We start from the raw sequence: 144,179 nt of genomic DNA on the forward strand, positions 1-144,179 counted from the left end.
TTTTAAATTGTATGCAAGTTTTATATATTATATTTATATTGTTCACTGCCCTGAGCCCTTCGGGGATAGGGTGGTATATTAAATCCAATAAATAAATAAAAAATACACTACTAGCAGTTGACCACCAGAATTAGTATTAAGTATAATTGTGATGTTTGAGGGTTTTTGTCTTCCTCACATATGTATCAAAAACTAACAATCAAAAGTAAACTTCTGGTAAAAGGCTATGTACCATTATGGCTGCTAATGTTATTTCAGAGTTGTGGAGGAAGCCCATAAAATATTTTTCCCATCCTGTGAGGCAAATCACATAGTTAATATTTAAGTTGTAAATTACCGAAAAAAACCCAAAACAAATATCTCTCTATGACAAATGAGCCATGAAAAATTTTCCTCCAAAGGCTGAAGATTGGCAAACAGAATTGATAGCTTAACTCCTTTGTATGCCAGAGGCTGTAATGAAGAGAAGTCATTAATCCTGATATGTCATTTTAAATGGCATCGCTGCTGGTTCATGGTCATTGTGTACACTTAAGTGCTGTTGATTTTAGGAAATCCCTGAATAAATACAATAATGATAGTGGTGACTGCTACAACTATTATGAATATATATACATGTACAATAGAGATCATATTCTGACATCTGTGTTATATTTTTGTTTCAACCTCAGTGTTTCTGTTCAACTTTATAGTTCTCTCACCTGCCGTTTGTTCCAAGCAACACTAATTGTCAAAATATCAGTTATTCTAACTGATCAACAGAGTTGGAAATTATTGTGGTAGTATTTCATCAAGGATTATACATAGGCAATGACTCAGCCTTCTCCCAAGACCCACTTGCTATCTTCAATTTATCTATTTGGGGTGGAATGATGTGTGAGTGGGATTATTATTTGGAGGAAAGGAAACAAAGACCCTCTTTAGTTTCATGAAGTTTAGTACAAGCCATGCATAACCACCAAAATGGAGAAAACCTTCTAAAATAGATTTGACCTACAATCGTTTGGTTGACAATGGAATTAACCAAGCAAGGGCAATGGGAACAGGGCAAAACAGACACATAAATCACATTACACACAATGTGTTCAACAATGAGTTCAAGATTATTTTTAAAAGTAGCAAATCTTTTCCTGACAGACACTTTTTCAGAAATGTCTCAAATGCCTAACAGTTCTAACATATTTACCCAATTTCTTTTACATGAATAAATAACAAATAAAAAAGCCCCCAAATCTATGGTGATTTAATTGGACTGATTTTTAAATGTTTACGTAGGTGAGACCATAATTCATGTTTGTGAATGACCCCATGACATGTGTTCACCAAGCTTTCTGTGTGATTACAAATTTGTAATTCATCAAGCTTAAACCTGTTCTGCTTGTAGTCAGATATTATGCAATCTTTCCACCAGGATAACAAGGAGTATTAATCACTGTTAATTATTCCCATCCATATGGGAAGGAGTAATGTGGCTTGGATTTCCATAGAGTTGCTTTAAGGTCCATACCCACAGTTTCCAAATCAAGAGTTTCAGTATCTTTATTCTGGGGGAAGGAGAGAGTTCCTTCCTTCCTTCCTTCCTTCCTTCCTTCCTTCCTTCCTTCCTTCCTTCCTTCCTTTGGGAGAATGTACTCAGTAACATGGTATTTCTTCCACTCCACTCTTCCACTCCACTCAACTGTTGTAAGAGTGTATGTCATCCTGACATTTCCATCTTTGTCAACAGATCCAGCTCTTTCACTTAGTCTCCCCTAGTACGAGGCTTCTCTCTCCTCCTTTATTCATGCTACAGGGGATCTTTTGGTGCCCAGTATCTATGGCAATATACAAACCAAATCTAAAAGGGCCACCCCACAGCAGAAGATTCTTGATGCAAAAGACAAAAGATCTACTGTTTTTCATTATAGCAAACTTCCTCTACTAGTTTGGATTCTGTGGTGCCTGAGCAGGAGAAACTCACAAGCCCAGTTCTTCTTGATGTACTTCATCCCCCAGCAGCCTTTTTGGCCTACAAAAAACTGATACCTGTGTTTGGGGGTGGGGGGGAAGACTATATAGCAGAGGTGGCTACTGCTTGGGGAAGGAGGAGAAATCATCCCCTTCAGTCTATTGCCCCTGTACAGCCACTTATAATAAAGGAAAGACAGTTGGCAAAAGAATCAAATGGGGAAATTGTAGATGATACTCTCTTTTTACTGTAGCTGCTTTACTGTCTGTGGCTTTTTGTCCTAGTGGGTTCATCAGTCCTGGACATCAGCGTCTGACAGGTTAAAAAAAAAGAACTGCTAGTGAATGAATAATATGGGGAGGGTCAGTTTTTGCAAGCATTCGACCAATAAAAATGAAGTATTAATTAGGACCACATTTGGAACAAATCTAGCAAACAAGTAAAAGTGAAGCCTTCTCATGGACAGCATATGAACAGATAAACCCCATGTCTGGACTATATCACAAGACTGTGGTGCTGGAGGGGTCACCCATGGTGCAATATTCCTTCATACAAAAAGATTCCTATTAAGAGGAAAGTGGTGTTTCAGAGATAACACTTCCCTTTTCTATCCACTTCTTTACACTGAGGGGTCGTTTGTTTTTGTGCAAAAAGCATTGAATCATGTAAAGCCCCACCTGCAGTTTGAAGTGGTATACACCAGTCACAGATTTATCACCTCATCTGATGTTTGTGTCGACTAAGCTCTGGATGCAGTAAAATAGTGAAAGAGAGATTTTTAAAAATCAAGAGTAGCTTTGACAGTTGCCTTGGAATACAGGTATTGAATCATTTGATATAGAGAACTGAATATATGAACTAGTGGCAATGCAAATCTCATGAAAGCCAGACACACAGAGCTTTTCCCATAGAGATGGGGACCACTGATTATGATCAAAACTACTTTTCACCCTGCTGAGAACTGCTTCCTGACTGAAGGTGAAACAGTTCCAAGCTTGGAATCCAAATAAAATCAAAGGTTAAATTCAACATGATAGAATCCAGGAAACAAATACCTTAGTCGTTTTAAATCTGAAAGAAGAATAAGTTCCCTTTCAGTCCTCATAAATCAGTGAGGAAAAAAAAATAATGCTCTACCTTGTAAAGGCCCTGCCTTCTATGTTTCTGTTCACAAGCCAAAACAACTAGGCTATAAAAATGTGCTATACATGAGGAAATAAATCCATTTGTGAGAGATTTTTCATGTTGTCGTCTTGTATATCCTATAGCAACATGAAGAAAGGATGCCAGTTATGGATCTTGTGCTTACTCTGCATTTGCTGCAAGAGCAAAACACCAGTGCAGATAGGTAAGAAAAAAATCTTCTGATATTCTTCATCTAGATATTTATAAATATTAGATGTAGTCTGTCCGTATAATCTTATACTGCAAATAAAATAACAGCATGTGTGATTCAGCATCGTCAAAGTGCTTTTCAGTTCCACTGATTATAGTGGATAAGAAACAAGCACATTCTTAGCCATTTCATTGAAATCAATGAGAAGGGCTATGGTTGGATTGTGGCCTAGCATTTCAGTTGCATTATATAAGGGCAATCATTTTGTTACTCCAGTATTAGGGCAATTTTTCAAGCAGTGATTTATATTTTGAAATAGCAGAACACAAAATTGGATACTTATTTCCTTCAGGTACCCACTTCTATTTACTCTAAAGGGACAAGAACTTGGGGATACTTGCATATATCTTTCACAGTTTGATTATCTGGGGGTAGGGGGATGAAGGTGTTGGGCATCTTTCTTTACCATGCCTTGGAATTCTTGGTGGACATAAACTTACAAGATACAACTTCATAGGGGATAATCAATGCCATACAAAATGAAGTCATGTGTTTATTGGGGTGTTGTGTGGTTGTATGGCCGTGTTCTGGTAGCATTTTCTCCTGACGTTCACCTGCATCTGTGGCTGTAATCTTCAGAGGATCTGATGGTAGTAAAGCAAGTGGAGTATATATACCTGTGGAATACTCCACCTGCTTTACTACCATCAGATCCTCTGAAGATGCCAGTCACAGATGCAGGCAAAACGTCAGGAGAAAATGCTACTGGAACACGGCCATACAGCCCAGAAACCACACCCCAGTGATTCCAGCCATGAAAGCCTTCAACAATACGTGTATTTATTATTAATGTTCCTATTTTTGTTAAACAGTGTCAGATATTTAATTAGATGAAATGATGATAATACTAGCAGAGGATTTATCATTTCAATGCATGCTAAAAGAAATTATCTCCTCACAAAATGTATCATACCAAAGCTAATCAGCTTCATCACTGATGAGCTAGTTCATAGTTTTTACTCTTTTCATCATTTTAATGGCTTGAGAGGAATTTTGTCATGGAAGTCAAGAATTTGATATCCTACATTTTTTTTTGCACTGTGGCAATATCCTGATTTGTAGATCTCACAATGGTCCTCCTTCACAGTTTATTTCACATTAGGGGTGTGTCAAATATTCCATGTCTTTGATTCCCTGCCTAACAATTGTTGACTATTTACTTTTCATGTACCCTGTCTGGCATCATGGTTTGTTGTTACTTTCCCCAGTAATATGGCTCATTGCATACACGCTGGGGTCCCGTGGCAAATGATAGGACCTCACAGTGTCATGTAGCCAATTAGATCTGATTGCATTATGAAATCATGAAGGGAAATTGAGAGTGGTCAAATGTAAACCTTTTAAATTAATATGCATTCACATCAACAAGGAGCACTAAAATATCCTCCAAAGCAGGAGCCAAATTCACAGTGCTGGTCCAAGGATTTTTGGCGCCCTAGGTGAATTATGACTTGGGCACACACATATGTCCAATAAAGAGTAAGGTGTGAAGTCTAGAATGAACATTTTACTTACTGGGCATTCAATAATGTAAAAATAAAAATAGATGAGCATTTCAAAGCCCTCCACATACTATCATGGTAGCCACACAAGTCCAACTGATGCCCCAGCCCTTCCATTTGCAAGATTCATAATTCAGTTTACTTGCAGGCCATCTGACCACAGTTCACAATTTATATTCACAATATATCCTATTTTTTTTATTCCAACTGTTTAACATTTTATAGCAAAAAGCAATTTATTTGCTGATAAATAGGACTGGGCACCAAAAAACCCAATTTTTCAATAATATATATTTTAAATTGCCATAAGGGAACAAGGCAAATAAAAATGGTAAAATGTATCATTTCAACTGTTTCAAGTTAGAACATTTTTCCGAACCTTGAGAAAGAAAAATTGTAGCCTACAATGTACAGTTTTTGCTGATAGAGAACAGATAGGCAGGCTCACAAATATACAGATATCAACCATTATTACATACATAAACAAATCATCCTTGATTTCATTGTTTTCTAAAACCGTGAAGATACATAGCATTTTAACATTCATGGATGAAATGAACGGCACTGGGTTGGAGGCAAATTGCAAAGTCTTTTTCAAGGCTGCAAAATGAAACTGGCGTAACAAATCTGCTTCTATGCTAAGTAGAGACAAGGCATCAAGTCTATCTTGTCACATTGTTATTCTGTTGTGATTTTGATATGTTACGATATCAATGTGTATGCTTATAGTCACTAACTTTAGCTTCCAGAATTCGTATTCCCTAGGTAATGACACTAAGATGGGATAGAGACATGTTGATCTTTATTCATTTCAGTTAAGGGTATTGACTTCATATCTATCTGTAAGATATGCATGTATGTTACAGAGGCTTTTACTGTGGGACACTAGTTCACCTGAAGTTGAACTAACTTCATTTTTGTGGTGGTGCCCAGTGGTGGGATCCAAAATTTTTAGTAACAAGTTCCCTCACCAGCCCCCCCTCAGCAAAGGGGGCAGAGGCGTACCTAGGCAAACCTGAGCCCTGGGCAAAACCTGAGTTGGATACTCCCCCATGGGCAGCCATCCCACCATGACCCCAAAAATTTTTTTTTGCACCAGGTCATTTCTAAATCATCATCACATTATAGAAAGTGCCCCAACTCACAAATCTGAACACAGCAATGGTGAAACACAAGGTTCTTTGATAGAGACTGGTAAGATAAAAGGTACGAAAGGCTGAAAATCAATGAATTGCAGTACCTGAAAGGGATTAACCCAGTTCAAGGAGTTACATTATTAGTCGCAATTGCTATATGGAACCTTCACGTTCAAAGGCAGTATGCCTCTCGGGGAGGCGAGGGTGTGGAGATGGAAAAGGAGACCCAATTAGTAACCCCCTCTCGGCACACACAAATAATTAGTAACCCACTCTCGGGAACTGGTGAGAACCTGCTGGATCCCACCTCTGGTGGTGCCCCTTTTTCACTATCTCTTTTTTTTACCCATGGAAATTTGTGTGTGTGAGTGGTTGTGGTGCCCTTTTTCACTTTCTGTGGCACCCCCTTTCCCCTTAGTGCCCTAAGCATGTGCTTATTATGCTTAATAATTAATCCAGGGCTTCTGGCTGTGGAAGCCAATTAACACCAGGTTTCCCTTCAAGCCAGTAGTAGAGGTTATTGTCACCTTTTTGGCAGTCCTCAAAATCTGGTGGCATATGTGGTTGCCTAAGTTTACCTAAGTTTACCAGCCCTGGTAGCATATAAGCAGCTAACACAGACATTAAATGTCACTCTGACCCTGCTCTGGCAGGCAGAATGGGATACAAGTCTAAAAGATAAATAAATAGAAATAAATTAATTAATTTTTATAAACTCAACATCAGAATCAATTATGGTAGTTATATTTGTTTTGTGCTTAAAAGGACACAGTTTTATATGTTATATCGTATTCCTAGGGGACACCTGTTTATCACTGGCACATTAGTCCTATTTATAAATCTATATGGCTGGAAAGAAAAAAAAAACTTTTAATAAACCTTCCCAGTTCCTTGTTCTCAGAATTTCACAACCTTTCAGAGTTCAGTGATTAGGAAAGAAATAATTGTGATTTGAATGCTGATATACTATGTTTTTGGCATATTTCCTATAAGAATGCTATGAAACAGAGTCCCCTTCTCTCTCCAGTTAATTTCTGCTCCATCGTGCCTTGTTGGCAAAAGGAACATTTGACCCCTGATGAAAATTTGCAATAATCACAGGAATAAGCCCACACAAATGAGGCAAATTCATTGGTTGCATTCTTTAACTGAGTTCAACTCAGAGAAAATTGGTAAACCCATTTAACGTGCATTAAATGCATGAATACTGACAGGACCAACAATATATCCCTGTTCAGAATTACTCCATTTAAAACCCTTTCATTTCAATGGGTATTAGACAGGAGTAACTCATGATTGCACTGTAAATCACAAGGGATTAATTCCCACATTTTTGTTCCAATGAGTGTGTACAAATGCAAGTCACCTTTGTCACATGTATTCTTCTCTGAATGGTAAATTATATGAACATATTCTGTGGACATGGTCCCAGGCCTAATTCGTTTGATAGATTTATTATAAGCCCTGATCAGAAAACTGGCTGTTTGAAAAAGTTGTGTGTCAGTATTTCATCCCCGTATTCTATTTTACCCCCAAAGGTTATCAGTATTGTTGCCAAGTAGGAGTCAATTCTCTTCCAGTGGGCATATCACCAGCTCACAATGGCAGCCCTCCACCAGTTCCCTCAGAGCAGGGGCTTGGTTGGTGCAGAAATCAAGCACATGGTAGAATTCAACTGGTACTACTGCTTTGGTTTTGCATCAGCCACAGTTCCTGGGATGCTCCTACCTCTTGTGCCCCCTAGGTAGAATGAGAGCAGGGCATCCTCAACAATTTCAGCATATTCCTTGGCTATTTACACTAACGTGCTGACCATACTAGTGCCTAATGCATAAAAAGGCCACAGCCAAGCTAAAACACCCAGCCAACATTTACAGGAGAAAACTTGGGAGGATAATATAGGTCCTTAAACTCTGTGCTCCCACATCCTCTTGAATATGTTAACTGGGAAAAGGATTGAACTGACCTTCACTCATTTCAGTCTCTTGTACTCTGATTTAGTGCTATGTAGATCAAGCATGGTGTAGTGATTCAAAGTGACAGACTCTTATTTAGAGAATTAATTGTTCCCCCACTTCTCCACACAAAGTCTGCTGGGTGACCTTGGGTGAATCACAGGGCGAATTCCCACTGCCTCCTTAGCACAGTTTCGGGCCACTTACTAACACGGTTTCATCGACGTCCTCCCCATGACTTCTGTGGCAGCAACCGTTTCTGACGCTCGTTCGCCCTGTTAATCCGCATTCTGGCAGAACCTGGATGCAAGTGGTTCAGTCCCCGTTATCACAGTTTACGGCTGTTCCGAGGGGAGGAACAAGGTTTGGAACCTGGAGTTGTTCCCCGCCCCAGAGCGTGACGTGCATTTCGCGCAGCCAATCAGATTGATTTGACCCTTGCGCAGTCTACTTCCGGGTTGATGGAACTATCACGTTTCTGAGCATGTGCAATACAAGTAAACGGTCGCCTGGTAACCGATTTAACGGTAAAACTTTCAGAAAATAGTTGCTTTACTGTAAATGACAAGTATTCATAGTGGTTGTGTAACCTCAGCTTGTGGGTTCTGTGGGGCAGTACTTGGAATGAGTTGCAACAACAATTTTTAAACAAACAATATGGTTTACTTTTCTTTACAATTAACACTTTTAAAACATCAACATTTAACGTTACAATTCAAGGTCCTGTTCAGGTTGCATTTCAAGTCCTTCTATTTACAGTCTACTGATATTGCCAAGTCCAAATCCTTCTTTGCAAGTTGGCTGGCTCCTGAAGACTCCAAGGGCTTGATGAACAGGTTGCAACATGATGAAGGTTTCCAGGAGAACTCTCACCCATTACAACCACACAAGAAAACCCTGAAACAATAAACTCCAACATTTACAACATAGCAAAAACAACAACTACCTTCCCAGTAGTTCCCAACAATATTGAAATTACCTTAACAAGGTGTTAAGGGCTTATAGAAATCAAGGTCCGAGTCTGGTAGCCTTGCTTCTGCAAAGAGCTCTTTCAGCCTTTCTGCTGCTCTGAGTCTCCACCCCCTTACTGGGTCAACCCATTCTGGGCCAACCCATTCTGGGCATGGGGGTTACAGTTGCACTTCAGCGTTTGCACAGGTTTTTTAATGGGTAAAAATGGGTAGTGTTTCTGAAGTGGCTAACTGTGAACACCGACCAATCAGATTAGGGCAATGAAACGCGATCACATGGCTGTGGGGATTGCAATTATGCCTGCACCCGGGAGTGTCTGCTGTGTGCTCGCTGTGGTGGGGAGGGAGAAACTGCGATGAGGAGAACACGGATTCACAAGGAACAGGTTTGGATCCGCTTGCAATTTTCAAGTGGGAATTCGCCCACAGTTCTTCTCAGAACTCTCTCAGCCCCACTGACCTCACAAGGTACGTGGAGAGAAAGGGAATGTGATTATAAGCCACTTTCAGACTGCTTATGGTAAAGAAAAGCAGGGTATAAAAACAGCTCTTTTAAAAAAAATGCTTCAGTGCATTCTATTTTTTCACCATCTTAATTGTCTTCTGCAGTTCAGCGTCTTGCAGTCGCTGCAAGTGAATGTTCAACGTGGGGCAATTTCCACTTCCAGACGTTTGACCAGTTCAAATTTGACTTCCCTGGAACTTGCCAATATGTTTTTGCTTCACACTGTAATGACAGTTACCAGGACTTCAATATCCAGATCAGAAGGAGTGTCAAGAATAGGACTGCTATCTATTTCACTGCTAACATAGATGGTGTGTTTCTCGAGGTGAAAAAATCAGGCATCACAGTGAATGGGAAAGAGTGAGTTGGCTCAACATTTGTTTATAATGTTCTGTTTTCTTAAGAAGATATAATAAGCCAGGAGGTCTGTCATGCTCAATATTATCCGTTCTGACTATCAACAGAAAGTCTCAGGAAGAGAAAGGTCACTTTCAAGACTTGTTCAGCTGATAGTAGTAGCTCTACAAGTGTTGCAGAGAATGACTTCCTGGCTCCCTGGACTCAATATTGTAGTTCACAGTATGAAACACAGCTAACCTCCATAGAATGTTTAATTCTATTTAAAATAGCTATGATGTAAAATTACAAAAGGAATCTGTTTATCCAATGAATACCAACAAGCATTGGAAATAGGTTATTGAGACCGGTGATCATTCATCCTGATAGTCATTTTTCCCTGGACCTGAGATTTCTCCTATAAATGTGGTTTCTGTCAAAGTACTAAGCTGAGCACATGGAATATTTTCACAGAATTATGAAATTTGCTTCCCAGGACAAGAAATATCTAAGGCCGTTTCCGCATGAAGGCGGAAGCGGCTGGGTCGGCGTTTCTGACGCCGACCCGACGACGCTGGGATTGTCCGCACGGAAGGTCCTGGAAAGAGCCGGGCAGCCGGCGCCACAGAGCGCCGGCGCCCGGCCGACCCAGCATGTCCCTGGGCCTCCGGCGCGTCACCGAGGCCTGGGGACATGCCCCCCTGGCCCTGCGCGCCTGCTCCAGCGACACAGGGCAGGGGGGCGTGTTTCCAGGCCTCGGTGACGCGCCGGAGACCCGGGGACAAGGTAAGTGCCGGGTGGGGGAGGCATCTCGAAGCCGCTGCCGTTCGCTCGGCAGCGGCTTCGAGGCAGCGTTTCCCCAACAAGAGCGCTTCCAAGCGCTCTGGGGAAACGCTGGCTTCGCGGCGGTCAGGTGGCGCGAGGGTGGCGCGGCTGCGATGCAGCTGCACCCCCTGTGTGAATGGCGGCCTGGAGATGGCGTTTTTGCCGTCTCCAGGCCGCCATTCAATGCCCGTGCGGAAATGGCCTAAGCAAATCCACAACTCAGGATATGCATCTTTTCTAAATGGAAATAAGACCCCCAAGTTAAAGTGGCCCCTGTGTTTCTCCTTGCCCCTCACAAAACATCTATTTGGCTCTGGCTCAGTATAGACACTTGATTACTATTTATTGTAATATCAGCCTCATCTTTGAATACCATATCAATTCTGGCTTGACAAGCAGGAATGCAGAAAACCTTGGGTGGATACCATTATTCTATAATGCTCTGGATAGCCACCCACCTGCAGGCCCAAACTAAAGTATGCAAAATCTCATCAAGATAGTGCCTGCATAGGTTCAGCCTTTTCTAATAATTAAGATGAAGATGTGACAGATATTTATTTTCTGAGTGAAATCAGAAATCAAATCCCACTTTATACCAAAAGGAAAAAAAATGTTCCTTATGTTAATCTGGGAAAACTGGACTTTGAATACTACATACCTTTCTGAACAAAAGCATGCCTCATTAAACAGCTACACCCATTTTTATGAATATTTGTTAAAGGAAGTGAATAGGATTACTCATTTAATTTAACTATGTAGGAAAAATGTTTGTCTCATAGAGGGCCCCGTAGGGTACACAGTGGGGGACCCCAAAAAGCTTATATAGAAATTTGGATTGTATTCGCTCCAGAGATATATGCCAAGCTTCAATCCACAGGGGAACCCCGTAGAGAAGTTGTTCGGACACCTTAGCGTTAAATACCCATAAAAGTATATTTGTGTATAGGATAGCATTGTAAGTCCTGCTAGCCACTTCTCTTCCTTTTAGTGCTTCTGAGTTGCCACTCATCTTTTCAAAGATTCATGCCCTGAGCCTATAGATCATAGATATTGTGAATAAATGACCATAAATAGGTTAGTGTTGAGTTTCTTTCAACATAAAATAACTGGTGTGTATAACTTTGTAATTTTTCCTTTTTGTTTTTGTTTTAGAATTCTTCTACCCTTCAGCTTGAACAGTGTTCTAATAGAAGACATTTGTACTTACTTCCAAGTCACCTCCAAATTAGGCCTGACTCTCAAGTGGGATTGGAATGACACTCTACTAGTATGATGATCCAGTTAGTTGGATTTATTTTAGCGAGTTGTAGTACTGCTAAAATGTGATGGGTAGCCAGTCTTTGCACTCTGTATTTTTCTATCTGTATTACAAATAAATATAGGCTATGTGGTAGCAGCGTTCATTTTTCTGTATTACTAACTCAGGCATGGAATGGTATTGTATAGCCCAGTCTTGTCTGGAACTCAGAATCCAAGCAGGGTTTGTATTTGGATAGAGCTACTAAGGAAGACTTTGCAGAGGAGGGCAAAGGCAGACCACCTTGAAAAACCCTTCCTGTGGCCACCATGAGTGAGTTGTGATTTGATGGCACATGCATTCATATTACTAATTCATTTGTGTCTTCTGGAGAGTTATCTTTTGTCTTGCAGCTGAGACTAACAATAACATGGTGGTATTATTTTAAATAAAGACTCCTCATTTGCTATACCATGTCTGGATTATGAGGTCACAATTCAAATTAGGAGTGGTCAAGCCTCATGGTACAGAGTGATAAACTGCAGTACTGCCATCAAAGTTCTGCTCAGAACCTGAGTTCAATCCCAACAGAAGTCGGTTTCAGGTAGCCAGCTCAAAGTTGACTCAGTCTTCCATTCTTCAGAGGTCAGTAAAATGAGTACCCAGTCTTCTGGGGTGTAGTGTTTAGATAACTCAGGAAGGCAACAGCATTATTATCTTATTATTATAGATATTTGTAAGTCCACTTCTGAGTACTAGAGAATACTATCAGTCCAAGCTTAGGCTTCGTGGTCCTTGTATGTGGCTATAATTCTGATCAGGTCTACTTGAAAAAAAATCCCCTCAGAATGTTTATTTTTGTCTGTTTCTCTTTTTAGCTAGATTTAGAAGATACATACAGGCAGAAAACATGTGGTCTATGTGCGAACTATGATGGCAATGAAAAGAATGATTTGATGTTGAATGGTATGAAGGTCTTTATAAAAACATAGTATGTTTGCAATCAATTTATCGGTATCCAGCTGTTCCACCAAATATTTCATGGAGGTTTATTACATTTTATCATGACACAGCAAAGACAATAACTAGCACAAGATTACTCGATGAAATTTACAGTTGAGATGTGATACTTGATCTTTCTGTACACCATTTCTCTCCAATATGCCATTCACAGCAAAATTCCCCAGCTGAGAAACTGAGATTAACAGGGCTTTTATTACAGGCCCTACAATTGGCTATCACTTGAACGCACTTTCGACCACCACAAAATCTGTAGATTCATGTCAGCCAAATCTGAGGATATTTAAATTCAGTGACTGGAACTGTGAACAGGCAAGATAGATCTTTCTGCAAACCTGAAAAGGAACCCAGGTCTGCATAAAAATCTTAAATCTAAACAAACAAACAAATATTGGGGGTTTAAAAAACCTGAAAATGATAAAAGGTGAGCCTGTAGCATTAAGAAACTGATCCCTCAGTGACTGGTGTTAGGGAACCTCAGTATTCCAGGCTGGGTTTCTGTGAGTAAAAAGGCAGGGGGAGATGGCAGGATCCTTTCTAGGCCAATTTTGGCCTTTAAGGGAAGACTCATTGGGGCCAGTCCAGTCTAAGGTTGCTTGGAATTCCAACTGCTCTCCAGATGATAGAGATCAGTTCCCCTGAAAAAAAATTGCTGCTTTAGAGGGTTTCTCTATGACATTATACCCCTCTGAGATCACTTCCCTTCCCAAACCTCACCCTCCCAAAGATCCACCCCCAAATATCCAAGGAGTGCCCAACCTGGAGCTGATCAGTCTAAAGTGGAACTGTTCTCTGTAGTTGGGAGATCTGCAAGTCCCACCTGAAAATTGGCAAACCTAGGATAAAAGAAGGAAGCAGGAAAATGGGAGAGGTTATGAGGGCTTTCAGGAAAAGGAAACAGAAATAGTGGGGGAGGAGAAAATGAGATGCTTCCTGCAAGTCCTTGCAGGCTCCCACTTCTCAGTTTTAATAATTATGGGGTTTTACAGGCTATCATCTACTTCCACGACAATATGGCAACCTTCAAAAAGTAGAAGAGCCAGCGGGGGAGTGCCTGGATGTACCTGAGGAAAATAAAGATGGATGGAAGAACAAATATGTCTCTCGTCGGAACGATAAATGCAAGAGTAAATACGTATGTCGCTAGCTTGGTTGTTTGTACAACAAAGAGTTCTTCTTGTGATTACTTGATACCAGCGTACTATAAGAAAACAACATAGCAAGTCAGAAAATGCAAGGAGAAAATGCTACTAGAACACTGCCATACAGCCCAGAAACCACACAATACCCCAGTGATTCCGGCTGTGAAAGCTTTCAACAATAAAATTTGATACATTTAATACATTTAAAGCTGAAATATGATATTTTTGAGTTAGAGCTCAGCCCTCATAAGTGTTTTAATGTTCAATCTCATAAGAAGCAAAGTAATAGACTTTGGTTAGTGATACTTAATGTTTGAGCCTGCTAATATCTTTAACAATGGGCAGTTAGTTTTAGCATAAACTTTTGTATATTATAGCCTACTTCTTTAGATACCAAGTAGGAGCAGGCAGCAAGCAGTTTCAGTGACTATTTAATATAGTACAATTTTATCATGGGTACTTGTTGTTTCATTTTGTTCCTAGAAAAGGATTTTGTAGTTTGACATTTCTTGCTTTTGATTTGGACATGCACCTGAGAATCTAACCAGGTTATTCAATGGTCCACATCTCTCAAGGACAGTTGAGGCCACCATTTTTTTGTTTAACGCGGATTGGACTGAGGATGGTGGTGATAATGTGTTGAACAGGACATCTCAGAAAAGGCAGGGTTTTTTTTCACCTGGCACAATGAGTTACATCTAAACAAACTTCCTCTTCTACTGAGCTAGTAAAGGCATTTAGGTATATGTTGTCCTCCTTCCCATTTGGTTACTGCATGCAAGAGCTTCACAATCCAAGTGAACTTTCTCTGCTCCTAAATATTCCCTATTTGCTTTAGTGAGACAATGGCTCAATGTGTGCAAAAGGAATCAGGATGGCTCTGCAACTCTTTATTCAATAACAACTGTGAAGAACAAAAGCAGGAAACCAGAACTCTGCTGAACTTGGTGAAGCTGCCCTATGGATAATAAAGTGCACTGAAAGCTAAATTGTTATGAGATACTCAGATCTCTCTTTCTGTCTCTCAGAAATCTAATTGCAAGAAAGCCCTGTCATGCTTTGGAAATTGCTCTAAAGTGATTGCCATTGATTTTTATGTATCTGCCTGCATTGATGACATGTGTGACTGCACACAGAAATCTTCTCATTCGAACCTGATTGCAAGATGTGTATGCAGCACTCTCAGCCAGTATTCCCGAGATTGTGTCCTCAAGGGGGGAAACCCTGGAAAATGGAGATCCAAGCAACTTTGCTGTAAGTAAGTCGGAGATTGAAAACTTGGCAAGCTTTGATCTTGGTCAATAAAACATCTAATCATGAAGTCCAAGATAAATGGAAAATGTACTTTTCATATAATACTCATAAATGTAAAAGAAACAATGAAATGAAATGTGAATGGTGAAACGCATGTGAATGATTTTTATTTGTAGGTGTTTGTTTTGTGATATTTGTGCAGGTGGACAGAAGAAGTTAATAACTTGATAGATGTTATAATTTTTTGGAAAAAACATTTGGAATACAATAATACTTGTGGCTAGATATTAGTTGAACATTATATGTCCTTATTGATTATTATTTGTATATACATTTCTTTTTCTTTATGTTTACATTTAGAATTGTAATTAAGGTAAGTTTCATTCTTAGTTATTATTCCTATGTTTGTTTAATTAGTTTTATAATGTTTTTATGGGGGAAAAAACCTTGTCCAGATTCACAAGCACCATCAAACATCCTGTAGGAACTCTGAGTGTAGTATTAGCTGAATAGAGTTATGTCTGACTTGCTTCTAAAATGTTTTATGAGAACATTATGAAAGATGAAAATTATTCCATAAATGTGTTCATTGTCTCTGGAGCTGTTGATAAATCGCGCCCCAGCAAAATGACGTCTGATATGCTCTGTTGCAGTGGCTTTGCAGCACGCACTGAGCTGTGTGACTCTAGGCTGCTGAAGCTGGGGTGGGAGCTGTTGGTTTAACAGCTCGGTGGCGGTTCGGGCATAAGAGCACATCCTATTTTAGGAAGGCAGTAGCTTGCATGCCGGACCTTCCCACTTCGGGGGCCTCCATATGAGGTCCGTGGTGGGGATAGAGCTCTTGAAGGCAAGACTTGGGGCCGCGCCGAGAGCTCGCTGCCTGGCAGGGAGGGGTGTCACAAATTGGGTTTGCGTCCATGTGGCACCTAGTAACTTCCTGTTCCAGTTCCCTTGGGGGATGTGCCGGACAGGGGTTCTGTCCAAAGGGCCTAAGGGGTCAGTTGGGGCTGCCCTATAACCTATAATGGTTCACTGCCTGGGGGCCAGGATGTGCTCTGTTATGCTCGCCCAGCTTCAAAGTTTTGTTATATGTTAATAAATTTGGGCTGCGGCCGATTTCTTTTCCAACAAACATGTGTCATGGTCATCAATTGAACGAGTCTCCACACATCCGCATGCAACTGCTCCAAGAACTAAACTGTATTGCCATATTTTTATATGACAAATTTGACTGAATTCATGATACCTTGTATATAGCCAGCAGGACTGCCAAGAGCCATCATGGACCCCCAGACAAGAAGTCTCCGCATAGGACCCTGACAGATTTTGCTTAACTCATGATTTACCATGTGCAGATTGATATGAGATATGGTGCAATTTGATTAATTTGCATATTTAGCAAAAGCTCATGAGTATGTTGTTGAAATGAGCACCATAACTTGAAAACATAGTCCAAGGCACTGACCTTGGAGATCAGGAACATGGCCCTGTCCCCCATCCAAAAACAGAAGTAAGCAGAATTTTAAATCACTGCTAATTAAGTACAACAAACAGTGCCTGGAAGTCAGTTTCTGACCACTCTATTTTGCCTCCCCTATCACTCTAGTGGCTATAATGTAGAACTGCTTGAAAAGTAAACAAACTCAAAATGTGTTTGCTGAATGCGGATCTCCACCCTAGCTGTGGCATAAGATCATAGAATCATAGAATCATAGAGTTGGAAGCAGAAGCATACAGGGTCCAAATGGTGCCCGGAGACAAAACCTCCTCTGGGTGCCCCCAAGGAGCCCCACCCGCTGTCCCTCCTTCAGGCTCCTGCTGGGAGCCTGACTACAGAGAAGCTGGGAGGGCAGGATGCCATGCCCCATCCACAGAGCGTGCAGAGTTGGGCCTCCCTCAGCTCCGCCCAGCCCCCTGGTCTGCATAGAGATCAGGGATGTGGCCCCATCCTCCTCCTTTTAGCCGGGGCAGTCCTACCTTGAACTACATTTTCAAGTTATGGTGAACATTTCAACAATAACTTGAAAAGATAGACCAAGGTAGGACTGGACCTGCTAAAAGCAGGGGGACAGGGCCATGTTCCTGATCTCCAAGGTTAGTGCCTTGGACTATGTTTTCAAGTTACGGTGATCATTTCAACAACATACCCATAAGCTTTTGCTAAATGTGCAAATTAATAATTAATAATACATTAATACTAAAGAAATAACAACAACAACAATAATAAATAAATAAATTGGATATTCCAAGCTAGAAACAGATAAGATTTACATGGTTTAAATGGGAAGGACTTCTCTGTACTTATACAGGATAGCAACAAAGAATCACCTCTACAGCAAGTGCTAAGAAAAATAATAAGGATTTTACTTAATATTATCTATCTGCTGTATTGTTGAAGTTGAAAGTTAGTAAACTAGATTAGAATGCTAGATATAAAAGGCAATAAGAGGAATGTCAGATAACAGTTTCAATTATATAATTTGTGGGATAGAAGACGAGGGAGGGACTATGGAATTTTATGTAAATGCCATCAATTCTGAGAACCAAGTTAGGGAGGTAAGTTTTGTTTGTATTCTACCTGAAAATTGAATTATAGTCAAAAGAGTTTTAAAGCTCACTGGTCTTGTTATTAATTGAAAAAAATATATGATGGATATCTTTAACAATGAGTTTGGGCTGGGAAGTCAAGTTAATTATATGCTGTGTGCACCCCTGGTTGTTCACATAGGTTCATTACTGCGTATTGTATCACATTAGTCTTGATGTGGTTGTTTAAAAAAATAATTATAAAATGCATTTCCTGAAGGCAGCAAGCAATATTATTTTTCTTTCTTTATGCACAAGGTAGTAGTGTTCAAAAATGAAGCACATGTACAATAATATTGACAATATTTTGTTCGGTTGTAACTTATCCTGTAAGAAAAAGCAAAGAAAAAAACACCATGGAAGAGAATTTTGTACCAGTATAAATGTGTACATTTTAGGTATATAAAAAGAGCAATGAATCAGTATTTACATTCATGGTAAAACTTTTCAGGGTCTATACAACCTCAAGCTGCAGAGCAAGACTGCATATTTGAATGTTCCTCCATTTTTCCCCTTCTCAATGTCATGATTTTTTAACCTTCTCAATGTCATGATACTTCTCCGTGTTCTCTGCACACGGAGAAGTATCATGACACTGAGAAGGTTAAACTGTATCCTGTGGTATTCATGATCATTCCTTCATCCACGATAATATTTCTGTGGATTAACCACATGCTAATCCACTCTAGCCCTCTATTTTGCCCTGATAGTCAGCTGTCATCTTCAAACCTTTCTGAATGAACAAGGGGTGCTTATTACACATTTTAGTACATTGTTCCTTGAATTCCTTGTTTTGAACACACATTTTTCCCTTGGGAATTTGAAGGATATATAATCCAATTCTGCCATGAGGGTAGTAAGAAATCTGGAGTGAGAATTGTGCATTTGCTTGAGAAGTTACTACCTGATTTTAGGCCACTTTGTCGCTAATATAAATATTTACTTTGGTTTGGTTTGCAGTCCGAGAATGCCCAACCAACCTGGAATATCTGGAATGTGGGAACCCCTGTGTTGACACCTGCTCCAACCCAGAAAGGAGCAAAGTTTGTAAAGCCAGATGTACTGATGGCTGCTACTGTGCTAAGGGTAAACAGCGATGAATGTGTTTTTATTATTTCCTTAGTACTTTAACTGGGCAGAGTACTTTGCAGTCCTTACCTCTTACATCCTCTCAGTGACCCTGTTAGACAGTTCATTTTACATGTGCTTAATTGCTAAATGATGGTGGGGATCAAATCTATACCCCATCATTACTGACATCAAAAACTTCCCTCTGATCCCAGAGATAGGAAAGGCAAGATGCATATTCTCAAAGGGAATCTTTCATTTTTGCTTCACAATTTACTGGCAAAAGCTTCAATGATGAAAACACATTCTGTAGCTAAGACCAGACCCCTGACTAAAGCCAACTCATTTGTACTTGTAACCCCCATGCCCAGAATGGGTTGGCCCAGAATGGGTTGACCCAGTAAGGGGTGGAGACTCGGAGCAGCAGAGAGGCTGAAAGAGCTCTTTTGCAGAAGAACAAGGCTACCAGACTCGGACCTTGAATTGTAAATGTTAAATGTTGATGTTTAATGTTATTTGTAGAGAGAAGTAAACTGTTTTGTTTAAATTTGGTTCTTTGCAACTCCTTCCAAGTACTGCCCCACAGAACCCACAAGCTGAGGTTACAAATTGGCGCCCAACCAGCGTGGGGCTTGGAAGTGAGATTGCAAATATAAATTGCTTGCAATGGAAGTGTGCAGCAAGTTGGGGGTTTGATCCCCATACAATTGTTTTGTTATGTGATGTAAGTTCAAGAGATGTTGCTGTGTTAATTTGAAACACTGTTTGGAAGTTGCATGAAGGAAGGGATTCCAGTTGCAATCCCCCATCCCTTCTGCAAACTGCTTGGCTGAATTGCAACAATTGCTGTAAAGAGTTTTGCAAACGGCCAGTGCAGCTAAGCTTAAGGGAAAGACAATGTTCTGCATTCAGATGCACCAAATGTGGTTCCTCCAAGTACAGGAATCTCTGGGGAAATCATTGTTTAATGATTTCAAAAGTTGCATTGCAATTACTGTCGGGACGACAGAATTTTAGTGGGGGAGAATGTAACCCCCATGCCCAGAATGGGTTGGCCCAGAATGGGTTGACCCAGTAAGGGGTGGAGACTCGGAGCAGCAGAGAGGCTGAAAGAGCTCTTTTGCAGAAGAACAAGGCTACCAGACTCGGACCTTGAATTGTAAATGTTAAATGTTGATGTTTAATGTTATTTGTAGAGAGAAGTAAACTGTTTTGTTTAAATTTGGTTCTTTGCAACTCCTTCCAAGTACTGCCCCACAGAACCCACAAGCTGAGGTTACATACTCACATTTATTGATAGTCACTTGAATCACAAATGTGTGGGAGATGTCACAGAAATGATTTGCATTTGAAGTTTGTTTCCATGTGGAGCTGTCCAAGCTTGGATGAAATCAGAATACGCAAATTACTTCTGTCTCCTATTACTTGTAATAGTAATACTTTCTTATCAGTGTTGTCAATCATCCTGTTTCAAACTTTCAAATCTTTCTTAGCAATAACAAAAATACATGTTATTTAAAAGTATGTAATTGAGCTGAAACAGATTTTTTCCCCCAGAAGTCCAGTGACCATCATCCCTCCCCTTCTATTTGAACAGGAACAATTCTTGATGACATCAGGAGCAAAAAATGCATCCCCATTGGCAGCTGTCCTTGCACCTATCAAGGCAAAGTCTATAGAGCTGGAGAGACCTACTCTACTCCTTGCCAAAACTGGTACTGTTGTACACTTGTTAGTTGTGATATAACAAGCTGGAACAATTCAACCACTTCTAACAGCTATTTCAATGTTAGCAGATCTAACCCAAGATCTGAACACCAATTTACTTATTTGGAAAGTTCAAGATCCACAAATTAAAATGTACTTCTTTATAAAGGAGAAGGTGTGAGGATTTTTAGGGTAACAAACTCAGAAACGTTTTACATCGTTCAGGTCCCCCTCAGATGACCTGACCATGTAGATCAATACTGTTCATGCTAATCTGACCATGAGAGCAAATATTATAGTGCATTCTACACTGGAACATGCATATCATATCCATTTGGCAGACATTCTATTGGTTACCAATCAGTTAATCAGTTCAATTCAAGGTAGTTGTTATAACTTACAAAGGCTATATTGACCTTGGACCCACATACCTTTAGAATATCTCCTGTTATGCTAATCTGCAACAGCATCACTCATCTGAATAAAGCCTTCTAAATAGGGGTGCATTCTTGGTAGTGGCTTCCATTTTGTTGAATGGCCTACTTGAGAAGGTCAGGAAAGCTCTCACACCTCTAGCATTCTGCAGAAATGCCCTCTTTAGCATGATTGCTGTTCAACAGGGCATTTAAAAATAGACTGGAACTATAAGAGCATGGGACAGCCAGGAGGCCACTTTTAAAATAGAATAGGATTGTAGTCTATGTCAATGATTATTGTAGGTATCACCTAGCTTTCACTGCACTCTCATATCTTGTGATTCATCCTCTGTACTGTTTATAGTAGAGCTTGCCCTAGATAATCATTGTTCTCTAATTCTGTAGTCCTGGTTCTATTATACTGGTATGTGATGGCACTGTTTTATCCTAATAATCTGAACAGAGTTTCCATGAGAGTGGTAGATTATAAATAACATAAATAAATGTATCAAAATGATACCAAAACCTTGAGGCCACAACAAGGACTTTTTATCAGACATGTGATAGGAGCCTTCCAAGGGCATTTGGCTGGATTCTGATTGTGACTGTGGTGCTTGGGGAGGAGGAGCCTCTCCCTCCACCATTTTCACATCTAGAAACACTGCCAGCAAGCGACTATTTGCTCAGTTGAGAAAAAAACTGTAGCTACATCTCTTATTTATGTTTCCTTACTGATCTACTGATGTCTCATCAGGAGCAGTCCCCCTCCTTCCCCAATGCCGTCCCCCCAATCCCCAACCTAAAATGATTGCTATTTGCCCTTAAATTATGTGCCCTTAAATGATAGTTTGACTTCACTATCTAGCATATTTGAGAAACTCAGGGCAGAGTTAATAAGGTCCAATAGAAGTTTACAGAAAACTCACAACATGTTGTGCAGATTTTTTCCCATGGAATTTGTTAATTTTCTTCAGATAAGACAGGAAGGCATTGTCTCTAAACATGGGTTGCAAAATATTTGAGGACAGTATGTGGGAAGGCAAAAGTATTTATATTAAAAAGTTTCACATGTCTTCACAGACTTATTGTGGAATTTAGCCAAAATGTAACTTCTTGTGAAATTTAGCCAAAACCCACTTCTTCTCAAGTCTTAAAATAGGCTCTTGCTGAGTTATTCTTGAAAAAGGAAAGAACCACACCACGTTAGTATTACATTGACATATCTTTGGTAGTTTGTTCCAAAAGCAGTTTGGTAGTTTGTTCCCTGAAGACACTACCCTGATTCACCTGAGATGGTTCTATGTGTTTCTATATAGCTATCCCTATATTGTTATTGTGAGTTAAAATACTCTTTTGATTTTGTAGTGCCTGCACTGGAGGAAAATGGTTTTGCTTATCATTGCCCTGCTCTGGAAACTGCAGTGTAGTAGGAGGATTTCACGTAACTACATTTGATAAGAAACCATTTATTTTCCATGGCAACTGCCACTATGTCTTAGCTAAGGTATCCTTTTGTTGTGTTGTGGGCTTTTAAAAAATTATGGGGATATTTTATGATCAATATAAAGATACTGCAAAGAGTTGCTGAAGTCACTTGATGTACTTCAGATTAAGAGTCTTGTTAAATGCTTTGTCCAATCAGATTTCTGAATTCCTGTGCAGATGTCCTCCATGATAATATTGAATGGGTAGTCATCCAGTAGGACTCATCACAGTCACATAAGAATAGACCACACAGTGTTTTATAGTTAAGAACTGGCATATATTGTTTGGCATTTGAGTGCTGGGAAAATGTAGTTTCCCTGCAACTAAAGCACTTGGAAAACAAGCAAACTGCATCCCACACAATGACCGAACCATTGTTTGGTGAGCATAACTTATATGGAAGGCGTTAAGGGCAGCTCTAGATTTACAGTGCAAACATGTACCAAGTTTGTTGTTAAACCAGTGCTTCTTGCAGCAAATACATTAGTTGTGGTGACATACTTTCTTTAAACATCTATATGTTTGTGTGGGGCCCCTGATCCAAGTAGGAGTACTAGATTTATTTATTTACCATACTTATTTGATTTATTCCCTGATAAGTCAAGCTCAGAGTGGCATAGCACAATCATAAAACCACAATTCTCATAAAACCACAATTAAAAACAAACTTCACAATTTAAAACCATACAGTAGTATTCTAATAGTGCCATAAAATACTAATTTGGGGAATCTGTAATGGGGGAAAGATGGGGAAAGGGATAACCGAATTCTATTTAAAGGGAATAGCAAGTAATGTCAAAGTTGGTTAAAGGAAAGGGAGAAAAAGGGGGAAGGTGAAGGGGATTCTTGTTTATTGGTGCTTAAAAATGCATGTCACATTCAGTTCATGCTTTTCTCTGAGTGTGTATACACATCAGAAACTGTTGTCACACTAAGTGTAGGGCTTCTATAAAACTTTTGAATATGATCCAGATATGGTCATTTCTCAGGGCTATTGAAATCTGTGGGGCTTATGTGTTCAGCTGGGTGCTTAATAGCCATTAAGACTTAAGCATCCTTAACTGTTTTTGGCAGCACAAAAGGTACTTTCCACCATTCAAATGGTGTGTTGCAGGTCACGCCTGTGCCTGAATGGAATGTATTTACTGATTTGAAATGATTTCCCACCTTCTTTTGCTAGGGCTTAGGGCATCTTACAATGCCAGAAGGCAAAAAAATGAAAAATCATTCTTAAAACAAATATAAAAGGCAATTAAAATATTGATAATTTTGCACAACACAAATTTCCAAAACAGTATCAAATAGCCCAGCGTGCGCCCCTTAGGCCCTTTCTGCACGGGCCAATTAAACCGGGATAATACCGGGAAAAAACCTGGGTTGGGGGGGAACTTCGCATGGATCCTCATCCTAACGTGCATCTACTCCATGTTTCCCCCCTCCAACCCAGGTTTTCAACAATTGCTCTATGCACTATTCTTTTATTTTAACTCACCTTGCAGCCGGGGCCAAGTGAAGGACTGTGGCTGAAAAGCTTGTTATACAGCTGTATTTTTCCCCCCACATGGCTTCCATCTGCAGTGCCACACATTAATGGCTCCAGCAAGGGTCTGGGGGAGCCTGTGTGCCTGCCTGCCTAGCTGCAGCAGAGGGAGGTAAGTTTCTGAGAAAAGTTACCCAAAAAAGTGCCCCTGTGCTAAGGCACACACCCCAACCCGTGTACTGGGTGTCCTTGAGACAGCCAGCCATGTGAAGGGTCTGAGGCTATGCCAGGTTTGTTAATCCCGGCTGTAACCTACTCAGAATTTGCTGTGTGGAAAGGGTCTTCTAAAAGACCTGATAAACATCCTTCTGCATGTTCTCCTCCCTCCTCTACTACCCAAAATAAAGTTTTTCACACATGGAAACTTGCTCAGTTTACAAACTTCTCTCACTGAATGGGGACAAATACAGTTTGCATTTTCAAGTGTTTTGAGAGATTTACTGGGTGAAATATATGATGCATTGGGCTTGGGCTCTTTTCTGATTATTAATCATGGTGATGCATATTAAATAGATTAGTATATTTATTTATTTCTAATTCTACAATCTGAATAAAAAGTTTTCATTTTTTTAAAATGAAAACTATAAATAAACTGTCATGGCATGCTCCCTCATCCATACTCTGCTCATCACTATAATCCACAATGCCTTTCTAATAGCCCTGGTTGCAAAGAACAATGGCAGCATTCATGGTGTAATTTGGGTCTCATTTTCAGGACACAGATGGGTCCTTTGTGATTCTTGGAGAGATTGCTCAGTGTGGTTCTTCAAACACTTTGACATGCTTGAAGAATGTCTTAATCACAGTAGGAGTTATTGTAAGTTGCTGGTGAAATGACAATTGCAAGCACTGTTGGTGCCTTATCAGGTTGTATTGCTGAAGAAATCCTGCAATGGTTATCTCTTCCCTCCCCCTTACACAGCATAACTACTAAAAATAACCTTTCGTTTAATACAATGAGCTTGAACTTCTCTAATTTCATGACTATTCTAAGTCCTCAATGGAGAACTCTTGGCACCAAGTCATGGGGCAGAATCTATGAGCTACTGAAGATAAAGGACATCAGTTTCCAGTTGCCTTCTGGTTCCTCTGGGATGTTTGTGTTACTTTCTGGTGGCTTGAATTGTTAGAGGAAAAAATTGGAAAGCTCCACATAATATGCCCAAATCACACCCTGCAGAGGTTGGGTCCACGGTTTCTACCCTTTGCTCTGAATAACAGTCACACGTGAATTACATGTTCCCCTTAGTTCCCCAGCATGCGGTTCCAATTCAGATTGAGATTGTGGCATGCATGGCCCCTCCCTCCTGTACGTGACCTAAAATGGTCCATGGGGATGGTATTTTGTCTGCTGGGGAACTCCAAAGTGTACACGTGGGTTTCTTCAATGGACAGTGGAGCACTTCTAGGACTTTTGTTGGTTGGGGAAAATGGCATGGAGAGAGGGAAGCTTAATTTATGCATGCCTGTGGTTTAATGCAAATCTGAATGTCTGAGTGTTGCAACATAAATCAGTTAGAATAAAGATTTCAGTGAAATGTTGTGGATACCTACTTCATGTGTGTTAATTTATTTTATGTATCTTCTTTTTCTTTTTGAAGAATGTAAGAGTATCCGCCAGTGGAAGTGTCTATATCAATAATGGTATTGCTGTATTGCCCTTTACTAAAGGTCATTATCCAGTTTCATTCCTAATTTCTAATGAATCCACACATATATATTCTGCTTGGATGTGATCTGTAACTGGGCATGACTTTGTTATTTTATTAGATGGCATCACCTTGTTCAGACCATCTACATTTTACGTCAACATTGTGGCATCTTCACGGATACAAATACAAGTGCAACTAAAACCCACTATGCAGGTCTTCATAATGGTAGATGAAACTTACAACAGTAGAACATCTGGTAATAGTATTTTGTCCTATTACTTTATTTGTGTGTGCTATAAGTGTTTTCAAAGTTATTTGATTGTTGGATCCACCTTGATTTTAAAGATCTGTCCCTTAGACTTAGATTTATTGGCACTTGCCCAATGTACCAGGAAAGTGAGCAAGGTCATTGCTCTCTTATGGAGTTAGTCTGACCCATGGTAGGGGAGCATTACTTAAAACAACCACATGCAAATCAAAAATCTCTTTGACTGTTTTAAAGCAATACATTAACCACTAAATGCAAAGAATTATCATTCCAAAAAGGTGCCAGTCATCTGACAGGAAAGACGTCATACATTTATTACTTTCAGATCTTGGTTAAAACCTTGTACCCAGCCCATGATCAGGCAAATGTTGTCTTTTAAGAACTTTACTTAAAATGTTGTTTTTTAGGAGCTTTACTTAAAATTGTTTGTGAATAGATTTAATCAACCAGAATCACAATTATACAGAAAATACCAGCATATGCAAAAGAGACCATTGAAAGCATATATGTAATCCCATCTCCTAGCTAGATAAAATGGACTTTCTAACATTCTTACCAAGCCTTTTCAGAAAAGGTAAGGTGGCCTCACTTAGGATATTTGTGGGAGGGTTGAGGGCAGGGAAATAGGGGTGTGTGACCTAAAACATGTCAACATCATTTCTGGGGAAAATTTGGAAATGATATAGGGTAGGTGTAAGCATTGCCAGAAACTAGGGTTGTTAGGCAGTCCCTCACAATCAGAAGAAGTGTTGTTGGAGTAGATAAATTAAAAAGAAAAACAATGCCTCATCTGCTTACAGGAAATTCTGACCATAGAATTTGTGGTGATTCCTAGCACTGTCCATCAGTGACGTGGGCAGCTCTATCAATCACGAGAAGCTGTATGGTAAGGTTACTACAGAGTTTTTGGCAACTGTTTGTGCTTCCCTTGTCACTTATGGCTCTAGGAATCACCATGAACTCTATGGTCAGAAATCACCATGAACTCTATGATCAGAAATTACTGTAGGTAGATGAGGCCTTATGTTTCTTTTAAAGTTTTGTTCTCAGGACAATTGTGCCTTCCTTTGGCCCCAGTTTCATCCCACTGTTTAGCTGAGCATTGGCAGTTAAGCCTGAAATTGTGTGGAAGTCTCCTGCTAGAAATGGGCAAATGGTAATTCCATGAGAAACTTCATGGTAAAACCATAATCAGATCCTAGAGCTACCCTGTGCAACTTCTGTTTTTTCCTTTTTTTTCAGGAAGGGATGGATCAATATAGCTGAAGTAGTTTTTTTTTAATCTCCTTCCTCAGCAACAAATAGTGTTGTCAGTAAAAGGTCTTCCATCCCAGCAGCCTGGCAACCCCAACATCACTACAATCCAGATCGGAGAGTTTGGGGTTTTTTAGGGTATATCTGTCTTTCATTGACCAAATTGTGTGACTCTCTTATGACTTTCTTAAACCATCTAATTGGTTTTCCCTAAAGGGTTGATGTCTGAGCAGCCCAAAGATAACCATTGCAAACTCTATTCCAATTGTTCTAGGATTTATTCTGGGTCTAAATCCATTAATTCACAAGTTACTCCCAGAGCTGTAAGCCTCCTTGCAGGGATGGAAGGGTCTCCCTCTTCAACAACCCCTCACCTGCAGCTCCCACCTTGGCTCCTGGACAGTGGCAGACAGAAAAGCAAATTGACAGCAGAAAAGAGAGTAAAATCACTATAGTAGCCACCCAAGGAAAAGCAAGCTGGCCACAATAGGGTGATGGTGGTAGTTTTACTCCCTTTTCTCCACAGTCAGCCTTCAGGGCACCTGACAACCTTCCTTCATTGCCCAGCCTAGCATGCCTCATACTGAGGCAAGATTTAAATTATCTCCTCCAGTTCTATCTATTAGGTATGGCTCATTCCGCACATGCAGAATAATGCACTTTCAAACTGCTTTCAATGCTCTTTGAAGCTGTGCGGAATGGCAAAATCCACTTGCAAACAGTTGTGAAAGTGGTTTGAGAACACATTATTTTGCGTTTGCAGAAGGGGCCAAAGATTCTACCTGATTCACTTAAATAGACTGTTTCAAAGATTGTGCACAATTTTTCGAAGTGGATTTTGTATCTTGTGGTTTTCTCATTCTCCATTCCACCCAGGGCTTTGTGGAAATTTCAATAATATAGACACAGATGATTTTCAAACTATCAGTGGGATTATGGAAGATTCAGCTTCGGCATTTGGAAACTCATGGAAGATTATGGCCAGCTGTCCTGATGTCCAAGACAGCACTGAGGATCCCTGTCTAAAGAGCATGGATAAAGGTGACACCACATGTGTTTCTTTTTATATTTTAATATTTGTCATACGGTTAGAGCTTGGATAGAGCTTCTGAATTGTTCAAAGTGTCTCATAAATAATACGGTAGTTCCTGTACAACAGCTCTGTAGAATAGGGCAACTATTATCATCATCATCATCATCATCATCATCATCATCATCATCATCATCATCATCATCATCATCATCATCATCATCATCATCATCATCATCATCATCATCATCATCATCATTATTCACCACCATCATCATCATGCAGGTGAAAATATCAGACTCCCTATCGTATTCTTCATAAAAGGACAATTCATACTTGGGGCTTTCGATTGATAGCTTAGCCTCTTAGCCACAGTTTAGACTTTGTGTATCACTTAAGTATCTTGTATGTTGTGGATAGGTAGGGTGTGCAAAATGTACAGTGTGCACAGTCTTTCCAAAGGTCCTTGCAATGTACAAACCTTCTTTCTACCTCCAAAGACACTCTGACAATTTTAATGACAATCATATCACTTTCAATAATAGTAAGACAAATAATGCTTTGTATGTATCCTGCTGAGTGGTAAAAACACTTAATTAATACTATCTCAGTGACACAACTAAAAGCAGCTCTGAAAAGTACCCAGCATTATTACCATCAACATATTTCAGAGTGACAGATAATAGTTTACTCAAAAACTACCCTGTATATTTGCAGTGAAGTTTTAACTAGAAAATTCCAGCTCTCTCAATCATTCTGCTGCAGAATTGACGGTAGAGAACAGGGTCCCAAAATGCAGCATTTCATGCTTCCTGACAAAATAAATGACAGCTATTCCTTTATATTAAAAATGGGTTAATCAGGTCATGTCAAAGCCAAAAAATGGTGCTGGCTTCTTCTTACAATATAAATATCAAGTATCCCAGTCCTATGTGTGCTAACTCCAAATTAAGTCCTGCAGCAATCAGTCGGTCTTACTTATTGCAACTGTTGCACCTTGAGTAGACTCTTCAGAGTCTGACTCATTTTGCTGGATGGAAATGGTTACCAGACTTATAAAACTTATAGCATATTTATCATGTACATTAAAAAGCTAAGGGTGCTATCCTAAGTTGTGCCTCTGAATGGTATAGGATGAAAACTAAATTGGACATCAGCATAGCTTGGAGGTCTTAGGTTTGAGCTGTTAATTATGTAGCAACATTGGTGCTTAATACTAATTACAGGTTTATTCATTAGTAGGTTACCATTTGTTCTCTGCTATTAAGTGTATGGCTGTTTCCGCACGGCCGCGGTAGGGGTTGGGTCGGCGTACAAGACACCGACCCAACCCCTCTGGGACCGTTCGCAAGAACGGTCCCAGAACCTTCCGGGACGACGGCGCCGTGCTGAGCCGTCGTCCAGTTGACCTACCTGCTCTGCGGCCCTCTGGCACATTGCCGAGGCCAGGGGACACGCCCCCTGCCCTGCGCGACTGCTCTGGCGTCGCAGGGCAGAGGGCGTGTCCCCAGGCCTCAGTGACGCGCCGGAGGGCCACAGAGCAGGTAGGTTGACTGGACATGGGGGGAGGGAAGGCGCCTTCAAGCTGCTGCCGTTCGCACGGCAGCGGCTCGAAGCCGCCATTTTCCGTAAACCTCACTTGGGGAGCGAGGTAGGAAAACGGCAGCTTCGCGCCGCTCGGGCGGCACGGCTGCGAAGCAGCTGCGCCCCCTGTGCGAATGGCTCCCTGGGGACGGTGTTTTTGCTGTCCCCAGGCCGCCGTATTAGGCCCGTGTGGAAAGGGCCTTTTGAGTAGAAGTACAAACTGTGGATCTTCCTAAGCAAACTTTTTCAAAACTATATATGAAAAATGAAGAATTATGTAAGTCATTTTGGGTATCTTCATTTTTTCTAATAGAAAAATTTGGGCATCACTGGTGTGCTCTTCTGGCAAACTCAGGAGGGACCTTTGCAAAGTGTCATGCTGTTATAGACCCTGATCCTTATGTTAAGGTGAGTCATGATTTTAACCATATCTTAAATAATATGATTCCAGGCATAATTTCTAGTGCATTCAGTTCAGTAAGTTGGTGATAATCCTATTCTGCCACCTGTTTGAAGGCCAGTGTTCTGCTTCAAATACAAAAATAACAAAGGAAGCACTATAATCTATTTTGCACTGGAGGCCATGTCTTCTTGGGCATCACAAATTGAGTAAATCATGTAGCAGGATGCCAGTCCTACCTTTTTAATACATGAAACTGCATTGGACTTTCAGATATACAGTGACCAGATGCCAAAAACAGACTGTGGGGCTCCTGTGAACTTTTATTGTTAAGTAGCACTTACACAGGCTTCCGAAATAGACCCTTTTGAAATACCATCTTCTCCAAAGCGATGAAAACTCAAGGATCATCCACTACAAAGCTTTCTTCAGAATGAAAAGGATGGGAAGCAGTCCCTTCTCATACAGAAATGTCTGTTCATCAGAGCCACAGAAGGGTTTGACTCATAATTTTCAGCCACTGTGTTCACGTGTGGAAATCATCATCATTAATATGTCTAACTCTCAACATGGTTCCATCCATGGGTACTTATATTAAGATATTGGGGCCATGAACATAAAAGAAAGATCCTTCTATGACTCTGGAAAAAAAAACATTGTTGCAAAAAAAATATATCTAAAATCTAAAAACATGCAAACAAAAAAGAGGGGGTTAAACCCTCTAAAATTATAGAAGCTGCACCTGTACATTTAAGACATCAATGCCTAAGCAGTAACCATTGTAAGAGTTGCTAGGCAACCACAGTAATATTTGCAGCATTCAAGACTTGAATTCTGTAAAAAGGCAGGGGAGAGGAGAATGGGGCCTTTCTATGACTGGTTTGGTTTTTGAGGGAGGACTCATCAGGACCAAGTCCACTGACAACCACTAGGTAACTTGCTACCATGTGACTTGCATGACTTAGCCAGACCTGGCCACCTTACAAAAGCCAGTGTAATGTCATGGTTTCAGGCTCAGATTAGGGTCTGAGAGGCCCAGATTCAAATTCCTTCTCTACTATGGAAGCTGACTGACTTTGAGTCAGACTAACCTACCTCACAGACCTGTTATGAGGATAAAATGGAAGAGAGAATGATGTAAGCTGTTTTGAGTCCCCATTGTGAAGGCAGATAAAAGAAAGGTTGATGAAGGAGAGATGAAAGCTGGGAAAGGTGAGGAAGAGGGGCTACCTGAAGGAGGGAAATGGGAAATGGATACAGAGAAAATTGAAGTGTCTCCTGAAAGTCCATGTAGATTCCCCACCAATCAACAGGGCCCCGCCCAGACAGCATAGTGCAACTTGGCCAGAGTTTTCCAGAGGGGATGCTGTCATCGGCTGTGGGGTGGGGGTGGAATACAGGGAAACAGATAAGGATAGGCGGGATGGGTGGTTCAAGTTCCAGCATGAGCTAGAAGATGCACAAGGCTGTGCTGTCAGAACTCATAGAGCTTTGTTTTATTTAGTTTTATCTTTTTTATTTGTCTCATTTACTTATTTATCTCCCTTTACTCTCCTTTATTCTTCCTTTACTTTTGCTTTCAAGGCCATTAGCTTTTCTCTTTTCTTTCATTCCCCATATAATTATTTTCTCAAGATCTTGTGGCCTCATAGTTTTATAGTTTGCAGTTTCTCTTTTTCTTTTACCCTTATCTTTATTATATTAACTGTGTCCTTTGCTCTTGGTCGGATTCCGAACTAATTAGCTGCAACAACTTTCCTTTTTCTTTACTCCCTTCCCCTCCTATGCTGATGGGAGAGGGAGGGGAACTGTATATACATGTTTACTTTCTACTTCTCCTGTTAAGTCTTACATTTTTTTAACTGTTAACCTTTTAAATATTAACATTGAAGTTTTAATTAATATTATATTATATCTCCCATTAATCCCAAATTAACTCAAAATATCTAGAACTGTGCCCTTTCTTTCTGGATGTTTTAGTTTACCCTAATCTTTTACTGTATATTCTGTTTATTAGGATAGGTTTATTAGGATAGATTTTTTTTCTTATCTCCATTTGGCTTTACTAGAGACCTGGTTAAGTAATTATATAACCTTGCCAGGATATATCAACTTTTCTAGGGAGGCTCAAAAAGATTATAAAGGGTGGAGGCCAAGAGGAGGGTTAGCCTGCTTTATATCATCTGCCCTCAATATCTCCAAATTGGAAGTAGTAGCTTTATCTGAACCAATCTTAGCTATTTTGATACTATTAACTGATTTTGCTTTTACAGTAACATCAGTTGATATTCCTCCAACTCAGCATCAACAAATATTGATATCTTATTGGTCTCTCCTCTTGGAAACCTATGATAATTTGACTCACCGATTTCCTAACTTACCAGTTCTCATTGTGGGTGAGCTTAATGCAGAATTTACCAAGTTGATAAGTATTTGATCCAAAAGTGGTTAAGTGATAAACCAGAAGACACTCTCTCTCTCTCTCCCCACCCCCACTTATATAATAGATTCTCAAAAGAGAAGATAGTTAATGCTTCAGGGCCTCAAGTTGTTTGACTTCTTATACAAAGAGGGCAGGGCTGATAGTTTTGAACAGACAAAAATGAAAAAATAGAAAAGGTGATTTTACTAAGAGATCAATTGATTCATTATTTCATTATAGCTATCTCAATTTAGTTGAGAATTTCAAGAGAGAAGAATATATAGGATCAGATCACCTTCTAATCTCCCTCAGTCTCCATACCTCCACAAATAGTCACCTGCATCCCAAGCATATGGTAATACCTAATAATCAGACCACTGCATAATGTATTTGATGGCCTCCTTCTATTGAGGAGATGGTAAACAAGCTGTTCAACAGATTCAGTGAACAACCAACAATGTTAATTTAATAAAATATGTCTTGTCAAAGGCTTTCACTGCTGGAATTAAGGATCTCTGACAGTATTTTGAACTGCGGTCATGCATGCTGCAACTTCTGCCACAGCAAGCACGACCTCACGTGTATTTTTTATGTTGAATGAAGTATAGCAGGACCCAAATTTTGTGTGTGTGTGTGTATGTATATGTATATATATATATGTGTGTGTATGTGTATGTATATGTATATGTGTGTGTGTATGTGTATGTATATGTATATGTGTGTGTGTATATATGTGTGTGTGTGTGTGTGTGTATGCATGTATGTATGTATATGTGTGTGTGTATGTATATGTATATATAATGTATATATAATGGATTGTTTGAGGATGGAGTTTTCTTTACCAAAGAAACTTAGATGTGTATTACTATTTCAGAAAATCATGGTAATACCAGCAGTTTCCCTGTATATGTTCGGCTCAGTTAGGAATCATGCATAACCCTAATATTCAGTCCTTTAACGGGAGGGCTGAGGTACCTTACCATAGTATCTGCTTCTGTATTTAGAACTGTGCTTATGATACATGCAATGCCGAGAAGAGTGAAGAGGCTCTGTGTGCTGTATTCTCTGCCTATGCCAGAAATTGTGCTGCAGAAGGAGCAGTCCTGAAGGGCTGGAGAAGTGGTATCTGTGGTAAGTTGGCAAAAGACTTTTAGACAAGTTATGCTGTATTAGATAATCAAAGTAATATAACAAAATAATTACAAACTTACTAGAGTTCTTTGAGGGTGTAAACAGGCATGTGGACAGGGGTGAACCGGTGGACATTGTCTACTTGGATTTCCAAAAGGCTTTTGACAAAGTTCCTCACCAGAGACTGTTGAGAAAACTCAGCAATGAAGGAATAAGAGGGGAAGTCCTCCTATGGATTAAAAACTGGTTGAGAAACAGGAAACAAAGGGTGGGTATAAATGGGAAGTTCTCCCAATGGAGAGATGTTGGGAGTGGTGTCCCCCAAGGATCCGTTTTGGGACCAGTGCTCTTTAACCTATTCATAAATGACCTGGAAGTAGGGGTGGGTAGCGTGGTGGCCAAGTTTGCAGATCATACCAAATTATGTAGGGTGGTGAGAACCACAAAGGATTGCCAAGAGTTCCAAGCGGACCTTGATAAATTAGGTGAGTGGGCTCAGAAATGGCAAATGCAGTTCAATGTAGCAAAATGTAAAGTGATGCACATAGGGGCAAAAAATCCAAACTGCACATACACGCTACAGGGGTCAGTGCTATCAGTCACAGACCAGGAAAGGGATTTGGGCGTCTTAGTTGATAGTTCCATGGGAATGTCAGCTCAATGCATGGCAGCTGTGAAAAAGGCAAACTCTATGCTGGGGATCATTAGGAAAGGAATTGATAATAAAACTGCAAAGATTGTCATGCCCTTATATAAAGCAGTGGTGCGACCGCACTTGGAGTACTGTGTCCAGTTCTGGTTGCCGCATCTCAAAAAGGATATTGAGGAGATAGAAAAAGTGCAGAGAAGGGCAACAAGGATGATTGAGGGACTGGAGCACCTTCCCTATGAGGAGAGGCTGTAGCGTTTGGGACTCTTTAGTTTGGAGAGGAGGCGGCTGAGGGGGGATATGATTGAAGTCTACAAAATTATGCATGGGGTAGAAAATGTTGACAGAGAGAAATTTTTCTCTCTTTCTCACAATACTAGAACCAGGGGGCATACATTGAAAATGCTGGGGGGAAGAATTAGAACTAATAAAAGGAAATACTTCTTCACGCAACGTGTGATTGGTGTTTGGAATATGCTGCCACAGGAGGTGGTGATGGCCACTAACCTGGATAGCTTTAAAAGGGGCTTGGACAGATTTATGGAGGAGAAGTTGATTTATGGCTACCAATCTTGATCCTCCTTGATCTGAGATTGCAAATGCCTTAACAGACCAGGTGATTGGGAGCAACAGCCGCAGAAGGCCATTGCGTTCACATCCTACATGTGAGCTCCCCAAGGCACCTGGTGGGCCACTGCGAGTAGCAGAGAGCTGGACTAGATGGACTTTGGTCTGATCCAGCTGGCTTGTTCTTATGTTCTTATGTTCTTAAAGTTAAAATAACAAACACATCAAATGACTCTTTTATCATGCATATGATATTCCTTGGCATTAATGCTGGCCACATGCAGCGTGGTTGTGTGATGCTGGCAGAAGGTGAGCTTGGGAATCAGTTTTCCTTTCAGTGGCACTAGCATTTCTTCAGATGGAACATTTCTGCCCACAAAGAGCAACTTTCTTGTCCCCATCCTCCTACTGTAGCCCTAAATGTCCTCTGAGAGAGGAACCAGCATGGAAGGCATTTTAGGCAACAATGGGAAAAAAGCAAGCGAGAAGGTTGTGCTCTGCCAGCAGAAATCTTTCCATCTGCCAACACGCTTTGGAGGATCCAAGCCAATATCTATTCATCAAAAGGGCCTAGAGGAAAAATACAGGTTTCACAAGCAATTCTCCAGAGAGAAATCGATCATATAAATAATCTCATTGTTCTACTGAAAATCAAATTAGGTGTTTAGGCTTTTTCTCACACTACCCACAACATAGTAAAAACAGGAGAGAATAATGTTGCCCTAATAACATCTTACACTAGCAACCACAAGAAGGGATTTTGAATGCTTCCAGCATGATCATGACCACCATAAGAACAACTGTGGCAATAATAATTTTAACACCTAACAATGAAACAAAACAATCACACCCACAAACTTAGGCCGTTTCCGCACGAAGGCGGAAGTGGCCGGGTCGGCGTTTCTGACGCCGACCCGACGACGCTGGGACCGTCCGCATGGACGGTCCTGGAAACAGCTGGGCAGCCGGCGCCGCGGAGCGCCGGCACCCGGCCGACCCGGCATGTCCCGGGGCCTCCAGTGCGTCGCCGAGGCCTGGGGACACACACCCCTGGCCCTGCGCGCCTGCTCCAGCGGCGCAGGGCAGGGGGCATGTCCCCGGGCCTCTGCGACGTGCCGGAGGCCCGGGGACAAGGTAAGTGCCGGGTGGGGGAGGCGTCGTGAAGCCGCTGCCGTTCGCTCGGCAGCGGCTTCACGGCGGCCTTTCCCCAACAAGAGCGCTTCCAAGCGCTCTGGGGAAACGCTGGCTTTGCGGCGGTCGGACGGCGCAGCTGCGATGCAGCTGCGCCCCCTGTGCGAATGGCAGCCTGGAGATGGCGTTTTTGCCGTCTCCAGGCCACCATTAATTGCCCGTGCGGAAACGGCCTTACAGTTTTTGAAATGTATGTTTTTGGTGCTATGTTGGATGGGCAATCAATATGGACTTTTCATTCCATGAGTGAATATATTAGTAATCCTGTATATTGCTCATTTATTCTTCCTGGAAAAAAGCTCATTATGAGACTCCAGGGCTTTAAAGACTGATATGTTTATCATATGGAAACTCCTAGTTTGGTTGTGTGAAACAACCATCAAAGCTCTATTATCATAATATAAACCTTTAGATTTATAATGTGAAATGTTTTATCATTTGATAATGACCACTTACTAAATTATATGGTCCAAATTTTACTTCTTAGGCTATTGTCTTTCATCTTTCAGCAGAAATAAAAACTAATGAATTACAAAACACATTGCTTATCTGGATGGATATGATGCAATTAAGCCAATGTATTTCTTAATGCAAACCTTCATGTCTTTCATTAACAAGATGCAAACACATCAATATTTTTAAAACGTTATTTGATATTATTTGGTACCTACAAATAATTAGTTAAAATACATTAGAACATATTATAGGCCCCTTTAACAACTATGAGGGATACAGGGCAGGGTGGGGGTGGGGGTGGCACCTGGATAAAGTGTTGTCTCTGGGCGCCATTTCCCCCGATACACCTCTGGTCTATGGTGTGCACTTTACTCATGGAAGGGTGATTATGTCCAATTCCCGCTTTCAATTCAGCCCTTGCTTCAACTCCCAAGATGACACAGAAGACTAAGGGGAAGGGGAAAGGCAGGACAGTTGCTGTTTATGTAGTGCAGCTTTGTTCACACTTCATAGGATCCAATCTGTTGTATAGACCAACATTCAGTCTTCCATAAATCAGGGAAATTGCTTCGAAGCAAGTGTCATTTTCTGGAAACATATTCCACTTATGAAAGGAGACCTTTTTGTTTGGGATTAAACATATGCATACATAAAATTCAAATATGTTCCTGAGGATGCTGCTAAGAACAATTGTGTGTATCCCAAATACAATGTAACTTTTGTCTTACTCATCTTGTCAAGATGTTTCAAAGGAATGTCCCCAAACAATGGAATACAGTTATGAAGTGAAGTTCTGCAATAGCTCTTGCCGTTCTCTGAGTGAACATGACACACTGTGTAATGTCCAGAGTGCCCCTGCAGAGGGCTGCAGCTGTCCTAAGGGGACCTACCTAGTGGCTGAGGAAAAATGTGTTTCTCCAGAGGATTGTCCCTGCTACAGTGAGGACCAGATGATCCAGCCTGGTGATTCATTCCAACAGGACAAATTCATATGGTAAACGGATTTATAGAATAGTCAAAGCACATTTAATTTAAAGTGTTGCAATTGCAAGTATCAATAGTCTGTTATTTAACAATAAAATAAAATGCTGTTAATTAACAAATTAATAATTTGTTGAATTAGATATATTTTTTTTTAAAAAATAACATTTTGAAAAATTGAGAATGCTGAAACCTGTTCAGAAAACAACTCCTACCTGGATAATGCAATTCATATTCACTGAACAGAATCTAAGCCTTTGTGTAGCATATGCCCTTCTACTTTAAAGTTTACTTTTTGGAACTGATAAGGATGGTATGAGGTTGCAGGCGCAAGATGGGAGAAGGCCCTTTCTGCATGGGCCAATTAAACTGGGATAACACCAGTAAAAAAAAACTCGGGTTGGAGGGGAACTTCACACAGATCCTGATCCTAATGCGGATCTGGACTGCATCCCCCCCGCCCCCCAGGTTTTTCAAGAATTATATGCAATTCTTTTGTTTTAATGTGCCTTGCAGCCATGGCAGAGTGAATGGTTGCAGCTGTGAGGCACATTCGAACAAGAGAATCATGAAAATCGTGATTCTTGAAAAACACTTTCCCAGCTTTCACCCATTTCAACACATTAACCCTCTATTAAAAGGCAGGACCTTTGTTCCTCCAGGCTGTTGGCAACCGTATACCCATTTATTCTCACTTTGGTCCTTTCTGCACGGGTCAATAAAAGTGGGGGAAAGGCGGGTTACGTGAACCTGCCCTCGTCCTGGCCCCTTCGCTGTGCTTCACAAGCAGGCAGGAAAGAAAAAAGGCAAGCAGGGAACAAAAAAAAAAGATGTGCTTTCCTGTGAAGGCAGGTGCCCTGGCCAACATGCTGGCTGTCCATGGGCAAGGGCGCGTTCATGTAACCTGCCTTTCCCCCACTTTTATTGGCCCGTGCAGAAAGGGTCGAAGTGGGAATAAATGAGTATATGGTTACCAACAACCTGGAGAAAAAAAATGTCCTGCTTTTTAATAGAGGGTCAATGTGTGGAAATGGGCAGGTGAAGCTTTTCATAGCATGAGGGTAAATAGTATCACCTGGTGAATAACACCCAATTAGGATTTTACTATGTGGTTTTTTCTAAAGGTGGTTGGAAACCCTAAATGAGTAGAAAGTGTGAAGCAGGAACAGTGACAGATTCAGGAACAGACCAAAGCCTGGGAAAGGAAAACATCCAAAGAGTATGGTAAGGGAGAAGAAACTGGGTAGTTTAAAAGTTGCAGTGCCACCAGGATAGTGTGGTTGTACTGTGGTAGCTATCACAACCTTGTACCCTGGCAAAGAAGGCAGAGTGGTTTCTGCCACAGAAACCTAAATACCACACTAAAAAGTCAATGCTATGTAGTACTGGCCTTCACAGCTCTTCTAGGTTCAAAAATCTTATCAGATCACAGGTCTCAGGATTGGCAATAGCTATCTGTAGTCTATCTACAATGCAAGGTAAATGATTGGACAGATACTTTCCCTGAGGAAACTTTATTTGCATGATTGGATTTGGAGTGAGATTTTTTTAAAAAAAATATCTTATGTATTGGCATGAGGTTTTCCTTTTGTATTTTCACATCTTCAGCAAATGTATTCAAGGGCAACTGGACTGCATTGGAAACAAGGAAGCTGAGAAAGGTGAGAGGTTTTTGAAGCAATGCTAAATTTTGGAATTTAAAATATGCTTTGGATTACCTCCAGGTTCCTGATGCACATAGTACATACAGCTTGTTTCTTCTTAAACTTTTGAGGACATCTTAGTCCCATGGGAAGAAATTAAATTGCATCTTCTTTTCTTTTGCTCTCATATGGCTGTTATGTGTAACTTTAAAGTTCAGCCAGATCTTCTTTAGGCCAGATTCTTGCTCCATCTCAGTGACACAGAAGTGGGAGATATTTAGAGAATTTCTCAGGGAGAAGTCTAGTGGACAGGGTTGTGTTACTAAAAAAAATAGCCCAAAAAAAGTATAGATGTGCTATCAATTTTCCAATCTACTTGGCATTTGGTACAGTATATTTTCTGTGTCTGCTTTGAGATGGCCAGCCTTTACACTTGCTTTTTAAAATTTTGCTGTCTTCTAGATTGCCCTCCTTCTATGTATTATTTTGACTGCAGCTCCGCTGGTCCAAGTGCAAGTGGATCAGAATGCCAGAAGAGTTGTAAAACTCAAGACATGCAGTGTGTAAGAGGTTAAGTTCTTGACAGTGTGGTATGGTACTTACTCTGTGTGCTTGCTTGCATGATTTTAATGAATGCTAATGAGAACTGAATTTACCCCACCCCTCTGTGGCATCCATTGGCATTTTCTGTAACCATTCATTCTACAAATATGTGTAGCTGTATTGTAGGAGAGTTTTATCGCCAGGTTGGCACAGAAAAAAAAATAGCCCGGAGTAATCTGTGAAGCATATTCGAATTGAACGCAAAAGGTTTTTTACTAGGACACAGACAAGAATCCTGTATCTACTTTATTTCCTACTTATTATTTTTTTAAAGTAATTAAAAACAAAGGAGATTTTAAACAAAAAAGAGGAGATTTTAAAACTAGGAAATTTTAAAACTCATTTGCTGCTGTGAATGGCTCTGATCCAGATTGGAACCATGAAGAAACCAGATAGGAGGTTTAATCATTTTACTTCTGCATGGCTTTTTGCCTATTGAAAATTATCTGCTTTACACTTTTAGATTTGAAAGAAAAAATGAAAGGCAAAATATATATTTCATGCTGTCTTGCAAGTAGATTGTTTACACCTTTCAGTTACTTGTCTACTGTAGACATGGATGTAGGTAAGGGGGGGGGGTTCTCAGGTTTGAACCCCCATTCATGTCCGAAGCTCCGCCCACCCGTTTGTGGGTTTTTAAAACATGTTAGTGCTTTTTCGGTTTTTGGCTTGCAGGGGGTGCATTGTTTGGGCTAGCAGTACCAAACTTTCAGGGATTGTTTGGGGGACACTCCTGGTGATACTACCCGGGTTTGGGGAGATTTGGTTCAGGGGGTCCAAAGTTATGGACTCTCAAAAGGGGTGCCCCCATCCTTCATTGTTTCCAATGGGAGCTAATAGAATATGAAGGCTACATCTTTGAGGGTCCATAACTTTGGACATCCTTAACCAAACTCCACCAAACCTGGGATGTACTATCAGGAGAGTCTCTTATTGATACCACTCAGGTTTTGTGAAGTTTGATCCAGGGAGTCCAAAGCTATGGACTCCCAAAGGGGGTGCCCCCATCCCCCATTGTTTCCAGTGGGAGCTAATAGGAGATGGGGCTACACCTTTGAGGGTCCATAACTTTGGACTCCCTGAACCAAGCTTCACCAAACCTGGGTTGTATCATTAGGAGAGACTCTTAAAAATACCCTGAAAGTTTGGTGCTTCTAGCTTAACCCTGACAGCAGGCACCCCCCAAATTTCCCCAGATTCTTCTTTTAAATCCACCCCCTTCGGCATGGATTTAAAGGGAGAATCTGAGGTCCTCAGTTTAGAAGAAGAAGAAGAGTTTGGATTTATATGCCCCCTTTCTCTCCTGTAGGAGACTCAAAGGGGCTTACAATCTCCTTGCCCTTGCTCCCTTACAACAAACACCCTGTGAGGTGGGTGGGGCTGAGAGAGCTCTGAAAAGCTGTGACTAGCCCAAGGTCACCCAGCTGGCCTGTGTGGGAGTGCACAGGCTAATCTGAATTCCCCAGATAAGCCTCCACAGCTCAAGCAGCAGAGCAGGGAATCAAACCCGGTTCCTCCAGATTAGAATGCACCTGCTCTTAACCACTACGCCACACTGAAAGTGATGCTGTTTCAGGGTGGGGGATAATCCACCCCCAAACAGCATCACTTTCAATGTTGTTTTACTAGGGACCCCAGATTCTCCCTTTAAGGTGGATTTAAAAGGAGAATTTGGGCTCTCTAGTTTAAACACCATTCAAAGTGATGCTGTTTGGGGGTGGATTCCAGCATCACAGCGGCTGCCTGGGAGGGGTGGGGGCCCAAAACTCAGATTTTGCACCAGGCTCCATTTTCCCTCTATGCCTGCCCAGAGGGGAGGGCAGGGGAGTCTGCCATCCACGACCTTGGAGAGCTGCTTTTATAAGCGCTAGGCCAGGGGCGGGGCTTGGGGAGGCGTGGCCATGCCCTAGGGGCAGATGGGGGTGTGGCCCCACCCCCGAACCCCCCATAAAAAATCTATATGTACGTCCCTGACTGTAGATAAACTTAGCCAATGAAGGTCCAGTCCTTTTGCAATATTGTTGCCAGATCTCAATCTAGATTTGAATTTCACCAGAAGATAAAGCAACTATTCCATCATCTGTTCCATTCTTGCTTCTCCCTCTGAAGGTGAAGAGAACCATCTCCCACTTCATCAGCAATTTATAAATAAAGCACATATTCCTGGGTTGCAATCTGGCAAACCTATGCTGTAAACACACCACAGATTAAGGCATGCAAGGGAGGGGAGAGAGGGGGAAAGGACCCGGCATCTGGACATGGCCCACCCACCCTAATGGAGGGAGGGAGAGGGAGGGGAGGGAGGGGAGGAGTGGCATGCAAGGAAAGTAAGGGAGAGGGAGGGGCCCAGCATCTGGACATGGCCCATCCACCCTAACTGAGGAAGGGGAGGGAGGGAGGGGTGGCATGCAAAGGAAGGGAGGGGAGGGAGGGGTCCACCACCTTTGAGGCTGCTGCACTGATCATACATACAGGAGCACGGCAATAAGCCAGAAAAGTAGCTTTTGACACTTCCAACCCTAATACCAACCTGCTTGCCCTGATTACTGCAGCAGGCAGGTTGGAGGCAGTTGGGCTGTCAGCTGTATTCATTGTCTCCAGTCAAGATCTTGGGAACTTGTAATCAATAAATCCGTAACCTGATTCTCCCAGCACAATATGTCTATGTCACTCTCCCCTCCCAATGGGCTGGTCCCTACTCTAAGTGCAATATAAAAATTATGTTTGTACTGATGAGCCAAAACTTGCTTTTTCCTCCCTCAGATAACCCCCTTAACAACATTTCCACAAATCAAGAGGGTTTTTTTACTTGTGTTTCTGGCTCCCTGTGAAGCTGATCTTATGAGCAGGAAATGTACACTTTGTAAAGGTTCTTCTTTTTCCGAATGTATTGCAAATTCAGGAATTGGGGTATTCATTTTTTTTGTAAAGACTTTTCTGAAAATCATCTGGATTTATCATTGTGTGATGGTTTTTTTTTCTGAATTATCTGAATTACATCCTGTAAAAGCATAGAATGCTTCATGCAGTATCAATTTGCATGTTGTTTTTGCACTCTCAGTATGCTACAGAATGTGTCTCTGGATGCATTTGTCCTGCTGGACTGGTATCTGATGTTAACGGTACTTGTGTCGAAGAGGAGCAATGTCCTTGTATCCATGGAGGAAATTTCTATAGTCCTGGCACAAAGATCACAGTCAGCTGTAATACATGGTATAGTATTTTTCAGAGTGTTCTTAATGCCATTGCTTTAGCAGTGAATAACACATGTTGAAAGTAAATGCTGGCTCACCTGCCCTCTTGTGTTCTTGGTGTAAAAACAGTTGCACTGCCCTTCACTTCCAACACAATCTTCAAATCAAGACCTGTTCCTGGAAATAGTCAAATACCTATTACATTAAGTCACCAGTGACTGTATTGTTGCCAGTACCCTCCTACATTATCCTGTTTCCATGGGCAAATTATGAGTGAACTTGATGGGGGAACTTGATGGGGGAAAGAAAAAATATGGTTTTTGCTATGAGTCAAGTTGCTTTTGATTTAAGGTGATCCTATGAATTAATGATCTCCAAAATGCCTTTGTGAACAGACTTGCTTAAGTCTTGCAAACTGAGCACTGTGGCTTCCTTCATTAGTTGATCCATCTCATGTTGGGTTTTCCTCTTTTCCTGCTGTCTTCCAACTTTTCCCAGCTTTACTGTCTTTTCCAATGACTCTTGTCTTCTCATAATGTAAACAAAGTATAGTTGCTTCAATTAAGTCATTTAGTTTCTAGGGAGAGTTCAGGTTTTATTTGACCTAGAACCCATTGATTTATCTTTTTGGCAGTCAGTGGTATGGATACCACTGCTCCAACACCACATTTCAAATAAATCAACTTTCTTCTTGTCAGCTTCCTTCACTGTCCAACTTTCATATCTATGCATAGTAATGGGGATTCCTATGACATGAATTGTCTTGATTTTGGTTGCCAGCAACACATCCTTATTATCCTTAAGAATCTTTCATGGCTGCCCTTTCTAGTCTCAATATCTTGATTTCTTGGTTGCATTTTTGTGATGATGGAGGCAAAGAATAGAAAATCTTAAACAATTTCAATTTCTTCATCATAAACATTAAAGTCGTGTAATTTCACAGTACTCATTACTTTTGTCTTCTTGATGTTCAGCTGTAATCCTGTTTTGGCACTTCCTACTTTAACTTCCATGAGTAGTAGTTTTAAATCGTCACTATTTTCTGCCAGTAATGTGGTGTCATCTCCATATCTCAAATTGTTAATGTTCCTTCCATTAATTTTCACTCCACTTTCATCTAAGTCTAAATCCAGCTTTCCGTATTATGTTCTGCATGCAGATTGAAGAGAGTGTGAGATAAAATACATCCTTGTCTGATACCTTTGCCAACTGGAAACCATTCTGTTTGGAAACCATTCTACTGAAGTCAAAACTCATAATGCTAATATGCAAAATTGTTGCAGGTTTAGAGGATGAAGCTCTTGCCAATGGACGTTCATAGTTTACCTTTGCTATGTATATGAATGTGCCCAAGGGAAGATACAATTATGAATTTCTGAGTTATTGGTCTAAAATCACTGCTCTAAAATAACTCTTTGTTATATTTGGTGGTCTTGTTATGCAAAAAAAATTTCAGTTGTACACAGTGTGTTGGCCCAATCCACGTGTGTGTGTGTGTGTGTGTGTTGGGGGGGGGGAATCCTCCTGTATAGGTGATGCGGGCCCACACTGGTGGATTTACCTTGCCCTGGGCACTTACCCCAGTGGAGGGGCAAATATGCTTATGGGCAGTCACTGCATCCCTCTGGGATGCCCAGATATGATGCTAGGTGCTATGTCAGTGCTCCCATGCCCCCACCAGCCCCTTAAGTGCTGTGTGGGTATGTTGGAGTCATTCCGGGGGGGGGGGGAGCCAATGTTAGTCAGTTTCTACCCCAGGTTTGCAGGCAGGCAGGCATGCCATGGTCCAGGGTTTGGATTTATACCACCCTCTGGATGTGGTTGGGAGATGCAGCACTATTTCTGTCTGCCTCAAGCTGTGGATTGCACTGCCCATGTGTGAAAGTCTAGCATAGCTGTCAGACATTATTTTACATTCTACTGATATCTAATCTATTTTATTTTCTGATCTATTTTATGGGTTATGTTACTTCTATATGTTAACATTTATGTTATAAGCTATTTTGTAAATGTCTGTTGCTGATATTATCATTTCAGTTTTGCTACACAATGGTTATCACATCTTGAATTGCTCTTCTTGCATGCAGAGTACTTCTTCAGGTGACCAATTTTGATTCTTTATATTTAATCTCTCAGCATATGCCACAAGAGACAATGGAACTGTACAACCAACCCTTGTCATGGAGTATGCACTGTGTATGGGAATGGACATTACCTCAGCTTTGATGGTGGAAAATTTGATTTTATGGGAGACTGTGATTATATCCTAGCTCAGGTATCAAGTTTTTATTACCCATCTTAAATGTGGGCATGTTACCAAATTGCAGTTTGGTGTTTTCAATGTTTAAATAATTGTCATGGATTTCATAAGGAAAGAAAGGCAGTATTGGCATTTTTCTCACTTTGCTGGATCCTAAGCCATTGGAGCCTATATCCACCACACACTAATTTGACACATCAAAATTTTGCTTGAAGGATGTTCCCTTTTTCATATTTTTCTCTAACATCTGTTCATCTTCAATGAGAAAGGTGAGATTGGCATAATTTCCATTGCAAGTATTTCTTAGATCCAATTTAATCTTTCACCATGTGCAACTAGTGCTTCACCAACTTCACTGGCTCCAGATTAAATACTGGATTAAGTTCAAGGTTTTGATGCTCACCTTTAAAGCCCTAAATGCTCTGCGATCATTTTATCTATGTGACCATCTCTCCCATTACACCCCTTGGAGAGCATTATGCTCTTCTGAAAACAATTCTTTTATGATCCCTGGCCCCAGAAGCAACTGACTAACTTTGTCCAGGGCAAGGGTCTTTTCAGTCCTGGCCCATGTCTAGTGAGACCCATGCTTTGTGGTACTTGGATCAGTTTAAGAACATAAGAAAGAGCCTGCTAGATCAGACCAGAGTCCCCCTAGTCCAGCAGACCTGCACTCTGCTACTCCAAGTGGCCCACCACAGGATGTGAAAGCAATGGCCTTATGCTGCTGCTGCCCCTGAGCACCTGGTCTGCTAAGGCATTTGCTATCTCAGATCAAGGAGGATCAAGATTGGTAGCCCTAGATCATCTTCTCCTCCATAAATCTGTCCAAGCCCCTTTTAAAGCTATCCAGGTTAGTGGCCATCACCACCTCCTGTGGCATCATATTCCAAACACCAATCACATGTTGCATGAAGAAATGTTTCCTTTTATTAGTCCTAATTCTTCCCCCCAGCATTTTCAAAGTATGCCCCCTGGTTCTAGTATTGTGTGAGAGAATAATTTCTCTCTATCAACATTTTCTACCCCATGCATAACTTTATAGACTTCAAATCATATCCCCTCTCAGATGTCTCCTCTCCAAACTAAAGAGTCCTCTTCTGGAAACACAGGTCCAGGAAAAAAGAATAGTAAGAAGGGGGAGAGCGAGAGAAGGAAAAAGAGAGGGAGGTGGGGGTTAAAGGGAAGGGGAGAGGAGAGAGAATGGAGGGCCAGCAAATAGGTAATGTCATTGCTGTCCTCATCCAGACAGCTGTCCTCTGTCCTCATCCAGACAGAATTGCACCAGTTATATGGATGAGGACAGCAATGACATTACATATTTGCTGGCCCTTCTTTCTCTCTCCTCTCCCCTTCCCTTTAACCCCCACCTCCCTCTCTTTTTCCTTCTCTCACTCTCCCCCTTCTTACTATTCTTTTTTCCTGGACCTGTGAGTCCTTTGCTATTTTGGCGGCCTCCTTCATTGCCATCTCCTGGATCAACTTCATCCTGTTGGTGACAACTCCATCTATACGAGATAGGTGCATAGTTCACGGCACCATCTTATACTATATTAAATTAAGAACTATGGTTTTAATTATATGTTTTAATCTGCTGGTGGGTAGTCATGTTGGTCTGAAGCAGCAGAAAAAAGTTTGAGTCCGGTGGCACCTTTAAGACCAACAAAGTTTTATTGGTGGCATAAGCTTTCACATCAAGGACGTAGATAAGGGAGGGTTCCTGGGTTTAATCCCCGCCCATTACATGTCCGAAGCTCCACCCCCTGTTTGTGGTTTTTTTGTTTTTTAAAAAAGGTTTTGGCCTGCAGGTGGCGCAGTTTTTAGGCTAGCAGCACCAAAATTTCAGGGATTTTTTTGGAGACTCTCCTGATGATACCAGGGATTTTTGGGGAGACTCTCCTGAAGATGCACCCATCCCCCATTGTTTCCAATGGGAGCCAATAGGAGATGGGGGCTACACCTTTGACGGTCCATAACTTTGGACCCCCTGATCCAAACTTCACCAAACCTGGATGGTATCATCAAGAGAGTCTTCTAAAGATACCCAGAAAGTTTGGTGCTGCTAGCTTAACAACTGCACCCCTGACAGCAGGCACCCCTCCAATTTTCCCTGATTCTCCTTCATCCCCTTCGGCATGGATTTGAAGGGAGAATCTGAGTCTGCCATCCCTGGCCTTGGAGAGCTGCTTTTATAAGCACTGAGGCCAGGGGAGGGACTTGAAGAGGCATGGCCATGCCCCCAGGGGTGGGTGGGAGCATGGCCCTCCCAAACCCACCCCATAAAAAATCTATACCTATGTCCCTGTTTCACATGCATACAAAAGCTTATATCAAGAACAAAACTTTGTTGGTATTAAAGGTGCCACCATTTAAATGTTTTTTTCTGATGTTTTACTCCTATATGTGTATATCTTTTTATTGTGTGATAGCTGTTGGAAGCCACCCTGAGCCCATCCTGGCCAGGAACAGGCAAGATATAAATTGAATAAATTGAATAAATAATAAATAAAATAATATAGCAAAACCCATCTAAGGCTGTGTATTTTTATCTAATTTCTACAGCTAGCACAACAGGGCAAAAGTAAATAGCCTGGCTTGGTCTTTGATGAACTATATTCTGTATGTATTGAGTTTTCTTAAATAATGTAGGGAAACATTAAGACTATAATCCTTGGCCTTCATATTATAGTAGTACAATCTCATAAGGACAATCTCATAAGGACAGTCTCATAAGGACAATAAGGGTATCTGTCATAGTAATTGGGATGTCAAGCTAATGTAATATGCAATGGCCTTTTTTGTTTCCCACTTTAAGGATTTTTGCCCCAATAATCCCCAACAAGGCACCTTTCGAATTGTAATGACAAATACTGGATGTGGCAAATTCCATACTGTCTGTGCCTTGAAAATCAATGTGATCTTGCAGGTAAGTCAGATTTACAAGTTGACAATTGCCAAAAAAAATGTGGATGCACTTTTATTTGCTTGCAAAACTTGTTAGCACCTGTTCTCATCTGATGTTCCCTTCTTAAGGGTTGCACTCAATATTTATCAGATGTAGCAAAAAGCTATATAGAAATGTTATCAAAATTATCTGAACTATTGCTTAGGTTTGCAGGTCATTTTTTTTAAGGATCCTTTTCAGTCATCCGGTTGTTGAACTTGTTGGGTAACAAAAAAGGGTTTGGAATGGTTTGAAAAGGACTTGAGCCTTGAAACACACATGAACATATATTTTATCAGACAACTGTTCCATCTAGTTCAGTAGTTTCACTCTAGGTCATCAGATAGTTCCCATTCCAATTATATTGTCCACATGCTAAAGCCCTGAAATATTCCTAACAGATGAACTCTGTTGTTGACTGCTCTGATCTGGAAAGTGGAGACAGGGAATGGACTGGAGGGGCAAAAATTCTAAAGGCTGAGAAAGATGTGTAATTTCTATATGATATTGACTTTGTCCCAGTAAAATGAATGTATGCCCAGAGTGCATGTTTTCTAGGAGTTTGTGATTGTTCTCAGCAGCTATAGGTAGAAATAACTGATTTGTGGGGTAATGGGATCAACAAATTTGAAAATAGTAGGATGGGCAGCCCTATCCAGAGCCTGAGGCAGCAGAACGTGACACTGCTGCCATGCCACCCATTGCTTCCAGAGGGCTTTCAGCCAGCATGGGGTGGCAATAAAAACAACAAACCTCTCTGGCTGGCTAAAAGCCTGCCATGACTTGAAAGCTCACAAATCCCCCCCCCCATCTGCACGGGTGTCCAACTGGATGCCAGCGCAGGATTGAATGCCAGCTGCCCTTCTAGGTCAGGTGCTGCAGAGGTCCATGGGTCCACCCACTGCCCATGCTCACACCAGCTCCAAAAAGCCATTTGTCCCCCTTTTGGATGGTAAAAACAACAAAACTCCTTGGCCGACTTGAGACTGAATACACTTACACCACTATTTCAGGTAGTGTAGGTCTAGGGCTCTGGCTCTGCTGCCCATGGCCCCAAAATGCCCCTGCCTATCCCCCTTCCTGCACTGTCCCCTCCCCTTCCCTGCCTATCCCCCTTTCTGTCCAGTTGGATGCCAGCACAGGGTGGAATGTCTGTCATCCTTCTGAGTTGTATGCAGCAGAGGTCCATGGCACCCACCCACCATCAATGCTTGTGCTGGCTCCAAGAAGCTATCCCCCCCCCCTTTGGATCGGGCTGTAAAAGAAACTTACGTTCTGGCCTATGCCTGAAGATATCTTCAGGCATAGGATTCTGATGTACATTAGGACTTAATCTAAAGTTTATTGTGACTTCAGTTTCCATGGTCTGAAGCATCTGAAGAAGTAGGTTCCACGCAACAAACTATGCCACAATAAACCTATGAGTCTAAAGTACCACAGGACTTTATTTTTTAAAACCATACCACATGCGCATTCATACATGTATTATATACACTCCACTCACATACCACAATCATGCACAGTTGGACAATTTCATTTACACGCTGTTATCTATCTAGCACATTTTTATCCTACCCTTCTTCCAGAGAGCTCAGAATGGCATACATGGGTCTATCCCCTTAATTTTAACCCATGGTAACTTAACCTGTGAGGTGAATTTTGCTTTGATAAAGTGCCTGGGCCAAATACACTCAGTGATCTTGATTCTTCATGGCAGAGTTGGTCACACGGGCCCATTACACATGGAACACTTACCTCAAACCTTTTCTTTGAGCAGTGGGGCTTATAGTGGCCTCTCTGTGACATCACAACAGCAAAGTATGAGAAGACAAAGGAAGAATGTGGTATTTTAGTTCTATGTCTTGATAGGAAACTGTATGTATTATTATCTATTATTGTTTAGGCATGAAGCTAAATGATAGCATGCTTCCATTTTTACTACAAATTTGTTATTTCACAGTAGTTTATTTTTATTTCTAGAGCAGTGAAATCAGACTTTCATCTGGAAAAATTGAGGAGATAACTAGTAAGCCTGGCACAGAAAAAACCTATAAATTCTACATCATGGGGCTTTATATTGTAATTGAAACATTCCATGGAATGACTTTTATGTGGGATGAGAAGACAACAGTGATTGTACAGCTGGCACCTTCTTTTCAGGTTGGAGAAAATATGGTGATTTGCACACTAGGTATTTTTGTGTCAGGACAAGGTCTAGTTTTATAATTTCATACTTGGAAAGAAGCATCAACATCATACAAATATTGTCATATATAAAAACTGTGTTTTATAGTAGCATGAATGAAAAATGTATATGTTCATCATACATACCAGATAAAACATTCTTCCTACAAAGATACCTGTGAGAGAAAGACTACTATCTGAACTGGTCCTCTAGTTGTAATACATGTTTATTATGGAGTGCTGTGGGATTTCTGGGCTGTATGGCCATGTTCCTGTAGCATTTTCTCCAGATGTTTTGCCTGCATCTGTGGCTGGCATCTTCAGAGGATCTGATGGTAGTAAAACAAGTGGAGTATATATACCTGTGGAATGTCCAGGGTGGGAGAAAGAACCATTTGCATTGATTAACAAGTGTAAAGGGTGCAGTTAGCAAGTGTGATTTACATGTGTCCAGTGGAATGTACCCATTTTAGCATATGCAAGTGACAATGAAGTTGCATAGTCAATTAGTGAGGGCATCTGCATAGTAGTTGCCTGGCATTTTAATCCCTTTGATTGCTTCCTGCCTGGAGACATCCTGTGTCTGGGTGGGGTTCAGTAACCATTGTTTTGATTCTAGTGTGTTTTAAGTACTGGTAGCCAAACTTTGTTCATTTTCATGGTTTCTTCCTTTCCGTTGAAATTGTCCATGTGCTTGTGGATTTCAATTGGTTCTCTGTGTAGTCTGATGTTGTGGTTGTCAGAGTGGTCCAGAATTTCTGGGTTTTCAAATACCATTCTGTGTCCAGCTTGGTTTATCATGTGTTCTGCTATTGCTGATTTTTCCTGCTGAATTAGTCTGTATTGCCTTTCATGTTCTTTAATTCGTGTCTGGGCACTGCATTTCGTGGTCCCTATGTAGACTTGTCCATAGTGGCACAGCATGTGGTAGACTCCTGCAGAGGTTAGAGGATCCCTCTTATCCTCTGCTGAATGTAGCATTTGTTGAATTTTCTTAGTGGATCTGTAGATTGTTTGGATGTTATGCTTCTTCATTAGTTTCCTTATACGACCAGTGATTCCCTTGATGCATGGTAAAAACACCTTCCCCCTGGGTGGCTGTTTATCTTTATCCCTGGGCTTGTTCTCGGCCTTGTAGCTCTTCTGATGTCTGTAGTAGAGTAACCATTAGCCTGCAGAGCCCAGTTTAGATGATTCAGTTCATCTTGAAAGAAGTGGGGTTCACAGATACTTTTTGCACGATCTACCGAGTTTTTATTGTGCTCCTTTTTTGTCCAGGGTGATGATTAGAATTTTTAGATAGATATCTATCAGTGTGTGTGTAGTTTTCTGTATACTGTGTGGCCCAATTGTTGGTTCAGTTGTGGATGACTAAGACATGAAAATCACACTTGCTAATTGCACCCTTTACACTTGTTAACCAGTGCAAATGGTTCTTTTTCCCACCCTGGACATTCCACAGGTATATATACTCCACTTGCTTTACTACCATCAGCTTCTCTGAAGATGCTAGCCACAGATGCAGACGAAACATCAGGAGAAAATGCTACTGGAACACTGCCGTACATCCTGGAAATCCCACAACTCTCCAGTGATTTCGGCCATGAAAGCCTTTAACAATACAATATTTCTTATGTTTCATAACATGTAAACTTAAAACATCTGAGTAATATCACTTTACAACATGAGAGATTTTTTGCCTTTTTGAGTGTGTGTGTGAGGTGGTGGTGGTGGAAGTCCAAATCACTTTCTATGTGATAGAAATGCTGCTGAACTCTCTTCTGTATTCAGAAAATTGAGTTATTGTTTAATATAGGTATTTGAAATGGAACTGGATATATTGTGCTTGTGAAGAACATATGGCTTGCTGAAGATTTAAAAAATCTAGAAGTCTGCATAAGCAGAATTTCACTTTACTACATACAGATATTTTTTTCCCCAATCAAAAAGGACTTTGTAGAATAACTTGTACAAATTTCCTAGGGCAAGATTTGTGGTCTTTGTGGTGACTTTGACAACAGTGCTCACAATGACTTTACCAGCAGAGGGCAGTCTGTGGAGTTGCATGCACAAGCATTTGGAAGTAGCTGGAAAGTCACAAGTAGTTGTTCAGATGTAAACAAGACTGATCCATGTGCAACTCAACCTCTCAAATTTATACTGGGGCAGAAGCACTGTAGTATTATCAAGAGTGAACTTTTCAAACCGTGCCACAGTAAGGTAAGAACTCTCTGTGGTTTCTGTCTCTCTTGCTTATCTTTCCTCTTGTTTTCTTTCATTCTGCCTCCTCTCTTCTTGTATTTCTTTGTGTATTTACTATCCTCAGCAACTCAGCAATGTTTATTTACTATCCTCAGCAACTCACCTTACTAGCATGGACTGCTGTGAATGGCTGCTGCCCCGTCAGGGTTGAGTGGGGCCAACATATCCTCCAGAGTCTCTCCTGGAGTATCTGACAAGCTTTAGACCAGAGAAAGCAGGGTTGCCAAGTTTCTCTTGACAACCAGCAAGAGATGTTGGGAAGTGGGTTCGGAGGCAGCAGTGTGCATCAGTGTGTGATGAGGTCACTTCCACTCCACCTCTGCACCCACTGCCTTTTGGCTGTAATGTTGCAGAAAGCAGAACAAGCACTTTTTTTTGTTTCCTGAGCTGAAATACAGCATTTTCTTCTCTTTATCCTCTCTTTCCCTTCTTCTCATGCTCTGCTGCAGCTTTGGGTCCCCTGGCTCCTGCTGCAGCTGTAGTTCATGGACAGACACCATCTGCAAGCTGGGGAAGTGGCTGCTCAATAGCACCCAGCTGGAGTTGCTATGGTGCCTGCACTCCAGCAGTGCCGTCCTCACTTTTCCCAAGTCAGCTGGTACTGGTACATTAAGGCTCAGGGCTACTCCATGCTGTGGCTGATCCTCTGTTGTCTGATCCTGCTGGCCTGGGAACTACCTCAGGCCTGACTTTCCACCTCCAGATTAAAGAGGGGGCCTCAGATTACCCACACTTCTCCAGGAAAGGCTTTCCATGGGCAGGGGAAGGACCGGAGGGTGCTTTTCTCAGCCCTAGAGTTGAGACCCTGTGAGAATGACTGCCATCTTTGATAAACTCTGCTGAGGAATCTTTTAGAAGATTTAAGCTGCTCCAAGCTATATTTCATACACGGACTATTCATCCTTAAGAAGATCAAAAAAAGAAAAGTAAAAGGATACTAAATAAGAAATATTGGACTTAAATATACAACCTCTAATACAGATTTATTTTTGACATTATTCTGTGAGAAGATCAAAGAAAAATGAATGTGTATGGGAACTTACAAGATTTAGCAGCTCCAACTGGCTACTGAATCAAAATAATTTCAGAAGAGGGAAGATAAGCCCTCCCCATCCAGTGTATCAAATCTCAAAAGGAGGTGACACAGGGCCTTTCCCCACTCCCTTCCATCCCCCATATGCCGCGCGCTGCTGTCAGCGCGCGGCATCCTAGGCGCACGCCCAGGCGTCCCCACGCCTCCGCGCTCTGTGCGGGGTCGTCAAAAGGCGCCGTTCGGAAGAGCGCCTGGGATGCCGCGGGCTAAGGGGGCGCAACAACGGCAGCGTCGGGGCGGCTGCGCTGTGGCCGCCCCTGCCGTGGGGAGGGAGGAGGAACCCCGCGCTACTCTCCTCAAGTAGCGCAGGGCTTACGGTAAATGGGGAAAGGCCCACAGACTGCAGAAAAACCCACCATGGCAGACCTGGCTCAGATGTTAAGCAAACTTCAAGCTACCCTAGAGTTGGTAAGCAAAAGAACAGAGATAAACTAAGAAACGTTAACAGAAGTAAATCAGAAAACAAGATTGTTGCCATAGATACTACAACAAAAAAGCTGAGGAATTTAGAGAAATTAAGGGGAAGTTGGAGATTTTGGACAACAAGATACACAACCTTGAAGAGAATAAAGAAAATTATGAGGATCATCTTGTTATGCTGGAATACAGACAGAGGGAAGATATTTTACCATTTAGAGCAATACCTGAGTGTGAGGGTCAAAATATAAAGTACCTTCTCCTTTCAGAGCTAACTCAACATAGGTGTCAAAGAAGAAACAATGGAGGGTGAAATTGACTGAGCCTTCTATATAAACTCTGCATATGGAAACAGAAGAGATTACCAAGAGGCTGCCCAGTCCAGTTTAAATCCAGATCCATTAGGAATCAAATACTGCAGGCCCACTATGCTAAAAGTCTGATAATTGAAGGAAAAGAAAACAGATTATAATACTAAAAGAGATCCTGTTCAGACTCTTGAAGAAGAGGAGAGACTACAGAGTACTAACTGAATGTTTGAGGAAAAAATGGTATCCCATTTTGATGGGAACTGTCCGTTACAATGATTTTTTAAAGAACCGTCTCTCGCCTTTAGCCCGCTGAGAGTGAGTTTTTACACCTTTCCATTGGGATGTTACACTTTAGGACTGGTTTTATTTACTTACTTAACAACTTAACAACTGGTTTTATTTACTTACTTAACAACTTAACAGCTTAACAACTAGCGCTGAACGCTGAGCGAGGCATCGCCTAAAATACCGGGTGGTGTGTTGGACTTGGAGGTGAGACGGAACATTCTTTCCCTCGCTCTCTCGGCACCTCCAGCCTCCAGCTTCCACGGCTCTTTGGCCCCCGTTGGACCGGCTCTGTTTTTTGCCTTGCTGAGTCTTCCATCGCTTGTTGCCTGTCGCCTGTCGCCTGCTCGGCCTGCCGGCCGCTGCCGCAGCTGGGCAGCTGGCTCCGGGGCGGGGCATTGCCTGGGTGCTGCGGCTCTGTTGTGACGGGGCTGCTGGGGCGTTGTAGCCCGGTTGTGGCTTGGTTTTGTTGCGGTTTCGCTGGGAGTGCTTCATTGGAGGCGCTCCTCCCGACGGCTCGACATCTGTGCCAGGGAAGCCCCAGCGAGAGCTGGTCAAGGACTATTTCTTTTCGGCCTCTACTTATGCCCTAAGCCGCGCTGGGAACGATCAGAGCACAACGCCTGCTGCAAGAGGCTGAGATCATAGGCCCTGCCTTGGCTTGCTATCGAGAGGGCGTGGGGGACCATGGCAGCAGCAGCAACGGAAGGTTTGAAGTGTGTGAAGAATTGGAGTGTGTGGAGAGTTGGCTGATGGAGCAGCAAGGACAGTGGGACTATTGTGAGGTCATAAATTCGATCTACCTATAGTGCAGAAGACGACTCCTGGGAGCTAGGCACTTGGCTGCCCTATTTGACTACGGCAAGCCGACTGTGGGAGAGCTGTGCAAGCCGGTCTATGGTGCAGTTTGTTAGAGCTAGGTGGCGCGTTTAAGATCCAGTGCCGGTGGCAGAGGCACTGTTGCTGCTTCCTCTGACTGTTGCCATATTGCCATCTCATCATCAGCTCCATGAGCCCCTTCCGTACTTGGCAACTAGCACATGAGTGGCGACCGGGTGGTGTGAGCCCCGTGTTTAGCCACTTGGGATCCATGCGCTGTGCTCGCCTAAGGGTGCAGGGGCCTGGTGGCAGCAGACCCCCTATTCCATTGGCACCCTTTCTGGCCCCACATTACTATCTGGCCCCACATTATTATTATTATATTTGCCTCACATTGACATTTTTGTATTTGTTAAGAACCTGGCCGCCTACCTTTCCATCTCTGGTATATACTGCAGCCCACTGGTGGGAGCATTGGGGTGCTATTAATAAGATCTGGTTGGGGACCTCGCTCCTTTTTCTGTTTTTTCTGTTTTCTGGTTTCTTTTGTCCTCTTTCATTTTTCGTTAGCAGACTGTGTAGGTTAGGTGTAGTTAGGTATATCAATCTTGCTTAATAGATAGTTTTAGCTTTAATTAGAGTCAGTTTAGTGGCAAGAGTGGGGGTTTTTTTGTTGTTGTTTTTAGCGGGTTTTAGATAAAGGGGGTGATTGGGACATGGGGGCGCCACCTATGGGGCTGGGGATCCCAGTACTGATGGGACGGGGTAAGTATAGCGGTAGGCGGCGGCTGTATGAGAGAAGGCGGTCGAGATACGGCTATGCTCGCTCGCCTTCTGACCTCCGTCCTATCCCAATGCACGAGGGTGGCAGAGCTCAGAGACACCCTGCTTCGTCCCTGGTGTTGATTAATGCCAGGTCCATCAATAATAAGACCACAGTACTCCGGGACTTTCTCGGAGAGCTACAGATGGACCTGGCCTGTGTCACCGAAACCTGGGTACGCGAAGGCGAGACTGTTGCCTTGCGCGAGGTTACACCCCCAGGTTTCGCGTGCCTCCACCAGTCTCGAACACAGGGCCGTGGGGGCGGTGTCGCATTGTTCATCCGAGATTCTATCCCCTTTAGGGCTGCCCCTGTCCCGGAGATCATTGGCATGGAGTGTGTCGGCCTGGAGTGGTTGGCCCCGGAGAGGTTGGCCGTCCTCCTGGTGTACCGGTCGCCTAGCGCACCAGGAGGCGGCCTGCCGCAGTTGCTAGAGGTGGTGGCTGACTGGGCATTGCGGTTTCCCAGACTGGCTGTCTTGGGTGACTTCAATGTCCATGTCGACACTGCCTCTTGTACAGTAGCTGCGGACCTGGTGTCATCCATGGCGGCACTAGGCCTCTCCTTGATGAACTCTGGCCCCACTCATGAGGCCGGTCACACTCCGGATTTGGTCTTTGGTTCAGGGGTTGATATGGCCGTATCCTCTATTGACAGAGTGCCATGATCCGACCATTATTCCCTGAAGGTTCGGGTGGACATGCCCCACCACCCCTGTCTAGGCGACGGACTGATTTATGTCCGCCCGCGGAGACTTATGGATCCAATTGGTTTCCTGAATGCTCTGCGGGAACCTGAACCTGCCGGCACACTCGATGAGCAGGTGGCAGATTGGAATTCCCGTCTTGCCGATGCCATCGAAATAGTTGCTCCCCGGCAACCTCTGCGTCCACGTTCTCAGCTGGCCCCCTGGTATACCGAGGAGCTACGCCAGATGAAACGAGAACTCAGACGTCTAGAGCAAAAGTGGAGGAAGTCTCGTGACGGAGTGGCGCGAACATCTTATAGTACGTTTATGAAGGCCTATGAGTTGGCGATGAAGGAGGCGAAGAGAGCTTTCTTCTCCTCCTCTCTCGCGTCTGCGAGCTCTCGCCCGGCACAATTGTTCCGTATGATTCGGTCTTTGACCTCTCTACCTCAGGGGTCCACAAATGATCAATTGGCTATTAGCTGTGAGGCATTTATGAGCTTTTTCGCAGATAAAGTCACGTCGCTCCGCCAGGACCTTCCCGCTACTTTGACTACAATTAATGAGCTGGAGGCTCCCTTGTCGTCTTCTGGCCCTTGTTTGGCCCGGTTTGCCCTGCTCTCTGAAGCCGCTGTTGACAGGGCCCTGGCTGCTGTTAGACCTACTACCTGTCCTCTGGATCCGTGCCCCTCCTGGCTTGTTAAAGTTTGCCGGGAGGAGCTACGACCCCACCTGTTGAATATTATCAATGGCTCCCTTGAGCAAGGAGTCTTTCCTGGTGGGTTGAAGGAGGCAGTGGTCCGCCCACTCTTAAAAAGACCATCATTAGATCCAGGAGATCTGGCCAATTACTGGCCCGTCTCGAATCTTTCGTTTCTGGGGAAGGTAATTGAGAGAGTGGTGTTGGAGCAGCTTCAGGGTTTCCTGGAGGACACATTGGCTTTTGACCCCTTCCAGTCCGGCTTCCGTGCTGGGCATGGGACGGAGACCGTTCTCGTCGCCGTCACAGATACGCTCCGTATGCAGCTTGACCGAGGCGGATCGGCGCTGCTGGTATTATTAGATCTTACCGCAGCATTTGATGTGGTCGATCACGACCTTTTGACCCACCGCCTGGCCGCTTCCGGAGTGCGGGGCACTGTCCTTCAGTGGATTGTCTCATTTCTCCGGGACTGGAGTCAGCAAGTGTGGTGCGGGGATCAGGCCTCCCGAAGGTGCCCGCTTCATTGCGGTGTGCCCCAGGGTGCACTCCTATCCCCGCTGTTATTTAATATCTATATGCGACCCCTTGCTCAGTTGGTACGGAGCTTTGGGCTGATCTGTCACCAGTATGCTGATGACACTCAGCTCATTCTGTTGATGGAGAGGGGAGCGGCCGCCGCCCCTGCAGCTCTGCAGCATTGTTTGGAGGCGGTTGCTGGTTGGTTGCGACAGAGCAGGTTAAAACTAAACCCATCGAAGACGGAGATCCTCTGGCTAGGGCGCGAGGGGGAGGTTGGGGATTTTCAGCCGCCGGTGTGGGAGGGGGCCTCATTGGCACCGGCCCCCTCTGTTCACAGCCTGGGGGTACACCTGGATTCGTCTCTTTCAATGGAGACCCAGGTGGCCCATACAACCCAGGTTGCGTTTTTCCACCTCCGTCAGGCCCGACGGCTGGCCCCCTTCCTCTCCCAAGCGGACCTGGCCACTGTGATCCACGCAACGGTCACCTCCAGGCTAGACTATTGTAATTCGCTCTACGCTGGCCTGCCCTTGCGCCTGATTCGGAAGTTAAAGCTGGTCCAGCATGCGGCGGCGTGTTTACTTACAGGAGGTGCCTACCGTGACCATATTCAGCCTGTACTCCGCCAGCTGCACTGGCTTCCAGTGGAAGTCGAGATCATCCACAGGGTATGGGTGTTCACCTTTAAAGGCCTTGCGCGGCCTGGGACCCTCGTACCTGCGGGACCGCCTTACCCCATATGTCCCTACGGCCTCTGCGTTCGGCAGAGGCCAATTTGCTGGTGGTTCCCAGCCCCTCAATGACACGGCTGGCCTCCACCGGGCCAGGGCACTACGGCCCTGGCCCCTGCCTGGTGGAACACTCTTCCTCCAGCTGTCCGGGCCCTGCGGGATCTTGGAGAGTTCCGCAGGGCCTGTAAGACCGAGTTGTTCCACCGGGCTTTTGGGGAGGCCAGCTGTTGAGGGTGAGCGCCCTCTTTGTCTTTCCCTTTTAACATCTTGGGAGCTGTAATTAGATCTACCGCCCCCTCTCTGGGAGGGGTTTTTATTGTTAGTTTTAAATCCTGGACGCCAAGTGGAATGCTGTAGTTTCATGTTTTAAATATGTATATTTATATTGATTATTTATTGTTATTATTGTTTCTGGAATATTATTTTGTTGTTCACCGCCCAGAGCCCTCAGGGGATGGGGCGGTATACAAATGTAATTATAAATAAATAAAATAAATAAAATTTACCTTCAAAGGTTAAAAAAATCAGGATTTTGGAAACCTTGAAAGCAGAAGAATTCCTTCACAAATACAAAAAGAATGTAAACGTATCAGAAGAAAAGTAACTATGGTCCTTTCCCCACTTAAAAAAATCGCTTACGCAAACCGTGCTCGTTTAAATCGCTGCTTCTCTTTTCCAAACTAAACACACAGATTATAATCAGGATTTTCTCTTCTTCCCTCAGGAGAATCCCTTTCCTCTTTGGGTACTGACTGAATCAGAAGCCTCATTGCCTCTCCCCTTCTGTCTGTGTTAAACTGCAATGAGGGAACACAATGAGGGAACACAATGAGGGAACAATCCCCTCAGAAAGCAAAGCTTTCAACCAAGAGTACAGAGTTAATCAATCTCTGCCTCTCCAAAAACTCTCCTTCAGCTGACTTTTCTATTCAAATTAACTCCCACTGATCCAGCCAGTCAGAAGTGATGTCTCACTCTCTATATTATTAAATGTTTATGTTCAGGTTGGTTCTGCTTAGTTACACTTTAGCAAAGTCCTGGAATCCATCATATTTATTTGACTTCACATACACACTACAGGGGTCAGTGCTATCAGTCACAAACCAGGAAAGGGATTTAGGCGTCTTAGTTGATAGTTCCATGGGAATGTCAACTCAATGCATGGCAGCTGTAAAAAAGGCAAACTCTATGTTGGGGAGCATTAGAAAAGGAATTGATAATAAAACTGCAAAGATTGTCATGTCTTTATATAAAGCAGTGGTGCGACCGCACTTGGAGTACTGTGTCCAGTTCTGGTCGCCCCATCTCAAAAAGGATATTGAGGAGATAGAAAAAGTGCAGAGAAGGGCAACAAGGATGATTGAGGGACTGGAGCACCTTCCCTATGAGGAGAGGCTGCAGTGTTTGGGACTCTTTAGTTTGGAGAGGAGGCGGCTGAGGGTGGATATGATTGAAGTCTACAAAATTATGCATGTGGTAGAAAATGTTGACAGAGAGAAATTTTTCTCTCTTTCTCACAATGCTAGAACCAGGGGGCGTACATTGAAAATGCTGGGGGGAAGAATTAGAACTAATAAAAGGAAACACTTCTTCACGCAACGTGTGATTGGTGTTTGGAATATGCTGCCACAGGAGGTGGTGATGGCCACTAACCTGGATAGCTTTAAAGGGGGCTTGGACAGATTTATGGAGGAGAAGTCGATTTATGGCTACCAATCTTGATCCTCCTTGATCTGAGATTGCAAATGCCTCAACAGACCAGGTAATCGGGAGCAACAGCCGCAGAAGGCCATTGCGTTCACATCCTACATGTGAGCTCCCCAAGGCACCTGGTGGGCCACTGCGAGTAGCAGAGAGCTGGACTAGATGGACTTGGTCTGATCCAGCTGGCTTGTTCTTATGTTCTTACGTTCTATCAGGCACCAAAAGAGAGAGAGAGAGATCTGAAGCTCTATATCTGTGGAGGTCTGAGGGAAAGTCTGAATCCCTGAGCAGATTTTCAAGCATTTGGGCAGTAAATGATCTAAAATATATCTAAAATACATCAAATAATCTAATCTAAATAAGCAAGAATGGAGGACATTTCAGAGGGTGATCAAGCTCCACAGCTGGACAAACATGGGTGATTAGAAGCCAATTAAATCTTGTTAAACTTTAGTGTCAGGTTATGGCCCTAGTTATTAGACAGGTAACCAGATTCAGAAACAAAATATAATTTTCTTCCAGACTTGGGAAGAGGTAAAGTACTTTATATTTAAGGTGTATTGGAGCTCTTGCTTTTAAAAGTGTCGTAAAAAAATAAATTGATAAAAAGCAGATTCAATATAGCACTGGGAAAATCTTCAGTGTCACAATTTTTGGTTTTGTTAGGTCAACCCTACATCCTATTATGAGGCCTGTGTGACTGATTTCTGTGGTTGTGACAGTGGGGGAGACTCTGAGTGCTTTTGTACAGCAGTAGCTGCATATTCTTGGAGCTGCAGAACTGCTGGTGTCTGCATCGACTGGCGAACTCCAACAGCTTGTCGTAAGTATTCACAAAAGAAATTTATGTTCAGAGGATGACTGAACACATAAAAGCAGAGCATTTAAAGCTTCTGGGTTCGACTCTTGAAAGACTACTTCCTCCTGTATTATCCACTTTTCCCCTTAAACCAGCATGGTGTAATGGTTAAGAGCAGGTGGACTCTAATCTGGAGAACCAGGTTTGATTCCCCACTCCTCTGCATTAGCAGCAGAGTTTTATCTGGTGAAACAAATTTGTTTCCCCACTCCTACATTCCTGTTGAGTGACCTTGGGTTAGTCACAGTTCTCTCAGGTTTCTCTCAGCCATACCTACCTCACAATGGCCCCTTCCGCACACGCAAAATAATGCGTTTTCAAACCACTTTCACAACTGTTTGCAAGTGGATTTTGCCATTCCGCACAGCTTCAAAGAGCACTGAAAGCAGTTTGAAAGTGCATTATTCTGCATGTGCGGAATGAGCCAATGTTTCGGTTATGGAAATAGGAATTTGTAAGTCCCTTTGAGTCTTCTTACAGGAGAGAAAGGGGGTTATAAATCCAGACGCTTCTTCTTCTTAAGATCTGCCTCACAAAACCAACTCTTTGTGTCCCTGCCTTCAGAGATGAGATTGATGATGACAAGAGATAGTGGCACCTTGCTTTTTCCCATCAGGCTTGCCTGGTGTTTACCCTGCTTTCTTTTAGGCACCAGGCTGAAACATTGCCGTTCACCCAGGCTTTGAACTAAGGAATTGATTTTTTTTTTACACTACTTTAGTCTGGAAACTGTTATTTTAAGCTGTCAGTGGTCTATGGTCTGTTTTTAAATGGTTGGCTGGCTTTTTAATGCTGGATTTTAACTAATATCTCTTAAAGTTTTGTTTTTATTATTTTTATTTTGTAATCCACTTCAGATAAGTTTCTAGACAGGGGGCATAATTTAATTAAATCAGTAAATATAAGGGCAGTGTGCATGGTCCTCCTGAAATTAATGGCTGAGATGCTGTGGTATATGCGTAAACAAGGGCAAGCCAGCAAGAGGTAGGGAAGAAGGATCCAAGTGAGAACCAGTGTTGCAAGGTACCTCCTGGCAACTGACGGGGGTGGTGGGTAATTTAGGGCCTCTGGTATCTAAAACATAATGATGTTATTCACAACATGCAGTGGAACTGGCATCATCATGTCGCTGGCAACCACAGAGATGCTCTGCTATTCGGGCAGAACTATAGTAGAAGCAGTTTTTTGCTCAAATACCAAACTGTCCTTGCAATCATCAGCGCTGCAATGATGTTTATGGTGCACGTTGTTTATGGTGCACGTTTGTTTATGGTGCACGTTGGAAATGATGTCATCCTTTTTTGATGCCAGAAGACTCAGAGTAAGTTTGCTGCCCTACATTCTCCCACTGACTGGCTGAACAGCACTAAGTGGCAGGGCACCAGAACAGGGGGTCCCCCGCCAACAGTGACCCTAGTGAGAACTCAGACTTTACCAATTATGTCTGTTATGTCTGATAATGCAGCTGTATTCTGTGACTACTTTAACTCACCCAACAAAAAGGAGTGGCATTATAAACCCTGTGGAGATGCTTGTTTAAGGACTTGCAGAAATTGTGCAGGAAGGTGTGGCAATCTACCGTATAGTTTGGAAGGTAAGTCTTATTGAAGAGCTTGCACATGCATATCATATAAAACAGTCTAAAATGAAATACGTGTTTCTGCTATGATTTGACAAATGCAAGCAGACCTTTTTATTTCCACACAGAAAATCTGGCAAAGGTCAGTTGCCTTGAAGGTTAAATTGACTGTGCAAATTATTAAAAAGCAGTGGATTCGAACAGTATGTGTTGTAATTCAAAGCCCCAATAGTCTCACTTTCCCTTTTTCTACTTTATAATAGTCTTCCATAATTCTACACAATAATCACTCTAACTACAGAACTTGCTCATCTGCCAACATTATAGGTGTGTTTGAAGCCTGATCCCATGTTAGACATGTGATCTGAAATATAGACCATTTCTAAATAGAGCATAATGCAAATTGTGTTACAAGCTGTTGGAGGGCAAGAAGACCTTTCCTGAGTGGTGGTGTTCATGCTCAGTATCTTTCTTAAAATATCCTCTTGTCTGTATAATATCTGTATGCCTGGTCAACAGCCACCTGGATTGTGGATATCTGGTAGGTTAGTTATGCACAAAGCAGATGAAATTCTTGTCTTGTGGAGAAATTGGGCACATGAGAAATTGTACACGTAATGTCATCTTATCTGTTAGTATATATTGAAACCAAGCCTCAGTCTTTGTAATCTCAGAATTCTCCCCCTTGTCTCTCTCTTTCTCTTTTCACCATCACTATGACAGCCATGAGCTTAAGTGCCAATGTGGATCTTTATTTTCAACAAAATAACCCCTGGGTTTCCAGAAGCTGAAGTAAAAAAATATGTTTACTCAGGATTATATTTATATAACCCAGTCTTTATATTTTCATCCCAAAATGTACTAGATAATTTATACTCTAATAAGGGTAGAAAAATATTTGTTCTACAGTTCATACATTTTCCACTTTAGTGATTAATCTTTGTGTCAGAGAATATTATGTGTGAAATAGCCTGAGCTCAGCTTCACAATAGAATTAAGAGGATCACTTTTACAGCAACAGATACATAAAAATAAATAGAAGCTTTAATTATTAGATTGGTTGTTTCACATTCTATTTTTCTGGCACCCACACACTCAATGCATTCTTCCAATGCAAGTTGTATGCTTCCATCAGCAGAAAATCCTCTTGCAACAGAAGGATAACATTTGTGCTGAAAGTTGTAAGCCCTCTGACCAATCCTATAAAATATATATATTTCTCACAGCAGTATATTTTCCTTTAAAAATCATATTGGCAAAAGCCAGTTGCCAAAAGCACTCCTATGGGTGTAGGTAGCCGCATGATCACCTGACCACAGCCAAAAGGTCAAAACTACTTTAACAAAAGCTAAGATAATGAGTTACCCCAGCATAAACCTGGAGGTCTCATTTGAGTAACTAGAATGCTTGATTACCTCACCTTGCAAAGATACTGTTAACAAAGAATATGGAAAGCCACCTCAGCATCAGATTCTGCATTTCCCTATCTCTTCTGGAAGCCAAGTAAGCAACAAAGGGTTGCTTCTCTGCATTTCCCTCCCTTTTGTCATGACTGTCCTAAAACCACTTACCTCATCCTGAATCAATCAAGCCTCATTCAAATCTGAAGGCAGAGACTGTAAGAGTTACTTTGCCTAAAGCCAGTCTGTGCTTCCTGATATAATCTAGGACCAATTGACTCCCATTGTCCCGGGTTTAGCAGTAGACCAGCTGACTAATGACCTCAGCACCCCCAGACCCAGCACAGATGTGAAACGTAGTGTGATTGGTTCCTTTCCCATCAAGGAACAACCCACCTTATAAAAGTTCAGTTTACCTGCAACATATTGCTCATTTGCCACATGTTCCTGTCTCTGTTGAGACATGAATTCGTCCTCCATTGGGTTCCTGTGCTGGCATGGAATCCCTGCCTTCTACTTCTACCCTCCTAAGAATCGTTAGGTAAAGTATTTCCCTGAAACCCCCCCTCCATTTCTATCTCCAATCTATATTTTTAACACCTTTCTATATCTTAGGAACTTGAATGTATGTGCCCTTGTGTCTTACTGGGTGTGTGTATTTTTAAACAAATTTATATAAAGCATTTAAATTCAATTTGGACTCTTGCTTCTCTGTGGAATATCCATTGCTAGAATTCCTTCCCCGTAGATACAGTCTAAAAGATCTCCTCTCGGCCCCTCTCGCTGCCAACGTGAGTGTTCATTCCCCATTGATCTACTTGTAAAAACTATATGTGTGCTGTTACACTTTTTAGCAGCTGGTGGAGAATCCCTTTAATAAAACCCTTACTCCTGTTAAGGCCGTAACAAAGTTCATGCTGGGCACACAGGCAGAAACAGAATGGAATGCATAGCATCCATGCTGTCAGTATAATTTTATGGGCCGTGCAGTCTGATACCATGATTATTCAGAAGGAAATCCAATTGAATTCAGTGAGGCTTTTTCTTAAGTACATGCATAGGAATGGAAAATTAACTACTTTCATATTTCTTTGAAAGAATATTCAGCTAATCTGACTTGAATTGAATTAGTACAACTTGAATTGAATTAATTTGACTGAGCTGAATGTTTTTCTATATGTTGTAATCCACCCTGGGTCTCAGTGAGAAAGATAGGCTATAAATAACCATTCCAGGACAAATTCTCTTTTAACTCATTCTTATGTGTATCCCTATTATTTTATATAGATTCCATAAAGTTTAAATTAGTGGATTGCAACATAGAGTCTTAGAAGGTCTTCCAAAGTTTAAAATCCAATTATATGTAATTATTACCTATTATGGTTGGTAGAAGCAACATTCAGTACAGAATGGAAGGATCTAGCAAGAAGTGTCTGTCTTCTTATCTTTATTATAAGTCACTTCATATTTCATCAAGAGAAAGCTGTACTGTTAGAAATTTGTGTCCACTAGATGTAAAGGAGAATTATTCTTTGCTTGTTTCCAAAATAGGCTGCTATCCACAGTGCGGTGGTGATAAACCATATTATGATGAAGAAAAGAGAGAATGTGTCTCAGCATCCAAATGCACTTTGTGGTAAGTGACTTCTCTTGGTATAGATCCATGATCCCAAGTGTGCTGTGCATGGGGACTATGCCCATCAATATTTTTTTTGGTGTCTATTTTCTTCTTTCCCAAAACATATTATCCCCAGATTAAAGTTAATCCTGGCTTTCATCCATCTCTTTGAAAGGTCCTTCAGAAGTGTCCAGGATTGATCCCCTATCTGTCTGCAGAGAGCAATCATATAAAAATATATTTTTCCAAGGTTAGCTTAGGTTCCCAATATTTGATCATAGGACCCAGCCACCTTGGCAGCCATTTGATGTTTGGCTGTACCCCCCCCCCCGCCCCCCGACAACCATTAGATGCTGGTGCCCACTCAATGTTCTCAAATTGGTAAAAGTGCCCACAGATTCATTAAGGTTGGGGACTCCTAGTATAGATTATTGTGTCATGAGCATACTTGGACTTTATTAGTCTGCAAAGGTGAGGTTTCCACCAGATTCTTCCAAGGGGTGGAGGAGGGGTGTTAGAGGAAGATTATTTTTATTGCATTTAAAATGTAGACACTGAATTATCAATGGTATTTTGTGTTTTATTTCCCCCCAGTGAGCCAGAGGAAAAACTGTCCTTGAAAGATTCCACTGGTAAGATTTACAGTGGCAGCTCCTTATTCATTATTATTGTAATATATAAAACATAGGATATTTAGAATCTGAGAGCTTGGAGACTTCTGTTGAAGTTTTGCCTCTCCATAGATTCAATTAAACTTCCACAGTCAAGTTGCTTCTTTTCAATTATCAAAGATGTCCTTCACAGAACACTGAATTTCGCTTGATGAAAAAAGCAGAAAAAGTCATCATAGTCCCCAAACCCCTAACTCAACTGTGACCCATTACCATTTCAGTGACTGCACCAAAATGTCTGAGGCTGACGAAAATGGTGACATACTTTGCTTACATCCATGGATCAAAAAGTGTTCCTACAGTTCAGAAAATAAGACGAGGACTCACCTGGTAGCTGCTGGTTGCTGTCTAGGAGGGAGAGTAGAGGAGTGGACAGGGAGCCAAGGCAACCACATGATGCCCTTAGGGCAAACCATTGGCTGGTTGGTGCAAGCCATGCAGCCCTCAACCTCCTTGTTCATTGCAACTGGCCACTTTAGAAACCAAATAAGACTGCACATGATTTTAGCTTCCACCTCCAATTTTAAAAACCTCATGTGTCTGGGTAAACAAATAGAATTAGGTATAACACACAATGAAAATGGACATTCATTATTGTATCAATTATGGTTTTGGTATGTGAACAGCTGAGAGTCAATTTGATAGGCTGCGCAAGAAAGTTAGAGGTTTGAACCTACTAACATGAAGTGAAAGGTCTTTCCTTCATTCCTCTTTTAGCAGCATTCTGTTTTACCAAAAAACTTACGCTGAGAGTCAGGAGACCCTTATCAGCATAGGAACAGGTGGCTACAGCAAGGAGAGGGAAGTAGATGAAATTTTCTTGTGTGAATGGAAGTGCCCAGTTATCCACCAGTTATGTTCTGTTGGTCATCATCTTCTGTTCATCACCTCACCCTATTTGCCCGGGACAGCCACTGTTCCTCCCCTTAACCTACCTACAGAGATATGAGATAGAATGAAGAAGGAATACCATACGTGTCATTCTGTCCTCCTAGGAGGAAGGGTGAGATAAATGTGTACTAGACAGATAAATAGATGTGTTAGTTTTAGGCCACCACAGAATGCTCAGTGGTGTTTGTAATGCACAATGTGGGGAGGGAATGTGACTCTAGTTATAGAGATACATTAGCTCTATATAGAATGATTGGACCCCACCAATCTATTTCATAAGCACTTTCCACCAGTCATGGAGCCTTCACCCAGACAAGCCTTCTGTGGCGGGGAAGTCTGGAGGAAGGCACCACAGCTAGTGGAATGAATCCATAGGATCCAACACAGTCTCTTTTGCCATTTAATTGGGCTTCCATGTGAAAAACAAATAATCCCTTTGTGGAGCATCCAGGTAAGTATTGCATGACTTGAATTCTTGGCCACGGCATATGCTTAAGGAAGAGTTATGATGTAGGTTCATTCTGCTAGGAGCTGCTGCTTCTCTATTTATTACACTGAGGTTTAAACTGGATAGTTTCTAATTCTGTTTCTAATTCTTTTAGGAAATAAAGCAGTGCTTCCCACAACCTTACCAGCAACAACAAAAATTACAGTTGCCCCTTGCTACTGTAGTGTAAATGGAAAGCTGATAACTAGTGGTAAGAAAGTTACATTTGAAATTTATTTCTTAAATGATGCATAATGGATTAGATCCAGAGTAAACTTTCCCATGGGTATAAGGTCTTTCACCTATGGAGTGGGATTTCCCCATCATTCCCCCATCATTCCCCAACCCCCATAACACCCCCAAATATCTCCAAATTCTATTTCTGGGGAAGAGACCCCCAGAAACAGGACTTGGGTTCATATTTTGTGTTGCTTTGGAAGGAAAGAAGTGGGATCGTTGTATTCTGTGGGCCATCAGGAAATGTTAGTCTGGACCTAAGCCATATTCTCTATAGATACTATTTATTAAATAACAATTCCAAATTGCAGCTACACTTAATTGATTTTTAAAAAATAATCATCACTCATTAGTGTAGGGGTTCCCAGTGTGATGTCTGTGGGTGCCATGGCACCCCCCAAAACCTTTCCAAGTGCCTGTCAAGTGATTTAGAAAGTGAGAGAGAGTGCTGATTGGTTGTTGTAGATTCGATCGGATGTACAGATTTTTTTGTAAATGTTGCTTTTGCAGCAGCTGCTACCACAACCAAGGATTTTCACTCTCTGACTAAATGTAAGCTGTGGCAGCCGTTTTAACTGTCCACCCAACATTGTCAGAATCCCAAAGGTGCCTCCAGACTGAAAACAGTTTTGTACCTCTGAATTTGTATATCTATGCATTTATAGGTACAGTGGTCCCTGGTTAGTATTTCAGAAAAATATTTAGATGCATACTTATAAATTGCACCAAAAATGCATGTATTAGACTATTTGCTTGTTGAACAAATTGTATCTCTCTCAACTTGTGTGTGTATATTGAGCCCAGGGACAAAATCTAGCTGTTTCTATTTATAGATGGCATGGGTAAATAGCTTCTTAAAAGTTGGATAACATGCAAGACTCATGTATGTGTTTACTAACTATTTTTCTGGATTTTTAGGCAGTAGTGAGTTTGTGACAATGGATACTTCAGATTGGTGTATTTATGCCTTTTGTAATATGTCATGCCAAATTGAATTCAGCTATGGAGAATGTTCCTTTACCACCATCACCACTAGCAAACCTTTCATGACCTCCAGCAGCCCTTGTAAGGGAAATTTTTGGAACTGTCAGAGTAATCCTCCTCCCTATGCAATAATAACATCTGATTCCACACTTACTTCTGTGAGCGGTTGCACAAATCTCAACCCTCCTAGAAAGGTGAGCAAATAACATTACTGAATGTATAAGTACAATGGAACAATATTGTGAGTGCCCTTTTGCTGGCCACCCCTGCAGGGTAGGCCTCCTTGGCTACCCTTCTGGAACACGACTCTGGCTTCTGTTCATAAGCTCTTTACTTCTGTCAGGTAGTTAACAGCACTCCTGCAAGCTTGAGCTCCTATACTACACCAGCATCCTCCCTCTTGCCCTGCCTCTCCTTTATCCCTTTCAGGAGATTCCCTCCCTCCTGGTAGCCCCATGGTCCAGCCTGCTAGTGGCTGGTGAGCTGTCTGTCTTGCCTTGCTGCCATGAGACTGGCTCTTCAGCCTTCCTGCCCTTCCTCCTTGATTGCAGCCTGGCTGAACCTGTGACAGTTGACCCCGCTGCACTCTCTAAGGCTGCTGATTGCAGCTTGTCTCAGGCTGTGTGCCTCCATCCCATTCCCTGGAACTTCAGAGGCTTGCTCTTGTTTCTTAGGCTCCCCTTTCATTTCTCTGCTGTTTCTTCTTACTGCTGGCTTCCTGGAGGTCCCTACTCCTTGTAGTAAATCTAGGGGTGGAGCTGTCAGTTGTGGGGTGCTCCAGGGTCCCTGGGTAGGCATTTGTAACAAGGAGGGGGTAAAACAGGCTGCTGGATGCTGGGAGGCAGCCCTGACCCTGGACAAATTTTGAAAATGTGTATAAGTTTGTGTGCCCCTTGTCTGGACTAAAAAAAAGATATAAATAAATAAATGTTGCTGCCACAGGCCATAACAAACTTACAAGACAATGCCCCCATTGAAAACACAATACAAGAGTGCTGCTGTTAAAAAAAATACAATCCACACAAAGTGAAACTTCATAGAAGAGGTACTCAGTGCAAATAACTGAAAAGCATATGACGGTTGATCAAGTTTGATCACATTTGGCCGGCCCTAAAGCAAAAATTGCAACCTTTTGAAAGACCCTCTGTTGAACATTTGCAATTTAAAAAATCTAACTTTGGTTGTTTATAAACCTTCTCACAATTATGTTCCGTAATTCCACTTTGTACAACACCTAGCATATTCATGGCTACGTATTCTAGTGCCCAGAAACTGGTTTCTCAACAACTTGCTCTATCAGAAATGCAAGTGGGGAGAACAATAAGTTTGACTCAGTGCAAGCAGATAGCACAGACTTTTTATTGCATTTCTGCTTATGATTATTTACGTATATATGTTACTATACACTAGATGTAAATTGTCCTTGTTGTATTATGTTGAATAATGGAAGGACAAGGTATACCCATTTTAAATACATCATCAAAATAATAAGGCATAGCAATGTACACTAATTCCATTGTTGTTGCTGTTTTTACATATCAACAGTTTCAGGAGTCATGGAAATTTGGAAGCTGTCAAGTTGCCACTTGCTTAGGAAATGGAAATCACATTAAAATATCTGATGTGCACTGTCCACCTCAAAAGTCAGAACACTGCATCAATGGATTGCCATCAATAAAAAACCATGAAGCATCGGGTTGTTGTGAGGTTTTTGAGTGCCAGTGTAAGTGATATTCAAATAAGGACCTGCATTTCACAGTGCACTTATATCAAGCTAAAATGATGCGCAATATCACTTCTGGTGTAGTGGTCTAATTCAGTGTACAATAAAAGTGTTGTTATCTGGCAGTAACAATGAATGGGATTTGCTGGTTAATCAATATAATAAATATACTATGTAATCAATATACTATATTCTATATACTCAAGATTATTGCCATGCCCTGTGTAGGGGGACACAGAAAAAAATTGCAGAGTCCAAATCCTACCCCACTGTGGGAGCACTTTGGCAACATACCTGGTGGCATTATTTCTCTCCCGCCCCCCCCGCCCCCCCCCCCGCAAAGTACTGGGCCATCTTACAGTCAAGCAGGGAGACAAGTGGGTCAGCTACTTGGGAGCCATCGGGCAGAGTTGGCTTCTTGTGGCTCAAGACAGGCTGAGGGGGAAAGAGTCACCTGAGATGTTCTCAGCTGAAAGCACCCTCTGTTAGAAGCATAGCAACAGCTCAGAGCATCTGGAGAGGTAGGAATGGCCAAAGGCACGGGAGTTTGAGGGCTGAGGGAAAGACCTTGCTCCCCTGATCCCAGTTAACTCAGTGTTCTGGATATCTAAGTACTGGGTAACAAAGTTTTTACTGTATAATAGACAATGTAGGACAATGTACTACTTCTGTAATGTGTAATGTTTAGGAGTTCAGTAGCCTTAGCTAATCCCCTATTTTCAAAATTTGCTACAGTTGGTGGTTTTGACTCACATGCCACTTTGGTGGTACAGTTTTAAGCACTGAAATACTAATGTGCAAAGTAACATTGAAATACTAATGTGCAAAGTAACATAGACCAAAGTAACATTTAGACAAGCCCAAGGAAATATTATTCAGGAATAAACACAAACATCATTTTGGTGGAGCAAAAAACACATTACTGATGATAAGTGGAATATCAAAAACAATAATTAAAGAAGAATGTTTTAAAGAGGTTTAATTATGTGGGTTGCAAACCACGATGAAATGCATGAATACAAAGTTGTGTGGTATGAAAGTGCAGAGATAAAAACGTCAAGGCTCCACCTGCCCACAACAATAACAAAAAACAACACAAAACATCAATTCAATTCATTGGACTTAAGAGGCTGCCCCTCCCCTTCAAGGCTTGGGGCAGCTAACAACCTACTATTAAAACACATATAACAAAGCTTAATTAAAAAAAACCCAACATCAATCCATTGATTCAAAAGAGAGTATAGGGTTGAGTGCTAATAATATTTGGAACTGGGGGTGATTATATAAGTAGTGATTACATAGAGTATATTAGTAGGTGTGTGATAAAAAATATCTAAAACTCACAGCTGTTCTAAGAGATTTCAGCTTCATCAAACAATGCTTTTGCCTAAAATTGCATCTGTATTACTGAGCAATGCCAACGAAATGTCAGCCGCAGTTTAATAATGGCAGAAGGCGAAGGAAGTTAATTAATTTATAACTAAACTCCATGGAACAGCTGGTGTTGTGGATAGCTAAGATTCAACAATTCTAATTCAAACTGGAAGTTATTTGGGTCACTCACTTGCAGCCTCACTTCAGCCACCTATAATATCTGGATTAGAGATGCTTTCAAATTTCTCCCTTCAGTTTGGGATTTCCGATTACCTAACTTATTTGTTCTAAGGTACAACTGATGAAGTGGAAATCTTTTTTATTCTTTTTTTTTAATTTCAGGATTTTGTACAGAGAACGGAACATATAAATCTTGCCAGAGAAATGAACTTATAAACTGAACATTAATTTCTATAATTTCATTTGTGTCTTTTCACTACCTCTGTTATGCTATTTTCCTTTTTTTAAAAAAAATAGCTTGGTTGGCTGAGCCTAATTTTCACATTTGGAAAGGGGGAATCCATCTATTACTAACTGAAACCTTTATGTATCCTTTGCTGGCAGAATTAGTTTTAGAAATTTTCCTAATTAAACAAGACTACAGAAGCAGCTCAGTGTACTGGTTGTCATGGGTTTTCTGGGCTGTGTGGCCGTAGTCTGGTGGATCTTGTTCCTAACGTTTTGCCTGCATCTGTGGCTGACATCTTCAGAGGTGTACAACAGAGGGAAGTCTGTTACAGAGCTCAGTGTAGGACACAAACTGGGGAAACCTGCTAATTCTTAACTGAAATAGTAATACTGGCTTATCTTACAGGGCTCTTTCAGGTCAATGCTCAATGTGAAGCCCTTTGATAAATTGAAATATGCTAAATAATTATTAAGATACCACCATGATAGTTTTGCAGATAATACTTGCCTGCTTGCCAGTGATAAATACGTATCTCTTCTAGGCAGTTAGGCAAATAAAGTTCTGTACATTGGTAAAGAGCTCTGTGTGTGGATTGCAGACTAGTTGTGGGTGGGTAATCACAAAAATTTTGTTGTGCGTGCACAATGACAATAAAATGCTTATGCTTATACTATGATGATGCAGAAAAAGGTAATGTGTTGATACTGATACATTTATGATGCCTTCAGTAAGTCCACTGGTGCATTACCTTGTTTTCCACAAAGCCCTGTTGCAGTGCAGTTGTCGCTGTTGTTTGTGTCATACTGTCACCTGAATTATGTGGGCTGATCTATGAAGGGATTGTATACTGAAGGTCCCACCTTGTTGTTGGAAGTTGTATTTGTTGGAGGATGTGATAGACTTTCAGTCCAACCCAATGACTCCCTTGTTCTGACTTTGATAAGTTAATTTGTGCTTTCCAGGTACTTGCAGTGGATGGGGAAATCAACACTATATAACATTTGATGGGTCCTATTATAATTTCCGTGGGAATTGCACCTATCTGCTGATGAAACCAATCAGACCTGGTTTTCAGAACTTCTGGATCCAAATGGATAATTACTATATTGCTGCCATAGATAGAGCTGTTCACTCCATGAGCCTTTTCATACATTACAACCACTCTACGATTGTTTTGACACGAGGAGCAGAGGCTGGAAAAGAAGGCAACCTGGTAAGACATTTATTAGCTTCCTAAGTATCCAAAGAAAAACACAAATCAAAACTTGAGAGCACAGCATACCTCACAGGGTAGACATTTCCTGTTTCCTGTTTTTGCTACAGCCCTTAATTGCAAAAAGAAGTGGCTCCTGAGGGAGTATGGTGATCTCAAGAAATGTGGGTGGTGTGACTTTTGGAGGCTGTACTGTGAAGGACGAAATCAACAAAAATCTCTCCCTCTACGCTTGCATGACTAGAAATGCCCTTCTACTCAGAATTTGAGTAGGAAGAGAAATTTCAGGATAAAGTTGTGACAAAACTGCTGGGTTTTTTAATACGTTGTGACCCACCCAGAGCCTTTAGGGATAGGGCAGGATATAAATCCAACAAAATAAATAAATAAAATAAAATTGAATACATAATGTTCAATAAGTGACAACTCCTCTACCTCCTCCATCTAGTTCAATAGCTTATTTAGTACCCCAAGGAGAGAGAGATTTAGGGGGAAATTGAAAGACCTTATCCATGGATGTCCAATAATACAGAGGGCTGGGTGCCTGGGCAAAAAATATTAGATTCCTTTTTTCCCAGCTAGTGCATTTACAGTGATCATGATTTTATCATAGCATGTGATTAGGCAACAGCTGCTGGTACTTATTGAACAGTGACTGTCACCATTGTTGATGAGTGATTCAGCTACCTCCTACAGTCCTTTGTCCATCTGCGGACACCTTTTCCTTGTTTGCTTTAATTTCTTTACAGATTGTGCTTTCCTCTTTTTACCAAATGGGGGAGTCCTCGCCTAGCAGATGCAGGTGGCAGATCTGCCCCTCCTCTTGCCTCCATTTTATGAATGTTTGCATTTTTAAAGCTTTGTATGCTCTTTTATCTTCTGAGTTTACCCCAAAAGGGGTAAACAATACAAGACAGTTAGAATAGTTCCGTATTTTTATCACTGTGGCTCCAATTTATGAGGCTATTTCAAGGATCCCATTGGGTTATTCTAATTCTTCCATATTTTAAAGGTTCTTTTCAACAATAAAGAAATTGTTCCAAGTTATTCTCAGGAAGGTATTGATGTCTACACTTTTGGTCAATACGTTGTGATTAAAATACCTGAAATTGGACTTTTGGTCTCCTATACTCACCTTGCTTTTTATATAAGCCTTCCTTTCAGCACTTTTTATAACAACATTGAAGGGCAATGTGGTAAGTGTTGTATTAAAGTATAATAATGGATATGTCAAAATAATCATGTCTTTTAAAATTGAAATTATCTTACTTGGATATTACTTTGTATTTAGAGCTCTGGAGTTGAGAGTGTGTGAGTTCTGTTAAAACATTATGTTAGTTGTCAGTCATCTCAGTGTGTGGTCTATGTTGTTATGTTGGACTGATTTTAATGCTGGATTGGGGACAGAAGAACTTACCGGCAGCAAACTGAGGCCTAGGCCTCTGACTCTGACAATATGACAATGCCGCTTCCAGTGCACATCAGAAGGGGGTGTCATCATGTCACTGGCACTGTGGGGACACTCTGGGCAAAAATCCTATGATAGAAGCTGTTTTTATTATGGAGTTTTGCTGAAACACCAGAGCATGCATGTATCCACTGTCAATATGATGACATCGTATGATTCACCAGAAATTACATCACCATGTTGCCAGCAACAGAAGCCTAGGCCTCAGTTTGCTCCTGGTAAGACAGTAGTGGTCATTTATTTATTCATTTCAATTTATAGGCCATTTTTCCCCTTGGGGAAAGCAGAAGGAAGTTCCTTATATTTTAAACTGAAACGTATACCAGTATGTCTTTGTTGCTGTTGACGTTCATATTGCCCTCTGAATATTACAATTTATTTACTCATTTTGTATACTGGTATTTTGTCCTTCCTTCAAGAAGTTTGGGATGACACACATACTTCTCCCCTTAATTTTGTAAGCTTTCCATAGGAAAAAAACTTCCTCCAGAGGTGGGATCCAGCAGGTTCTCACAGGTTCCCGAGAGTAGGTTACTAATTATTTGTGTATGCTGAGAGGGGGTTACTAATTGGTGATTTTGCCACATGATTTTTGCCTTTGTTACACCCCTTCTCTGAGCAGTAGCGAGCAGAACTTGAAGCAGTCTAGCAGGAGGTGCACCGGTGTGCGTGGCAGCCTGCGCCTGTGTGCATTCATTTCCCGCCCAAGGACCGGCGCAGTGGCTGCGTCCTTGCCACAGCCCCGCCCAGGAATGCCCCGCCCCCAGAAAGCCTGGCCATGCCCCCGTCATGCCCAGCCCAGCCCCATTGGCGCTACGCCACAGTTTGAATCCCACCACCATGGGAACCTGTTACTAAAATTTTTGGATCCCACCACTGACTTCCTCCCATTATTTTCATTAATCATTAAAGTATTATAAGTTTGTACTATCTAGTAGATATATAATGGTATAGGAATTGCTTCTGTAAAAAATAGCAAATGAATCCCTGCCCCAAAAGCTCACATAAGAGTTTGAAGAGTTTGGATTTATATCCCCCCTTTCTCTCCTGCAAGAGATTCAAAGGGGCTTACAATCTCCTTGCCCTTCCCCCCTCACAACAAACACCCTGTGAGGTGGGTGGGGCTGAGAGAGCTCAGAAGAGCTGTGACTAGCCCAAGATCACCCAGCTGGCATGTGTGGGAGTGTACAGGCTAATCTGAATTCCCCAGATAAACCTCCACAGCTCAGGCGGCAGAGCTGGGAATCAAACCCAGTTTCTCCAGATTAGATACACGAGCTCTTAACCTCCTACGCCACTTCTGCTCCATAAGGGAGACAAAGGAGAACCCTGAATTTTACAAACATATCTGGCCAAATATTACATTTTAACTGGGGACACGGAGGGACAACAGGGGGAAGGGGAAAGGGTTGCTCACCTTCAGGCAACAGACCCCAAATTCCCCTTAAATCCCCAAATCTCCAGGAGTTTTCCATTGGCTTTGGCAACCCTAGCATGGGAGGACATAGGGATTGAGGAAGGATCCAACTATTTACAACTTAAAATGAAGACTGTCACTGGATCGGAGCTTAGAAATGGAGAAGCAGGCTAAGAAATTTCCACTTTGTATTCTAAATTTTAAAGTGGTTATAATGTCTTAGCCTTTGCCCGAAGCCAACCTCTCACCTTTGTCAGGTACATGCACCAACAAGAAGACAGATGATGCAATGAAAAGGAATGGCAAAATGGCAGATTCCTTCACAGAGATGGCACTGAATTGGAAAGTGATGGACCTTGCTACTAGACACTGCGATTCAGGTCAACATCCAGCATCTTCTCACCATAAAATGCAGTCATCCAGCATGGCTACCTGTGTAGTTCCTTCTATTTGTAAACTTATCTGGTAAGGTATATTTTTTTAGAAAAGCATGTTTCAAACACAGACATTTTCTGGTGTAAATATGCGTGATGTAAATTATACACACAAAGTTAAATAGATCAATAACAAGTTAAATAGATGGCACATAAGCCTGACATTGTTACTATCTAAGCTACAACAGTTCAATAGGTAAGAATCTGAGAACGGTATTATTATTTTGATAACACTATTTTTACTATCTTACACTGAATACCCATATATCAAGGCAAATAAATTCAGCCATTGTATTTGTAGGCAAATTGTTTTTTCACTTAATATCAAAACTAATAAACATTTCATATATCTTCTTCATACATTTTATTTTGTTTTGCCTTTGCCTTTGAGGTTTTGTTCTGTTTTGTTAATATCTGGTTATGTGTATTTGCTGTGAAATAAAATAATGTTTTTAAAATTAACAGAATACATTAATGTACATTAAACACCAGCAGCATAGTTTAGTGTATAATCCTAAAGAACATGTAGCAGTAAATAATCAGTTCCTTCCCTAAGTACTCATACCAAAGTGTGTATGTGTGAATGTGTATATGTGTATGGTAATGACAGTCATTCATGCTAGTTGAAATAAATTTATATTTTAAAATATACCGGTATTTGTGCTGTATCATCAGCATTAATTTCTCAACAGAGTTCAACAGTTTTTCAGAGTAGATCATTTTAAGATCCAGACTTTTCATAACCAATGTATTCTTATGATGTAGGGTTGGCAGACCCTTGCTGAGGACAGGGGATCTTCTGCTTTAGGACCCTCTCAGAGCTATCCAGCTGGTCAGTTAGGGGTCTTGCCAGGCCTAAAATGAGGCCTAGGCCTTGAAGTTTCAGGTGCAACGATGTCACTTTTGGCAGCAATGTCATCACAAAGGTGACAACAGGGAGATGGTCTGGTATTTGGACAAAACTCTATGGTAAAAACAGCTTCTGCCCTATGGTAAAAACAGCTTCTGCCCAAATACCAGAGTATCTCACTCAACATTGTTGACATGATGACAGCACTTTCAAAAGTTACTTCAGTCAAAAGATGTTGAGGCCTGGACTTCATTTTAAGACTGGTAAGATCCCACTTACCTCTTCCCCACCAATGGCCGGGGTGGGGGGAATCAGGAAATCCTAATATGATATCATTCATACTGTGAAAAAAGAGCCAGTGTGGAATAGTGAAAAAAGTTAGAATATTTTGACTGGGGAGATCCAGCTTCAGATATCTGCTAAGACCAGTCCTTTTCACTTAGCCAACTCTATCCTGTTGTGAAAATGGAGGGCGAGGGTGTGTGTGTGTGTGTGTGTGTGTGTGTGTGTGTGTGTGTATCACCCAGAACTCCTAGAGGACAGTACAAAACATTAAAAATAAATATTCTTCATTGAACAAGGAACTTAACAGAGTGTCATACTGCTGTCCCTCCACGTCCTTACTATGAGGCTTGTGTCATGGATGGATGTTCCCTGCCAAAGCAGAACACTGAATGCAGAAGTCTCCAGGTCTATGCGGCCATGTGTGGGTACCAAGGGATCTGTGTGGATTGGAGAAGCAAAACCAGAGGGAAATGTGGTGAGTTGAAACACTTCTCAGAAGTGGGACGTTGTTAGAGTTAACCAGTCTCAATGTGGGGCCAGGAGTTCTCCAGGAGTTACAACTGAATTCCAAACTACTGAAATCAGTTCCCCTGCAGGAAATAGCAGCATTGGACTGCAAATCCTAAAGCATTACATCTTCAGTTTCCTCTTCTTCTCAAACTCCACTTTGAAATAATGGTTTTTATATATTCCAGCTCTTTGGTCTGCTTACTTTTCAGGTTTCATTTTATATCTCCTACATATTGGTACTGGTATAAATCTGAACTTATCCTGTCAAAATGGGCAGAGTTCATCAGTGTAAATATAAGATAGAAAAACAAGAAAATTTCAAAGAATTTTAACAGATATGTGTGTTTACATTCCCACTAAACAAACATATATACCCCTCCCTATACAACATCAAGTGGATTCTACCGTCTCTCCCCTCTTTCTGGGATTAGAGGAACTGATCATAGATGCCATTCTTGTTTTAATACCAATTTTAATGCTGCTTTTAAGATGAGATAGGGTTTATTTTTAATTATTAGAGCCTGTATTTATTGATGCTGTGGTTTAAATTGTTATTGTGCTCTATCTGTGTGTGTTCACCGCCCTGAGCCCTTCGGGGGAGGGCGGTCTATAAACCTAATAAATAAATAAATAAATAAATAAATAAATAAATAAATAAATAAATAAATAAATAAATATATACACACATTTTAAAATGGACTAGAGATCGAGATGGACTAGTGACAATCCTAGGTTCATTTTATTTATTGTATTTTTAAAAAAACTTGTCCACTGACAAGTTCTTATTTTAAGGAGCCTTGAAGAACACAGCTCTAGGACTTAGCTCTTCCTTGACAGCACTTTCCACCACCACCACCACCACCACCACCACCACCACCACCACGATTCAAAATGATGCAAAACTCTGTGCAAGCTTTTGCATTCTCCGGAAATCTTCAGCAGGCTGGATGCTTTTCAAGGAGTGTACAGTGGAACCTTGATGTTTGCCGGTAAAAGTAGTAAGGATGAATCTCATACAGTGCTCGGAACATTTGATGGGAAGAAAAAGGTTTAAAAACTAGTAGACAGAGTTATACTATTGACTTCAGTGGACTTAGAAGGATGTAGCTCTGCTCTGCTTAGGGTGATACTTGAGAGCCAGTCTGTATAGTGGTTAGATCAGAATCTGCAAAACAAATCTTAAAAGTGAGACTGAAACAGATCCATTTCTGTTGGGTGGTACGCTGAAGTTAGCAAATGCAAAAGAGAAGAAGGTTCTTATCTCTCAAGAGCTGCTAATGTTTCCATCCTAAGTTGTACCATCTGGCATTTTACACAGCTGTTAAAGCTACAAGATCTTTGACCTCCTGTGTATCAGGTTGTTTTGTTTGGTGCAGATATATAAGCAAATTATGACATGCCAAATACTAACACTGTTTTTTTAAAAGCAAGTAGCATGACCTGGAAGCTTTTATAACTGTGATGGATTAAATATACAGTTATTTAGAACAGGTAGTCTAACATTCACTCATGTATGATTTTCTGTAGCTGTGACCCTGCCCCTAGCAAGTGACTCTAGAGTTCTTCACTTTCAGTCAAGGTGATCATGATTAAGGAGACATTTCCAGAGATGCATAGAATTACAGGCCTAGTGAAGCTTCCACAGGCTGTTGTGCCTTCCTATAGTCTCTGGGCTTTGACTGGCCTTTTATACTGTCTCCAGTCTGGAGATAATTGACATATAAATCAGATAGGGGTTTTGAAAGAGTTGGATTTTTTAAAAAGAAGAATTTGCCCAATAATGGTTGTTTAATATGTGCTAGAATATTTCAAGATGCAAAGTAAGCTTTGCTACTGCACTGTCACTGTTCATCTTAATAGACCCTTTGGAAAAGTCCCACTTAAATGAATAAAGAATATCTCTATGCTTTCCTACAAAGAAGGGCTCTTTCATATGTCTCACACAAGAAGGTCTGCTCTGCCTATATGAATAGAAGTAGACAGTTTCCTTTAAGTTAAAGTGGATGGAGTCTTATCAGTAGAAATTACTTCCTACCATTTATTATTCATTTAAATAATTTATGCATGGAAATGTAAAATTGGAATACACATAACTGAAATTTCTAAATGTGTCACAGAATTCACATGCCCTCAAGACCAGATCTACAAACCATGTGGGAAAATGGAAAGACTCACATGCTATAATAGGTGAGTGATTTATCAAGGCAGGGGTCCCCAACACTGATGCCATAGAGCCTGCCTATACGTTTTCTGGCATTTGCCTAGGGTTGCTAGGTACATCCTGGCAACCAGTAAGGGAGGGGATCTTACCAGTTGGTTCTGGTGGGTTTTCCGGGCTGTGTGGCCATGGTCTGGTGGATTTTGTTCCTAACATTTCGCTGCATCTGTGCCTGGCATCTTCAGAGGTGTATCACAGAGAAAAGTCACACACACCAGGACAACTTCAATAAGAAAGAAGAGACGTTAAAAATTAGCAAAGCCTGGCTCCCAGTACTTAAAAATGGACTGATAACCCCACCCGCAATACAATACACTCAACCACACCTTTGCATAGCAAGTTCCACCCAAATACTTAATTATTGGTTCCCCACCCTGGGACATGGACAATATACCACACTAAACTTTCCCTTCTGACGTAGACACAGTGTGAAACAGACTTTTCTCTGTGATGCACCTCTGAAGATGCCAGCCACAGATGCAGGCGAAATGTTAGGAACAAAATCCACCAGACTATGGCCACACAGCCCGGAAAACCCACCAGAACCAGTTGAATCTGTCCGTGAAAGCCGAGAATACATTGAACGGATCTTACCAGGTTTAAAAGGGAGGCTTACACCCCAGAGTCACCAACATGATGACAACATGATGACATCATCCTGCTGGCTGACCTTGGGCCAGTCACAGTTTTCTCAGCCACGAGGAGGCAGGCAATGGCAAATCACTTCTGACTGTCTCTTTTCCTGAAAACCCTATGGAGTTGCTATGAGAACTGTGATTCAATTATGCTTTCTACCACCGCTGTGATCAGAGCTATACTGAATTTTTACCCTCAGACATCCTTGAGATTAAAAAAAAATGTTTTTGAAGTAATATGAAAAGCACCTCTCAATTGTTCAGCTATGTTCATGCCTATTCACAGCCTTTACTCAAGCTCTTCCGTTTTTATAGTAATTTCAACCATTATGCTCAGATATGCTGATTAGCTGGGGTCACAGTTATGTGCCCCCAGCTAGTAGAAAACAATCATGTAATAAATGTGATGGCATAATGGAATTGAATAACCAATCACATAACATCACTGAGAGTATGCAAAGCCAATTTACCCTAAAAGGTGTAATCAAGCTCTGGTCACATTAGAATGTACATTGCAATTAATATTTTGATACATAATGATATGGAATGTATCAGAAGGCATATTCATGCCAATGAGGCAAGGCAACTTCAGCACCCAGATGCATTTTAATGTACAACAAAATGGATATGCATCATATTTAGCCACACTAGGCCATGGTGATTTCATTGCCACACTACATTACACAGCAGGGTGCATTGGCCCAGATGCAAAGACAATGAGTTTGTGTACCTCCTGCCTCCACAAACATATTTGGGGTAGCTCTCCAAGATGGGCTATTTTGCGGGATTCTAGGATATTTGATGTTTTAGAAAATAAATATTCTGTTATTTTTATTGACAATTTCTCTGGAAGATGCTGCCAGTTTTCTTGTTTAATCCGGTTCAGCTACAAAGTTGATATTGGCTGATTTTTCACAGCCAAAATGCCCTGTGGTAGATCCAGGAGTGTGCCTGCTGTGGTGCATTTTGTCCTGTGTTTGACTCTTCACTGCTCCCCAGTTCTTCCTGGGGTTCGAGGAAGGGCCGGCACATTATGCCCCAACTGTTTCTTCACAAGCCTGGTGCTTCTCCATTTGCACCATGTGCTCTTCCGCAATGTCTTCCATGCATGCGCGGACAACCTCCATTTCCCACATTCTGATTGGCTGAATCTCCCCTTTTCCCCCCACTCGCTTTCACTATTTTAGTTTTAAACGACTCTGAACACAAAACAGGCACCCATAATCGGTGCCCTCGCCGCCTTCCCCCATCTAAAATCCTTGTGTGTGAGAGGGAATCACTATTCTACACACACCATCTGTCTAAAATCTAAATCAAAAATTCTTGTGCATGCGAGAGAACTGCCACCCTCTCTTTCACAGCGCCTGCACATACCACTTTTCTTTCTAAAAACCAAGGTTTCTCCCTCTGTGGTTTTTTTCCACTGCAAGGGGGGAGGGTGCTGATTCTCAGTTCCTGTCCATTGGTGGGGCAGGCCAGAGCGATGAGGCAGGAAAAATGATCCCGATTCTGCTGCCGAAGAGTTTTGCACAGCAGCATAAGCCACCGGAGCAACCAAAAGGCATTTCAAAAGAACCTTAACATATTGCAGTTCTGGAAATTCATGGAGCAAAGCCAGTGCTGCAGGGTGCCACCGAGGCAAAAACATGGCAGAGATGCTACAGCATCGGGAGCTCCCGGTTGCCCCGGACTATTCTCCATGCTAACAATGGGGCATTTTTACTGTGAAAAAATGGCCATTATGGATGCTCAAGATGAAATTGTGATGGTCCTTTTCCAAATTGAAATAACCAAATTTGATTGTAAGATTTTGGTTAGGGTTTGTGTATAAATGCCACAAAATTACATAAAAACGGATGAAATAAGAAAATCAGCAAAGGAAATAGGAATGAAAATGCTCACAATGAGTATGTATGAAACTAAAAGATATGAAAAATTATATATTTGTATATTCCTGGTTACAATGGTGTACAGATTATAGTGCTAAACTAAATTATGGAACACTTTACTCAGTGATACTTTAATCATGTTATCATCATCCCACAGAAAAAGTGCTGTCAGCACCAATCCATCACAAATTGACATCTCAGAAATACTTACTGAAGGATGCTTCTGCCCTGAAGGAATGGTCCAGTTGAATGACCATGATAGTATTTGTGTTCCTAGCTGTGGTAAGAAAACTAAGGGCATTGTAAAAAAAATACAGTTGGTTCTAATTGCCACATAAGGTGAGCATTCCAAACTGCTTCTAAGAAAATATGTGGTGCATTCTAAGCCCAATGTTCTTTGGAAGGATGTCAATCCAGCAAGACCAAGAAAATTGGGGAAAAAATATTGACTATCACTTTGGATAAACAATTTTTTTTTTAGTAGCAAGTCTCATTGTATTTATTGGAGCTTATTTCCAAGTAAGTATTTTTGGGATTCCCACATATGCCCTTTACAGCAAAGCTTGGAAATCTGTACATGTGATCACTGCTGTTGCCAAAGCTTTCCCATATATACCGTCCTGCATCCCTGGGACTTTAAAATATCACTATGGCCCTGCTTTTGTAACTTATTTCTTTGAAATGATATTTCTGATATTCTAATCCTCTTATTTTGTAGGGTGCATAGGACCAGATGGTCTACATAAACAGGTAAGGAACACATGAACTTTATAGATGAATAGAATAACACATCAGATCTTTGTAAGAGCAGACAAGTGTCTACTTAAGTGTCTACAGTCTACTCTAGACTGTGAATCTGGGACAGGAATCCAGATCACAAGAGGCAAGAGTTTAGGCAAGAGTATAAAGATACAAAAATTACAGAGGATCATTACCCACAAGGCTGCTTTGTGCTGAAAAGTACTCATTTACCATCCAGTGACTGGACAGCTGGTCTTTTCTCCTTCAGGTAGAAGCAAGACTATAATCTTTGTTGGATGACCCAATTCAAAGCTCCATTCAGGCTGACTGTGCAATCGTTGCTTATTTGCTTTAGTGAAATGTTATTTTCTCAGTACTCATGTTATTGTGTTCACTGAATGTGCATAGCTTTGTTCTGTGATAGCTATCTACGAGTTATCTATTTTTACCAACACCACCCCCTCATTGTCCTTCACATGCATTATGTCAAATTGTCATGGTGCTGAAAATACATGATGGCCAAAATAAATATGTTAGCACTATCTGTTCTGCAAAATATGCTATGTCAAGCATTTTGTGGGGGGGGGGGCAGGGGGGGACCTGGGATGGTTGTTTATGGTGCCTGCATACAGTTGAGTCAGCCACCTCAATTTATCTATTTGAAAATTTGTTTCAGGCAGGTTTTTGTGCAGTTTTACATTTGGGCAGTGGCAACATTCAGCATGGTAGTTGCTACTGATGCATGCACACAATTTGCTTAGATTATATGTGTCTTCCCAGGTCATACATCATTCAAAATCAACTACACTTCAATTAACAGCATTAATCGGTGATAATCAGCATGTTGGCACAAGTTCAGATCTTAGGATCAAGCTATATACTGAACACTTATAATCAAGAGTGTACCACCCAAAAATATCTCACACGAGGGATCATCACATAAAGTTACATGTAATATTGACTTCTCCATATTACGGCAAAAGAAGACAAGCATTAATATTGTTACCTACGTTAAAATTGGGTTAAAATTAAAATGCTCATTAAAGGCAGAAGATGTAAAAACTTAAAACCATTTCAAAAGAGAATTATGATACATATCTTTCCCCACTGGAATTAATAATCTCTTCAGTGACTGGATGATTCAATTCCTAGAACTTCTACATAATTTAACTGACATAGAGTTGCTTCCATGTTACTTTTAATTAATTTAAATGTCCCTGTAAGCATCTAACACTTCATGCAGAAATTGGTTATACATTTTCCTCAAATTTCTTGAAAGATTCTAAGTCATTCTTAGATAGAATAACATGCATGAATGTCTGAAGTCCTACTAGAAATCTGGTGGTTAATAAAAATTGCCACAGATGGAGATTTAATTTGCCCATCAATGGATAGCTTTAGACACCGTCTTTCTTCTTAGTAGGAATAATGTTGCAGATAAGATAAAGATTGTAAAACATTTCCAATTAACAGCAGCGTATCATTTACTGACAATGTTGGGTGCTAAAGTTATAATGTAGAAAATAGTAGACGTTAGGGAATGAAGGCTGTGACTGAAATTCTTTTCTAGAATTATTCAGTGAACTCCTACTCTTGACTACTGATCTTTTTGTTTAACATATATGCAGCTAGGAGAAATATGGGAAAAAGATTGTCAGATCTGTACCTGCAGCAACAAAACATTGAACATTACTTGTTCACCCCACATTTGTGCAAAGTCCCCATCAATCACTTGCACAAAGGAAGGATTTTTACCTGTAGTACGTCAACATTCAAAAGACCCCTGCTGTACTGAGACAGTGTGTGGTAAGTTTTCTCAATGGGGGAATAAAGACATACACATTTTTAGGATTTATATATATATAATACAGATGTTACATTTCAGTACCATTTTTCTATGAATATGAAAGATAGATGATCCCAAATTTATTTCCAGAAAAAGTATTACCAGCCTGTCATAAAGATAAAGATTTCCTGTCTTCCAAAGAAGTGAATTCCCTCATTTTAGCTGTTTCTTAATTTACAGAATGTGATGTAAGGTCCTGTACTGTGCCCAAAAAGGAATGTAACCCAGGCTTCCAGTTAGTAATAGCAACTTCTGAAGATGAATGTTGTACCATTTATTCCTGTGGTGAGTACCAAATTATCATTCAGACAATTATCATTCAGGTAATTATAATTTTAAACTAGAAGCAGAACAGAAATGAGTAAATATTCTGGTTTTTATTTTTCATCAGTTTATTTTTTTCCAAAGATTTCCATACTCTGTATCACACTGTGGATTTTGAAAATTCATCTTTATTGTGTGCACATGTTGTATAGTTTATATCCACAATAAATAAACCATGTACAAATAACATGTATATTACTCACACATATAATTTATGTGGAATGTATGAAATTTAATATTGAAGTACACTATTGGAAAGTGCAAATATTTTACAGAAGAAAATTCAATATGAAAAAACACAAAACATCACAAAATAATCATGATTTTAATTTTTAGTTGTGTAATGAAAGCAGTAGAGATGAAAAATAAAAAAATATTTAAAATAGTATTAATTCACAGAGTTTTAATATTCTGTGGTGAATGATATAACCTATTTACTGATGATCTGGCTCAAAATGCTATTTACTTTTTTTCCACCATGGTTCGTTCCAAAACCTATACAGCAAAAAACCAAAAGGAAAAAAAATCTTCAAGCTGGCTTCCCTCCCTCTTTTCCCTTTTCTTTCCCCGCCCTTCTCTTCCTTCCTTCCTTCCTTCCTTCCTTCCTTCCTTCCTTCCTTCCTTCCTTCCTTCCTTCCTTCCTTCCTTCCTTCCTTCCTTCCTTCCTTCCTTCCTTCCTTTGGAAGTACTGCTGACTAGCCACCTCTCAGCGTGGGTCAGGATTTGGTTTGTGCACATGACTCAGAGGTAAAAATTGAGTAAAACATTGTTAAGGTATATTGAGTACAGCACATGCTCAATAAACAAGATAACATTTGCAATAACCACACAGTCAGTTGAGTGAAGGCAAACAGTATCAGAAAAATAGCTAAGATTAAAATAACAACATAAAACATTGGTAGTTAGCTTTAATTCCCAAACGCAAGCAAAGTGAAAGACAAAAAGGTATTGCTGATAAGCACTTGGCCGGCAGAGTCTAACAGCATGTCTCAGATAGCAGGAAGGAAAAAAAGTCAAGTTAAGAAAAGTTGAGATGTTTGTTTGAATATTGAAGGACAGTTATAAAGAAACTACTGGTCAGGTGGCATAAGCAGACCAATCACACTCTAACGCAAATTAACAAAGACAGTTTGGTGCAAAATCATTATTGTTATCAGGTGCAAATACTTGAAAGGGGTTATTGAAGTTTTAGCCATTAAGGAAATATCCCACAGCTTGGGTGTGACCTTCAACTAAAGCAACTGCTCGGTGTTAGCTCAAATAAGCTGGAAGAAAGCTAAAAAAGACAATTTCTCCACACCTCCCTTCCCCTTCTTTTTCTCCATTTTTACACTCCTTGTTTTCCTTTTTTTGATGGACCCCCTTGAGAAATATGTCTCCCTTCTTTCATTGGGTCTCTCACTCTCATTGCCTTGAATTTTTTATCCAGCTACAACGTGAGTAGCCCAATCCAGATGGTGGGGGGCCTCCATGGCAGCTCTGTATGGTGTGGTAAAAGTGCCACCATACTGCCTCCAAAGGGACTTTAGATGGCAGAGAAAGGAGGAAAATTGAAAAACCTTCCTACTACCCAAAAAGCTCTATTGCACATGCAGAATAATGCATTTTCAATCCACTTTCAATGCATTTTGCAGCTGTGTGGAATAGCAAACAATTGTGAAAGTGCTTGTTGTGGGTTTTCCAGGCTGTGTAACAGACTTCTATCTGTGATACACCTCTGAAGATGCCAGCCACAGATGCAGGCAAAATGTTAGGAACAAGATCTACCAGATTACGGCTACATCCCTGAAACCCCACAACAACCAGTTGAATCCGGCCATGAAAGCCTTGTGAAAGTGGATTGAAAGTGCATTATTCTGCATGTGCATAAGGGGCCACAGAAAAATACTATGCCACACTTTGCAGTGGTGTAAAGTCTTCAGCGATGGAGGAGGGTATTCCTGGGCTGAAACCCCAGTGGAAGCTGACTTGTCAGCTGCACTCTGAAGAATGCTCCCAGCTGCCCGCCCCCCCCCCCCACTGTGCCAGCATGATCTCGCATGCTGGCATATCTCCCAGGTGACAGGCACTTTCAGATTGGGCAACTGCAGAGCTGTAAGCCATCTGCACAGTAGCATCTTTGCTCTCTCCACTGGCATAGGTTTCTCTTGTGCTGGTGGGGTGGGCAAATGCACCGGCATGGGCCTCTGCTGCTCCCATCAATCCCCCCACATCTGGATTGGGCCATAAGGGTGCAACATCATTATGAAACAAGTTTTAAACTGGGATTGATTTTATTAGTAGGGCAGAGGCCACAATAGCTGAGAACAGCTATGCCACCATGTCACCTCCAGAGGGCTTTCAAGGCAGGGCTGGGAGGCTTCAAAACAAACAATGCCCTCCACCTTGGCTGCCTGAAAAGCCCTCCATAGGGCTGAATGGAGTGATGTCCCCCTTTTGAATGTAGAATCATGTTGTAGAAAAAAGAATACTCCATAGTTTATAAATGTATTTTTTTCTTTTATGTTACTTACAGTACCAAAAGGCGTTTGTGTATCTAAAGGAATAGAGTATCAGGTAAGGACTGCTATACATAGCTAGGTATGGCTTAAACTACTAACTTGTCATGAGAGAAAATTCCAAATATGATAGCATTCCATTTTTTAAGTCATCATCAAGTAAATCTATCTCTGCTATTAAAGTATCTGAACTTTATGATGCTGTGGCAATACTGTTTGAATTTACAGGTTTTCTTTAGTATATTTTCACAGATTTAAACATTTCTATTTAGCAAAATTTGTATATTCTATGTATATATCAAACACACACACACACACATACGAAAGGCCCAGAAATGTTTAATGTTGGTTGTCAACAGTCTTTCTCTGATCTCATATTACCAAGTAGAATTTCTGATTTAATCTGAATTTAACAGAATTCCCCACTCTGCTTACTTCTTTTAAGCCTGGATCAATGGTATCTTTAAATCCTTGTGAGGATTGCGTTTGTACTGAGACAAAGGATCCTGAGACCCAAATGAACCAAATTCAGTGTTCTCTTAAAAAGTGCCCAACAGAATGTCAACAGGTAAGTAGTCATTTTACTGGCAGTTTTCTGCTCAGTTGCTTGTCTTAGGTTTAAATAATCTTTCTTGCTGTCCAAATTTTGTGGCACTGTATAGATATGTTTATTAGTACCTGGCTGCTCTGCCATTATAGCTGCTCGATTCTTCTGAGAATATGGATCCAGAAAGCTACGGTAGGAAAATTTTTCCTTAACAGGCTGTTCCACCATGGGCTGATTCTGATATTGGTATTTTATTTTATTTACCTATTTTTATCTTTCTTCCTAGTTGAGACCCACAGCATCCTACACAGTTATCCTCCATTTTATTCTCACAACAGCCTTACTGATCTGGCTGCTGTGGGTTTTCTGGGTGGTGCTGCCATAATCTGGCAGTTTTAGCTGCTAACATTTTACCTGCATCAATGATTGGCATCTTCAGAGGCATGCCATGATAAGATGTGTTTCTATCCATGGCACATACTAGGAGCTAAACTACCAGCCTATGACCACAAGCCCAAAAAACCCACAATAGCCAGTTGATCCCAGCTTTTAATGATATATTAACATTACTCGTGGTTCTATTTCTTTCTTTTTCTTTTTTCTATTTTTTCCTCATTTCTCTTATTCATTCATTTGTAGTGCTGCTAACGTCCGGGTGGTGGCTGGCGTTCTCCTTAGATTACAACTGACCTCCAAGGCATAGAGATCAGTTCACCTGGAGAAAATGGCCACTTTGGGCAGTGGATTCTATGGCATTATACCCCCCTGAAGTCCCTCCCTTCCCCAAACCCCACCTTCCTCAGGATCCACCCCCAAAACATCCAGGTATTCCCAACCCAGAGCTGACAACTCTATTTTCTGTGGATATAAAGCTCCTTCACTTGTAAATTCTTCTCCTCAGTATTCCATTGATGGGTTCTGTTGCACATAGTGGTGTTTCACCCAGTGAAGAGAGTGGGCAACAAGTGGCACCATGGGCCATTGGAGAAAAAATAGGGCTCTGACTCAGTGCTACATGCAAGCTAACAAAACAGTCAATGTCCTTCCTTCTTTAGGGTTTCCACTATATCCGTGAAGAAGGGAAATGCTGTGGTAAATGTGAACAGGTTGCTTGCATAGCACAGTTTTCATCTGGGACAGTGGTTGTTGAGGTATATGTTCACTTCATTTTTTATTTGCAATTTACATTTTTACTTGTTCATTTACCTTTAGGGTAGTCAATCGAATAAGCATATATGTTTCTCTACACTTCAGAATCTGTTCTGTTGTACTAGGAATAGTATTCTTTTTTCAGTCTCATGCATGAACAATCTTTCAAATTCAGGATTATATTGTGCTGGGTTTTTGTTTTTGTTTTTGGAAGCATGGACACATAGTTTAATAAAGCAACATCTGGTGAATAGGACATTTCTACATTCACACCTTTTTTCAAACTCTCCACCACTGACAACCAATGGTCAGCTTTTCTTTTGCTGACCAACGGAACCAACAAGAGTCATTATAGCTTCCATACATTTTTGCCAATTTTGTGTCATGTTAAGTGCCAATGGTGAAGCACCACTGTATTTATAAAAGTGGGTATTTACAAAAGTCCCTACTGCATGACCCAATTTTTTCCCATCCATGGTGAAAGAGTATTTCACATTGTAGTTATTGTTAGGTCCTCGTAGCATTCAATACCTTTTGGAAACTGGATGTTCATGCTTCTGCAAAATAATCTATTAAAATGTTGCTAATTTTCTAATACCTACATTTCACACATGCATCTAAGCAGGTAGCTTTTAAGCTGTATGTAATCAAAACATTTTATATTCTCATTTCTGATTTGGTCCATGATATTATAGTCTAATATCTTATTATCAACTAATGCCTTAACGGTATCTGCCATATGATTCGCACTTTGTCAATGATTTATATACAACCTTTGTATTCTATTAAGATTTCTTTACTTTAGTTTAGGCTTATATTCAGCCCTACCCCAGCCAAATTCTGGACTCAGGATGGCTTACATGCAACAATACAATACAATAAAATTCACCCCAAATTCACTAAATATGAAATTGAAATATGAAATTGAAAAAAACTTTGGGGCCAGTATACTTTGGGGCCAGTAATTCCAAGTAAGCTTTTAGCAGGGAGAGATCAAACAATAAGAAACAAACCAGCTTAAAAACTATCCCATCCACCCCCCATAACCTATCTTGTTCAATAAAAAGGGAGGAGGAAGAAAAAGAGGGAGAGGAGAAAAGGGGGTAGGGGTAGGGGGAAGGGGAAGCCAATCAAGATGCCTCAGCCAGAGCCCTGGCAGAACATCTCCATCTTACATGCCCTGTGGGACTGCATTACATCCTGCAGGACCCAGGTTTCAGGCGACAGAGTGTTCCACCAGGCTGGGCCAAAACTGAAAATGCCCTCCTTGGTTGAGGTCAGTTGGATGGGCAGGGTATTTCTTCCTCCATTCCTTCTTTGAGAGGGCAGAGCCAAGGGGGCTGTAGACTGGGCCTTTTCCCAGGGCTGCTTTTTTTACTCCATATATACCACGATGAAGATCAGAAGAGTCAATGTGAATTCCTTGTTCCTTAGTTAGCTTCCTATATGTACAATAAAGTTGTCTTCTGCATTGCATACATTTGGAATGCATGCAAGTCTAGCTATTGTAGCTAAGCAAATATCATATTAATTAAAGGATTGACGTTGTTACCCCCCAAAAATGCTAACACTCTCCGTTTTTAAAGAGAATTCTTCTTCAAATTGTACTTTTCTACTAGCTCATCCAGGAAGATGCCAGGGGGCATTTTTTGGTTTTCTGAACAAAATGAGCAATAGTGTTAACACCAATATATTGCAAATGTCATTAAAGACTTTTTTGTGATTGCAGAAATTTGAGAGAAAAAAATTACACAACAATGATAATTGGTTTGTAAATGGTTTGTTTAAAAATTTGGGACACATATAGGGAAAACATGGGAAAATTATCTCCAAGGGTTTCTCCAGTTGCCTGCCAGATGTCCTGCCAAGTCTGTTGGAGGTTTGGGCCTTGAGGTTCTCCAGGCTGATAGCGCTAAGGGATTTCAATGTTCATGTGAACTCAGCCTCCTCATTTCAGGCTCCAGACAGGTCTCACCCACCAATCAGGCTATACCCTGGATTTGATTTTTGGCATGAGAGTGGATGCGGATCTGATCTCTTTAGACAGAGTGCCATAGTCAGACTATTTTGTCCTGAAAGCCTGGCTGGGGGCTCCCTCCCTGTGTAGGTGACAAGCGGATTTATGCTTGCCCAATTGTTTTGCTCCCAATCACTGGGCCTCAGTTATAAGTATATGGATATAAATCAAATCCACTTCAAGTTTTGGCCCAAGGAATATGTACATTGGAAGAACTGTGGCAGACAAGATACTTAATATACAGAAAGTCTCAGATTAAACCCCTTACAGTTTTAGGGACTTGGGTAGGCTATGTTGGGAAAGACCTTTTGTTGCCCAAGGATGTAGAAAACTGATGCCAGTTAAAGGGCACTGATCTTGATGGTCTGGATAACCATGGCAAGCTTTGCATAGGTACATTTTTATGTTAGATGCACTTGTATGGGAATTGTGTTCTTCTAAGGCCCCATGAAAATCCTATTTATAGAGAGATGCATCAACGAAAACTCTACTTTTCCTTTTATTCAATTATTTCTATTGTTGCTCTTCATTCCTATTATCGCTGCCTTTTTCAGAATGTTCTTTTTTATTAATCAGGTGGGAGAGTTCTATAAGGATCCACGAGATAACTGTACTCGGTATACGTGCTCTAAGTTGTCAGGTCGTTTTTTTCTGAACAGCACAATAACACCCTGCCCACTAATTGATCAGTCATATTGTGTTCCAGTAAGTATTTTTGTGACTGTGCTTTGCATTTAGCAATCAAGATAACATCTGGAGTTTATACATATCATAGCTCAGAGACCCCTGGGGTGGCATGAATAAGAAGAGCCTTGAGTAGTGAAGAAAGATGTGGTAGTAATACTTGTCAGGATGAATGTGGCTTATGACTCTCCCTCTTTTTGTGGCTATATTTCCACTGTTATTTTCTATGGAACAATTCACTAATCTTAAGAAGATTTTAAGAGGAAGCTGTAACTGCACAGTCGAACAAATTAATGGATTCTATACTGGGTTTGGAAAAGTAAAAATAAGCAGTTTTACTTTTAAAAACTAAGGTATGAAAAAAAGCATTAAAATCTGAGATATTGCTATGTTGGTTTTAAAAACAGGGAACCATTGAACCCACACCAGATGGATGCTGCCAGACGTGTAAGTATGTTGTGGTAGCTTATTAATGTAAACTTGGAGATATCTATTTGTTATGACTCTCAACATAAAAATTAATCTAGATTATCCTGATTTTGGTTCCTGGTTATCTTTGGGTGGGGCCCAGAAATGTAAGCCAAACAGAATAACAGTGTTTGCTCTGGTATCCCTGTGTTACATTAGAATAAAACAGTCTGTTCTTGGATTGCTTCCACCCTGTTGCTTTAGTTCTCACTAGTGCTGCTACTATCTGCATGCTTGGGTCTGATAAAAATACAGCCTGAATTTTGCACCAGACTTCACCATCCTTTGAAAAATTCCTAAAGATGGTCATATATGTTTCAGCAAAATTATTCCAAGTCATAAGAGCCACACCTTTTTATCATAAGAAAAGGCTTTAACTGCAATTATATTGTGTTCTGGGTGTTAGGCCATTTCCGCACGGCCACGGTGGGGGTTGGGTCGGCGTACATGATGCCGACCCAACCCCCTTGGGACCGTTTGCACGAACAGTCGCAGAAACTACCGGGACGACGGCACCACACCGCATTATCGCCCGATCGACCTACCTTTTCTGCGACCGTCCGGCGTGTCGCCAAGGCCAGGGGACACACACCCTGCCCTGCGCAACCGCTCCGGCATCGCAGGGCAGGGTGGGGCGTGTCCCCAGGATGGCCCTTGTGGTCTCGTCCTACTCTATGATTTCATGACCCAGCCCAGCACTGTGAAATGGCCCATATTTTTCCCGTGTTGAGGCTGCCTGGTGAAAGCTGAAGGGGGGCAAACAAAGGTAGGTTGGCCACTAGGTGGGAAGTAGAGGAGGATGCTGGGAAAAGGGAGAGGCTATAGGGGCTTTCAGGGAAGGGAAAGAGGAAATAGTTGGGAAAAAGTGAATGAGACATCTCATCCTACAAGTCCTTGTAGGACTTCCACTTGTTTAGTTTATTTTTGTTCTTTGTTGAGAACTATCCTAAAAATTATGTTCAGACTATTTTCTTCATTTGATATTAGAGTAGCACTGAACTGACTTGTTACAGTTAAGTAGTTAATTATATTAATTCACATTAATAAATTAATATATTGATTTTAATATTATGTTATTATATTACTGCTAATGTCAGTTGGTCTTGTAATTATTTCTAGTAAGGTAAATATAAATAGCATTGAATTTGATGCTGGTGTTTCAGAATCTTTTCATTTTCAGGTTATGTCTTGTCACATAACTGCTCAATTAATCGAAGGAGACAATATGTTGCTCATAAGCGATGTAAATCAGCCACACCTATCTTGGTATCCTCCTGCAACGGATCATGCAGCACTTACTCTGTGTAAGTCAGAGATTCCAACTCACTGAGCATACTTTTTCTGTATAGCATAACAGAAAAACACAAAAAAAATCCCTTTTTTCTGGGCAGGAAATTTATTAGCAATTGGAGTATACTGACAACATTGCTAAGGCATGGTTATGGCAATTCATATCTGGGGGGGAATGTCTGAACTTGTAGTGACAAGCAAATCAAGCAAATCCCTCTAGACTTTTTACACATGGGTTTGAAGTGATCACACAAGTAATTTACTATCCTCCCCTAATCTTAAGTGATCAGTTGATCTGTCATGAGTCCAAGGCTGTGCAAATTAGTAATCGACTTCCACATGATTAGCATTTGATTTGAAAAATCAAAGGCCATTTTCTGATGTGAATATATTCTAGAGACTATCTTACTTTTCACTTAATAGTACAGACAACTGAAGGGAACTTTCTGAATGCTAATCATGTGGAAGTGAATCAAATGGGTAGAAGACTACACTTGCATGATCTCTCTTTCCCATGCAAGATGGGGTCAGTTTATTGTTAGAATGACTCTGTTTGATCTTTGGTGTTCCGCAAAGAAGGCTCAAGACAACGGAAATACCCAGGAATTCAAAATCTGAGTGCATGGTGTGTGGAGGAAAAGATGGGGATAGAGAATGATAGAAGCATGTAGATTTAATCTGTATATTGAATCAAGTGGTGCTCAGGGCTGTTTACATATAAATAACATTAAAAAGTACAAGGAAATGATCATTCAAACGTGGGGAAGCATCTGGGGGTTGAAGATGTTTGGGTACATATTTAAAAGATAAAGAGAAACACAGAGATCCAAAAAGTAAAATGTTATGTGCTGAGAGACTCTCAATAACTTGTCATAATAGCTTAGTAACTTAATGACAGAAAAGAAATTTTCAAACTTCTAAGGTATCAGAAGCAACCAGATGCTGAATGAAGCAAGAGGTTTGTAGGTTCAGGATCTCAAACTATTACACCACATACAACTATCACACATCATACAACTATGCAATGGGGTACTGCTCTTGCTCCTTCCTCTGTAAAAATGGGAGACATATCTCCATTCACAGAAGTCCCTTTTACAGTATGTTGCAAACTTCAGGATCTACATGGGACACCACATTTCTGTCACCCCAACAAATCCATAAAACAGAAAAGGAAATGAAAATATAGATTCCTAAATTGGGTCATGTATCTGTTAGAGACTCTTGCCTCTTCCCCTTCTGCTAATCATGGCAATGGTTTATTTAATGCATGCATTTTATTGGGCATATTTGTCAAACTATCCACAGACACATACAAATATGTTCATTATTTGGGGGGAGACAGAAAGGATAGTAGAAGTTCAGGCTCCATCCTTCCTTCTCTCAATTTGCCATGGAAAATCAAGGGAGAGGAAAGTTCAACTTGGGTAAAATCAAAGCCATGAATAGCTGTGGTTTCCATTGGTTAAAAGTGAAAAAAAAGCTAAAATCTGTTTGAATACAGACATGTTGAAATATCAATCAAAATATTTTGCCTATATGCTTTCCCCCGTTCAGGTATTCCTTTGTCACCAACAAAATGAAGCATCAGTGCACCTGTTGTCATGCGACAAAATATCGTAAAATGAAGACAGAACTGATTTGCAGGGGAAGGAGACGACTCAGATACACATATCTTCATATTGAAGAATGTGGTTGTGTTGAGACAATATGTCCTACATAAAGCAAGGAATCAAACGCACTGGGGGAACAAACATTTTCTTTAAAAGCACACTATATGTCTGGAAATGCTTCATGGCAGCCATGGGAACTTCACTGCACTGCAAAGCCAATTTTTCTTGTAATGTCGGATATTCAGAATTATGTTTAAAAGTGATTCAATGCTGTAATATTCTCTCTCACTTTGATTTATCCAGGAAACTGGACAATTAATGAGAGAACCATGCCTAGAATATTTGTCAAGCCATACTTACTCATTCTTCTCTTTTCTCTTGGAATTACCTCACCTAAATTAGTTGCAGTATACATTCATGTATTTCATTCCAAAAGGCTTTACAAACAAGAACTATAGTACTTGATTGATTTTTAAAAAATCATATCTTTCCCAGATGATTGGTCAGTGTGTAAATTACACCTTGACTACAAATTTAAGAAGAAAGCTTTCAGCTTAAAGATGCAGGATACTGGAGTAAAGAACAATCAACCACATCCATCATAGAGTTTGATACATTTATGAAGGATAATCTGGTACCTCTGCTCTGGTACCTCTGTTCACTCAGCAGTGTCAGCAGAAGAGTTTGTTTGTTCATGTGTGTGTGCACGCACATGCGTTTGTATGATCTTGATATACAACTTATAAGTGGGAACCCATGAGACTCATGGTGACGGACCTATTTTTCCCCTTTCTGCTGGCCAGGCCAGCCACTTGCCAGGCAGAGCCACCCTAGAAGTGCTGCTGCTCCCCTTACCCCTCGCTGCCCACCTTCTTCACCCTCCCCACTGAGGTAAATTGCAATTGTCTGCAATTGTGCAGGCAATATGTTTCTTTATCTGGGGGAGTATTAACCGCCCCCTTCCATTTGTGTAAGGTGGTAAGATGTTTCTGCAAATTCAGTGGTTCCCTGGAATTTGTAGAAAAAGGTTCCACTGAACATGGCCTCACATGCTAACTATAGCAATGTACATGGTACCCAGGTCCAGAATACGTAATAATTAGAATATATAATAATTAGGAATACATACATACATACATAGATACCCACCTCTGTCACCTCCAAACATATCTTTTGATGTAAAAAGGGCTACCATAATTAGATCCAGGATTTTGTACCAAAGAATATTTCGCTGAGTGGAAGAGCTTTTCCCATACTCACTGGGAATGCTATCAAGTCATATCTGGCTTATGGCAAACTGAAAAGATTTTCAAGGCAAGAGGGGTTCGGAGATGGTTTGCCAATTCCTGCCTTCACGTGGGATCCGTGACTGGCCCAAGGTCACCCAGCAGGCATCATGTGGAGGAAGGAGGAATCGAACCTGGTTTTCCACATACCATTCTTAACCACTACACCACACTGGCTCTCTCATACATACCTTTACATATTTATTACAGCTTGTCTAACTGGCATGTTTGAAGTTGGGACAAAATGTTCTTGTAACTTCATTTTCCCAGCAGCTTCAGCATATTTCGCTAGAAGTGTTTCCTTGAAGCCCTGACTTGGATGGCCCAAACCAACCCATTCTGGTCAGATCTCAGAAGCTAAACAGGGTCAGCTTTGGTTAGTACTTGAATAGAAGACCTTCAAGGAAGTCAAGGGTTGCTTTGCAGAGGCAAATAATGCCAAACAACCTCTTCTTGTTTCTTGCCTTGCATATCCTACAGGGTCACCATAAGTCAACTGGAACTTTAATGGCACTTCCTACTGCCACCATTTCCTTGAAACATCATGTTGTCTAAATTGCACAGATGGATATGACAGAAGTGTCTGCATGGGAGCAGAAGGTTGAGAAGAAAGATGCATACCAGACTGTTCAAAATTCCAGCAATCAGCTGTTGTGCCATAACTTAGTGAGCTGGTATGATGGTATCCAAGAAAAGGCATAAACCTCACCTATCTCATGCATTCATTGAGCAATACTCTCACCTGTAGGTGGCAATATAGATCAGACCTAAGGATATTAATATCCTTCCACAATGCACCCTGATCAAGATGATGCAGATATCTCCTCAGCATTTGCAAGTGGTACATTGAACAGGCTCTGTAAACTGGGCTGTATTTACCACCACTCATTGGAGAATGACATGGTGCCAACAACAGCATTACCATGCCATTTTCCTATCTTCTATGACCCTAGTTCAGCCTCTAGATCTATAGCCAGTGGTGGGACTTAGCTAGTCCCAGCCAAGACTCCATGAGAACCTCCACAGAAAGGGGACCTACAAAAGTAGACTCCAATCCCACTACAGTTCCTGTAGTTCTTGACCCCATGTTTCCACCCCAATCCCTCCTCTGGTAATTGGTTGCTGTATAGTAATTGCGCATTCTATCTCTTGTATAATAATTTATGTGAGCAGCTGCACATATCCAGGGTGTAGGAGTAATGCTAATTCACATTCCCAGACAAGGACAAGAGAGCTGCACTATTGGTGGGGGAAAAAACATTCAAAGATGCCATGGATTGTTACAAAGATTCACATAAGTGCATCTCAGGAAAATGTCAGTTAACCTTGTTCACATACAATCTTATGCAGTGCACAACCCATGTTTTTTTCTTTATGTGTGCATTGAGTTAGTTCTGATGTCATATTCAACTGTGTATAGCTGAATGTGTGATTCAAACACCACATTTATCCATGTATTGATCCCAATTTAATTTGGAAAGGGAATTCCTGTGCCTTTTTTCCCCTGAAAATGGATATGCAGGACACATGAGCATTCACTGTAACACATGAACAGGGCTTTTAAGTTTTAAATTTGAAACTTGATTGACCAAAATTTGATGGAGAATCCTCAGTAAGTACTTTTTACAATAACATTTCAATGCTATTTTGTTATTTACAATTTGCATACATAATTTTATTATTCAGCACCATGGGGTCGATAGCAAATGTGAATACTTAAAATATATGGATAATAGAGGAGGCACTCTAGGTATGTGCTTTTAAATGTGTGGGTTATGAATCTGTGGTCTCAACCTTCCAGAAGAAAAAGGTACATATTTTCAAAACTTGCTACTTCCCTTTTGCCAGCAGGTGTCATGCCAGCCACACCAGTATGGAAGAAAATCAATTATTCCAACCAATGTTTAAAAAGTAGTGGGTGTGAGCATATCAGAGTATGTGAGATTAAAAGGATCTATTCGTGCGCCTTTGAGAATGGTGTACAAGGCATGGGGGAAAGTAATGCAATACAAGTAGAAACAGTACTTGGTGCTACTTTTCCTTGTAGGCAAACCTTCAGGGCACTGTAGTCTTCTCAGAGGGAAAATAGCCATGAAACAAAAGAGCTGTGATTAGAATCCTCCCATAGTTTTTATAAAGCTAATTCGTTGCGCCAGTCAAATCCAGAATTTCATGAGCTGACGGGGTGGGTACATAGACTACCAGTGCCCTATAATAATTGCTCCGAACAAAGTTATTTAATAACTATAAAATCTGCTAAAAGCAATCCTCAGAGTCCACGAGGCATACTTTCCCTCTCTGAAATGACATTTTTAAGTGTTGTTAAAGGAGAGTTCATTTTTAGGGGTGTACACCATTTTTTCTGCTTTTTTTTGGATTCAAGTTTATTGGACCTAAAAATTTTCTGAAAAGTCAAAAAATCCAAATATTCATATTTGTCAGTGTTTTTTTTCAAATATCTGAAACACTTCAGTTCAATTAACATTTATGGAGAATATTTTTGGGACTTGGGGAGGGCTGTTTTTCACAGTAGAGGGACTAAATTTGCAGCATAGCTGTATGCGACTCTCTTGAGAAGAAGCCCCATGTTTGGTGAAGTTTGGGTCAGGCAGGCAGTCCAATTTTATGAGCTCTCAAACCCTAAACCCATTTTCCAAAGTACCTTTCAATTGTTTCTAATGGAACATGGGGCACCCTTTTGGGGGGGCCCATAAAATTGGACTCCTTTACCCAAACTTCCAACCTGGCAGTTCTTCTGAGGAGAGTCACCTGTAGCTATGCTGCAAATTGTGGTCCCTCCACCTTGAAAAACAGCTCTCCCTGAGGCCACAAATTTCCTCATAGACTTCAATGGGCCAGTGTCACACCAAAGTATCTTATTTATTTATTTATTTATTTATTTATTTATTTGTTCCACTTTTATACCGCCCTCCCCAAAGGGCTCAGGGCGGTTTACATCACAATATAAACAAGCGGATAACAAAATAGAATACTAAAAATTCATGTCAGTTAAAAGCAGCGCTCTTAATTTATAATCAGTTAAAAAAACAGATGGCGTTCAGCCACTAGCTCCCCAACTCCCCTGAGAGGGGAACAGCGGATCTTAGTTGTTAATGGGCACCTATCAGCAGCCGGCCTCCCCAAAAGCCCGGCGGAATAACTCAGTCTTACAGGCCCTGCGGAACTCTTGTAGGTCCCGCAGGGCCCGGACAGCTGGAGGAAGAGCATTCCACCAGGCAGGGGCCAGGGCCGTAAAAGCCCTGGCCCTGGTGGAGGCCAGCCGCATCATAGAGGGGGCGGGGATCTCCAGTAGATTGGCCTCTGCCGAACGCAGAGACCGACGTGGGACATATGGGGCCAGACGGTCCCTAAGGTACGAGGGTCCCAGACCGCGTAAGGCCTTAAAGGTTAACACCAATACCTTGAAGACGATTCGGAATTCAACTGGGAGCCAGTGCAGGCGGTGCAACACGGGCGTGATGTGATCTCTAAAGGCACCACCCGTGAGCAGTCGAGCCGCCGCATGCTGGACCAGTTTCAATTTCTGGATCAGCCTCAAGGGTAGGCCCGCGTAGAGCGAGTTGCAATAGTCTAATCTGGAGGTGACCGTTGCATGAATCACTGTGGCCAGATCCGCCTGGGAGAGGAAGGGGGCCAGCCGCCGGGCCTGGCGAAGATGGAAAAACGCAACCCGGGTTACATGGGCCACCTGGGTCCCCATAGAGAGAGACGAATCCAGGTGAGGGGGCCGGTGCCAATGAGACCCCCTCCCACACCGGCGGCTGGAAACCCTCCGCCCCCCCCCTGCGACCTAGCCAAAGGATTTCCGTCTTTGCTGGATTCAGTTTTAACCTGCTCTGCGTCAACCAACCAGCAACCGCCTCCAGACAATGCTGTAGAGCTGCAGGGGCGGTGCCTGCTCCCCCCTCCATCGACAGAATGAGCTGGGTATCATCAGCATACTGATGGCACTCCAGCCCAAAGCTCCGTACCAGCTGAGCAAGGGGTCGCATATAGATGTTAAATAACAGCGGGGACAATAGCGCTCCCTGAGGCACGCCGCAATGAAGCGGGCACCTCCGGGAAGCTCGGTCCCCACACCACACTTGCTGACTCCGGTCCCGGAGAAACGAGGCAATCCATTGAAGGACAGTACCCCGCACCCCGGAGACGGCCAGGCGGTGGGTCAAAAGATCGTGGTCAACCACATCAAACGCTGCGGTGAGATCTAACAACACCAGCAGCGCCGATCCGCCTCGGTCAAGCTGCATACGGAGCGTATCTGTGACGGCGACGAGAACAGTCTCCGTCCCATGCCCAGCACGGAAGCCGGACTGGAAGGGATCAAAGGCCGATGCGTCCTCCAGAAAACCCTGAAGCTGCTCCAACACCACTCTCTCAATTACCTTCCCCAGAAACGAAAGATTAGAAACGGGGCGGTAATTGGCCGGATCACTAGGATCTAACGACGGTCTTTTTAAGAGTGGGCGGACCACTGCCTCCTTCAACCCACCCGGACAAACTCCTTGCTCAAGGGAGCAATTGATAATAGTCAACAGGTGGGGTCGTAACTCCTCCCGACATGCTTTAATAAGCCAGGAGGGGCACGGATCCAGAGGACAGGTAGTAGGTCTAACAGCAGCTAGGGCTCTGTCAACATCGTCTTCGGAGAGCAGGGAAAACTGGGCCAAACAAGGGCCAGAAGACGGCAAGGGAGCCTCCAGTTCACTAATTGTCTCCAAGGTGGCAGGGAGGTCCTGGCGGAGCGACGCGATTTTATCTGCAAAATAGCTCATAAATGCCTCACAGCTAATAGCCAATTGATCATTTTTTGAACTCTCTGATAAAGAGGTAAGGGATCGAATAATGCGAAACAGTTGTGCTGGGCGAGAGCTAGCAGACGCGAGAGAGGAGGAGAAGAAAACTCTCTTCGCCTCCTTCGTCACCATCTCATAGGCCTTCATAAGCGTCCTATAAGATGTTCGCGCAGCCTCGTCACGAGACTTCCTCCACACTCGCTCTAGCCGTCTAAGCTCCCGTTTCAAACAGCGTAGCTCCTCCGTATACCACGGAGCCAGCCGAGAACGGGGTCGAAGAGGGCGTCGGGGAGCAATAACCTCGATGGCATCTAAAAGGCGGGCATTCCAGTCCGCTACTAGGCCATCGAGGGTGCCGGTGGGTTCAGGATCCCGCAGAGCATTCAGGAATCCATCAGGATCCATAAGTCTTCGCGGGCGAGCATAAATTCGCTCGTCGCCTAGACGGGGGTGTTGCGGCATGCTCATCCGAGCCTTCAGGGCATAGTGGTCAGACCATGGCACTCTGTCAATAGAGGATATGACCACATCAACACCTGACCCAAAGACCAAATCCAGTGTGTGACCGGCCTCGTGGGTGGGGCCAGAATTTACCAGGGAGAGGCCCAGCGTCGCCATGGATGACACCAGGTCCATGGCCACCGTGCATGAGGCGGCGTCGACATGGACGTTGAAATCCCCCAGAACAATAAGTCTGGGGTACCGCAACGCCCAGTCCGCCACCACCTCCAGCAGCCGCGGCAGGCCGTCTCCTGGGGCGCTAGGCGACCGGTACACCAGGAGAACAGCCAACCTCTCCGATGCCAACCACTCCAGGCCGACACACTCCATACCAATGATCTCAGGGACAGGGATAGCCCTAAAAGGGATGGTATCTCGGACTAACATTGCCACGCCACCCCCCCGGCCCTGTGTTCGCGATCGGTGGAGGCACGCGAAACCTGGGGGCGTGACCTCGCCTAAGGCAACGGTCTCGCCTTCTCGCACCCAGGTTTCGGTGACACAGGCCAGGTCCATCTGCTGAACTCCAAGAAAGTCCCGGAGAACAGCGGTCTTATTATTTATGGACCTGGCATTTATCAGCACCAAAGACGAAGCAGGGTGTCTCTGAACCCAGCCACCTTTGTCCCTTGGGATAGGTCGGAGGTCAGAAGGTGAACGAGCATGACCATATCTCGTCCACCTTCTCTCATATGGCCGCCGCCTACCGTCATACTTGCCCCGTCCCATTAACACTGGGATCCCCAACCCCAAGGAAGGTGCCCCCATCCCCGCTGTCCCCTCCTAACCCAACCCCGGCAACAACTCTCCACCGTAGGTGGACTCAGCTCGCCACTAAATTAACTAATCTATTTAAAACTAACACTAAACAGTACAATAAGCAAGCTAATACAAATATACAAAATTACCCACTAACTAATCTAAGCTAATCAGTTTATCAATTAATTAATCAATCAATTAATAACCGCAATAGGGAGGGAAGAGATGGTAGACTCGACAGTAGAATGCAGCTCAGCCTCTTGGTGTCTTCAGTGATATTTATGTTATTATATGCCTCTATTGCAGCTGCAGTGGGGCCTCTTGAGGTATTAAAAAACCAGGCCCCTAAAGATGACAAATATAGCCACGCACCCCCTGGCGGCCTTAGACTGGCCACCAAGGAAAAAAGCAAAGGCAGCAAACAGCAATAGGCAAAGAACCCAGCAAGTTGGAAACCTCTGCCACCCGTTATCTTCTCCAAGTTTTGTGGGAATCTTGTGGGAAAAGTTCACACCACTGACTTCAATGTGGAGGCTGTTTTGGGTAACCGTATGGCTCTGATTGCATTCAGTGAGTTATTTTTTGTGTGGCTCTGGGGGGGATGTTTTTTAAGGCAGATGCACCAAATCTGTAGCACAGCTGCTGGTGACTCTTCTCAGAAGAACTGCCAATTTTAATGAAGTTTAGATAAGGAGATCCAATTACCCAGTTTTCCTCTATTTGGATGCTCATAGAATTGCCTCATCCCATTCCTAATATGCCCTTTTTAAAACTAGCCTTTATTTAAATCTTAACTACTATATCAAAATGGCTCAAATGAAACCTGCCTGAAGCAGTACAATATAACCCCACCAACTCAACAGAGCAACAATTAACAGACCTCCCCCCAACCCCCTGTCTAAACAAATGAAGGAAATGAAGGAAACAAATGAAGGAAACACAGCAAAGAAGCAAGCACCAGAAAATGAAGAGAAAAGGAAGAAGAATCAATGCAACCCCCGCCCCCAGACCCCCTTCCCCCAGAGGTTACCCCAGATCTGTTTCCCAAACTGAGCCCTTCGGGGGAGGGCGGGATATAAATTAAATATGAAATGAAATGAAAGTCTCTCCCTTTTTTGTGTGGGGAAATTAGCTGGACCAGATTCTTGGCTTTACAAAAGGCCAGGCAACATGAAATCTTGATTGCCTATGTATACGAAAGTCAGCTTTCCACAGAAAAAACTCACAGGAGAATGAATAAAGTTAACAATTTTTATTAAGGGATGAAATGTTGTAACCAAGCACACAATAAAAACAGCAAAACACACACAGTCCTAGGATATAGACAGTTGTCAGAGGATAGGTCTGGAATACATAAGGAATAAATGGGGAGAGGCAATAAAAGCTATAGTCACCTGATCTTGAAGTGGAAAAGTTCAATGAATAGAACTGAATGACCTGTGCTTAGTTCAGGAAGAAACAGCGCTGTGGAACAGTATTACAGAGAGTGATGCAAAATGTGATGCAAAATGTATTGCAGCCATTGGCCAAATAGGAATGCTCCTTCAAGAAGCTATTCCCCCTCTCCCATGCCTGTTGCCCTGAAAATCAGCCATAGGGCAGAAAAAGGGCAGCAGGAGATTGCTCCTTCCAGAATCCAGAGCAATCCAGAAAAATGAAGGTCTTTGTTTTTCCTAAGAGGACTTGACTGTTACTCCCGTAGTGCATTACATCCAAGAAATGCTTGAATAGATCAGCCAGTTTAGAGAGCATGTTCTGACCCCTGCAAATCAAATTAAAAAAACCTTTAATAGGCATCATATAAATACAGCATGTAACAAATAGAATAAGTGAAACAATATAATTAAAAAGATATCAAACTCATACATCGTTCAGTTGGGCTGGGAAAGTCACCCAGAGAGATGCTCCACAATTTATATTTAAAAATTGGCCACTGTTTCAGCATCCTATGGTCCTGGTTGTTCAAGAGATATTTCATTTTAGTGTTGGGAGAGAGAGAGCTAACCTTAATTGGGACCTTCTGGAAGAGGCTAAATTCTGTGAATTTGGGGCAGACAAGTAGAGTGTGTTCTAAGGTCTCATCAAGCATTTGGCAACATGCATAAACATGCATCTGATGAAGAGCTAACTTAAATCTCTCTGGTGATACGGTGGGAGGGAGTGTGTTAGTTCTTGCCCTGGTGGTCACCCACCTCTGCCTGGGGTCAAGCAATGCATTTAAATAGCCAGCTATTGTGCCTTTCTTGGGTATGATGCCAAAGTAGAGAGGAGAGCAAAGAGTCCTTGCTTTACCAATTAAGAGTTGGGATTCTTGGTCAAATAGCCTCTCCTTGAGGTGATGAAGGATATCACTGGGGGAAAGCATGTAAAGCTGATCCCAAGTAAAGTACAGGGAGAGGATCTTTGATTCAATGTGGACCCACCAGGCAGACAGCTGGAGTTCAGGAAGGGCACAATGAATAAGACTATTTGAGTCATGAAAGAAGCATAGCTGGACCCAAAATCTGAGGGTAACGCACCAGGCCCTTTTTTCTAGGAGATGTTGCCCTGCCTCTAAACAGAGAAATGCCTAAGGTATGCAGTGAGGGACCCTAAAGATCTTGTAAAGGAATCTGGATTGGATACACTCCAAGGAGATATGCCAAACGTCAATCCAGATAGGGACTCCGTAAAGTAGGTGTTGTAATACCTTGGCATTGAACACCCTGAGAGCTGCCAGTATGAACCTACCCCCTTTTGTGAAAAAAATTTCGCAACAGCTGCGGATAATGTTTTGCAGCTCTTAACCACGGCCTCCCTGTGCTTGAACCAGCTGGTTCTATGATGGAAATTGATGCCAAGATATTGTAAAGTTTGACCTGCTCAATAGTTTCACTATCCAGGATCCAATTTTTAAGGTTGAAATTACTTGAGAAAACCAAGATCTTAGATTTGAGTGGATTGATTGACAGGAGGTTGGTGGTACAATATTCATTGCATTTGGATAGGAGGCAGGTTAAGCGAGCCTTGGTGCAAGACAACATGTTCTGACCCCTGCAAATCATACTTGGTCTGTATTACATCACACTTAGACAAAGAATGTACATCTGCTGGTGTTGACTGCGTGAACCAAACTAGACAGAAAATCACCTACTATGCATACACACAATAGCCAAAACCCAACCAAATATAGTATGAGAATTTAGTAAGCGCAATGCATACTAAAGAGAAAATGTCAAACACAGAACTATAAATAGTATAACAGAGCAACAAACAAAATACATAGACAAACACGGAGTCCCAGTGGGGGCCGGGTTGCGTGCAATGCACAGGGTGCATGCCAGTGTAGTGGCATGGCTGGGGCATGGTAGGAGCATTCTGAGGTGTGGCAGGGACATTCCAGGGAGGGTGGGGGCATGGTAGGGGCACAGGGCGCACACGTGCTTTGGGCGCAGTTCCCCCTTGCTCTGGCCCTGCTGTGTCTATAAACAAAAGGCAGGGAAAACCTGCTGCAATGTAAGTAAGATGCTGCCAAGACTGTTGATGTCATATATGATCAAGTAAGCGTTGATATGTTCAAAGCAGGGTTCCTCAAGAGATGAGAATTCAGGATAAATTGCCCATTTCACAGCATAAAACAGCTTTCTCAGCAATAGAATCCAAACAATTTATAAATAAGCAAGCTTGCCCCACATGGGAATGAAAGCCTTCCCACCCTTAATAATGAATATAGCATTAATAAAAGCCCATTGCAAAATATAAATGACATTATTAAAATACAGAATAAATACAATACATATGCCATCACCATTATAAACCTTTACAAAAATATGCAATAACTATATACAAAAATGTCACATTTTGAAAGATCATCCAACAAATTTACATAATATATAAGGCCTGCCAATTTCCCAAAGTATCTTATGGCTAAGCTTGATGCAGACCATCTAAGACTGTATAACATCTTTATATAGCTATTAAAGAGATTCACTACATATGCCATATACATTAGATGCAGCTAGAATGATTGTTTTGCATTAACAGGCACTCAAATCTCTCTTGCCACAAGATTTCTCTCTCCATTTCCGTACGGCCCATAAACGACGGCCTGGGGGCTGTAAAAACGGCGCTTCCCAGGTCAAGAAGGTTCGGCAATGCAGCAGCGGGCGAATTTAACGCGCTTCCCTCCCCCCCAGGGCGGCGTCAGGTCGCTTCTAAACAACAACCCCTTTAAAGGGTTGTTGTTAGAAAGCGCCTTCCCGGCGGCGCGCAGCGAACCGAGCCGCTGGGAAGATGCTGTCTCCCTTTTCCGCCCCACTCACGATGTCTCCGTCGTCGCTTGTTGAGCAGTGGAAGCCTCGCCCATTCTGTCCTCCTCACCTCCAGGGGTCGGAGGGCAGCGTATGCGGGGCTCCCACGGCCAGCAGGCTTAATGCACGGTGACATCAGCGAGTGGGGCGGGAGAAGGGGGAAGAGGCGGTTCCGGTATGGAGTTGCCCTCTTCCCAAGTGGGGTTTTCTGTTATTCGTTTCGCACGCTATGCGTAAGGACATGCTTGCGCCCCCACACCGGCAGAACTCTTGGCGGCGTGGGGGCGCATGGCGGCCGTGCGGAAACGGCCTAAGGCTCCTGCTGCACAGCATATTTATAGTGAGTTGCAATCATTATAAATGAAATGGTTTTCCCTTTTTATAAATAGAAAACAAATTAATTTATCACGATTGCAACTTATTATACATATACTGTGTGGAATGAGCCTAATTTTTATTTTGATAGATCCTGAAATAACTTCATATCAAAGCAGCCTCAATCCATTTCCCAAAAGCACAAAACATAGGGCAATAAATAAAACTTATCAAGTCTAATTCATTATTTAGTCAAAGGGGAAAGTGACTTTTGAACTTGCCTATTAATTTTGCTTCAGGCTGGAGATGTCTGCAAATACCTATGAATTTAAAAGGGAAGTCTTTATATGTGTAATGGAAACAGAAATGAAAATCGTTCTCTGTGTGTCCCCTTTCTACAAAATGATAGGCAGGAGGGGCATCCAAACTCTCAGTTCTGATCTTTGATTTGCGCTTGATTAATCTCAAGCAGTCTGCTCTACAGGACATGTTTGAAGGCACATTCTGTTAGATATACACAGTTTTTAATACTGCAAGTTGCAAGTCCTTTTAATTACTATTTAAAAGACAAATTGGAATATGTGTACTCCTTAATGTTAATCAAGAGGGAACAAACTGAGCAGTCCACATCTGGTATATCCCCTCATAGTGTCCATAGGAGATAGATTCATTAATAGAGTGAATCTTCAAATCACTCAAGTTGTCTCCTATAGCCTATTCTAGGATATTCTCTACATCCTGGTGAGTAGGAGATGATATGCCAGTGTTTCTGGATGACCTCTCTAATTTGGCTGGTTAATGCAGAAAAATCCATTGCACAGGTAAGTTCAGTGACAAAATCTTTAGGTTTATCTTTAAAAACTTGGCATCTAATTTATTAGCTGAGCTGGCGCCTGAAACTGTGGGTCTTCTGGGGGGTGGACTTTTGGAAGAATGTTTTTAAAAAGTGAGTCCTGGGGTATTCATCTTTTCATATATATTTTTCTGAGAAGAAAAAATCAATCTTTAATCTGTTCTTCATTATTCAGAGAACAAATGTGAATGGTTGGAACTACAATAGACATGTTCACATAAGAATCATAAATCAATAATTTCCAATAAGACAGCACAGTGTAGCTTTTTATTTGAAGGAAAAATTGCCATACCTACCGTATATTGTGTTTGTATATCCCCAGTCCTTCAAATTCTTATTCGCTTCCCCTCCCACATGAGTCTTGAAATTTTATGAGCTTTTAAGGACACATTGAGCTCTACACATTGAGCATACTCCACAATTTCTGTTCCATGGGCAGAAAATTGTACATGTGACACTCTTGAATAAATGTAAAAAAAAAAACCACTGGATAGCCTTCCCTGCTGGCATTCTAACTTCATAACTGCTTTGGATATTTGGGAGATGAGAGGGTTATTAGCGGAAGCTGCATAGAATTTTCTTTCTGTACCTAGAAAGGTAATGTGATGTAATCAAACTTCCTTGCCCAAATGATGGACTCACAGAGCAGCTTTATTTGTTTCTTGTATAAAGAAGATTTTTTTGTTTGGCTGATTACACACAAGGAATCTGCTGCACAATAAGGGCAAATGAGTGTTGCCACAAGATTTCTTGTACAGATGTATTTCCTCAAGCCCTGCTTTCACTTTTTATTCTCCCCATGGCAAGCGAAACCACTTCTAGCACAAATTTAATTTTGCTTCACAATCAGAGCAGGCAGATTTGCCACTAGGCACAGGCTTGCCCTGCACCTCTTCCCTGTGCCCACAGCCAGCATGCCTAGTCTCCCCACCAAGCCACCACACTGTTTTGCATGCTTCCCTATTGACCTCCTCCCTGTTACCCACTCCTTCCCACTTCTCTGAATGCTGGTATCAATACATTAGTATCAAGCAGGGTCTCTTTCTGGCTCCACCTCACCTCCCCCACTCTGCTTCTGCCCTCCCTGATGATCTGGAGGATATTTTTAAAACTTTCTTTCAGACAAATTTCTATTTTAAAAACAAGCCATGAGTCTCTTGCAGCAGCAAGAGAGAGAGACAGAGAGAGAGAGAGAGAGAGAGAGAGAGAGAGAGTGTGAAGGAGAAGGAAGGGGAAGATATGTGCCTTTAAGGCTGTTGATGGGTGGAATTAAGGGAAGCAGCAAAAGAAGAGGCTGGTTGAGACTTCAGGGAGCAGCTACAGGCAGGTACTTGGCTGCCTCCTGGTGTGTAAACCAAAAAAACATGAGGAGAGCCCTCTGCAAGCCCACTGCATAGAGAAGAGTCCCAAGGTAAGAGTCCCCTGCATAATCGGCCTTTGTCTCCTGCTCCACCCCCCTCAAAAAATCCCCACTATTAATACCTTCTCTTAGTAGCTATGTTGGCACTTTGGGCTCACACTCACATGCTGTTGTCTGCTTTCTGGAGTCTCACATATTATTAACTCTTCTGGGTCCTGAAATGTTTCTGTATTATCTTTGCTGAAACCAACCTTAGCTCCGGAGCATGCAGAGGAAAAGGGAAAGATTATATATAAATAACAATAAATAAATCAATTATATGATCCTTGGTCACTTGTGATGCCTTTTATAACAACTCCAGAAAGAAGAAATAGAAATCAGAAGAAAAATGTTGGCAAAAAAGCAACACCAAATGGGTAAGAAAAGCACCAGATTTTTTAAAAAGAAGATTAATATCCTACCAATTAAATATTTCTACCACTCACCATCACAAAGCATGATTTTCAGCAGCCAGAAAAATGTATATTGGGAAATGATTAGTGAATCCTTGGTTCCACCAAATTCAATAGAATCAGATCAACAGAATAATGCAATGATACATAAAATAGCTGTACTACTGCAGCTGAACAGATCCATGAATAAAGATGGAAACTGGGATGTTATAACAGGCCTGTGGTCTCATATTCAGCAGCAACAGTGATGGATGTAGATTCTTCTCATATGCATCTGCTAGCTGGGTCTGAGGTGAGCAGCCCTTACAGCACTGCCACTGCCCCAGGGGCTTTTGAATTTTCTCCTGGCTGCCCATAGCCCATGTACAAGTTTCCAGATAAGGTAAAGTGCCAATTCACTCCTGGCAAGTCTCATCTATAGGAGGGCCAGCTGGAGCTTTTTGCAGAATAAGTGGTATACACAGAAGCATGAGGAGTATAAATATATGGTATTGCTGCAGTTAACATTTCTGTTATTATTAAGGATTTGTGTTATGGGGAACTGGTAATTTGCAGGTTTAGAACCAGCACAGGTGGCGCAATCTGGATGAGCAGAGATCCAAGGTTGGGTACTGGGTTGTCCTGCACAGTAAAACCGTACATGGTGAGCAGGAGGATTGGCCCTCCCCTCCCCAAGACTCTAGAAATATGTGTTCTGAGCATGTCCTGCTTCAGTGGATAGGTCTGCTGAAGACACAAACTGGTCTGCCATTCAGCAAATAAAGATCTTTTCAAAACCTTGAGCAACTTGTTACCCAAAGTGGCAGGTGTCTTTCCCTTTTAGAGTGGGGAATTAGTGAGAGCAGGCTCTTGGCTTAGCAGAAGATCAGGCAAGCTCAAGATCTTGTTTGCCTAAGTTTTACAGAAGGCGGCTTTTGCAAGAAACTCCCAGGAGAGCAAATAAAGTTTAACAATTTTATGAAGGGATAATGGGGATACAAAGCATGCAATAATCAAAGCAGCAAAGCACACACACAGTCCTAAGATATAAGCAATTGTGAGGGGTAGATCTTGAATAGATGAGGGAATTGTGGAGGGAATGGTTATAATCAACTGATCTCAGAGTGGACTAGTCCAATGAGCAGAACTGAGTGACCTTCACTTAGCCAGTCCTGCCCTTTTATGCTCCCTTCCATGTCAGTGTGGGCTCCTGAACTGGTGCCCAAGCATTGTGGTGCCATGCAACTCACCAGCACCAGCATAAGTACCTGTGCACTGACATAAATGCCCCTTACACTGACACAAGTGGCATTTATGATGGCATCAGGGTCATGGTATCTTCTGAGGGGTTTTATATACACACACCCCTTCAGGATTGTACTACAATTGACACTGCTTTCACCCTGCACACTTCAGGCTGAATTGTGCTTTGCTGTAGCAACAGTATTTACTGGCAAACTCTGATGGCTGGACAAAAAAAATACACAAGCAGATATAAAGCCCATACTATCCTCTCAGCTCCTGAATCATTCAGGGTTTCATTAATTAGAGTAAGCAAAGATAATCTCCTTTCTGCCAAGCTGGTAGGAAGTAACCTAAGCTATACCCTTTTCAGGATAAAGATGACAGGAGATTTGTTCTAGAATAATCTGCTTGGATTCTAGTGCCTTGGGGACAGAACTAGGTAGGAACTGGGACCCAAGCAGAACATTCTAGAATAAGGACAGTCCAGGAAATGGAAAATAAATTCACAGATCTCCTGTCCTCTTTATCCTGAGAAGCATGTATTTTTAGTTGCAACTCTCTTGAGACAATCTCATCTGACAAAGTTACCCCAAGACAAACCTGTAGGAAGTGGTGCCCTTTGGCTAACCCATGTTCAAAGAACTAATATTTGCCAGACAGTATGTCACATGACCCTAATCATATGAGATCATGTCCTGAAAACCATTATCATTATGCTTACGCATAAAACATGGGTAGAGTTAAGGTTCCCATAGCAACTTTGAAAACAAAGTGCCCATCTTTGGCCTCCTTTAAAGCCTCAGGGCTGATGTATTATTAACCCAATACTTTGTATGTAGTGTAATTTACATGTAAATGCAAAGAGAAGACAACATTCTAACAACTATTTCTATTTGAGGCAAGACCTACAATCTCCTGTTTCATTTCTCTGAAAAGACTGCTCAGCTGTCGAATCTGGACCTCGGCAGTGCTGATATAAATCTGCTCAGTATCTATCATCTTGAAGGAATAAAAAAACTTACACTATAAACATTCTGCAGTTGCAAATGCATTGGTGAAGAATGCTGTAATCTTGTTCAGCTAGTGGAAGTGAGCATATTGAGAGAAAATATGCAACAATAATGTTTTTCAAAATTCAGAAATTAAAGCTATGTTAAGATCAAATTTAGCATAACAAGGATTATCTTGCCAATAAAACCACAAAACAGAAGAACTTAACTTTTTAAGGCAAACTTAAAGATGACGCCAGTCATGTAAACTCACTTTCCTGTCTAGACAGCATCATGTCAAAGAAGTTTTACTCATGTGTTGATCACTATGTGTGCATTATTTGCACTTTAACTCAATTTCCATCTAGAGTACAGGATGCTGAGATACATACTCAGTGTGTGTTCAAACCTGAGGATGGGTTAAGGATTATTTAAATATAATGCCAGATTATACTGACCCCTGCACAGAAAACTGCTTTTCATGTCTCATATTTAAACCAGCCCTAATTCTATAGCCTTTCAAAATTACTACTATCTAAATTCATGGTCTTCGGCTTCTTTATTGCAACTGTACAAATAGAACCTGACATCAGCTCAGTTCTGAAGGATGGACAACCACAGCTTTTATTTCAGCAGCATAGGACTATTATTTTTTGGCTGTCTATAAACTTGATGACTATATGGTTGGTCTTCATACAATACTGTCATTTGATAGCTCTGATGATAGCCACGCAGAAACAGCTCATGTGACTCAGCTCTTAGAATATTTCTGATTCAGCAGCTGTCTTTGACTGATGTATTCTTAGCATGCATTATTTTTTCATCCAAAATATATAATTGTCTCCACACCTGGGTTCCCCATTCTTCAATATCCATGATGACAGGAAGAACACATGCCAGCCCATATGCTGAACAGCTACACCTGAAGGCCAGCATAATGTAGTGGTTAGGAGTGGTGGACTCTGGGTTTGACTCCCCACTCCTCCACATTAGCAGCGGGCTGTAACCTGGAAAATCAAGTTTGTTTCCCCACTCCTACACATGAAGCCAGCTGGGTGACCTTGGGCCAGTCACAATTTTCAGTGAACTCGCTCAGCCCCACCTATCTCACAAGATGTCTACTGTGGAGAATGCAAGGCAATTGCAAGCCACTTTGAGACTGCTTAAAGGTTGAAAAAAGCAGAATATAAAAACCAACATTTATTATTATTATTACATGTAAACAGCTGCAGTGGGATTAAAATTACCATATAATGTTCATGAATCATTAAAAATGTCTTGCTTTTAATGTCTATAGCTAATTTCCCCATCCTTAAAAATTAGTAACTGAAAATAGTTTACAAAGGAGTATCAAGCATAGCCTAATCATATGAGGCTATGTCTGGTAATACTAGAAAAGTATTTTCAATTACTGTGTCCTTAGCTACAGGAAATTGATCTTGCTATTATCATTGGTGTCCCTAGTAACCTACAGAACAGACTACTGTAATGTACTTGGGGGGGGGGGGGTTGATTAAAAAAACTGTTCATAAATTGTGACTAGTTCAGAATGTGACTAGTCACGTGATTATGCAAATATAATTGTTTTTATGATGAACATCATTGAAAATGTACTTATATTGAATGTATTGTCGAAGGCTTTCACGGCCGGAATCACTGGGGTGCTGTGTGGTTTCCGGGCTATATGACTGTGTTCTAGCAACATGGCCATACAGCCCAGAAACCACACAGCACCCCAGTGATGTATATTGCTTAGGATGGCATACTTCATGCTGGACAATTCAGAAACAAATCACATAGCCAGATGTGTAATGAGAACAAGCACACAAGCAACATGTATTATATGTTGTGCTCAACATTGCATTTTCTTTTTTAAAGAATGGAAAAGCATGAAATGAAGGAACAGCATCCATGTAAGCCATAGAAGAAGCAAGTAGCTTCTATACATATAATGTCTGTCACTGGGGTTGCCAACAATCTGGAGAATTTGCACCCCCAAAATAGAGGCTCAATACAATGTTATTTACCCAGTGATATTATTTATCTTCATGCCATGAAAAACTTCCATGCTCCTTTCTAAACATTAAGCCTTTGTTTAAGGGGCAGGATGTTTTTCCTTCCAGTTTGTTAGCAACCCTACCTGTAGCAGTGCTGACAATGAATTCTAGATGCCAGACAGGTATGTATTGAAAGAAAACAGTTTTTCTTTACTTTGATTCACTGGCCAGTTGACTGGCCAGTTAATAAAATGAACATGTCAATCTTTCAGGAAAACATCTCTACCACCTTTGTATACAGCAGGGGTAGGGAACCTGCGGCTCTCCAGATGTTCAGGAACTACAATTCCCATCAGCCTCTGTCAGCATGGCCAATTGGCCATGCTGGTAGGGGCTGATGGGAATCGTAGTTCCTGAACATCTGGAGAGCCGCAGGTTCCCTACCCCTGGTATACAGGATACAAAAAAATGGAGTTTTGATAAATATATTTGGAAAGTGCTTCTCAGCTTCTGAGCCTAGCGGAGTGACATTTGAGTCCAGAAACTATGACTGAAAACTGTCTTAGTGTTTTAGTAGAAGTTATATCAAAAATTAAGTATGAGAAGAAAATAATGAGATACAATGATTTACTAGAGAAAACAGGGTCATAATTTAAACTCAAAGACAGAAGTAAAATTATAATAAAGAACAATGTCATTGGTTTGTATATAGACAAATATTGGAAAAATTTAAAATAGACAAGAAAATAGGATTTGAATTAGAAGAAAGAGATCTTTGAAAAATATTGAAGGAAGGAAATAATGGTGCCATAAGTGAAATATATAAAAATCTAATACAAAAAGAATTGGAAATGTAACAGGTTAAGATCATAATGGTTAGATGGACACAGGACTTCAATAAAATGATACCATTAGAAAATTGGGAAAATACTTGGAAGGATTTAAAATTTACATGTTGTACCAGATTAAAAGAAAAATTTCATAAAATGATGCATAGGTGGTTTTTGTGCCCCAGTAAGTTGGCCAAGATGTATAAGAGAGCATCTCCACAATGTTGGAGATGTAAAAAGTAAAAAGGGTCTATATATCACATGTGGGTGGAATTGTGAATTAATCAGAAAATATTGCCTGGAAATTTAGACTATTATTAAAAAATATTTCCAAGTGTTAATTTGGAATTTCAACCAGAATTGATTTTTGTTGAATATGGCCAGATTACTGATGGCAAGAAGAACAAAGGCCCTTCTGATAAAGGACTGGATCTTCTCACTGAATTTTCTTCTATGGATAAATTGTCAAATAAAACAGGAACTTGGAGACTACTATTAAGACTTGGCAACCATTTAATGAATATTTAAAGACAAAGACTGAATACAAAAGTCTATCAAGAAGCTAAACTCCTAGCAGAGTCACTCAAAGTGGAATGGTCAAAGCTGAGACACTAGATTAAGATGTCACCACCCACATCAGAAGAAGAGAACAGACAGTTCCAATGATCATGGATGTGGAGGAACCTTGAAGGCTAGTTACTGGACAGCAAGGCTGTTTCCGCACAGCCCAATAACAGTGCCCTAGGGATGGTAAAAACACTGTCCTTGGGGCGCTGTTCGCACAGCCGGCGCTGCTGCTGGGAGCAAGGTTTTTCAAAAGCGGCATCTTCCACCTGCTGCCGTGTAGAAGACGGTGTTTTCCCCGCATCAGCCCCATACGCCTCCTTACCTTCTCCTGGCTTCCGTCACTCTGTGGAGGCCAGGGGACACGCCTCCTGGCCTCCGTCCCCGCAGTCGTCGGTCTGTCCCATGGCCTCCACAGAGTGACGGAAGCCAGGAGGAGGTAAGGAGGCATTTGGGGGGGCTGTGCAGCCATGCGGAACCTGCTCCATCAGCTTTGCAGCCAGCAGGGCCATTCATGTGAACTGCCCATGGGCTTGCATTGGCGTGAACCATGCCGATGCAGCTCCACTGCTCTGACCATGCAGAAATGGCCTAGAAGTAGTGGAAGGTGACAGTGGCAATCTATCACAGGCAACAGCATTGTCACTTCATGCAACCCTGATTACTACTGCACAGAGCGCAGCAATGGAAAACCACTTCTCATCATCGCTTACCTTGAAAAACCTATGATGAAAATCTGAAACAATATATATATATGGTGCTGAAAGATGGACACCCTACCCTCCAGTTTAGATGGTATTCAATCAGCTACTAAGGAAGAGCTGAGGACAACTATGACTAGAGGTATTTTAATGATGCAACTGAACTAAAGCCCTAAGGTCATTCAGTTGTTGATGTGAATGGATATAAAAGGAAAGTCCCAAGCTATTTGATACACATAATAGGAACACAGAATGTGAGAAGTATGAATCAAGATAAACCTGAAATCATAAAACAAGAAATGGAATGTTTAAACATCGCAATCCCGGGAGATAGTGAATTAAAGTTGACTGGATTAGGACACTTTCAATCAGAATACTACAAAGAATTTTACTCAGGAAATGACAAAAATGAAAAAAAAATCCCTCAGTTGCTTGAATATTGAGATGAGAGGTAGCAGAGGCAGTCAGGGGCTATAATGCAAAGTTTGCCCGAATAACATCAATCACACTTCAAGGAATGCCTATCAGTATAACCATCATTCAAGTTTACACCCCAACTACATAAGCTGATGAAGAAGAAATTGAAAGCTGTTATGCAGATGTCCAGGAAGAAAGTGATCACATACCTAAACAAGATGTACTGATAATCATAGGGAACTGGAACATAAAAGTAGAAATACCAGAATCTACTATTGTCAGAAGATATGGCCTAGGTCCCAGGAGCATGAAATGAAGCATCAGACTGACTAATTGAATTCTTTGAATAACAGCACTTTCTTCATTTCAGACATATTTCAGATAATCAGACAGATGATTGTATATGTCATTGACATCACTCAATGGCTAATGTAGAAATCAAATAGATTGCATAAGAATAAAAAGATGGAGAAGCTCTATTCTCTCTCTAAAACAAGACCAGGAGCTAATTCTGAGATGGATTCCGCATGGGCCAAAAACAGTGGTGTAAAAATGGTGTGAAAACGGTGTAAAATGGTTTAAAAGGGTGTAAAAGGTTTTACACCATTTTCACACTTTCACACTGCTGTTTTTGGCTCATGCAGGATCCGGCTGATAGAGACCACAAATTGTCAATACTGAAAATTAGAATAAAGCTGAAGAAAAACACAAAAACATTCAAAGTGCCAAAATACCATCTAAGCAACATTCCTGAAAAGTTTAAAGACCATATAAAGAACAGGTTTGCATCACTAAGTTCAACTAAACATGAACCAGAAGAACCATAGCTTGAAATCAGAGACATTATCAAGGAAGAATACTCAAAGACTATTCCTGTACCCAAAAGAAAGGAAAAGCACTGATGGATGACGGATACAATTCTTAGATTTGCTAAAGATAGATGAGAAGCAAAAGTAAAAGGTGACAAAAACAGAGTCAGAAGTCTGAATTCAGACTTCCAGCAATTGGCATTTACAAAGAGAACTATTATAATAACCAGTGTAAGGAAATAGACAAGAACAACAAAAAAGGAAAAATAAGAGATCTACTCCACAGAGCAGCAGTGGCGTAAGAGGTTAAGAGCTCGTGTATCTAATCTGGAGGAACCGGGTTTGATTCTCCGTTCTGCAGCCTGAGCTGTGGAGGCTTATCTGGGGAATTCATATTAGCCTGTACACTCCCACACACACCAGCTGGGTGACTTTGGGCTAGTCACAGCTTCTTGGAGCTCTCTCAGCCCCACCTACGTCACAGGGTGTTTGTTGTGAGGGGGGAAGGGCAAGGAGATTGTAAGCCCCTTTGAGTCTCCTATAGGAGAGAAAGGGGGATATAAATCCAAACTCTTCTTCTTCCACAAGATCCAAAAAATCAAAGGGAAATTTAAAGCATGTTTAGACATTCTGAAATATCAACATGGAAATGCATTAACTGAACAGGACAACATGAAGAAGTGGGAACAATGCACAGGAGAACTATACAAAAGATGAAAGGATGGGACATTCCTTCCAAGAAAAAATATTTTGAAGAAAAACCTACATTTTTAGAAAGTGAAGCAAAAGTTGCTTTGAGAGCAATTTGGAGAAACAAATCACCATAAGCAGATGGGATAGAGCTATTCCAAACCACATAAATGCAGTCCATCAAAATCTGAACAAGAATATGACAACAAACATGGAAAAACAAAATAATGACCCACAGACTGGAAACAATCAATTTACATTCCAGTTGCAAAAAAAGGAGACATCAAAGACTGAAGCAACTATTACACTATTGCATCAGCTTCTCATGCAAATAAAAGTGAGGCTCAAAATTTTACAACAAAGAGTGTCACCATATATAGGACAAGAAATGTCAGAAATCCAAGCTGGATTCAGAAAAGGAAGAGGCATGACAGATCATGTTACAAATTTACATTGATTACTGGAGAAGAGAAGAGATTTCAGAAGAAAATAATCTTGTATTGTCGAAGGCTTTCACAGCCGGATTCAACTGGTTGTTGTGGGTTTTCCAGGCTGTGTGGCCATGGTCTGGTAGATCTTGTTCCTAATGTTTCACCTGCATCTGTGGCTGGCATCTTCAGAGGTGCATCACAGAGGGAAGTCTGTTACACAGTGGCTGGAAACTGACAAGGGAGTGCTGTTGGCATTATGGTTGGTTTTTCTCCCATCCGAGGCTGGAGAAGCGGCAGACAATGGGAGCTGGGAGTGGGAAATTTCTTGCCCTAAGCAGGTAAATCACATCCTTAGGCAGATGTATCCTGACACATTAGTTTTCAATACATGGGATTTTAATACTATATATGGAGGTGAATTAAATCATGTGAGTCCCTGTCTGTATTCTGAAACGGTACAGACAAAATGCAGATCAGATCAAGAGCTGACAAGCCTTTGGATCACCTCCAAACCTTGTACAAATGTGACATTCTTCATTTGCTAATTGTCAATGAAGAAAAGGAAATCGATTTTTTATGGTAAAGATTCCTAAAGTAAATCATTAAAAATGCAGATGTGTTCAAAAGGATTTTGAATGTAACCAAAGGGTGTTGGCTTCTCATTGCAGCTTGTTCTGGAGGTAGTGCAGAACTGTTATTTATTTAATCATAGGTATATGTTTATTGAAATGGATCATTAAATTCTGTTTTCTTTTGGAGCATAAAGCATACAAAGTAAATGCTTTCTGAAGTTTGCTTGGAGCACTTTCTCAAAACTTTGCTATGCTATTTCTGCAAATATCAATATATGAAGAGTGCTTATCTAGGGAAAAAACCACTTTGCCAGTCTTGCAACTAATGATGGATGAGCTTCCTTCAGCTTGATATTGAACTAGCTTATCTGAAATACATGGTTACAAATGCAGCTATATACCAGTTTCCCCTCATATATTTTACTGTCACAAAACCCTGTGAGTTAGATTAAAAGTGAATGACTGATCCAAAGTCACTCAGTGACTTTATGGCATGTTTGGGATTTGGAGTCAGATCTCTCAAATCATAATCCAACCTCTATATCACATTGACTCTCATCAGGATGTTAAAAAGTTCTGGAAAACTACCTGTTTATGCTTCCTACTGGAAGAAGAAGAGTTGGATTTATAACCAACCTTTCTCTCCTGTAAAGAATCTCAGAATGGCTTATAAACTCCTTTCCTTTTTCTCTCCACAACAGACATCTTGTGAGGTAGGTGGGGCTGAGAGAGTTCTGAGAGAACTGTGACTAGCCCAAGGTCACCTTGGCTTCATGTGTAGGTCACCTAGGCTTCATGTGTAGAAGCAGGGAAACAAATCCAGTTGACCACATTAGAGTCCACCACTCATGGGGAAGAGTCGGGAATCAAACCTGGTTCTCCAGATTAGAGTCTGCCACTCTTAAATACTACACCATACTGGTTCTCCAGGGGAATATGATAAGGCCTGGAGGTATCCTCAGCCACTTCACAAACCCTTCTGCTGTCTGCTTTCCTTTCTCCAAAACTTCCTTGCCTATGGTGATAAGAAGAGCTGCTCCTATGATGCTAATATAACAGCAGTACCAGAATTCCTTGGTGTTGTAGATTCCAAGTAGTCTAGGGTCAACATGGAAAAGGTCCCAAGGTTCTCTAAGAAGGCCTTCAATCATAATTCTTTCAGAATGTTTCACTTCCATTGGCTTCTCTTTCTATGCATCTTTTTGGCATCATTTTTTTTAAAAAATAATGATTATGAGAGTGGCTATGTGCTCCTGCCAATTAGGAACCACATCCACATTAGACTGAGAGCAATCCTTCATCCCCCTCCCCCCCCCCCGCAACCAATAACAGAGAGAACATCTTTACTTTATTTCTCAGCCTTCCAGCTATCCCTGAAATGGGAAGAGCAAAGTTTCACAGAAAATGAAATTGGTCATGTAGTGCCCTCTCCCTTGTTTCAATCTAGTCCTAATTAATTCCATTTACTTCTGGGATACTTTTGAAAATAAGCACCAGTACTTGGCAAAAACTCAAATGATCCAGAATGTTAACTGGGTGTAAATAAAGGGTGTACAATCACTTTGTTGGTTGTGTTGGGTGCCTTCACATACACCCTGAGAATCAACAAAAGGGTGGAAAAGCCAACAGATTCACAATATTGGGCTTCTAAGTTTGTATTCCTTAGTAACACATTTGCGATTTGTAGCATCACACAGCAAACATGAGCTTTTCAACGACTGCCTACTGTCAACATGAGGTCTTTGCCAATGTAAGTAGAAATCAGGAAGATAGACAGCAGATTCAGTCAAAAGCAGGAAGGGTGGAAGATGAAAGGCACAGCATCTAAGCATGAGAAAGACTTTCTGAATAGTTCATTCCAGTATTTTTTTTAAAAAAATCCTGTCATATCATACCTTTAGGCATATAATTAGATATTTGAGTTTGGATCCAATGATGCTCTTTCTTTGCTGAAAAGTATCCTCCTGATGATGCAAGAACACTTGTGGATCCAATCCTTAACCCTTAATATAATAATTAAAGAGATTAATTAACTGTACTCCCCTGGTGTCTGACATGCCTTCATAAGAATTAGGGGGGAAGATTATGAAATATGATGGTTTCACAATCACCTCAAGCACCCTCCCTCATGCTTCATCAGATCAAATCCCTTTCCATGGAACATCAGATGAGCAGCATGACATTTTAGAAAACCAAATGTTTATGAAGTCCTGCGATTCTGGGGAAAAGAATTTCTAAGTGCTGTGAAAACACACCTGTGCAATCTCATAATTTAATGGCCAGGACAAACGTCCTCTCATTCCTTCCTGAAAGTCTGGGGAACATTAAGAAAAACTACAGAAGTGTATTTGACAGGTCGCCATTAAACTGAGAGATTATACAAGTGTACTTCCATAGACAGCTTCCTGTAAGTAGCAGAAATGCTTCCTTTAGCCCACAAATGCGCTCCCAGCAGAGATTCTGGCACTTTCTGAACCCTCTGTAAGCACCAGAATGTCTACTAGGAGCACATTTCTGGGATCAAGGAAGTAATCTAGTTCCCTAGAGAAGCTTATCATTTTTTCCCTCAGAACTGTAGGAACACAGTTCACAAAACTTGACCATTGTGTTTCCATGGGTTCCTTAACGGCGGAGAACCTTAAATAGGCAATTGGAGTACATTTGGAATAGTCCCTAAATTGTGAGATTGCACTCATAGCATTTTTTTAAAAAAGTTTCCCCATGGCTGATGGGCTTTGCAGACACTGAATAAAAATGGAAGAATACAGGGAAAGAACAGACTATTCTCTTTCTGCTCCTGTAGTTGTGAGCTGCTGAAGTTCACAAACTTTGATAAAAGACCTTTGGAGTGGATCCCCAGAAACAGGAAAGAGAACTGAGAATGAGTTGGAACTTCTGGAATCCCATAATCCCCCAATTTATTCCCACTGTTATCACTTCTCATGATTAATGGATGACAGAGCAATGGCTATCTGATTTTAAAATAGCAGTCTTGGAATTTACCTATAGGCCAGAAACATTGGTGTAGGACAGTGGTGGCGAACCTTTGGCACTCCAGATGTTATGAACTACAATTCCCATCAGCCCCTGCCAGCAATTGGCCATGCTGGCAATGGGCCATGCTGGCAGGGGCTGATGGGAATTGTAGTCCATAACATCTGGAGTGCCAAAGGTTCGCCACCACGGGTGTAGGAGTCCTAATGCACATACAGTGTTCCCTAAAGTTCAAGGTTTCCTAAAGTTCAAAGGTTGTTTATTTATTTATTTATTTTGCATCTGCAGCTTCAAGAGAACTCTTTCTGAAAATTTGAGTCCATATTTAATCATACATTTTAACTTCTGATAGTAACTAAAACATTGGGCAATTTGATAGTTCTGATTTTTTTCCCCTTTCATTGTGATTGTTGACATTGACTCTTCCCACTCAACAAGCCATGACAAGTTTTTCCTGTTTTAAGAACAGTTATCAAACAACAGTGTCTGGGAGAATGGCTTGTGGCAAAAGCCAGGAAGATGTCTACCTGTCTCAGGCGAAACATTGAACCAGGTACAGGAATGAAATGCTAAAATGTGAGAAAAAATGTAAGAAGGTCCATTTCCTGGATTTTCATGACAGTGGATGAAACAATTCAATCAAAAGGAAAATATTCTGCCAGGGATGTGCTGGGCAGCTTAGTAATATGGCACCCTGTGTAAAAGTTAAAAAAAACCCTGCTATATATGGCAAAAGGATTGAAACCAAGAGGTACTAGATGATGAAATGACAAGATCTGCCAGAGAAGCATGTCTTTGTCACTGCATATGCACACTAGGGAGCTACAGTCACGTTCAGCTCTCTAAATGACTCGGTGTTTGCTGTGAATGTGTGTAAAGTGTGGTCAAGTCACAGCCAACTTACAGCAAACCCAGCAAGGGGCTTTCAAGGAAAGAGAGAAATAGAGATGGTTCCCCATTGCCTTCCTCTGCAGAGTCTTCCTTGCAGGTCTCCCAACCAAGTTTTTATTCTGCTTAGCTTCTGAGATCTGATGAGACTGGGCTGTACTATGCTGCCTTACCTCCCAGTGTTTGCCATAGCTATATGCTGTAGTTCTATGGATATATGTAAAATGTGTCCTGTATACCCATAATGCATTTAGTATGGAATGACCCTCTATGTTTGGCGTTGGTATTGGGTGATGCCAGGAGACTGTAGGTGGAGAACCACTTTTAGTGAGCTATTAAGTTGCGAGGGTCAGCAAAGACTACAGATGGTAACAAGAGCTTGGACAGAAGAAAAACAAGCCCCAGAGTCCTCTTTCTATAGGACAGCATTTCAAGTTTATATATAGTGGAAGCACTTCTTTTTTCTAAATAAATCAGATGTTCACTTTAATTATACCCCAAATGTTTACTTAAGAGTGAACTATTTGCCTCCAAAGGAGCCCACACATTATGCATAAAGGTCCTGAATGTCAGTGCATTTGCGAATTTACCCACAACATATGGTAAAACTACCCAATTTGGCTTTGATTTCTTTACCTTATGCATCGCCTTAAATTTATCTCATAATTATTAATACATGGATTACCAAGCCATTCTTTTACTTTCTGCCTTTTAAGGGATCCATGAACTTTGCTGAGTATCGGAGAGATTAAAGGAGACAGCTGGCCTTTGTAAGTTCAATAGAGTAATACCATTTTTTTCTCTTGCCCAGAAGGACTATAATACAACTGACATCAAAAACACAAATGCATATTGGATGACACTGGCATTCAGCACAGAGATGTGGTAAGATAAGACCTTTAAGATCATGGGCTGGAATATTTCCCCCCTAGCCTTTTTATTTTATTTTTCTGTTCTTTTATTTAGTAACATCAAGCCTGGAGAAGAGCTCTGCTGAACTTATATGCTTACACACACTTTTGTGTTATTGTAGCTTCAGAGATATGATATGAATGGTGGTTTGTTTAAGGATTCTGAGCATCAGATAATTTCTGATACAACAATGCATAAGGAATAAATAAATTATCCAATCACACCTAATGAAATGGCATAGTAGAATGATTTTTCTCCCATAAAGGATAGAAGAAGAGGAGACCAGAGCCAAGAAACATACAGGGATGCAGCAGGTCACTTCCTTGGGTCGTGGGCACTTCAAGTTCACTGCTTCTGTCCTGACAGTTTGGAGGACAAGGGAAAGAGCATGCATCTAGTCCTCTCGCTCTCCTGGTGCTATCTGCTCCATGTGGCCAGTGAAGAGAGGCCAAACTGAGCAGACTGTGACTACTGAAAGGACCCTGAGGTGCCTAATTTATGACACTGACCTCACCTGGAGAAGCCTTCATACTGACTCAGCTCTGCTGCCAGTCAGCCCCTTCTAGCTCAGTTGGCCTTCATAATGCAGCCCTCCTCTCAAGGTTAAAGCTCTTGGGTGTTGCTGGAGTAGGATTCCAGAAGGAGGAGGTTGCTCTGGGGTATCCCTCTGATGGAGAGCTTTGGTTAATGGTGGAACCCTATGTAGGATCTCTTGCAAATGGTAGTTGTGGATGTCTGTGGTAGGCTGCCTTCTAGCATATATGATGTTCCATCTCGATTTGAGGTGGTGCAAGGGTGGAAAGATATGGCATTGGGCAGAGTGCATCAGAAGATGTACTGGGACTCACTGAATGTTCAGTTTCCATCCAATCCTTCAAAAGGTGGGTAGGGATGGTCTATTAAGTGGTTCCACTTTGACTATTGTGTAGTGTCAGGTCTGAAAAATAATATTGCAGTAGGAACAGGTTGCATGAGAAATAGATCAGCCTGGCTTGCTTGACTGAAACCTGGCTGGATGCCTCTGATATAATTACTTTTACATGGCTCGTATCAGCTGGGTATAAAGTCATTCCCCAACCTCAAACAGGAGGATGGGAGGAGAGCTGAGATAGTAATTTTTTTCTTTGAAAATTTCTTCTTTACTAGGTGTCTGGTACAGACAGAGGCTGACTTTGATTGCTTGTACCTTGTGTTGGGCACTAGGGACAGCTTAGAGATCCTGTTGGTATACCATCCACTTAGCTTACCAGCAGGGTCTCTGGCTGAAGCGATGGAGGTGGTGTCAGACTTGGTGCAGAGAATCCTGAGGATGACTGTCCTTAGGGATTTCAGCATCCATGCCAAGACTTGGGACTTTATTGCCGCCATGACGACCATGGTTCTGTCTTAGATTGTAACGGGCCCTTTCAGGCTCTCACCTGGCAATAAATTCAACACAATTAAAGCAAACTTTGGGCTTCTTTGGCAGTGATGGGGGGAATATGGAACACATTTCTCCCCACCCCCCAAACAAAGAAGAAGAAACCTGAAGGATCCTTCAGTGATCTTTAACTTAGTACCAGGCAAGCAACCAGGAAGAGACTGGGGACAAAGATAAGACCAGCAACTGTGCCCCTTTCCTGGTCTTGTCCCTGCCCCCAATCTCCTCCTGGCTGCTCACCTGGAAATAAGTGAAATATAATTAAAGCAACTTTCAGGCTCCTCCTCAGTGCTGCCTGCCTCTACTGCTGCTGTCCACCCTCCTCTCTCTGCTTCTCCTCAGTGGTCAGCCAGGGAATGGGGCTGTGCACCGCTCTCATGCTGGCTGCCTCCCAGGGCCAGCTGCCCCCCCACTTCTGTCATCAGTGCCAGAGTCCAGCATGAAGTTCAGGGAGGGGGAGGCAGCAACAACCATTCTATATTGGACAGTGTCTCTTTGGTGTTGGTTGAAATTAGCAGTTGGAAAACGAGAAGGGCTTGTCTCAAAAAAAGATTGTGGAGGACTGGAAAAGGTGCAGAAGAGGGCTGGAACACTTTTTGTGTGAGCAAATGGCTGAACAAGCTAGAGCTTCTCAAAAAGTTTAGACAGAGAATTTGGGTAGACAGAATTCCCCTCCACACCCAGCTGTATCTGTGCCTCCAAATGCATTGGTCTTGGTTCTGAACTGGTGATTTGAGACTTCAGTCAAGTGGCTAAAGTAGAACAAATTGAAACTGAATCCAGACAAGGCAGAGGTAATGCTGTCCAAAAGTGGACCAAATTCACTTACCCTAGATGTAGTGATGTTGGCTTTTTAAGAGCAGGTTAATAGCCTGGAAGTGCTCATGGACTCTGCCTTTCTGTTTGAAAAGCAGGCCAGCCTAGTGGCCAGGAGTGTTTTCTATCAGTTTCACCAGATTCACTAAGGCCGTTTCCGCACGGCCATAAAAAATGCGCTGCACGCCAAAGGTTCTGCCGGGCGCATGAGGCTTAGCCTGTTCGCGACGCATAGCTGTGCTGCCGAGCAGGCCGGGCAGAGGCAAAACCTGCAGGAGAAATGCGGCTCCGCATGGAACCAGCCTCTCCCCTCCGCCCACTTCACGATGTCCTGCGTGGAAGTCAGCCAGCACTTTGAGCCGTGGAAGCCCGCCCGCGCTGCCCTCCGACCCTGGAGGTCGGAGGACAGTGTGGGCAGGGCTTCCACGGCCAGCAGGTGACGACGGAGACAGCGATGAAGGGCGGAGAGATAGCGTCTTCCCCAGCGCTGTTAGCGCAGCCTCGCACCGCCGGAAGACGCTTCCGCAACAACAATCCTTTAAAGGGTTGTTTGTTTAAGGGCGGACCCTGACGCTGCCCTGGGGACGGCGGAGGCGCCGGTCAGATGCGCTCGCCGCTGCCGCGTTGCAGCAGTGGCGCTCTGTAGTGCGAACGGGTGGCCTGGGGGGCGGCGCTTACCCCCCCCCCCCCAGGCTCGCCGCTTTTGGGCCGTCGCGGTGAAACGGGCGCCTAACTTTTCTCTTTGTTATCAGATAATCTGACTACCACTTAGGATGGGTTTGTCAGGCATCAGCCATAGCCCTGCCTTTTCCGTTGTGGTTCTAGTTCTGCAGAATGGGCTTCCTGAATAAGTGAGAGGTGCCTCATCCTTGGAATTCTTCGGGAGATGCTACAAGGCCTGCCTGTTTGCCCATGCATTTGAGGAGGTTTGAACAACAGGCATCTTTTAAAGAGGGAGGGATTCGGGGCTTGTTATTTTATCTTTGGTTTTATTTTAAGTTGTTTTAATTGTTATAGCAAGCCACCTTGAACCAAGAGGAAAAGTGGGATATAAATGTTTTAATACATAAATGGGTTTTTAAAACATTATTCATTTCTTCTCAGAAAATAGCAGTTCCGTTATGATATGCTTGCATACCCTAATATGTAGTACAGGAATTTATCATTGTTAATTGAAAAATGTTGAGTAAAAAAGCTTTCCTTTCACAATACATTGTGTAAGGTTATAGCACTGGTTTGTGTTTTAAGACATATTGTTGATGTAAAGGCTTGCCATCGTGTTAGCCAAATGTAGCTCAGCAGCAACAATTTGGTTTTTTCATGAAACAGGGAATCATTTTATTCCTCCGACTTTTCAAGTTTTCAGTAGTAAAGTGACAGCCCAACAGTTCTTTGGGATACCAGTGTGGATTGAGGCATTCAACAGTAACATCAAAAGTGTACAATTATCCTTTCTGAGGAAAATTGTGGGGGTTCCTACATTTATAGGGTATGTCATGGTGCATATACACCAGCATCTGTTGGAGCCAAAGTATGGATGCAAATGGTCAAATACTGGCTGTATCTGCATTATTGATCCAATTCATCCAGCTTAACCTTTACTCCAAGACACCACACAATTCCAGTGGGCTCAGTTGGTTGTTAAGAAGATAGTCCATTGGTATTGATATTGAATTGTTGTACATGTTGGAGGAAAACTAAGGCTACACAGCATGATTAAGAGATGACTGCTGGATATAGAATTACAGAAGCTAGGATCTCTTGGATCAGGAATATGCTCCCCTCAGTCACTAGGCATTTTGACATCTTAGGGACAATAGCCTCTTACCTTAATAATTTAATTTCCTTAATAATTTAATTTCCTTCCACTGATATGCCTTTTTATTAGCCAGAATGAATACATAACCTTCCACTCTCCTGCAGGCAAGATTTAACAAAATCCCACTCAATGACAGGCTTTGGTCTTGTCCCTTGAAGGTGATAGAGGCTGTTCAGCATGTGCTTTTGTGCTGTTACTTTTATGCAAACATTCAGAAAACTTCAATTCGTCCTCTGACAAACTCATATAGCACATCATCTGATGAGAGAACTGTGATCTATTTATTAGCTGATTTTAACCCAATTGTTACTAATACAGTAGCTAATTTCTTGCCTTAGCTATATGATTAAGAGAGCAATTGTGTTAGTTCAGCTGATTTTAAAGTTTTGTATTTAACTTTTTATGCCAATCAAGGTGATAATAATTACAACATGCTTACTGTCTGTAATTGATGAGGATTTTATTTTATTGCTTCTTTAAAAAAATCATACTCAATTGAGTCAAATAAATCCTTTAAATTGTTTATTTATTTCATTTCAAACCACAGCTTTCCTCCATGCCTCTCTGACCAGAAAGAATTGAACAGGGAGACTCAAGGGGGAGAGACCAACATGCAATAGGTAATATGTTACCATGAGGTTAATATAATTCGTGTTGTTTTAATACTTTATAGTAACACACCTTAGTCACTTTGCTAATAACAGGGTGTATGTGGATGTTATTGGATGGAAGAAAAGAAGTTTAGTTGGAAGTTTAATTGCCACTTCCAAGATGTTAGTTTCAATATTTGTTGTAGCTAGGGTTGCTGGGGTGTTTCTGTCCAGACAGTACAAGGAAACTGGCATAATTTAACTGTATATAACTGAAGCAGATAGCTGCCAATATAACCTTATCATTAGAGGAAAAGAAGGCAGGGAAAAACATGATTGTGTACTTTCTCAGTTCTCACATATCAGATAATTTAAAGAATTTCCTCACATAAGTTAATGTGTTGAAACATTCTCCAATTAAACACTCTCTTTCCAGTATTGTCGAAAGCTTTCACGGCCAGATTCTATTGGTTGTGGGTTTTCCAGGCTGTGTGGCTGTGGTCTGGTAGATCTTGTTCCTAACGTTTCGCCTGCATCTGTGGCTGGCATCTTCAGAGGTGTATCACAGAGAGGTACTTTTCAGCACTGCATGTCAATGGGGGTCTAGGCAGGGATGCTTGATTATTTACTGGTTGGCTTGTGTCCTGCTCATAGGTAATGCTCACCTAACCTAATTGCGCTTAAGAACTAGTGACTTACCATTCTAATCCCAGACTAAGGTTTAATTGACACTATCCTCAAGATTGAATTTGATTTTTCAACAGTGTAAAGAAACAGTATTAAGCTTTTTTGTATCTTCTGCAACAAGCACTCCTTGAGATTGAATGAGTTCTGAATGAACTGTGACTAGCCCAAGGTCAGCCCACAGGAATGTAGGAGCGGGGAAACAAATCAGGTTTACCAAATAAGAGTCCGCCACTCATGTGAAGGAGTGGGGAATTGGTTCTCCGTATTACAGTCCACCTGCTCTTAACCACTATGCCACACTGGCTGTAAAGTTTTTATTGTTAATATATGCTAATTACTGTTTGACAAACACCCTTGCCTCCTCTTAATTGCCTAGCATGAGCCTAATTAGGAAGGAACGCAAGCCCTCTACTGAAAAGTAGAGCTATTTTCACTCATTTTTAACAAACCCCTATTAAAAGTAGCTTCTATTTAAAATCCTACCAAAATCTCAACAATTAAATAACAACTGAAACCAACATGAAACCAACATAACACAATAACTCCATCAGCAATAAATAATACAGCAGCAAAGCTAAACTTTCAAGAGGAAAAGACCACCCCCTAAACAAACCCTCTAAAAATGAAAGGGGAGAAAAGTAATGGTGAACAGACTCCAAGGATGTTATCCATGGCCCCTTCCACACATGCAGGATAATGCACTTTCAGTCCACTTTCAATGCACTTTGCAGCTGGATTTTACTGTGTGGAATAGCAAAATCCACTTGCAAACAATTGTGAAAGTGGATTGAAATTGCATTATTCTGCATGTGCGAAAGGGGTCCATGATGGGCACAAGTAGTACTCTTCACAGATCCCAGGATCTTGTCAAAATGATCCATAAGTAACCCAGGCAGTGTATTGGTCCTTTTTTGCTGTATTGGTCCTTTTTTGTACCTATGTTATATCTGACATTCAGATCAGAACATGTTCTCAATCTTAAATCACAAAAAAAACCTTGCAAAAATATCACAGCTAATGGTTTGTAACATATATATATACACTTATGAACAACACAGCTTTTGTACTATGAGACAAGCTCCATATTATTTATATACAGCATTTGTAAAGATCTCAGTGAGGCTGAATCTCTTCACAGCCGTTTGGCCTTGACTGAGTTTCCTGGCACGGGCGGCGGGCCAGAATCTACAGTAACCACACTGTCGGAGGGCTTATCTCTTAGAGCGAGATGAGAATTCCGTTCCCATGAGAATGGGACTGGAGACTCCGGGAGGGGGATGGAACAAGGGGGTTATAACCTGTGGTCTGGGCGGGAAGGCCCATTCCTGTCATGTCGTGTGTGTGAGCTTTCTGTTGTCTGAATAAATGGTCTTCAACCAAAAGCCTTTTATTTCTGCCCTCACCGTTGGAATTCCTTAAGCATTACTTGACAGGAATCAATCGCTATTTTCCTTTGGTAAACTCAGTGGATCTCTGGTGTTGTAACATGCAGAGATTGAATATTCCTGAACTTGTGGAAGGCGCGTAGCCCCATAGAGGGTTCCGAGGAGCCTTCTCTTCCTGATTCTGAGGAACCAGCCGGGGAAGGGTCTCAGCTAGGTGACTCTCTCCGCCCTCGCTCCAGCATGAGTCTCTCCCACTACGCCGTTGGGATGGGGAATCTGGGAGTTGGCGCATAATGTGGAGTTGCACGGTGCTTGAGCTTCGTCTGCGGATCGAGCCGCCTGTGGGATGGATCTCACCCATGTCCGTGGTGGATTACAAACCCCCAGATGCAACCAGTCCTCCAGAAGAGATGGGTCTGACTACACTTCATGCAATACGCGAGTGAGTCGACGGCGGTTCCCTTGACTTCGTGCTTCGAGAGGTGCTCCTAAGGACCCATTGCGGGCACAAAAGCACTGGAGCCCGTGCCCCAAATCCACAGTTGAAGGCGGGACAGCTGTCAAGATCAGGAGGTCTGATTATTGGGAGAGGTTTCCATTTGCCGGTTCCCAATCCTGATTTCAGGTTCCGGGTCAGACTGGCTGGCTACCGATGTCTGAAGCTTCCGATGGAGCCGTCGGAGAGGTGGAGGAGTTACCATCCGAGAGGAAGGAGATCAGAGGAAGATGCCCATCCAGACCTGTTCCCCTCCGGCCCAAAGAAAGCTGGAGACGATAAAGAGGTAAGCCAGGACTGCAGCTGATGCCAAGGAAGCATGGGACCGAGAACGCAGGCTCTGGAGCGGAGGAACGCGAACAGCTGCAAAAAAGATCAGTGAATGCCTGCAGAGGGACCGGTGAACAAACGCGCCAGGACGTCCCAACTGGGAGCTTAATCGAGACCAAAGAAGCGTTGCAAACGGCAGTACCCAGCAGAACTTATTCGATTCATGACAAAGTCCTGATCCTACCCAAGGTGGATCTGGGTAAAGCCTAGCGAAATGCATTAGGGCCATCCAAGCATGAAGAGCTGACTGTGACCATTCAGCTGGGATGAGCCAACAAAATTGGATGGTGAAAAACGATAAGCCCTACATGCTAAGCGCCAGGATGCCTTTAACTTCGCAAAGAGAGAGAATTGGCTGCCAACTGGGAACAGGAGGCTGAAGGAGGCAGCCCGAGAGATCGCATGACCACGTTAACCCGAAGTCGGTTGCTTACAACTTTACTCAGAGCGCCCACCACCGCCTCTCCCTCCCGCCATGGGATGCGCACACTGCAGGGCCCTACTTGGATCCCCTCCTCAAGGCTCCTGCTGCCTCCTTTCACGCAGGGGACGCTTCAGCTGCTGGGCGCAGACTAACTTGCCACACCTCCAACTAAGCGGTGCAAATTCCTCAACCCGCTTCCTGCTCTCCCCAGCTCCACCGGGGCTTCCAGCCATTACAACCACAACTCCCCAGCGAGCCCAAGGTGAGCTGTTGAAAGAGGATATTATAGAGCCTCCCATCCCCTGCCCGCTTTGATGGGTACAGCCTCTAAACTCCCCTTACTTCATTCTGCGAAAACTTGACGACATATGGAGGAGTTTGATGGTCTGTACCGTTCTGAGCATTGAACGGAAAAATACGGGATCGGGTCCGGCCTTGGCTGGGGTGAATAGCTGACTGGTTTTGTGACTCCCCACTTAACTACAAGCGGATGAGGCTTTAACAGTGGCTGCATTTCTTCAAGCCTTGCGCAACCGCTTCCAAGATCCGCTGGATGCTGAGAATGAAGCCATTAGTGTACCATTAAGCAAGTCCATCTCAACAGAATAAACCGCTTCTTTTGTCGGGGCCAGCCCGTGAATTCGGCCTATAACGGCAGGCGGACTACTAAACTTCCTCCTGACTGGCCTGGAACGCATGAAATGTGAATACTTCTTCGAAGACTATGAATATCAGAGCACCGGGGAAACAGTTACTCCTCATCCGCATTCCTGACCGTGGCTGGAAATTGGATTGATCTGGAGTTCACAAGTTGCAGCTCGTGCCTGGATTGCTATGCTGCGTGCGGGGGACGCCTCAAGCGTCCGAAGACCACCTACCGGTTGCACCTTACGGCCCACTCGCAAACCAAGCACACCCTGTCTCCACCCGAGAGACCATCATGGCCTGACGCCGCCGTTTGGGATTATGCCTCTATTGTGGTGGTCCTGGTCATCTGGCTGCCAACTGCCCCAAAGAAACAGAAGCTCATTTGTCCCGGTCTCCTTACACCCCAGCTGCCACAACCTCCACGGAAAGTCTGGTCCCCCCCCACTGAAAACTGCATCCAAAGGCCAGCTTTATCGGTGAGGATTTCGAGGAAGGGGAAGTGGGCGGTATGCCTATCTTCAGCGCCCTTGGACATGGGGTCCCTACTCGGATCCGGTGAGTGAAGGCAATGGCGCTACCATTACTATTCAAGAAACCTCTTTAGCCAACCCTACCACCAAGCATACATCGTCTTCTAGGGCCTCCATACCGTTGACTCTAATGGCTGCTCCCACTGTTTAATGCGACCGCCCAGGTGGCTGAGGATTGGCTTTAGGCCAAATCACCCCTAGCTAAGCCTTCCATTCCGTTTACACAAATGGGATGGCAGCCCACTCGGGCTGAGGGTCCAGCCCGATTCAAAAACGCAACCCGCTTTTCCTCCACATTGCGCTTTGGACCATTGGGAAAAGATTAGTTTCTGCTTCACCAGCTCCAGTGGCCAAACACTCCATTGTCTTGGGTATGCCATGGTTGTTATTACCGCGAGCCAAATATCATTTGGAAGAAGTAATTATAGAATTCATCTGGACCTTCATGCCGGGGAAGGCACATGAAGTGAGGGGAAACTCCACCTCCAAATGACAGTGAACCATTGGCTTCCAGCGCATTACACACGACGGTGACTCCTAATCCCATTGAAATCCCACAAGTTTATAAAGATCTTGGCTAGGGTGTTTCAAGGGAACAGTGTGAATCGCGATCAGTTGCCCCCCCCATAGGGATACCGATTGCAAAATCATCCACTGCAGCCCGGAGCTCAACTGCCCAAAGGTAGAATCTCTATCGCGCCAGAGCCCCACCCGAAGAAAAGGAGCTCGATGCGTTCTTAGATGGAATCTGGCTACCGAGGGATTCATCTGACGCAGCCACCAAACACACCCACGCCGCCCTGTTATTCTGTTTGTAAAGAAAAAGATGGCTCGATTGAGGTTTCTGGTAACCGGGACACCGTGGATTAAATGCTGTTTCCATGTCTAATAAATATCCCATAGCCCTTAATCAAAGACCTCCCTAGATGCACTAAGGCAGGGCAGGATTACTACCAAGTTGGATTTAAGAGAGGCTTATTACAGGGTCAGGAATTACCCGGAAGGCTATGAACATTTAACATGGCGTTTAATACCAAATTTGGACAATATGAATATTTAATAATGCCATTACGGTTTTGGCTGGAGCCTCCTATGGAGCTTTTATGGCCCTTATCAATGAAAGTTTTGCAAGCATTTATTGTATAAAGGTGTGGTGGAGTGTACTTTAGATGATGTTTGATTTATTCTGACAAACCATGGAAGGAAACATGAAACCCTGGTTAGAGTGAGGTATTACAGCGCTTGCTTGACAACTCTCTCTTTGCTAAGTTGTCAAAAGTCGCTGTTTCTTTCATCAGTCCCTCCATAGACTATTTAGGCTATCCGGATCTCACCGAAGGCCAAAATGGATCCTGCAAAAGTGAGACGCCAGGTACTCCAATGGCCGGGCTCCCACTTAACAGAAAGGAATGGTACCAGTCCCTTCCCCTTGGCTTCTAAGCCAATTTCTGTCGTGATTTTTTTATACCCTAATTTGCCATAAACTAGCCCCTTCCACTCCGCGGGATCTTTTTTTACGCACTGGGCAAGGGCAAGTGATTCTCAGGCTGCCAAGCCCGGGCTCCACTCCTTGGTCTCAAGAGAGTCAATGACATCTCCAGCATTTGAAGTCCAGCTTTCACTACTGAGCCCATTTTTGAAACACCCGACTCCCTGACCTTCCTTTTCGTGAGTTCACGTGGATGTATCGGACAAAACAAGGCGCGAAGCCTTACTGCAGAAAAAATAAAGATGGAAAACTTGTGCCGCGTGTGCCATTACTTATCCAAAAAAGTTTTCAGCCCCGAACTCAACTGGACCCATTGGGTGATAAAAGAGACTGCAGCTATTAGAAATGAAGCGCTTTATTGCACCTGGCGCCACTCGGGCTTGAGGGGGGCTAAACACCCCTTTCCAGGTTTGAATTGGGATCATAAGAATTTAGCCGCCTCCTCTCCCACCCCTCAAAATGTCCATCGAAACCTTCGTTGGGCATTGATTTTTTTCTCCCGCTTCTCCTTCACAGTACATTTTTTTTTTCCTGGAAAAAAACCTTAATAAACTGGCTGATGCACTTGTCTTTCGTCTTTCCTGGGAGTGGGGGCGGTTCTTCACTATAAGGAAATCAAGCACCATTCTCTCTCCCTCCCAGCTGGAGCTTGCTGTCACTCGTCGCAGACCTCCGGCTACTCCCTCCCCTTCGCCCATTCTGCAAGCATGCGTCTCTCCCTTCCTGCGGGGAACTTCGAGGCCGGCGGGCTCCTTGACTCGGGCGGTAGGAGAGAGATTCAGAGATGCGCTTGGAGGATCACGTTTGAAACGGGGAGTAAGTTGATGCGTGCACTCCCTCCCTCCATCAGAAGCAGGTCCTCGAAGCCTGCCATGATGCCAGGTCGGCTTGGACATTTTGGCGCTTCCTTAAACGCTGTACACCTGACCCTCGTCAGCCAGTTTCTGGTGGTATGCGCAGCATCGCTAAAGAACGGTGAGGAATATATCAAGGGATGCTCGGGTCTGCAAACGCAGATGGCCAAGCTTTCTCCATCGGGAAAACCCTTCAGCCTTTAAAACCTCTCCTCACATTAAGCATCCCCGGCCCTGGGAGGTTATTTCCAATGGATTTTATTACGGTTTGCCGGAAAGCCAGGGGAACACTGTTATTTTATGGGTGGTGGTAGACCTGTTCTCTCCAAGCAAGCCGCGATTTCATCCCCTGCACCACCATTCCTTCTGCCCTGAAACTGGCGGGTTGTTTGCATCCAACATATCTATAAGCTTCTGCACTCCACCCTCCAAGGTGGTGTCAGGACCGCTGAGCCCCACCATTTCTAAATTTTTTGGAAGGCGTTCTCTGGACTTGTTTGGGAACAACTCAGCGCGTTGCCACTCTCAAATCTACGTTCAAGAAGTGACGGTGAGTCAGAGAGGACCTAACAGGACTCCTAGAGCAGTATTTACGCTTGTTACACCAACTACCATCAAAACAATTGGTGCGAAGTTAATTCCATTTATGCGAATGCACGCTACAACAATGCCGGATTCACTTAACCGGTACACAGAAGTCTCCTTTGAAATTGTGTCCTGAGTCGTTCTTTCCCACCACTTACCTAACTGCCCACAGAGGCTACGACACTCCCGAGTTCAAATCAATGGATTTCAGTCCCTGGCTACGAGGGTGGAAATGACTGCCAGACTTGCTAACAGCAAGCCAAGGGACTCTCAAAAGTTCCAGGCGGATGAAACATCGTTCTGACTTTCTCCTTTAGCGTAGGGGCTTGGGTCTATTTGTCTACCAAGAACCTTAGGAGGACGTTCACAAATATTCCAAAGCCTAGAGCAAGAAATTGGTGAGGTCCGTTTAGGATTACAAAAGTGGATCAATGAGGTTACTGCTTTCTGTTGAATTAGAGTTGCCTAATTCCTTAAGTAATATCCATCCGTCTTTTCATTCTAGTTTGCCTCCAAGGAGGCTCCCGCTTTTGATGCCTGGCACGACCCCTCCGGAGACCCCGCCGACCATGATTGATGGCCCGCGGCATAGAAATCGATGCTATCTGGACTGCAGCTTTAATACATGGCAAACGCACAGTGGTGAGTCTTCTTGGGTGGGATATTCTTCGACCATAATCAATAGATTGTATTCGAATGTGGATGCCCTCCTTATTCTTACTTTTCATCATGCTTTTCCACTGAAACCGGGGAAGGGTTTTTCTTAGAGAAGCGGAATGTAAAGATCTCAGTGAGGAACTGAATCTTCCACAGTCAAGTTTAGCCTTGACTGAGTTTCATGGCATGACGGGCGGGCCAGAATCTACAATGTAACCACACTGCCTCCGGAGGAGCTTATCTCTTTAGAAGCGAGATGAGAATTCCGTTCCCATGAGAATGGGACTGGAGACTCCGGGAGGGGATGGAACAAGGGGTTATAACCTGTGGTCCTGGAAGCGGAAGGCCGATTCCTGTCATGTCACAGTATTGTTGGTGAGCTTTCTAATGTCTGTCTGCCATCCTATATATGGTCCAAGAATGAAATTCAACCAAAAGCCTTTTATTTCTGCCTCGTTGGAATTCCTTACAGCATTAATCTCAGAGTGATTCTGTAGACCTAGTGGCCAGATATATCAAGTACAAGTTCAGCAGTCTCAGTACTTACAGCTGAATTATGAACAATCCTAAAAACGTGAATATGTTGGCCTTATCATGATATGTTCTTGTGTGTGTGTGAGAGAGAGAGAGAGAGAGCGCGCACGTGTGCGTGTGTATAAAGTGCTGTCAAGTCACAGGTAACTTCTGGTGACCCTTTACGGCATAGATGTCAAACTCGCGGCCTTCCAGATGTTATGGACTACAGTTCCCATCATCCCCTGCCAGCATAATGCATGGCAGGGGATGATGGGACCTGTAGTCCATAACATCTGGAGGGCCGCGAGTTTGACATCTGTGCCTTACGCGGTTATCGAAATAAGACATTAGTAGAGCTGGTTTGCCATTGCCTTCCTCTCCCATCTAAGTTCTAACCAAGGCCAATTCTGCTTAGCTTCTAAGATCTGATGAGACCAGCAGGCTAGTCTGGCCCATCCAATTCAGGTCTGTGATCTCATATCCCATTTCCAAATTTCTGTTATTGAAATAAAATGTAATGACTTTATAAGCACATTTGGCTATTTTCTTGGATGTGTTGTGTGTAACCCAAAGGCAGCAATTATTTAAAAGATTCAACAAATATACTAAACATTTTGATCTTATAACAATGCTATTTAAAAGAACAATATTATAGGCCAAGCAAACAAAGAATTCAAAGTGCCAGAGGTTTGGGAGAAATTAGGTCAAACCAAAATAATTTCTTATATGTTCAACTTTGGCCAATGAGATATATTAGGTAAAGATTTTCAGGCTCACAAAAGTCTGCAGATTCCATCATCACTGTTGAGAATTCAGAAAACAAAATGTTCTAATCTTTAACTAATGCAGCACTAAAGAAAAATCACACCAAACTGGTTCTTCTTCTTGCATATACCTCATGTGGCAATGCTTGCAGGATCAGCAAAGTTCAAATAAATAGTATGTCAGGAGTTAAGCTCGAAGCCTTCAACAACAGCTACAAAAGTGATGTGCAGGTTCAAGGTACCCACTTTGTCTTGCATCTCAAATGTCCTCAAATACAGATATGCAGTTTTTGCACAGGTCACATTTCCTCAATGTTCCTTTCATGTGTCATACTGGATCCTAGAATTACCATATCATGCATTGTTTCTATTGAAAGACATGCATTTATTGCCCCAATTCTCTAATTAAAGGCATGGGAACTCAGTGGGCAGTTCATTTCCAAGATCCTTATGCCTTATCCCTGGTGAGACAGTAGCACACTAGTTACGATCCTGTGTTTAAATGAAAGACCTCACAGTGAGATGCAAAGAGCATGACAACTGCATTGAAGTCCAAAGCAACTCCCACCAATCATGGTGCAGCTCACTAATGATATCCAACAATGGCCTTTAGAGATTAAAGCAGACATCCAGCACATGCTGATATAGTCAGGTATCTCTTATATCCCACCACCACCCATATACAGAACACAATAAACAGGGGACACAGCATCCGTCAGTCTAAGCAGGACTGTGGCATTACTGGGGAGAGCCCAAGAATACATACCCTGTTTCCCCAAATATAAGACATCCCTGGAAAATAAGACATAGTAGAGGTTTTGCTGAAGTGCGAAATATAAGGCATCCCCCAAAAGTAAGACATAGCAAAGTTTTTGTTTGGAAGCATGCCTGTCGAACAGAATACAGAAATATAAGACATCCCCTGAAAATAAGACATAACGCATCTTTGGGAGCAAAAATTAATATAAGACACTGTCTTATATTCGGGGAAACATGGTATATACTATGGAGCTCCACAGATGGGGTGGGGGGGTTGTTCAGTCCCCTCTACATTCTTTAGCCATGTGGACAAATAGGAAAGGAAACAGCCAATCTAGCCACACAACCAATATAGCTGTGCAGCTTTGGTAGAGGGTCAGTTCTTACTTCCCCACTCCTCCCAAGATTAGTGATCTACTCTTCTGCCAGGCAAGAGGGAAGCAGACCTTGAGCCGATACAAGAGCATACATCACTTTTGCATTCACAGAAGCTTGCCTGGTCAATTCCACAATAGCTCATTAGGAAAATTGTTGTTCACTGCCCAGAGCCCTTCGGGGGAGGGGCGGTATATAAAACCAATTATAAATAAATAAATAAATAAAAGCCCCATGTGGGACATAAGAGCCTTGGACCTGAATCCCTCTGTTCTAAGTTGAAGGCTGGCAAAGCATATCTGTTACCTAGCAATGGCTGATTAGTAGCAATACAGAAGGAAGAGACCTGACTAGAACCCATACTTCAGAACCTCAAGAGAACCAAATCAGATTAAGGGTGCCTCAACTCATGACTGCTCAAACTCCTTGTGTCTCCCCAACTGCAAGGGAGAGTCTCCCTCTTACAAGCACATGGACAGGTCAGCATATAAACAAGCCCTCTTCCTAGCTGGAAAGTACATACTTATTACTAGTAGCTGTTTATGAACTCCAACTCTTAACACAGCAAAACAAATATGATATTACTAGCGTGGCCCAGCCATGCGTTGCTGTGGCTTATTGTGGTGAAATGGAAAAGGAACAGTAGCAGCAAATCAAGTGCAGAGGCCAGCAGTACGTGCTCATGCAAACAAGCAGCCTGATACTGTGCGATGTCATTGATGTTATTGTGTGCCCGCATTCCTGGGATGGAAAGGCACTCCTCCCATACATCTAGGCTGGCTGGTCATGATCCTTTACCTGGGAGTAACTTTGGTTGGTGGCAATGGGTGGCGCTTCTGAGGAAACCCTCTGAGGGGCACAACGCAGCCATTCAAAGTATGTCACAGTTGCTGTACCGAGCTTACTCCTGAGTAATGCGTGTCTGGTTTTCTTAACTGTAACTGCAGTATTCAGGGAATCTAGGGTGCCTGGCTCCTCTCTCCCATCCCTTGCATGTCGCCCCTCACTCTCTTCCCTCCCTCACTTCTCTTCCCTTGCATGCCACCCCTTCCCCTCCTTCCCTTCCCTTTCCCTCTGCTAGGGTGGGTGGGTCATATCAAGATGCTGGGCCCCCTGCCTCCCCTCCCTTGCATGCCACCCCTCACTGTCTCCCCTCTCTCACTTCTCTTCCCTTGCATGCCTCCCACTCTGTCCCTTTCCTCTCCCTCCCTCTCTTCCCTTGCATGCCACCCCTCCTTCTCCCTCCCTTCCCTCTCCCTCGTGTGTATGTGTGTGTATGTTCCACTCGAGTTACTGCCTATGTACTGTTTCCACTGCTCATATCTGGCCGTCTGAGTGAACATTCTAAGCAGCAAGAACATTCTACAGGTGACAGTTACACACAGGCACTGCATGTCCTTCAACAGGGAGTGCCAGGAAAAAGGCGTTTTACCTGGGCCAGGTGTGAAATTTCAGGTATGTGAACATTTGAAAACACTCTCGCCTGGCTGAGTATAGTGGCTGGGAATTTTCAGAGGAATTGGCCCAGCAGTTACTGAGGTATCAACAAAAACACTGTTAGTTTTATATAGAGAGAGATAGGCATCACTGAAACCTGGTGGGGGGTGTCCCATGATTGGAACATAAAAATTGAAGAACTGAATTCAGAGAAACAGATCAAATAGGAAAGGAGGAGTAACAGCATTGTACATAAAGGATTATTACAGCTGTGAGCAGGTCTGTGACTTAAATCCTCCAAGCCAGGTTGAGAGCATCTGGGTAAAAATTAAGGGGGAGAGAAACAACACTGATCTAATTGTGGGGGTCTATTATAGACCCCCATGCCAGTCTGAGGAGATTGATGATGCATTCTTGAAACAGATTACCAAACTTGAACAAAGAAGAGAAGTAGTAGTAATGGGAGATTTCAATTACCTTCTTCTGGTTGATTTCAATTATCCAGATATTTGCTGGGAGTCAAACTCTTCCGTGACAATCAGACCCAACAAATTTCTCACTTGCCTTGCAGACAATTTTATGGTCCAGAAGGTGGAAGAAGCAACAAGGCTATTATAAATCTGCTCCTAACCAATAATGATGACCTGATTAGTGGAGTGGAAGTGGTAGGATTCTTAGTGGATTTTGTTATACAGTGGAAAGGGGATGCTAAGCATAGTCATACACGCATTCTAGATTTTAAGAAAGCAGATTTCAGTAACCTGAGGAATCTATTAGGTGCAAGCCCATGGTCAATACTATAAGAGAAAGGAGTGCATGATGGCTGGGAGTTTAAGTGAGATCTTAAGGGCACAATTTCAAACAGTTCCAATGAGGAGGAAAAATGGGAGATGTCTCAGGAAACCAGAATGGCTGTCTAAAGAACTTTCAATTGAACTAAGATTTAAAAAGGACATGTTCAAAAAATGGAAAAGGGAGGAAATTACCAAAGAGGAATTCAAACAAATAACCAGGATGTGTAGGGAGAAAGTCAGAAAAGCTAAAGCTCACAATGTGCTGAGGGTTAAAAATGTGCTGAGAGGTTAAAAAAAACAACTTTTTTGGTTATGTCTATAGCAAAAGGAAGAAAAATGATACGGTAGAGTCATTGCATGGAGGAGATGGCAAAATAGTAACAGGGGATGGAGAAAAAACAGAATTACTCCACACCTTCTTTGCCTCAGTCTTTCCCCAAAAAGGAAATGGTGCTCATCCAGGTGAAAATGAAACAGAAGATACAGTAGGAGAAATCTGGAATACCTGTCTACTTTAAATGAATTCAAATCTCCAGGACCTGGTGAACTACATCCCAGGATATTAAAAGAACTGGCAGACATCATCTCAGAACCACTTGCTATAATCTTTGAGAATTCCTGGAGAACAGGAGAAGTCCCAGTGGACTGGAGGAGGGCTAACGTTATCCCCTTGCATGCACAGTTAGAGCATAGTGTTCTGTTCTGAAATGGATGGGTACCTGAGCAGAGCAGACACAGCAATATGGACAAACAGTGTTCATTCTCTTCCCTAGCTGTTTCTCGTTTCATGTGTGCTCCTTTCATGTGTAAAATGCCTTGCTCTGGAATGCTCATCATCAAAGTCTTCTCATATGTGATATGCGAATGCAATCATATGTGATTGGTGATATGCCTGGCATGAGGCCAGGAGATGTAGCCCCACATCCAGTATTTGAATTTAAATAATTTAACAACCGGTTCCAGTGGTGGGATTCAAATAATTTAACAACTGGTTGTTTACAAGCACCATTTTAACAACCGGTTCTGCCGAAG

The 144,179-nt window shown here is 42.1% G+C and overlaps 1 protein-coding gene across 1 annotated transcript; it reads left to right on the forward strand.

Annotated features, from left to right (window-relative positions):
* Positions 1-3,220: 3,220 nt before the first annotated feature.
* On the forward strand, positions 3,221-97,353 carry LOC125426312 (mucin-5B-like). Its single transcript, XM_048484570.1, has 46 exons — positions 3,221-3,296; positions 9,518-9,773; positions 11,727-11,841; positions 12,690-12,777; positions 13,821-13,966; positions 15,002-15,227; positions 18,774-18,899; positions 20,479-20,596; positions 22,370-22,508; positions 24,745-24,846; positions 25,631-25,700; positions 25,800-25,937; positions 28,080-28,244; positions 30,131-30,225; positions 33,644-33,770; positions 37,375-37,627; positions 39,223-39,275; positions 39,720-39,820; positions 42,922-43,073; positions 45,191-45,329; positions 48,130-48,240; positions 50,239-50,418; positions 52,426-52,662; positions 61,464-61,620; positions 63,122-63,250; positions 66,187-66,271; positions 66,848-66,885; positions 68,418-68,513; positions 69,458-69,717; positions 71,069-71,246; positions 73,992-74,242; positions 75,255-75,438; positions 77,385-77,592; positions 78,993-79,171; positions 81,324-81,393; positions 84,106-84,230; positions 84,667-84,698; positions 86,318-86,495; positions 86,716-86,820; positions 89,375-89,415; positions 89,803-89,925; positions 90,960-91,055; positions 93,647-93,775; positions 94,162-94,201; positions 95,403-95,526; positions 97,067-97,353. The coding sequence occupies exons 1-46, from the start codon at positions 3,221-3,223 to the stop codon at positions 97,230-97,232; spliced, it is 6,207 nt and encodes a 2,068-aa protein (XP_048340527.1). The 3' UTR covers positions 97,233-97,353.
* Positions 97,354-144,179: the final 46,826 nt, after the last annotated feature.

The sequence above is a fragment of the Sphaerodactylus townsendi genome, linkage group LG02 (genome assembly GCF_021028975.2).
Source record: "Sphaerodactylus townsendi isolate TG3544 linkage group LG02, MPM_Stown_v2.3, whole genome shotgun sequence".
Classification (NCBI taxonomy): Eukaryota; Metazoa; Chordata; class Lepidosauria; order Squamata; family Sphaerodactylidae; genus Sphaerodactylus; species Sphaerodactylus townsendi.

Excerpts from the sequence above, each read along its gene's own strand:
- LOC125426312 (XM_048484570.1), top strand. The coding sequence starts at position 3,221 with ATGAAGAAAGGATGCCAGTTATGGATCTTGTGCTTACTCTGCATTTGC. Across the intron at positions 48,241-50,238 it reads AAATCAATGTGATCTTGCAG|AGCAGTGAAATCAGACTTTC; the intron begins GTAAGTCAGATT and ends TTTTATTTCTAG. Across the intron at positions 84,231-84,666 it reads TATTTGTGTTCCTAGCTGTG|GGTGCATAGGACCAGATGGT; the intron begins GTAAGAAAACTA and ends CTTATTTTGTAG.